Here is a 126,704-nt window from a genome sequence, read left to right on the forward strand (position 1 = left end):
CCTCTTGTCTGCTTTGTACTCTTGGTGCTCACTAACTTTGTCCTGCTCCTGATTCCTGAGTGACCTCTTGAGGAAGAGAGGGAGTATAAAGTGACAAGTAGACACCTGCCTTACTGTCACTGGTCATTCCTTAAACATGTTGGAGATTTTCCTCTGGTATATCTGTTTGCTGTGCAGTCTAGAGCCAACAGTATGCCCAGGTGGCCAAGAACGCCAATGGGATCCTGTCCTGTATCAAAAATAGTGTGGCCAGCAGGACCAGGGCAGTGATCCTTCCCCTGTACTCTGCATTGGTGAGGCCACACCTTGAGTATTGTGTTCAGTTCTGGGCCCCTCAGTTCAGGAAAGATATTGAGGTGCTGGAGCAGGTCCAGAGAAGAGCAACAAGGCTGGTGGAGGCACTGGAGCGCAAGTCCTATGGGGAGAGGCTGAGGGAGCTGGGGTTGTTTAGCCTGGAGAAGAGGAGGCTCAGAGGTGACCTCAGCACTGTCTAGAACTACCTGAAGGGAAGTTCTAGCCAGGTGGGGGTTGGTCTCTTCTCCCAGGCACTCAGCAATAGGACAAGTGGGCACGGGCTTAAGCTGTGTCAGGGGAAATTTAAGTTGGAGATCAGAAAAAAATTCTTTCCAGAGAGAGTAATCAGGCATTGGAATGGCCTGTCCAGAGAGATGGTGGATTCCCCATCCCTGGAGGTTTTTAAACTGAGATTGGATGTGGCACTCAGTGCCATGATCTGGTAAAGGGACTGGAGTTGGACCAAGAGTTGGACTTGATGATCTCAGAGGTCTTTTCCAACTCAATTGATTCATGATTCTATGATTCTATAAGGTGCTTTATTCCCCATGGATCACATTGCTCTGGGAGATTGTCTCACAGCAGCAGTTCTAGTTTGGGTGCACCTCTTTATGGGACAGAGACCATACACAGGCCAGGAGCCTGGGGCATCCAAGATGAGTCTGTGCTGAGCTCTGGGGCTGATGGTGTTTAGCTAGGTGAACTGCACCCTGAATGTGTGTGACTGTGTGAACAGGAATAGGGTTTGGGGACAGTAAAAATAAAGTTTGCTCCAAGGAAGGGAATTCCTCATAGGAATAACTAGCTGTAGTAGCACATATTTCACTGTGTCACAATTATTTTCCTGATGATCCCTAAGAATCTCTAAAGGAAGGCGTCTCATTACTGCTTTTGTCAGCAACATGCTTTGCATTTTTTTGAGATTTCATTTATGAGGATGGAAAACCTCATTTAAACATTGCCATAGGATTGCTCTGATTAACCTAAAGTCAAATAAGGCACTGCCAAGAAAATACAGCAGTGTAAGGGGAAGCAATAGTCTGATTAAGAAAACCCAGAAGAAATTAAAAGAAGCATCAACAACTGAAAGTAGGACAGTTATTTTTAAAAAAGCTGAACCGGTTTTCCCATTTGGATCAACCAATCAGTCAATTCGAATTTATCAAAACTTTGTTTGATTTAGGGCAGTAGAAGACTTTATTGTGGTTATGATCAATGCCTTGAGAGACAATCATAGTTGTGATAGTTAAGTACAGTCTGCAGGTGAAATTTTGTCCAGAATCAGAGCAATAATCAACATGCTCACCAAGACTTTTAGTCTTGTTGCGTCAAGCCTGAACCTGCTGTTACTGACCAGTGAAACTGAAAGGACATAAAATCTTTCAGGAGAAATCCATGAAAAGTGTTTGCAAGTGACTGTGTGAACCATCCTCTGGAGTTACAGAGACATCTGTAGCATGAAAGGGAAGAGGGGCAGAAATGCAAAGATTTCTAGTCTCACCTGTATTAATATAAAGTTATTAGCTATAAGTGTCCTCGGAACAATCAAAGCTTTATGAACCCAGCACTGCCTGTCAAACAATGGACAGAATATAGGCTGGAAAGATTTTTGACCTTCCTGTGAGGACCACACTTAAGCCAGGGAGAACTTAACAGCTATAAACGTCCAGAAAATCAGAGTCTTATGGTCCCAACACTGCCTGTTGTGCCTGGACAGCACACAGGTTGGAGGTTTTCTGATCTCTGCTATGAGACCACACTTAATAGCAAGAAAAGAACTTTCTCCACAACAGCTCCTGAAATAACATTTATTAATACAAGTATGTGACAGTTACTGTGGGTTTTGCATTGCTGGTGATAATGTTTAGCTGCAGGATTGTATTTAACTGATGACAGATGACCCCAAAAGAAACTAGCACAAAACACATTCTACTGAGACAAGCATACCAAACTTGAGTTTCAATACAGCAGTGTACCCCCCTCGCATGACAGGCAAGAACTAACAACAGAAAACTACTAACCAGAAACACAACAACCTAAACCACAATCTAGACCCCCCCCTCCTCAGTAACAGAGAGCAATAAAATGACTTGCACACCACCTTCTCTGTAACACAAAGCAAAAGGAAAGAATAAAGCTGTTTCCCATTAACACATATGTTGAAAAGGAACTGCACACTGTAAAGGAACACAACTAATATGAGGTAAGATATATACCTAGTAAGTTGTGAAGTGTAAGGCAAGTTATTCTTATTAGTATTAAAGTAGCAAAACACGGTTAGTAAATAAAGTGCCTATAAAGATCAAAGAAGCTGTAAAGTAGAAGTGAAAGCATATTATAAAAGTATAAGGTACTTGATAAAGTATAACATAGCAGGCTTAGTATAAGATAGAATGTATAAAGTAATAGGCTTTGTAAGAGAGTAAAGTACAAAATGTAAAATATAAAGTATAGAGAGCATAGTTTCTCACCCCTGCATTGTCCGAAGAGTTGGGAGGAGACAGGGCAGCTGCTTTCAGCTACCTCCGCAGAGATGATGGCATTTCTCCCCAGTTTTTGCTCATGCTCAATCTCTTTTTATACCCTTTTTTCCTTTTGGTAGGTCGAGTGATTTTAGTCACTGTTTTGGGGATAATAGACAGATGCCTGAGCAATGGCTCCTTGGGCCTCCGCAGGGTGTCACAGGGTGTGGCAAAGAAGGGCCATGTCATTTCCATAACACTCCATTCTTCAGTAACCCCCGTCAATATGACTTAAGCATTTTCAGGGAGACACTGGAGTGTCTTTTTCCCCTGACAATGGTTCCTGCAAGCATCCCTCCAGGGGGTTGAGGCGTTTCCCTCAACTCATATCAGGACTGTCACCCCACAACATCTCATTGAGAAAGGGCAATAGTGATCTATACTAAACAGTGCATAAAACAGACCCACTGCTGCTTGCAAGAGATTCTTTAATGGCACCAAAAGAAATGGATTACAGACAATGGCAAAGGCTGAGATACTGCAAGCGCATTGTAAAACAAATGACAAAGGAAGTGATACAAGCAAAGACAGAGATCTGGGTCTTCAATTTCTTGCTGGGGCTGCATCTTCCCTCGGCATTGTAGGATTTGCATACTAATAGGAACGGCCAGGTCGAAGGGGACGCAGGAATGAAAGCTTGTCATTGAAGTTGATCGCCCTGTAATTTGGAAGGTGTTCCTGTTCTCGTGCAAGGTATTGGATTCCACTTCCATCACTGTGTTCACACAACAGCCAGGCACCTCTCTGGACTTTGTGAGAAGACATAATATCATTATCATATCCCGCAGCCAGATTGGTTCCTTCTGTTATTACCCTGGTCTTCCCTTGGTACTGGGCATGTTCATAGAGAGTGATCTGGGGATTGTGCAGGTCTTCGGTGATCATCTGCAGAGAACTGATCTTATCATTCATCTTTCTACCAAAAAAGCTATGGTCTCCCTCCTCAAGTACCATAAACTGGCCGCCATAGTTTACGTGCTCATAAACCACCCAAGGCTGGCCAATTACTTTTGCTGAGGAGGCAATATCATTCCAATCTACACCTTTTAGATTGGGAACGTCACTGGTGAATTCTTTGGACAAACCCTGGAAGTTGGCATGCTCATAAAGGATGATTTTTCCCATCTCAGTCAACTTCTGGTATTTGGAGTTCTTGCTGTAGGATCTGGAGGACAGCCTGCATGAAAGGAAGACAGGAAAACATGCAATGTTTGTCAGAAGACTTTAGGAAACAGGCACAAAATCATGAGGAGCATGGAGAAAAGAAAATAAAAAGGAAAAGCAAAACATTTGTAATAAAGAAAAAACAACAGCAGCTTGAAGAGAGTGAAGGCATGATACAGTAATTTGAATTTGGAGGAAAAAAGTAAAATTAAATATGTTACCACAGGTGTTAGTTTTAATTAGATGTGTGTGTTGGTTTAGGTGGATGTGAAGATTAAGTTATAAAATAGTCTCATTTTCACCCCTCAGAATCGTGTAGCAATGGCCCTCTCCACCCTCTCCTTTTGTAGACTATCTTTGTCCTGCAGCCATCTTCTCATCACCTGAAAGATGGGATAAGTCTACACTGATACAGACATCAGATCTTCATGTATGTGCTGCAGCTCTCATACCACTAAAAACTCTTTAACTGCATTTCACAGCAGCTGCCTAAGAAATCATGCCTGTTTTCATGTAAAATGTGTGCCTCTCACCTTGATGTCAGCTTCAGGGATGTGGAGACCTCAGGGCAACTCCTACAGTTCGGGGCTGCTGTTTGTGAAAGGCTTCCTACTTACCTCCATTTATAGCTTGCACAGAAGTCTTGTGAAATACCCAGTCAATGGAACTGAAAGTGGCTGATATTACCCTCAGGGATCAAAATTCATTGACCATTGTACTTTATTTATTTCAGATGTTTCTACACAGACATCCAGGCATTTCATTGCTCTGGTTCAAAAGCCTGTCTAAGCATGAGTGTCTTGATAACCCTTAGATCTTTGGTTTTTGTTTGTCCTTATGCTCTAGAAGCTGGATGAACCACAGTGGTTGGCACACATTAAAGTACTTTATGACACTCATGGGCTGTAGAATTTTTCTTCCTGTTGCAGTTCACATTTTTGCTTACCTGGGAAGCACAACTGATACAAAACCTTAGTTTTTCAAAGAGTTGCAATGGGAGATATCCAAGTGACAGAGGTGGCATTTAAATCCCCTTTCCTTCTTCAAATCATGGTATTATTAAGGTTGGAAAAGGCCTCTAAAATCATGAAGTCCCACCATCAACTGAAAGCCACACTGCCTGCTAAACCATATTGCAAAGTACCACTTCTAGATGTTTTCTGAACACTTCCAAGGATGGTGACTCCACCACTTCTCTGGGCAGCCTGCTCCAATGCTTAACCACTCTTTCAGTGAAGACTTTTTTCCCTAATAGGCAACCTGAACCTTCACTGGTGCAACATGAGGCCATTTCACCTTGTCTCATTGTGAGTTACCTGGGAGAAAAGACAAACCACCACCTCTCCGCAAGCTCCTTTCATGTAGTTCTGGAGAGCATAAAGGTCCCCCCCTAAACCTCCTTTTCTCCAGGACAAAATGCAGCTCCCTCAGCCCCTTCTCCTCAGACATGTTCTCCAGCCCCTTCACCATCATCACTGCCCTTATCTGGACATGCTCCAGCACCTCAATGGCTTTCTTAAAATGAGAGGCCCAAAGCTCAACACAGGACAAGGTGTGACCCCACCAGTGCCAAGTTCAGGGGGACAATCATTGCCCTGGTCCTGCTGGTCACACCATTTCTAACAAAGGCCAGGGTGCCATTAGCCTTCTTGGCCACCTGGGCACACTGCTGGCTCATGTTCAGTGATTGAAGCTGTGGATGCACCATCCATTGAAGTGTTCTTTAAGGTCCCTTCCAATCCAAACCATTCTCTGATTCTATCACATGTGTATTCATACACATCTTTATGTGTAGTAAGAGATGTAAAGGGTACTATACTAGATGATAATCAAAATCACCAATATTTTGTCTCAAAACCAGAAAGAAGGTCACCATGTAGAAGGCAGAAACAGGGTGTAAATAGAGAGTATTAGTATGGTGTAAAAAGTAGCTTGAAAGTCCAAATCCTAAAGCTGAAGCTTGGGGAAAAAAACCCAGAGATCTTGGCAGATGCTTATATTTCAGGAAATACCAAATATTTAAAATGGTGCTGTATACTGTCAGTTTTCAAATTAAATACTTGTATCCGATTAGATTCACACATTTGCCAAGCAGCAATATTATTCTGCTAAATATGACTCCAAATATTTTCTCAATTCAATCTGAAGTAAATGTGTCATAAGGTATTGCTTTTTAATATTTTTCCTATATCAACCATTTCCATTTCTGCCTATGTAACAAGAAAGCAGAGACTGTTCTCCCCCAGTTTATTTTTCTGTCTTTTGAGATTTTTGAACCACAGATCTTGTTTGTCCTCATTTCCCCATTGTCCTTTATGTTCTTCTCTACATGGGCATAAATATTCTCCTACATCACATATTGGTTCTCCCAAATGCCAGACTTAGCTCTCAGCCAGTCCTACCGGAACTCTTCTTTGCTGAACAAAGCACCCCTTAAACAATGTTGGGAGTCAGTTCTGGAGTGTGTCCTCAGGACTCAGCCCATCCTCCCTCTGGTCACTGTCTTCCAAGGGTCAGAGAGGGCTGACTTCCCTTTCTGCTTTGGTGTACCTGACAAATTGTCAATCACCAGAAAGATCATCTAATGAGTTATTGAATTGAATTAAACATAGGATGAATTGCAGAATTAGCTGTATTTCAACGTTTTCCTTCATAAGTATTAACTGCCTGCCTTTTATCACTAATCACTAAGAACTTCCTTTACAGAGTCAGGCTGCGGGAGGGTATGCTTCCTCTCTGCTGGGTTTGAAATTAACTAACAGGCATTCTGGACAATATTACAAAGTCATTCCTACAGCATTTCCCGGAGTCAGCTGCCAACCTCTGTTGCTTTCTCAGTTCTTTAAAATAATTCTGGTTTCTGTTTTCACAAAACAGCTTTTGCTATCACTTAATATGTTCCTGAAAATCTACATTATCAGAAAATGTATTTTTAGCATAGGAGAAACAAAAACTGAGGATGGTTTGTTTGGTTGATTTTCTTTTAAATTTCTCCTAGACTTTTTGGTTGAAAGAATGTGAGGCACTACTGATGTCCAGTCAGAGGAAAATGTCTGCAGTAGTTTGACAATTTTCAGAAAAATACAGTAGGGAAAAGCTAGAGTGTCACTAGGTGGTCACTATGGGTCTGAGAGTGTCTTCAACAAGCATTGTTGAATACAGTGTGGGAAAGAGCAGTGCGTGATATTTTGACAGGGAAGCCACGGCTGGCCTTGCATTAAAACCTCAGATAGAACAGAGGCAGTGACATGTGATAGAGAGACTGTGGTAGCCTCTGCAGTTGGCCATGTCCACGACCTTTCGGAGGACATGTGCCTGCAGATGTCTGGCTTGCAGGATGTGGGGTCTGCTAGACCAGATTTAAGAGGCTGACCAGGTCTGAAACTAAAAAATTGTTCTGTTGAGCCTTGTTGTCTCTTCTCCTTCAGTTCCAGCTATACAGAAATCTCCTTCTGTCCTGCTTAGACTCATCTTGCTCTTCGTGTCTGCAAACTTGTAGCACTTCTGACTTATTAAGTCTGGGAAGTCAAGCTTGTAAGGGTATATGGAATATGACAGTATCTCTTTCTGTAAGTTTATCAAACAAACATCTTTTTGCTTCATAATGAGGCAGAGTGGTGTGATTTGCTGACTACCACACCAGTAGGACACGGATCCAAGCAGGGATCACACAGGCACAAGACTCATGCTGGAACTCAGGGTGCCCATAACTGCAAGAATATCAGAGATAAGTGTGTGATGTGTGCCTGGCTTGGCTAGTAAGCAACAAGCTGCACCTGCCAGCAAGTAGAAGACCTGTGTTCTTTTGGCGGAGAGCCAAGATATGGTATTGCTCAGGCTGAGGGCTCATGTCATATTTGAAGCACCTGTGAGTGTGCCTGTAGATCTGGAGAGTGTGGCTGTGTATATTTTCACTAGTGAGCTTCCATCTTGGTCATGTGGAGAGGAGGAAGGAGACTGGGCTGTCTACACTCGCATTTTCTGTCAGTCCTGGTCATGTCACATGTGGGGCTGTTTAAGGCAACACCTTGTCTGTGCAGTTGGCCATGTCTGTGTCCTTTCCATGGACATGTGCGTGCGTGTCTCTGGGTTACACACCCAACCTCAGCACCGGCTGAACCTGCAGCCTGGGGAGCAGCAGCCATGAAAACCAGCCCTGGAGAGAGACCCTGGCTGGGCTCCAACAGCTGAGCAGGAGGAGTTACTGGGGTTGAACCCTGGTCACCCTGTAACTGCACTTGCACACTGAACTTGAAAAGTGACCTGGCTAAACAGAAATGCTGGAACTGGTGTTTTCCCACAGAAGAACCCGCCCTGGTGTAACTTTATTGTCCTTTCCTTTTGCTTTCTATCCTTGTTCTCTCATATATTTTCACACTTCATTTCATTGTTGTTGATCAGCTGCTTGCAGGAACTACCATGAGGTGTCAAGGAAGAGCATCTTGTGTGTTGAAATCCCACAGATACGCAGATGCTAGCTCAGTTCTCTTTTTCTTGCAGTTCTCATATAATTTTATTCTACTTCTCTTTCAAAAGCAGTAAAACCACATCCTAAAAAAATCCTTAAAAAAATAAAGCCCTAAGCAACACCTGTGGAAACACAAACTGCAGGGACACATTAATTCCTGAGTGCAAGGATAAAGAAAAAGGGCCCCTTAGACTTACTGAGTCAGTGTCACTGCACATAAATCCCCATTGGGACAGACTGCCACAGCTGAGGAGAAGAGATGGATACAAGGGACATTGATCATCTTTCTATGGTAGGTTTGAGCTTGATTCAGTAAGGTCTTGACAACCCCTGCTGATGGACTACCCAAACCATCTGGGTGTTGGTAGTTCAAATTTACTGGCCTCATAGGGAAAAATCTTCTTAGCTATGGAGGAGACAAGGCTAATTCTTCTCAGAGGAGCAGAGCAAAAGGTCATCTGGAAAGACTCTTAATTGGCAAGAGGGAAACTGACTGAAAATAAGGCAAAAAAAATGTCTCCCCAAGATTGGTTCAGAACTGCCTGAAAGGCCAAAGAACTGGGGAAACTCCACCTTTGGAGCTCTACAGAAAGCAACTGAAGATGGCCCTGGGTAACCCAACTGCATTTGGAGGTAGCTCTGCTCTGAACAAGAGCTTGGACTAGGGAGGTCCCTTCCAGCCTAAATCTTTCTGTCGGTAATTCTATTGAAGATTAAAAAGCCTTTGTCACTCTCAGGCCAATTGAATCCTTTGTTCATTTGCAATGACAAAGGTTCATCCTCATTTCAACTCATATGTACAATAACCTGGGTATTAGTTGTTGGAACTTTCTGAACTCCGTTTCCCCAGCGTCAGACTTCCCTCCCAGTTCCTCCACAGGCTCTCACTTTCTATCTTATCAAATGCAGTCCCATCCATTGAAGGGTCAAGGTCTTTCTGCACCTTTACATTGTCCTCCTATTACTGAAAAATCTTCATGAATCTTTTGCTAGGTTTTTATACCTGACTATTCTGCATTTCTTTATATTCTGTGTTTGATCAAAACAAAACCAAAGCAGCTCTGGGATAGCAGATGCAAAGTTTCTGACACACTCCCATTCATATCTCTCCTTAAAACTTTGCTGTTTTGTAGGATTACACTCCTCTGCAGTGCATGCATATCTGTGCCCATGACCTGCCAAAGAGCAGTGTTAGAGAAGCATTTAGGCTGCAAGGTACCTTTAGAGTTTTGTACTTTATTCTTCATTTCATGACAGGGTGGAGATTTCGTGAAATCCATGTACTATCTCTAAAAACTCCTCCAGAGCTTCTTCTAGTAATAATTGTAGTGTTTCTCTTTATTAATGAAACAAAGAATGAATCCCCCCATCCGCCTTCTCTGTTTGAAGACTGTTACCAACTCTTCTTACTAAGCCCTTCAGGCTAAACAAGCTTAGTTTGGTCAACTGTTCCCTAAAAATATGTCAATGATTTAGTAAAAAACCAGTATTTTTGCTGTGGTCTTCTTCAGTCATATCCATCCTCTTTAGAAACCAAAAATAATGCAGAAACAAGAATTCGTAAGTACATGTGAGAATGGTTTTAGAGTCTTTTGCAAGTAAATTAAACCTTTCTAAAGTTAAATATAGCCAGTCTCTAATATCTTTCAAGAAAAATAGATCCCTTAAACTCAGTTTTGCCAGGATAATTGTAATTCACTCATTTGGCCTTGTGTAATTTCCAATTAAAAGCAGGAGGAATAAGCCCAAAACACCAATTTAAGTGCAGTTTTTACTGCCATGAAAAAAACCAGAAAGAATACTAAATGCTTATATGTTACACCCTAAAATGTGGCATTGCAATAATCTCCAGGTCCTAATGTCAGAAACTAGAAAATTGTATAAACAAGGATGTTCCCACACCTTCATGCTGCTTTCCATTGTATGTGTTTTCCATTGTAAGAAAACACACTATAATCCTGAATTCTTTCCATATCTGTGGCATTTTTCTACTGTGTTTCACAGTATTCAGGTGTTATCCACTATATGCCTAATAAGCAGCTATAAAGCAACTGTTCTTCTACCCTTTAATGCCACAACTGTAAACCATCCAGCTCTAGCTGTAAAAATGCTAATGCTTTATCAGAAACTTTGGTCTACAAAGCCCTACACATTTGGATAGGGTAGATTTCCTTCTAAGTCACCTATGGATAGCATTAAATTTTGCTGATGTTTGGAACTACAGTGTGTCACTATGCTGATATAGAGTGTTTCAGAGTGTTGCAATGAAGTTATTTTAGATGTGAAAATAGGAATAAGAAACTAACACAGCCTAACCTGAAACCAAAACAAAGTTCATCTGCAATATCAGTAGATGTTATGTCAGTTCTCTTTTTCTTGCAATTGTTGTAGGATGCTATTCTGCTTCTGCTATCTCAAAAGCTATAAAACCTCATCCTGAAAAATTCCTTAAAAAAAACACAAATTAGCAACAAAATCCACAACAACCAGACTGAGGAGAGACAAATTGCAGGGACATATTAATTGCTGACTGCAAGGACAAAGCAAAGGAGCTCCTTAGGTCAATATCAGTGTACATAAATCCCCATCAGGACAGCAGCAGACTGTCATGGCTGAAGAGAAAGGATGGACAAGGGACACTAATCACCTTTATTTACAGCAAGATTCCTGAGGAATAATATAGGTCAGGAAATATTAGGAGTTGCCTTAAGGCATGAGCTCAAATTATCCTGTTAGCCAAGAGGATTGTGGGATGATAAGATCATTCAGGTTGGAAGTGACCTCTAGATGCCGTCAGGTCTAGTCTGCTGCTTAATATGGGGACAACTAGAAGGTGAAATGTGGTTGCTCTGGGCTTTCTCCAGTCAGGTCTGAAAGACACCTGCGGATAGAGACTACCCAGCTTCTCTGGGTGGTGTGATTTCAAATTTACTGACCTCATAGTGAAAAGGTTTCTCATTTTATCAGTTGGAAGCTCTCTTATTTTGGTTCATGGCCATCACTTTTTCATCCTTCCATGATATGCACTCCAAAAAGCCTGGCTTCATCTTCTCAATAACTTGTTTGTTAAGTATTGGAAAGTTGTTACTAAGTACCACCAAAGCTGGGTCAAATAAGCCCAGTTTTCCAGCTTCTCCTCCCAGGGAAATTGGTGCAGTCCCCTGACCTTCTCCGTGGCCCTCTATTGAACTCCCCCAGTTTACCAACATCTTTTTATGCTATCAAAAATCAGTGAGCCCCTTATCTACTGACGTAGGTTCTTCTTAATACAGCCCAGGATGCTGTTGGTCATTTTTGCTGCCAGTGCAGACTTGTTTCATGTTCAGCTTGGTGCCTACAAAGACCACCAGATCTTTTTCAGCAGAGCTGCTCCCCCATCAGACCACAACATGTGTCATTGCAGGGGCTTCTGCCTTCTCAGGTGCAGGAATTTGTCTATTTCAAATTTCTTAAGGATCCTGTCAGCTCATTCCACTGGCCTTCTAGATCCCTTTGTAGGGGACCTCTGTTGCCAAAAGGCAAGCTTGTTTAACAAGTTCCCCATCACCTCCTGCAACCTGTGTCTTTCAGTCATAAATATGTAGGGCCTACAAATCTCCATCTAAGGGGCATGAGGAGAAGTGCCCTACCAAACAGCAACCAGCAAAGTGGTATCTATGGAACTAGAATAGGGCAGCACAAAAAAGGGCAATGATCCTGTATGTCAAGAGAGGGAGAAGAGTCTGCAAGGAAGAGTGTCAGCACTGTTATTTGGGCCCATGGGTGACCTTGCCTTTTTATGCTAAAGAATAAATAATTAAAATGTCTGAACTATTTTAACAGCAGGGGAGATCTGATGATTTATGGAGTAAGAAACATGAAGATCTAGGTGGCAATGCAGTAGCCTGGTGGAAGAGCACCTCTTTTTATTCTTACAAACCTGTTATTCGTCCATAGTTATTAGAAACATTAGTGAGTTTCTCAGTTTTCAGAATTATTTTTATAAGACCCTGGGAGAAAGAAATTCAGAAAGAAATTTTTTCCAGATGTCTTCTCTCAAAACCTTCTTCTAGGGTAAAGGTTCCCTCTCTTACACACTGTATGTGCAAAATCTTCAAAGATTTTTACACTAAAACAAATGAAAAAAGAAAAGATTTATTAAGACTAGCATTTGAAATATCCAGTTGTTGAAAAGTGACAGTACTGTACTGATAAGGTCCTGCGTGACTTGGGTGTACATCCAAATGGGGTTAAGAGGCCTGTCACATGATTTAGATGCAGTTTGTTGTCTCAGTCCAACCAACAGTTTACATACCAGTCCCCCTGTTCATCTGCCCACCCAAAAGCCAGTCCCTGTGTACACTGTTGTGTTCATCTGACAAGGGGCCATCATGATGTGCTGTGTCCATAGGGCACAGCACTGCGCCAAAGCAAGATAAGAGCTTGGATCCTGGAATAGTGTGTATATGTGTGAGGGTACAGTCAGTATGCAAGGAGAGGCTGATTTACAACAGAATTAACTGACTCAGGTGCAGCCTTATACTGGCACATTCCATCACTTTGGGCTCCAGAAGAGTTTTGTGTGCCATGCTGTGCTGCCATGTAGAGGCAAACCCATTGGCACCACTAAGGTCAGGTTCCCAAACTGTGTGCACTCACTGCCCACAGGGCTGCCTGGGGTCAGTCGTGACAGTGCCTCCATAGGTCTCTTATCAGGCTAAGTCTTTAACACGTCTGGCCTGTAAAGCCTGTATAGCACCATGCAGATAACCTGTCCTTAGAAAGGTGGTAAAAAAGAATTAATACTTCACAGGCAGAACCAACCGCAGAACAAGATTGGGCTGGTTTATCTCACTGACACTTGTACCAATTACAATCAAGGTCAGATCTTGTCTGCCAGAAAACCAGATGACAAGCAGGCACACCTGCTTCCCTTGTTTTGCAATATATGTTTGTAATATATGTGCAGGATGCTAATAGGTGCAGGGTGCTAATAGTGGACTACTAGAGGATAGGATGTATGAAAAGCAGTGCTCCCTTGTCGCTGAGCTGATTGTAATGCCAAGGTCCCACCTGCAGGCACAGTGAGCAGAGGCAGAACACAGCACTGGAATGGCTGGTCACCTGTTACTGTTCCCTACAATTTAAAATTGTATTTCAGTATTTAGATTATTTTCTTCTTGTTAAGATAAAAATTAGGTTATGAATTATTTGTACCACTTTTTTGGACTCATTTGTTGAGCAACTTGTATTTTCAGAAAGCCTCTTCTAAGCACAGTTCTTCGGAATAGTTTGTTTTCTGAAGCTGGTTCCTCAGACCGTATTGGTTCCCAGCTCAACAGGCGAACACATGATGCATGATTACTGCAACAGGGATACCTCCAATATATTTTTGGCATCAGGATCAGATTTGACATCAGGAGTGACCCCGTCACTTAAAAAAGACAGTGCTGTGAAGTTAGAATTATTAAACTACATTCTTCCACATCACATTTGGACAAATGCTGATTAACTAAAGGGATCTCAAGACAGAGGAGCTGGTCTTGGAATAAGCAACACTCCTAAAATCTTCCTGTCTGCCTTAACAGAACTCAGGTTTCCCAGATAGCCCACTCATGAAGGAACAGAGATTGCAGAGGACCAAGGTCATACAATACCATACTATATGATATATATAATGTAATTGCTTCATATTTCATATGTACTATGCATTATATACTATATCTCATACATATATATTTCATATATATTATCTGTTATATATATGATATTATACACACCCTTCACAGCTGGGTGCACTGCCTGTTGTGAACTGTGTTAGTGGGATCTCAGAAACATTGGTATTTGGTGTGACTATCAATGTAGAACTGATCCATTGGCTTAGGTGTGGGATAAGCATGGGCTTTGGTTGGCCTCTTCCCCACAGCTGAGAGGAAACTCAGTGGGCTGAAAGATTGACTGAAATGTGGTATTTTTACAGGATGACATGAGGCCCATAATTTTACAGGGTGAGTAAGGTTGTTTCTGCTGAAGCTGCTGAAAGAACCAAACAGGTTGTGAAGACTAATGGCTCAGGTGGCATTTCTAGCCTCTTTTGTCAGCAGTGTGCAATGCCTGTGAAGGCTCATGGGGTGGGTACAGACAACACTACAGCCTGGGACATAGTACTCAATCTAAAAACTGCAGTGTAAATTTATAGAGATGGAAATGAATGCATAAGTATCTGTATACCCAGCATAGACATGCACAGATACAAGGGTACAGAAGGCCATGAGAACATCCTGCCTCTGTTTGTGTCCAGTAACATGGCCAAGCAATATGCTAGTAACTGACTCCTTCTCCAGAGGGAGAAATACACATGGCTGTGCACTGATTTCCCCCCCAAAAAAACCTTCTCTGCCCCAGCTGGTTTTTTGGAACACGTCTGATCTCATTCTCCATAGTGTAATGCCACAGGCACCAGCACAGCAACTGTTCTCTTGTTTTACAGGCAGGTACTGCTGTCAAGGTCAAACAACAGTAAAAATACATGAAGCACATTCATACTGAGATTGAATTAACTGCTAACGAAATTATCTGCCTTATGAAGCAAATTATGTCCTTTTGTTGAAAACATGGAAGGGGACAGGCAGGCAGAGCTTGAAAAACATTCAGTCCTACTGGCATACTTATGGGAAATGCAATGGTCTCATGTGCTTAATTCCCATGGAGCAGGTTCTCCAGTTAAATTGGAGCCAGTAGATAGCCAAAACAGCTCTCTCATCATGTACCACAGCCTGAGAAGTCTTTGGTATAATACATCTCAGCAAGAAAGCAGCCTGTAATTGAGACAAAACAGGTAACCTGAAGTAAGTGGGAGATGCTCACCAGCAGGTACTGCCACTTGGCTCCACAGGTCCCCACAAGCATGCTGAAGAAAGTCTGTACTCCCACAAAATGAAGCTGTGTCCTTCTTTAAGCAAAAGGGTGAGGATACAGCGTAACTCAGGGGGGTTTAAGCACTACAGCAGTCAATTAGAAATATAGACTAATGGTTGACATGCACCTGTCTTATTTCCTTCCCAAAACAACTGCTAGCCTTTCCTCAGAACCCTCAAACTCAACTCTTCTGCAGTTCCTTTCATGTGGTGTCCTGTGGTGACATCTGAGTGACATGAGTAAGGCAGGTGAGACTGGGTTCAGTTTTTTCTGTGTTTGCACAGATCTTCAGGCAGTCAGATACTTCAAAACTGAGCTACAGTGGATTACATTGTGAATTATGATTCCTGGGTTTTGACAAATAAACTAGAACCTTTTCATAAACTCCTGCTGTCTCTGTAGATTGACATGTAACAGTGTAAAGTTTAGAGAAATTAAAAGTTTATGCAATAAGTTGTAAAAGTACATTTGATCACTTGGAAATACACTTTATTGCTTTTTTTTTATTCCAAAACACTCAGAAATGTGCCAAATGGCTTAATAATACACTATGTTTTCATTCATGACTAACCAACATTGGCAAAATGCAAGGATGACCTCTAGACAGATGTTTTCTCTGCAACTGCTTTCACAGCCTCATTCTATCCTTGTTGTGTCAAGGTTTCTTTCCTATTGGGGACCATAATAAGTCAGTTCTCCTTCCACACATGAGACCTACAAAGACATTATAGGCATGTGGGGGAATTTGCACAACTTTACATTCATTTATAGCTTTGTCATTTACCATGGCAAGATTTTGACTGAATTATATATCACAGAGATTACAAGTCTTTTGTTGCTTTTGAAGTTTATCCTATTCTATTGACTGCCTAGTAATACAAATTTTCCTCAAAGTAGACTGTTCATGTATTAAGATGCTAAAGAAGTTCCACCCAGGTCTTGATTGATTTTCAACTGTACAGTACAGATAATTTCTGGGTGAAACAGCTGGGTATATCTTCCTTCATCCTGAGCCACATGGACTTAGAAGTGAGATGAGAAATATAAAGGTCAGAGTGAACCATAAAACACCCCCTCATCCAATCATAGCAGAGCTTACCAACTTCAGAGCAATAACTTTCCTGCATTTGCTCCCGCAAACATGCAGAAACAATAAATGAACTTTTACTAATCATCTCTTGAAACCACAAATAGTCCCTAGAGGGATGTGACAAACATAAAAGGCAGAGTTTCAAAATAAATCCTCCTCTCTTTTTTTAGTCTTTTTAACTCTTTTCCCTCAATTCAGAGTTTTGCACAGCATCATTGCAGTGACATCAAAACAAACTTCAAATGAGTTTGCATTTCTCTCAGTAGCAATCTAACCAAACAGAAGCAGAAACCTTATTTGAATTGTGTGATTTTGTGGAACCTACCTCCTAGCTAAGAAAATACCATCATGTAAACCTTCATAATACACTCAGTTTGTGATAAATCTTCAATGTGTCCTAATTTCTTAATCTAAAAAATCTGATTATTCTGATAACTTTTGTATTTTGCATGTGGCAAGACCACATGCCTGTAGTTTTACACAGTACACCAAGTTACTGAAAGAAATAGATTACAGAACATTTATGCTTTGTTATGCAGGGCTATTTTACCAAAGTTGTTCTATAGAAAATGTTTTTAAAGATATTATCAACAGGAAATTCTGAAATGGCTCCAGATTTTCTTTTTTTAACTAAACTGTAATTCTCAATTTGGACATTCAGAGGATGCAGTTATTAACAAATACCTACATCTGTACTATGTCTGTCATTCTACCATTTTGTCACCATTTGCCATTCATCTTTTTTATAGCTGAGATCTCTCAAAGTTTTGATGCCCTATGAAACTTAATTTGAATACTCCTCAGGCTCTGCAAAGGATAGTCCTGCTCAAACTAATCTCTTGTTTAACAAGGCTTTGTCAGCTGAAGCATAAAGGACAGCATTGTTTGAGCAAAGAATAAGTGAACTTACCCTCTGCTGGAGGGGATTGCTGATCACATGTGGACTATGCAGAGTTGCCCTTCCATTGGTCCCTAAAAAAATGCTGGTTTTGTTAAGGATGAGGTAGGAAGTGGTGTCTTGCAGGACCAATACTTATAGTGCCCATCTTCTCTGTACTTCTGAGTTTCTGGACCATCTGGAAGAATAGGAGTCCAGTATGAGCTGCATTTAGTGGTGGTTGCCATTTCCTGATCTGAAACTATTGTAAAGCAAGAGAATCCCTGCACTGGAATATGTAAGTCTGCTACTGGAAATAGTCAGCTTACAAACCTGAGTGGGAATCACAGCTTTGGAAAACAAAGACTTGGAGGGAAGTATGAGCATGAAGCTCAGCACTTTGTAAAAATCTTGCATCTGACAGCAAGTTGCAGCCATGGTGACTTGGTTAATGGACTGGACAGTGGGACACCCAAGATGCAGATCGCAGAAGCTTTCTAAGATTGTGGATTTCTTTGGTTAAGTGAACTGGCAAGGTTGCACACAAGCCAAGGCAATTTGTGGATGTGGCTGGACTCGGTGAAAGATCAGTGGATTGCTCTTTGCAGTATTTTTATCTTGGAGAAGGACCAGCATCTGCAGTTAAAACTAGGAATGCTAAAACACAATCTACAGCTTTGTTTTTCTTTTTTGATCTTCTCAATGAGATTTTCAACTTAGAGATTCTGGAGAAACAGCAAAAAGGCAGCTGGCTACAAGGAAAAGTTAGCATGCAATAGGTCAGAGGGAAATGTAGAGTATGCCAGTTGCTGTGATTGACCTCCTTACCTTGAGGACATTAAATGTGGGAGTATTGCCAGGGATTAAGAGAGAAGGCAAGGTAGGAACTGATTGTATACCGCACTGTTGGATAAAACTTTCCCCCGTGGAAGGACATACTTGATGTCAAAGATACTGTTGCCTGCACCTCAACGGGATAAGCTGAACCTTTGATTCACACCTGTGGATTTATACCTGACTCAGGCAAACCAGGGTCTCAGCTGACTAACTCACATTACAGGTGTGCACACTTACAGTAGATTTATTGGCTAGTCTGTTATGGAAATATCACTCTGTTCCTCTCTCTCCTACTTCATAGCTTCTCAGGTAAAATGTAGAGGTGCACCTTTCCCCTTCTCCCCTCCCTCCCAACACACATACACCTCCCTCCAGTGTCTTCTGTATTTCTGACTCATTTAGGGTAAGAATCACATCTAGGACACATCACAGGTGCTATCCACAGTATCATTCCTGGTAAAGTCCTACTTTCAGAATTCCTGAAAAGTTGTCTCTCAGAGAAAGAGAATGTATTGAATGCTGAAAAAAGGATCAGAGAAAATAGTGGCTGCATCATCTTGTAACAGACTTCCCTGCATCCCCCAAAGAAAAAATTACCACAGCTCTATTCACATACAGTAGCTTTATTAATATTTGACTGCATGGAACAATTAATTGTTTGAAGTATTTGAGATCTAATGGTGTACACAATTTCTTTACCTTCTTTCTTCCTTTTCTTCTCATCAGTGACTACAAAATTTCACAGTTAGCTGTGCAGTTAGGAGAACAATTTTCTGCCAACTCAAGAAAAGCATAAGAAGATTGCAGAATTTTTCTGTTATGAGATGAAATTGCAGGTGTGGTCTAGTGTTTCATAGATGTTATCTCACATGCTTGTCTCAGCACTGAGGGTGCTGAGCCATCCTTGCTTTCTTGATGCTCTCTCACACACAGAGCTAAGTCACACATCTAAACTCTTTGGAGCATACTCTGAGGAAACAAAAAGTCATCTTGATCACCTAGCTCCAACTTTCATATGGTCTTATAGCAAAAGATTCTCTTGTTTTTGCTCTTTTCCACCCAACTTACTCCTTTATTATACTAATTCTGAATAGTAGCTCTTCAACTTACTGTTTCTGTATAGGTTTTATCCTACTCCAAGACTGACAATATTTAGCATATACAATCACAGAAAAATTAAGTTGAGTTGTGTCTGAGTTGTCTCTTTCTCAATCCATTCTATGGGAGAGCAAAAAGTTGAAAAGCAGCTGCATGAGAACTGGAGTAGAAGTGTAAAGGAAGAGTTTATTCCCACCTCCTCTGAACTGAGGCCATATCTGGAATACTCCATCACTTTCAGATGCACAGAGGAAAAATAAACGTTATCAAAGAGGCAATAGCCACACAGGCCACTGGATGGCACTGAAGGATTCCTTGTGCCAGGAGACTTTGAGGGACCTGGTTCTGTTCAGCTTGGGTGAAACAAGGGTAATTGTTTATTGAGGTGCACAGCAAAACAACAACTGGAAAGAGCCTTAATTCACTGAAAATAAGGCAAAAAAATCTCATCCCAGGGATTCTTCAGTTCTCCCATAAAGCCCAGAAAAGCCAGGGAATCTCCACCCTTAGACTTGTTCAGAAACAAACTGAAGTATCCTGACTGCATTTGGAGGTAGCTCTGCTGTGAACAAGGGCTTGGACTAGGGAGGTCCTTTCCAGCCTTAATCTTTTTCTCAGTAATTCTAATGAAGATTAAAAAGCCTTCGTCACTCTCAGGCCAATTGGATCCTTTGTTCATTTGCAATGACAAAGGTTCATCCTTGTTTCAAGCCATATGTAGAATAACTTGGAGATTACTGAGGCATTAGTTGTTGGACCTTTCTAAATTCCAGTACCCCAATGTCAGACTTCCCCCCTAATTCCTCCACAAGGCTCTCACTTGCTATCTTATCAAATATACTCCAATTCACTGAAAGGTCAAGGTCCCTCTACACCTTGAATTTATATTCCTGTTACTGAAAAAACTTCAAGAATACTTTGCAACATTATCACACCTGACATTCTGTTGAGCCTTCTTGTCTCTTCTCCTTCAGTACCAGCTATACAGGAATCTCCTTCTGTCCTGCTAAGACCCATCTTGTTCTTCGTGTCTGCAAGCTTGTAGCACTTCTGACTTGTTAAGTCTGGGAAGTCAAACTTGTAAGGGTATATGGAATAGGACAGTATCTCTTTCTGTAAGTTTATCAAAGAAACATCTTTTTGCTTCATAATGAGGCAGAGTGGTGTGATTTGCTGACTACCTCAAGAGGACGACATGGTTCCAAGCAGAGATCACACAGGCACAAGACTCATGCTGGTATTCAGGGCACCCACAACTGTAAGAATGTCTATGAGACAAGTGTGTAATGTGTGCCTGGCTTGGCTAGTAAGCAACAAGCTGCACCAGCCAGCAAGTAGGAGACCTGTGTTCTTTGGGCAGAGAGCCAAGATCCAGGTATGATATTGCTCAGGCTGAAGGCTGTCAGTCATATTTATAGCACCTGTGAATGCTCTTGTGGTTCAAGAGAATGAGGCAGTGTATGATTTCACTCCTGGACTTCAGTCCTGATCAGGTGTTGTGTTTTGTTGAGCTGGCAAAATGCTAAGTATTCAACACAGAGAGTTAGAGGTTTTTCTCTTTTAAGGGAAAAAGGAAAGAAGGGGGGGAAAACCAAACTAGAAGTAAAACTTAAAATGGCAAGGTTTTTATAGTTACACAGAACAGAGAAAACCAAAAACAAACTACAGTATAACACATATATACACATGTAAACTTCATACAAGTTGGTTACATAATTAATACAGATTCAATTACTTCAGCTAAGAAACACTTAGCAAGAGAGGAGAAAACTAACAACAAAAAAGTATTTACTTCTCGAACTACCCAGCTGTGATGTGGTGGTAAGGCTTAGCACTTCTGATGCAATGACAACATGTTTACTCAGTGTTGGCTATGAAGGGACTGCCACTTGTCTGTGGCAGGCTGTGCAGTTGGCCATGTCCGTGTCCTTTCCATGGACATGTGCGTGCATGTCTCTGGGTTACACACCCAATCTCAGCACTGGCTGAACCTGCAGCCTGGTGAGGAGCAGCTATGAAAACCAGCCCTGGAGAGAGACCCTGGCTGGGCTCCAGCAGCTGAGCAGGAGGAGTTACTGGGGTTGAACCCTGGTCACCCTTTAACTGCACTTACACACTGAACTTGAAAAGTGACCTGGCTAAACAGAAATGCTGGAATTTTCCCACAGAAGAACCCACCCTGGTATAACGTTATTGTCCTTTCCTTTTGCTTTCTGTCCTTGTTCTCTGATATATTTTCACACTTCACTTCATTGCTGCTGATCATCTGCTTGCAGGAACTACCATGAGGTGTCAAGGAAGAGCATCTTGTGTGTTGAAATCCTATAGATAAGTGGATGCTATTTTAGTTCTCTTTTTCTTGCAGTTGTTGTAGGATGTTATTTTACTTCCGCTTTCTTAAAAGCAGTAAAACCACATCCTGAAAAATTCCTTAAAAAAAAAAACTCCTAACCCCAATGTGAGGACACATAAACTGCAGGGACACATTAATTCCGGAGTGCAAAGACAAAGAAAAGGAGCACCTTAGACCTACTGAGTCAATGTCACTGCACATATTTCCCCTTTGTGACAGACTGTTATGGCTGAAGAAAGGAGATGGAGACAAGGGACATTAGTCATCTTTCTTTATAACAAGATTCCTGAGGAATAATGTGGGTCAGGAAATACAAGGATTTGCCAGTCTTGGTCTTAGGTAATGAGCTTGAATGATCCTATTAGCCAGCAGGATCGTGGGATCACAGGGTAATTCAGATTGAAAGCAACCTCTGGATGCCATTGGGTCCAAGTCTGCTGCTCAAACAGGGACAACCACAAGGTTAGATATGGTTGGTCTGGGCTTGATCCAGTAAGGTCATGAAAACCCCTGCAGATTGGAGTACTGAACGTCTATGGGTGATGTGAGTTCAAAGTTACTGGCCTCTTAAAGAAAAAGCTTCTCAGCCATGGAGGAGACAAGGCAAATTGTTCTCAGAGCTGCAGAGCAAAAGAATATCTGGAAAGAGTCTTAATTGCCAACAGGGAAACTCTGATGGAAAATAAAGAAAAAAATCTCCTCCAAGGCTTGTTCAGTTCTACCAGAAAGGCCAGAGGAGCCGGGGAATCACCACACTTAGACTTGCTCAGGAGCCAACTGAAGATAGCCCTGAGTAACCCAACTGAATTTGGAGGTAGCTCTGCTCTGAACAAGGGCTTGGTCTAGGGAGGTCCCTTCCAGCCTAAATCTTTCTGTCAGTAATTCTAATGAAGATTAAAAAGCCTTTGTCACTCTCAGGCCAATTGGATCCTTTGTTCATTTGCAATGACAAAGGTTCATCCTCATTTCAACTCATATGTATAATAACCTGGGGATTAGTTGTTGGACCTTTCTAAATTCCATTTTCCCAACGTCAGACTTCCCTCCCAATTTCTCCACAGGCTCTCACTTGCTGTCACATGAAATGGAATTCCATCCACTCAAGGGTCAAAGTCCTTCCACACCTTTACTTTATGCTCCTTTTACTGAAGGACCTTCAGGAATGCTTCGGTAGATTTTTAGACCTGACACTTCCACATTTCTTTATGTCACAACCAAAGCAGCTCTGGGATAGCAGATGCATTTTCTGACACAACCCCATCCACATCCCTCCTTAAACCCTTCCTTGGCTGTTTTGCAGGATTACACTCCTCTCCAGTGTGTGGGTAGCTGTGCCCATGACCTCCCAAACACAGGTGTACAGAGTTAGAGAAGCATTTAGGCTGCAAGGTACCTCTAGGCTTTTCTACTTCCAGCTGCTGCTCATGGCAGGATGGAGAATGGAGGGACTGTCTGGTGCTGATTATAAAGCCAAGGCAGAGAAAGCAGAGTGGAACAGGAAGGTTTGTTACTGTGCAGCTCTGAAAATATTTCCAGCAAGAGATTAGAGTCAAAGGAAGCATTGGGAAAGCAGGCATGGCTGTCTCAGTGGGTGAGAAGAAGAGAACAAAATCTGAAGGAAGACATAGGCAGCTGATAGAGTCAGCAAAACTCCCCACACATAACACAGCTTCAGCTGGGCATGGCAGACACACACAGACAGAACTGTCCTCAGCTGCATAGAGTGTTGGTGCAGAAGAGGAAGGGCAAGCAGGAGGCCAAACAACCACCTGTGCACAGAGAGATACTGTAAGACAGTCACAGGTATTGGGGACTCAAGTATTGCCTGTTACCTCATTTATCTTCCATTTTGGACTTCTCTTTTATTCCTTTGATCGTGATGTGGTTCACTAAGCCATGTGTTTCATGCCTGCAAGCATGGGAAGTGAGATACCTGACTACTAGAAACCTTTCTTGACTTTCCCCACATTTCCAGGTAAGTCTAGTGCTCATAGTAATATCTTCAAAATTTGACCTGGACCTTGCTGGTCTTGGCAGAAGGGGCTGCATTACAACTGCCATGGGAAGGAAACAAAGATGGAAAAGAACTAAGGCAGATTACAGGAGATGGCAGGAGCTATGCACAACAAGTCAATCCAATAGGTGTTTCTAGAGTTTTTTTGAATTTGCATATAACTCACTGCCTCCTGCTTTTATCCAATTATTAGGAATACAAGGAATAATTTTAGAGAACAAATGCAAGTGACAGAAAGCTCTATCACCCTCCCTCCCTATATGAGGTTATGAGATACAATCAAATGTGTGATAAATAAGTATAGTCTGAAGGTAAGAGTGGGGCCAGGATAACAGCAATAAACAAGACTTCAAGTCTGTTGGAGTCAAGCCTGAGACCACTTGTACTGACAAGTGTAACGGGAAGGATATAAAATCTTTCAGGAGAGATCTGTGAAAAAACATTTGCAAGTGACTGCATTAAGTGTTCTCTGGATGCAGAGACATCTCATCATGAAAGGACAGTAGTGACCTATAATAACCAGTATATAAAACTGACCCCCTGTTGCATGCAAGAGATTCTTTAATGGCACCAACAGAAATGGATTACAGACAATGGCAGAGGCCACAGTATTGCAAGGGCATTGTGGAACAAATCACAAAGAGAGTGACACAAGCAGAGGCAGAGATCTTGGTCTCCAGTGTCTTGCTGGGGGTGCATTTTCCCTCAGTGTTGCAGGATATTGCAGCCTAAGAGCCATGGCCAGGACGAAGGGGACGCAGGAATGAAAGTTTGTCATTGAAGTCAATTGCCTTGTAATTTGCAAGTTCTTCATGTTCTTGTGCAAGGTGTTGAAATCCACTTCCATCACTGTTCTCACACAACAGCCAGGCACCTCTCTGGACTTTATGAGAAGATACGATATCATTGTCATGTCCTGCTTCCAGATGGGTTGCTTCCTTTATTATCATGCTCCTCCCTTCATAGTCAACATGTTCATATAGAGTGATCTGAGGGTTGTGCAGATCTTCAGTGATCAGCTTCAGAGAACTGATCTTATCATTCATATCTTTACCAACAGAGCTATATTCTCCCTCCTCAAATACCAGAAATTGGCCTTTATAGTTTACGTGCTCATAAGCCACCCAAGGCTGGCCAATTACTTTCACTGAGGAGACAATATCATTCCAACCTACATCTTTTAGATTGCCAATGTCACTGGTGAATTCTTTGGACAAACCCTGGAAGAAGACATGCTCATAAATGATGATTTTTCCCATCTCAGTAGGACTTCTGACGTTTGGTTCTTTTGCTGTAGGAGCTGGAGGACAACCTGCATGAAAGGAAGACAGAAAACATGCAATGCTTGTAAGAAGACTTTAGGAAACAGGCACAAAGCCATGGAGAGCATTGGGGGAAAAAAAGAAAAAAAGAAAAAGGAGAAGGAAAACATTTGTAACAAAGAAGAAACAGAGCAGCAGCTGCAAGAGAGAGAGGACATGATAGAGAAATGTGAATTTGGAGGAAAAAAGTCAAATGAAATATGTTCCCACAGGTGTCCAGTTTTAATTAGATGTGTGTGTTGGTTTAAGTAGATTAAGTTGTTCAATAGTCTCCCTTCCACCCTTTGGAATTGTCTAGCAATGGCCCTCTCCACCCTCTTCTTTTGTGGACTTTGTCCTTCAACCATCTTCTCATCACCTGAAAGATAGGATAGGTCTACACAGATACAGACAACAGATCCTCACATATCTGCTGCAGCTCTCATCCCAACACTAAAGCCTCCTTCTCTTTAACTGCATTTTACAGCAGCTGCCCAAGAAACCATTAAAGTTTTCATGTAATAATTGTGCCTCTCACCTTGATGTCAGCTTCAGGGATGGGGAGACCTGAAGACAATTCCTGCAGTCTGGGGCTGCTGTTTGTGAAGGGTGTCTCACCTGCCTCCATTTATAGCTTGCACAGAAGTCTTGTGAAACACCTGTCAACAGAATGAAAGATTAATTATATGCTCAAGAAGACAGATGAACCACAGTAACTGGAGCACATCAAAGAACTTCCTAACACAAGGGCTGAAGAATTTTTCTGCTTGTTGCAGTTTACATTTTGGCTTACATTTGAACCATGAGTTTTGATGGGAGATATCCAGGTGTCATGGTTGGCATTTAATTTGCTTTTTTTTTTTAATTCCCTTTCCCTCCTAGAATCACAGAGTCATTAAGGTTGGAAAAGGCCTCCACATCATCAAGTCCATCCTTTGACCCAATACTACCACGCTCACTAAACCATATTGACCACTTCTACTTGTGTTTTGAATACTTCCAGGGATGGTGATTGCATCACTTCCCTGGGCAGCCTGTTCCAGTGCTTAACCCCTTTTTTACTGAGGACATTTTTCCTAATACAAATCCTGAACCTCCCCTGATTCAACCTAAGGCCATTTCACCTTGTCTCATCATGAGCTGCTTGAGAGAAGAGACAAAACCCCACCTCACCACAAGCTCCTTTCAGGTAGTTCTGGAGAGCAAAAAAAGTCACCTCTGAGCCTCCTTTTCCTCAGGCTAAACATCCCCAGTTCTCTCACTTTCTCCTCATCAGATTTGTTCTCCAGCCCCTTCACCAGCCCTGTCATCCTTCTCTGGACATACTCCAGCACTTCAGTGCCTTTCTTGTAATGCAGGGCCCAAAACTGGATACAGGATTTGAGGTGTGGCTCCATCAGTGCCAAGTTCAGGTGAACCATCACTGTCCGAGTCCTGCTGGCCACACCATTTCTGACATGAGCCAGGCTGCCACTGACATTCTTGGAACACTGCTGGCCACCTGAAACTGTGGATGCCCCATCCCTGAATGGCTTCTATAAGGTCCCTTCAAACCCAAACCGTTCTCTGATTTTATCACATATGGAATCCTATATATCTTTATGTATAGCAACAGATGTAAAGGGTACTATAGTAGATGATAATCAAAATCACCAATATTGTTGTCGCAAAGCCAGAAAGAAGGTCACTGTGTAGAACCCAGAAACAGTGTGTAAATGGAGACCTATTAGTGTGGTGTAAAAAATAGCTTAAAAGTCCAAATCCTAAAGCTGAAGTTTGCGAAAAGAAATGTGGATATTTGCAGACTTTTATTTTGTAGCAAATACAAAACAATGCAAATGGTGTTTTGTACTGTCAGTTTTGAAATTGAATACTTGAATCTAGTTAGCAATGGTGTTTCTTTCACACACCTGTCAGGCAGCAAGATTATTCTGTTAAGTATGACTCCAAACATTTTCCCAATTCAGTCTGAAGTTGATGCTTTATATAGTATTTATTCTAAATACTTTTCCTCTATCAACTGTTTCCATTTCTGTCTATGGAACAAGAAAGTAGAGATAGTCCTCCCCCAGTATTTTTTTCTGTCTTTTAAAATTTTGAACCACAGATCTTGTTTCTCTTCCTTTCCCCATCCTCCTTTATTTTCTCCTTTACATGGACACAAATTATTGGTTCCCCTAAATGCCAGACTTTGCTCTTAACCTAAAGAGCTGTTAGCAGTGCACTGAAGGATCTTTCCGAAGATCTCATGGCTATGTTCAATGGTTCTTCTCCAGAAAGCTGCCAGACAGGGTGAACAATTTACAATGAGCACCACAGAAAAACAATTTGTTGGCATGTGGAGACCTTGAAGAACTTGGGAATGGGCTTGTGGATCTAGAGAGTATGTTTCCACTAGTGGGCTTCAATCTTGATCATCCAGAGAGGAGGAAGGAGACTTGGCTGCCTACAGTTACATTTCTGTCATTCCTGGTCATTTTAACTGTGGGATTGTTGAGGGAACCTCCACCTTTGGAGTTGTTCAGAAAAAACAGTTCAAGATGGTGTATCAGGATGCTCAGCCTTGACAGGACTTACCTGCCTTGGCCTTGAATGCAGGCAGAGAATTCAATCAATACAAGCTATCTGTAGTGAGCTACTGGTGGCACCACGATGCTGCTTTTAGTGTTGAACTGTGCTAAAACAGCTTTGTTCACGAACTGCAAACACACATCCTGCTTTTTGAAGCAAGATTTGACAGATAAGCTGCTAGCTGACCTGGAGATATGTGACTCACAGTCAATCACTTCATAACTTTAAAAGCCCAGTCCAAGCTACATATGGGAGATTCTTCTACATACTTTCTTGGAGTGCGTGGACCTTCTCCCATGAAGCAGCTTACTTCCTAGGTTACTCCCCAGGGGTTAAGCGAAAGAGAGAGAGCCCACAACCATCACATGATGAGTTACATCAATCTCTACTTATTGACTTTCTTTTTGCTAGCTTTGATATAATTGCTTTAATACAATTGCTTTGATACAATGCACGCTATTCTATGCTATACTATACTCTGGTAGTAGTTTGTAGCTTTTATACTGTGTAGCAAATAAATCTAATTAAGATCTTTTGCCTGTTCATTTGTCATAATAAATAACTCATTGTATATAAATTTATCTGATTTGCCATCATTAAAACCCATATGAAAAATGGTTCAATCACACCTCAATAATTCCTTAAATTTAAATCTGAGGCTAAGAAAGGATTTAACTTCACCTTAAACTCCTTTCTGGGAGGGAGTTTAAAACACAAAACAGTCCAATCTGCACCTCGTAAATCACCAAAAGGCTTTCTCTAAAAAACTTTGCCTAAAGCCCCTCTCCCACCCGTGACAGATGGCCCTGAGTAACTCATTTGTATTTGGAGGTAACTCTGCTGTGAACAAGGGCTTGGACAAGGGAGGTCCCTTCCAGCCTAAATCTTTCTGTCAGTAATATTAAGGAAGTTTAAAAAGCCTATGTCTCTCTCTTGCTAATCCGATCTTTTGTTCAAGTGCCATGAAAAAGGTTGATCATCATTTAAATCATATATAAAGTAACATGTGGATTACTTGTTGGCCCTGTGCATGGCTAAGGAGTGGACTCTCGATCTTTCAGGGTGCTTTACAAGTCAGCATACTCTGTGATTCTCTGACCTTTATGAATGCCATGTCCCCAAAATCAGACTTCCCTCCCAATTTCTCCACAGAGTCTCACTTCCTCTCTTATGAAATATAATCCCACCCACTGAAGGGTCAAGGTCCTTCTACCTCTTTCCTTTCTCCTCCCATTACTGAAAGACCTTCAAGTGACCTCTGGATGCCATCAGATACAGTCTGCTGCTCAAACAGGGACAACCACAAGGTTAGATATGGTAGATCTGAACTTGATCCAGTAAGGTCATGAAAACCCCTGCAGATTGGAGTACTGAACTTCTATGGGTGATGTGAGTTCAAAGTTACTGGCCTCTTAAAGAAAAAGCTTCTCAGCCATGGAGGAGACAAGGCAAATTGTTCTCAGAGCTGCAGAGCAAAAGAATATCTGGAAAGAGTCTTAATTGCCAACAGGGAAACTCTGATGGAAAATAAGGCAAAAAAAAATCATATCAAGATTTGTTCAGTGCTGCCAGAAAGGCCAGAGAAGCTGAGGAATCTCCACCCTTGGACTTGTTCAGAAACCAGTTGAAGATGGCCCTGAGTAACCCAACTGCATTTGGAGGTAGCTCTGCTCTGAACAAGGGCTTGGTCTAGGGAGGTCCCTTCCAGCCTAAATCTTTCTGTCAGTAATTCTAATGAAGATTAAAAAGCCTTTGTCACTCTCAGGCCAATTGGATCCTTTGTTCATTTGCAATGACAAAGGTTCATCCTCATTTCAACTCATATGTATAATAACCTGGGGATTAGTTGTTGGACCTTTCTAAATTCCATTTTCCCAACGTCAGACTTCCCTCCCAATTTCTCCACAGGCTCTCACTTGCTGTCACATGAAATTGAATTCCATCCACTCAAGGGTTAAAGTCCTTCCACACCTTTACTTTATGCTCCTTTTACTGAAGGACCTTCAGGAATGCTTCGGTAGATTTTTAGACCTGACACTTCCACATTTCTTTATGTCACAACCAAAGCAGCTCTGGGATAGCAGATGTATTTTCTGACACAACCCCATCCACATCCCTCCTTAAACCCTTCCTTGGCTGTTTTGCAGGATTACACTCCTCTCCAGTGTGTGGGTAGCTGTGCCCATGACCTCCCAAACACAGGTGTACAGAGTTAGAGAAGCATTTAGGCTGCAAGGTACCTCTAGGCTTTTCTACTTCCAGCTGCTGCTCATGGCAGGATGGAGAATGGAGGGACTGTCTGGTGCTGATTATAAAGCCAAGGCAGAGAAAGCAGAGTGGAACAGGAAGGTTTGTTACTGTGCAGCTCTGAAAATATTTCCAGCAAGAGATTAGAGTCAAAGGAAGCATTGGGAAAGCAGGCATGGCTGTCTCAGTGGGTGAGAAGAAGAGAACAAAATCTGAAGGAAGACATAGGCAGCTGATAGAGTCAGCAAAACTCCCCACACATAACACAGCTTCAGCTGGGCATGGCAGACACACACAGACAGAACTGTCCTCAGCTGCATAGAGTGTTGGTGCAGAAGAGGAAGGGCAAGCAGGAGGCCAAACAACCACCTGTGCACAGAGAGATACTGTAAGACAGTCACAGGTATTGGGGACTCAAGTATTGCCTGTTACCTCATTTATCTTCCATTTTGGACTTCTCTTTTATTCCTTTGATCGTGATGTGGTTCACTAAGCCATGTGTTTCATGCCTGCAAGCATGGGAAGTGAGATACCTGACTACCAGAAAGCTTTCTTGACTTTTCCCACATTTCCAGGTAAGTCTAGTGCTCATAGTAATATCTTCAAAATTTGACCTGGACCTTGCTGGTCTTGGCAGAAGGGGCTGCATTACAACTGCCATGGGAAGGAAACAAAGAAGGAAAAGAACTAAGGCAGATTACAGGAGACAGCAGGAGCTATGCACAACACGCCAAACAAACACGTAGTTGGAATGTAACTGACTGCCTCCTGTTTTTATCCAGTAACTGAAAGTACAATGAGAAATTTTAGAGAACAAATGCAAGTGACAGAAATCTCTGTCTCCTCCCTCTGTCCCTCCCTCCTTCACTAAATGTTTTCTATGCTTAGACACTGCAAGTGAAAGCAGTTTTAGAGTCTTTTCCAAGTATAGTAAACCTTTCTGAAGCTACATATAGCCAGTCTCTAATATCCCTGAAGCAAAATAAATCCCTTAAATTGAGTTTTTACAATTTAATCGTAACTCAGTCGTTTAGCCTCTGGTCACTTTTATGAGTAAGCCCAAAGCACCAGTTGAAGTGCACTTATCTGCTACCATGAAAACACAAAACATTAACTGAATGATTATGTGTTACACTTCAAGAAAATTCAGGTCATAGTGTCAGATACCAGGAAATGACACCAACAAGGATGTTCTTGCACTGCTGGCTATCTCAAATCACCTCCCAGTCCTTCATATGCCTACAAATACAAATACAGAAAGATGTAACAAGCAGGAAGTAGTTTGAAATATTTAAGTGTTAACACACCTCCTTGTGAACCTCGTTAACTGAACTAGTCACTGGTTAAGTGAGTTCTCAGCTAAAAGATCTTCAGAGATCTCTTCTCTTGTGAGGGAATACCTTCTCTCAGAGCAGAAGTGCTGTGCTATTCACACATTAATTCCTTGGCTGCCTTGCACGTGGAGTTGGTCTTGCCAGGATCAATGGAACCCAGAAACGAATGGTGTCACTCAAGGGTCTGTACTGCAATCAAAACTGCTTGATGTCTCCATCAATGACACAGACACGGTGATCGAGCGTACCCACAGTCAGTTTGCAGATAACCCCAGGCTGGTTGGTGTGTTTCATATCCTGGAGGGGAGGGACCATTCCAAGAGACCTTGACAAGTCTCAGGCCTGGGACCACATGAACCACAGGAGGCAAACAGAAGGTCAGCGCAGACAAACATAAACATTGCAGGGTGGAGCTGCAATGAGACAGATGTCATAATACACAGCTCAGGGAGTGCAGCTCTCATTATACAGAGAGAGCAGGGGCTGCCACTCTGCACTTCCAGGTAAACTTGCACATGACAGAGCAGGTCATGAAAGACCTTGTCCTTCCTCACCTCTTATCAAGATACTACAGGTTCAAAAATCAGACAGGGTTTCCCAGTGGGATCTGCTAACCAGTTAATTCAAATTTATCCAAACTTTCTCCTTGATTAAGAAATTTAGGGCAGTATGCCTGACTGTATGAGATACAATCAAACGTGTGATAATTAGCTACAGTCTACAGGTAAGAGTTTGGCCAGGATCGCCACAATAATCAACAAGCTCTTCAAGAATTGTAGTGTGTTGGAGTTAAGCCTGAACATGATGTTACCGACCAGTGAAACACGAAGGAGGCAAAATCCTTCAGGAGGCATCCATGAAAATTTTTTGCAAGTGACTGCAAGAACTGCTCTCTGCATACACAGAGACATCTCACCATGAAAAGGCAATATTCATCCATAATAAACAATGCAAAAAACAGACCCAGTGTTTGCTTGCTAGATATTCTTTAATGGCATCAACGCAAAATGGATTACAGAGAATAGCAGAGGTCACGGTATGGAAAGCCATTGTAAAACAATTCACAAAGGAAGAGATGCTGATTCTATACTCAAGTTTTGTTTATGCATCTGGCAATAGAGGCAACATGCAATGCTTCCATATTCCATAACACAAGACTCTGGAATGCCAGCAGCACATACAATAGGTTACATAGCCGTGACATGACTCGTAGCATGGAATACAATAATTCTTGCAATTTTGAGGCAGAAGAAGAGTGCAAGGCAGGACTGAGAAGTAAAGATCTGAAGTGCAGCATGGCAGGGAACTCTTGCATGTTTGCTGTTCCTTTGACATGGGAAAATTATGACACAAGCACAATCAGAGGTCTTGGTTTCCAATATCTTGCTGGAGTTGTATCTTCCCTCAGCACTGCACAAATTTCAGTCTAACAGGAGCAGCAGCAATGACCAGAGCGAAGGGGACGCAGAAATGAAAGTTTGTCATTGAAGCTGATTGCCCTGTAATCTGGAAATTCTTCATTTTTCCGTGCAATATGTTTAATTCCACTTCCATCACTGTTCTCACACAACAGCCAGGCACCTCTCTGGACTTTGTGAGAAGATATGATGTCATTGTCATATCCAGCAGCCAGATTAGTTGCTTCTCTTATTATCCTGGTCTTCCCTTGATAGTGGATATGTTCATAGAGAGTGATCTGGGGATTGTGCAGATCTTCAGTGATCAGCTGCAGAGAACTGATCTTATCATTCATATCTTTACCAACAAAGCTATGTTCTCCTTCCTCAAATACCAGAAACTGGCCACCATAATTTATATGCTCATAAGCCACCCAAGGCTGGCCAATTACTTTCACTGAGGAGACAATATCATTCCAATCTACAGCTTTCAGATTGACAACGTCACTGGTGAATTCTTTGGACAAACCCTGGAAGTTGGCATGCTCATAAATGATGATTTTTCCCATCTCTGTTGGACTTGTGGAGTTTGGATTTCTTGCTGTAAGTGTTAAATGACAGCCTGCACAAAATGAAAATGGAAAACATGCAATGCTTGTAAGAAGACTTTAGGAATGAGATATAAAATGATGGTGAGCATGGGGGGCAAAAGGAAATAGGGAACATTTTTAACAGATGATAAACAGAGCAGCAGCTGGAAAAGACTGAGAGAATGACATAGGAATTTTAATTTGGAGAAAAAAATTTAAATGAAGTATGTACCCACAACTGTCCAGTTTTAATTACTTGCCTATATTGGTTTAGGTATATGAAGATAAATTTGTAAAATATTTTCACTTTCATCCCTCAGAAATACGTAGCAATGGCCCTCTGCATCCTCTCCCTTAGTAGGATGTGTTTGTCCTGCTGCCATCTTCTCATCATCTGAAAGATGGGATAGATCTCAGCAGATACAGACGTGCTGCAACTCATCCCAGTGAATGGAACTGGCAAGTGGCCAACATTATGCTCAGGGATCAAAATTCATTAACCACCATGTTTCAGTTTAGATGTTCCTACAACCAGCCAGCTCACTGCTCCTGTTCAAAAGCCCATTGAAGTGGGAGCTACTTGATAAACCTTGGAACTATGGTTCACACTTGCCCTTATCCACCAGAAGCCAGCAGAACACAGTAATTGGAACGCATCAAAGGACTTTGTGATGCATGGGCTGTAGAATTGTTATGCCTGTGCAAGTTACATTTTTCCTTACCCGGGAAGCACAACTAATACATAACCTCACTTTTCAAAGAGTTTCAATGGGAAATATCCAGGTGACAGAGGTGGCACTAAACTAGCCACTTTTTTTTTAAATTCCATTTTCCTCTTAGAATCATAGTATTACAAAGTTGAAAAATGCCTCAAAATTTGTCAAGTCCAACCTTTAACCCAACACCACCATGCCCACTAAATCGTATTGGATACTTTTACTTGTGTTTTGAACACTTCCAGGGATGGTGATACCAACACTTCCCTGGGCAGTCTGTTTCAATCCCTAACCACTCTTTCAGTGAACAAATTCTTCGTAATATGCAACCTAAACGTTTCCATGGGGCAACCTGAGGCCGTTTCACCATGTCCCATTGCTAGTTACATGGGAGAAGAGATAAATGCCCACGTCACCATGAGCTCCTTTCAGGTAGTTGTAGAGGGCAAAAAGATCCACGCTGAGCTTTCCTTCCTCCAAACCAAAAAAACCTATCTCCCTGAGCTGCTCCTCAGCAGACTTCTGCTCCAGACCCTTCACCAGCTCTATCGCCATTCTCTAGACTCACTCCAGCACGTCACTGTCTTTCTTACAGTGAAGGGCCCAAAGTTAAACACAGTATTCCAGGGGCAGCCTCACCAATGCTAAGTACAGGGGGAAAATCATTGCCCCAGTACTGCTGGCTACACTATTTCTGATTGAATCCAGGATGCCATTGACCACCTGGGCACACTGCTGGCTCATGTTCAGCCAGCTGCCCACCACTGCATGGCATTGTTGTTACAGCAGGGCAGGACTCAGCCTTTGGCCTTGTTGAACTTCTTACAATTGGCCTCAGTAGAGCCAATCTGATCCCTCTGTAGAGCCTTCCTACCCTCCAGCACATCAACTCTCATGCCCAACTTGGTGTTGCTTGCAAATCAGCTGCAAGGGAGATTCAGGGAAGGGGCAACCACAGCTCCTCTGGGCAACTTTTTCCAGTGTCTCACTACCCCTCTCATGGTGAAGAAATTCTGCTTAATATCTAATCTAAACCTACACACTTTCAGCTTAAATGCCATAGTAAAAAGTCTCTCCCCACCTTTCTTATAAGCCCCCTTTATATTTTCAAATGCCACAAAAAGGTGACCCCAAAGCATCCTCTTCTCTAGGCTGAACAACTCCATCTCTCTAAAGCATTTCTTTGTAGGAGGTTCTCCAGTCTTCTGGCCATTTTCTTGGCCATCCTCTAGACCTTCTATAAGAGGTCCACGTCTCTCTTTTTTTGGGAAAGCCTAGAGCTGGATGCAGTACTCCAGGTGGAGTCTCACTGCAGCAGATTAGAAGGGAACAATCACTTTCTTCAACCTGCTGACTACACTTTATGCAGCCCAGGATATGGATGGCTTTCTAGGTGGCAAGTGCATATTGTTGGGTCATGTCCAGTTTTCCATCCACCAGTATCCTGAATTCCTCCTGCAAAGAGTTGATCACTCCATTCATTCCCCAGCCTGCACTGATCCTGCTGATTGCCCCAACATGCAGCTGCAGGGCCTTGCACTTGGCCTTCTTGAAATTCATGGGATTCACATTGGGCCACTTCTCAAGTTCCTCAAGATCCCTCAGAGTGGTCCCTGTTACAATCCACCACACAAGAAAAAAGTAACTTTTGGGGGTTTTGCTAATAAATCCCTTGGCATGAATTAAAGTACATCCATACCAGGTGATCAGTGTTTGCAGATATATATCTATAGAGCATTTATTTTAGAACCATTTTGTTGCAAAGGAAAGCTGGTAGGTAGCCTGGTTATTATCTATTGAAATATGGCAATATAAAATCAGAGGGAAATCACCCAAGAAAATGTGTAATGGAGAAGAGAGAAGGAAAGATAGAGAAAGAATAAGCGTTCATATTCACCACACAGAGGTCTCTGACAAACTTGGTTACTGCTGTTGTTGCCTCAGTCTGTTGGAGAGTGGTGAAACATAAAGTCCCATGGGTTTATATACCCTCAGAAACCCTCCTGATACCTCCTCCGTGGGGAGTTGTGGGGGTGGGTGGTGCTGCTTTTGCACAGTCATGCAGGTAGTTCCTCTATAGATTTCTTATCTATTTCTTGTCTTTTTCCAGAGAACTCTCTTAACTACTGAGTTACAGTGCTTCAACAAAGAAGTCTGTTAACAATAAAGTATCTCAAAATACTTCCTGCTTGTTATGTCTTTGTGTATTTGTATTTGTAGGCATGTGGAGTACACGAAGGTGATTTGAGACAGCATGGCTACAGCAAAGGAAAGTCATGTCTGTCCAACCTAGTGGCCTTCTATAATGGAGTTACTACATCAGTGGATGAGAGAAGGGCTACAGATGTCATCTACCTGGACTTCTGGAAGGCCCTTGACATGGTCCCCCACAACATTCTTCTCTCTGAATTGGAGAGATATGGATTTGACAGGGTCATGGCCCAGTGGGTAGGGCTTTGGGACCATACAAATGAAAACAACAAGTTTGCTCCAAGGGGGGAAATTCCTTATAAGAATAACCTGTTGTGTCAAAATTATTTTCCTTCTGATCTGTGAAAATCTCTGAAGGTCTCTCATTACTGCTTTTGTCAGCAACACGCTTTGCATTTTATTGAGATTTCCTTTACAAGGATGGAAAATCTCATTTAAGCTTTGCCATAGTATTGCTCTACTTGATTAACCCAAAGTCAGTAAAACACTGCCAAGAAAACACAGCAACATCGGCCAGAGGAATAGTCCGACAAAAAAACAAAGAAGAAATTAAAGGAAGCATCAGCAACCGAATTGAATGTGCAGCTCCTGTGTTGCTGGGTAAAGAGAAGGTTTGTCTGAAAGCGCATATGGGAAAAAATGAAGTTGTTGCAGCCCTCCTTCCAACAATGAGTTTTTGGTGTTGGATACATTAAAAGATGCTGTAAATTCATACTGTGGGAATACCAGCACCCAGTGAAAGGAACAGGGCAGAAAGCCCCACCAAAAGTTTGAAAGCTTGCAAACAGCAAGTTTGAGAATTCTGTATTTAGAAAACAACTTCAGTTTCCCCAAGAGAATGTTAAATCATCCAGCCAGAAGAAATCTAGATTAAGGCATGTGCAGCAGAATATGCTGTCCCTCTGTTTCCCTTTGCTCCTCTCCTCTGATCATCCAATAAGTTACTGAATTGAATTAGAGATACGGAGAGTTGCAGAATTAGTTGTATTTCAGTGTTTTTCTTCATAAATATTAACTGCCTGCCTTTTATCACTAATCACTAAGAACTTCCTTTACAGAGTCAGGCTGTGGGAGGGTATGCTTCCTCTCTGCTGGGTTTGAAATTAACTAACAGGCATTCTGGTCAATATTACAAAGTCATCCCTACAGCATTTCCTGGAGTCAGCTGCCAACCTCTGTTGTTTTCTCAGTTCTTTAAAATAATTCTGGTTTATGTTTTCACAAAACAGCTTTTGCTATCACTTAATATGTTCCTGAAAATCTACATTAGCAGATGAATTTTGCCCACAGGAGAAAACAAAAGTGACGATGGTTCATTTATGTTGGTTCTTTTAAATTTCTGTTTGCCTTTTATGTTGAAAAAATGTGAGGCACAATTGATGTTCACTCAGATGAAACTGTCAGCAGTAGCCTGACAATTCTTGGAAAAATTAAGTAGGGAAAAGCCAGGGAGACATATGAGACCTGTGTCAATAGGTACTCTTTATGGGTCTGAGACTGTCTTCAATAAGCTTTGAATACTGTGTGGGAGAAAGCAGTGTGTTGTATTTTGACAGGGAAACCATGGCTGGCCTTGCATTAAAACCTCAGATAGAACAGAGGAAGTGACATGTGATAGAAAGACTGTGGCAGCCTCTGCAATTGGCCATGTCCATGTCTTTCTGTGGACATGTGCCTGCAGATGTCTGGCTTACAGGATGTGGGGTCTGCTAGACCAGATTTAAGAGGCATGCACCCTGCACAGCTCTGAACACAAAAGAATTGTTCTGTTGAGCCATTTTGTCTCTTCTCCCTCAGTCACCAGCTCTACCGGTGTATTTTCCTGTCCTGCTAAGACCCATCTCTTCCTCCTTGTGTCTGCAAGCTTGTAGCACTCCTGACTTATTAAGTCTGGGAAGTCAAGCTTGTAAGGGTATATGGAATAGGACAGTATCTCTTTCTGTAAGTTTATCAAACAAAGACCTTTTGGTTCATAATGAGGCATAGTGGTGTGATTTGCTGACACAACAGTAGGACATGGATCCAAGCAGGGATCACACAGGTACAAGACTCATGCTGGTATTCAGGGCACCCACAACTGCAAGAATGTCTGAGACAAGTGTGTGATGTGTGCATCGCTTGGCTAGCAAGTAGGAGACCTGTGTTCTTTTGGCGGAGAGCCAAGATATGATATTGCTCAGGCTGAGGGCTCATGTCATATTTGAAGCACCTGTGAGTGTGCCTGTAGATCTGGAGAGTGTGGCTGTGTATATTTTCACTAGTGAGCTTCCATCTTGGTCATGTGGAGAGGAGGAAGGAGACTGGGCTGTCTACACTCGCATTTTCTGTCAGTCCTGGTCATGTCACATGTGGGGCTGTTTAAGGCAACACCTTGTCTGTGCAGTTGGCCATGTCTGTGTCCTTTCCATGGACATGTGCGTGCGTGTCTCTGGGTTACACACCCAACCTCAGCACTGGCTGAACCTGCAGCCTGGGGAGCAGCAGCCATGAAAACCAGCCCTGGAGAGAGACCCTGGCTGGGCTCCAGCAGCTGAGCAGGAGGAGTTACTGGGGTTGAACCCTGGTCACCCTTTAACTGCACTTACACACTGAACTTGAAAAGTGACCTGGCTAAACAGAAATGCTGGAACTGGTGTTTTCCCACAGAAGAACCCACCCTGGTGTAACGTTATTGTCCTTTCCTTTTGCTTTCTGTCCTTGTTCTCTGATATATTTTCACACTTCATTTCATTGTTGTTGATCAGCTGCTTGCAGGAACTACCATGAGGTGTCAAGGAAGAGCATCTTGTGTGTTGAAATCCCACAGATACGCAGATGCTAGCTCAGTTCTCTTTTTCTTGAAGGGCTTGTAGTAGGATGTTATTCTACTTCTGCTATCTCACAAGCAGTAAAACAATGTCCTGAAAATTTTCTTAAAAATAAAAACATTAGTACCAAGAAGCCCAAACACCAGTGTGAGAAGACACAGACTGCAGGGACACATTAATTCCTGAGTGCAAGGTCAAAGCAAAGGAGCTCCTTAGACCTACTGAGTCAGTATCACTGCACATAAATCCACATCAGGACAGACTGTCATGGCTGAAGAGAAGAGATGGATACAAGGGACACTGATCATCTTTCTTTATAACAAGATTCCTGAGGAATAATGTGGGTCAGGAAAAAACAGGATTTGTCAGTCTTGGTCTAAGGTAATGGGCTGACATTACCTTGTTAGCCAGCAGGATTGTGGGATCACAGAATAATTCAGATTGGCAGTAACCTCTGGATGCCATCAGGTACTGTCTGCTGCTCAAACAGGGACAACCACAAGGTTAGATATGATAGGTCTGAGCTTGATTCAGTAAGGTCATGAAAATCCCTGCAGATGGACTACCCAAATTCTCTGGGTGTTGTGAGTTTAATTTTACCAGCCTTATAGGGAAAAATCTTCTCAGCCATGGAGGAGACAAGGCTAATTGTTCTCAAAAGTGCAGAGCAAAAGGACATCTGGGAAGAGTCTTAATTGGCAAGAGGGAAACTGACTGAAAATAAGGCAAAAAAATCTCACCCCAAGGGTTGTTCAGCACTGCCAGAAAGGTGATAGAAGCTGAGGAATCTCCACCCTTGGAGCTGTTCAGTCCAGGGCTGCTGTTTGTGAAAGGCATCTCACCTGCTTCCGTTTATAGCTTGCACAGAAGTCTTTGGAAACAACCCAGTCAACAGAATCTAAAGTGGTCAATATTATCCTCTGGGACCAAAATGCAGTAAGTGTTTCATTTTAATTTAGATATTTCTACAACCAGCCATCAGGGACCTCTGAAGGTCTTGAGTATAACATCCCATCCTCACAGCTGGGCAGCATCTGTCCCTACATGGAACTACTTGGCACCTTGCCCAGATGACTCCTGAAGATCTACAAGGCTGGGAATTACGCAGCCTCTCCAGGTGCTGAACCACCCTTGGAGGAGAGTGTTCCATCTGTTGTTACCAGACATGAGAAAGACTGCAACAAGAACTCAGAGGAGATTTAGTGGTTCTTGGAACAAGCACAACCAACACTCACAAGCCCAGCAGTGTTAGATCACAAACATAGCTTGGGTATAGGCAGACTGCATGCAACCAACCCTCTGAGAGGAAGGAAGGAAGGAGGCAGAGGCTACGAGTTGGTTTTTCATACACCAGAACTCCTAAGAAAGAAAACACATAGTTGGGCTTAAGCTACAAAGCTGGTGCTGCTTTAGGCTGACATTAAACATAAAGATCTCAAACGGCAACATTTGTCCAACAGGGCTTTTGTCTGAGGGGTGGGCTGAACCATGAACACTGTCACACAGGTTATCCATGAATGTGACACATGCACTGCAGTCAAGCAAGCCAAGCAGTTAAAGCCTCTCTAGTAGGGAGGACACTGGCTGAAATATAAATATGGGGAGGCCTGGCAGACGGCAGATTGCCCATATCACACTGCCACTAACCCGCCAAAGTAAGCACCATGTGTTTGCAATGGTGAGAGTAACCAGCATGGTGATGGCTGGAAACACACCCTGTGCCCCATGTGTGAGGAACTGGAATTTTTAATTGCCTGAAAACAATGCTGCTGTGGCCAACTGTGCAAAGAAGACTCCTGACTCAAGATTGAAGATGAAGGCTGAGGTTAGCAGGTCATGGCTTTGTGGAGGCCAGGGACAAGTCTCTGGGTGTGTGATGCTTATCTCTGCTGAGCCAGATCATGACAAAGGGAGTCCACTTTGCACACACCCACCACTACCCCGAGAAGGCCTCACTCTTAGCAGGGCAGCCTCCGAAGCATCCCCTTCCCCAGACTAAATTACTGTGCAAATCCCAGCACCTCCAGCCTCCCACCCATTCCTGCAAAACCAGCATGACTGTGCAAAACCAGCAATACACACACACACAGAGAAGGTACTTTATTTTTCACAGGCTGCCTTCCCCCCGCCACTCCCCAACAGACCAAATCACCAGCAACAGCAACTGAGTTCATCAGAGACCTCTGGGTGGTGAATATGAACTTTTATTTCACAGCATTTCACAAAATATCCCAGGTTGGAAGGGACCCACATGGATCATCAAGTCCAACTCTTATGTGAATGGCCCAGAGATCAAACTCACAAACATGGTGTTATCAGCACCATGCTCCAACCAGTTGAGCTCATCTTGGGGTCAATTCTTTCTCTTTTTTTTCTCTCTTTTCCCTTACACATTTTCTGGGTGGTATCTTCATGCTTATATATTGCCATATTACTATAGATAATAACAACCAAAACAGTTACATACCTGTTTTCCTTTGCAACCAAATTGTTCTAAAATAAACCCTGTAGATATATGTATGTGTAAACACTGATGATCTAGTATCAGTTTACTTTCATTTGGCCCAAGAGATTTATTAGCAAAAACCCAAAGTTACTTTTGCCTTGTGGAGTGGATTGTAACACCATGCCACGGCTCAGAACATTATTCTGGGCCTTGAGATGCCACTCTTATGGCAGCATGGTCCTCCTGAAAGGATTAAGTCAGACAAAGGACTCCTTTTCCGAACAACCTCATAGACCTTTGGGTCAAAGAACAGGGCACTGAGTGGGTGTATCAGATCACTCTCCTTCAACAGGCCCTGGGAAAACTGAACATGTAATGCAATGTTAAAGACTACATTGAGAGCAATGGGTGGTGGAATCCTCAAATATTTGTATACACATTTAACAAAGGCCACCTGGTTAGTCAGCACCAGGAGATCTGCCAATTAACCTGGCCCTGCCCAAACAAAACTTTTACATATTGCACAAGGGGATACAGTTCCTGTAGTGCACATAAAAAAATATGCTGGGGAAAACAGCCTAGGTTATTCCTGCCTCAGGGAAAGGCAAACTGATCCATGGGATTGCTTTTGCTCAAGAACCTGGGCACCCTGGGTGGGTCATACAGGAGGATGCCAAATTCCAATGTGTGCCACAAGGACATTTTATTTGGGGTGAGGATAGCCAATTAATTCAATTGTATGGCATCCATTACTATAGAACACTGTGTATTATCAGTTCTGTGGTGGTGATATGCTCATCACCACACTGGGTGCCTCATGGCATCTGTCTTCACCAGGCCAAACCTGGTGATGAGAACCCAGCTTCCCTCTGATTACCACATTAGTGAAGGATGAACTTTGGTGAAATCAGGTGAATGCAGGTGACAGAATGAGAACTGGCTCTAACAGGCAACAATCCAACCCCACACACCATCTTTCCTGCCTGAAAGACTGTTATGAGAGATGGAGACCAAGGTGATGGAATAGATAAATTCAACAGACTTTGATATGGATGGTCCATATACTAAGGGAACGATATCTCTGTGTATATATCTACTAAAGGTCAGGAAAAGTGATGGGGTTTTGGGAAATGTGGGACATGGTATGACTTAAATGATATGGAGTAAGGGATGGATACTGTTCTGCTTTTGTCTAGGTTAAAGCTCATCCTCTTCTTAGTACAATGCAGTGTTTTGGATTTATTATGAGAATACTGTTGATAACACACTGACGTTTTGGTTGTTGCTAAGCAGTGCTTACCCTAAATCAAGGACTTTTCAGTGTCTCACACTCTGCCAGCAAGGAGGTCCAGAAGAAGTTGGGAAGGATCATGGCCAGGACAGCTGACCCAAACTGGCCAAAGGGATGTCCCACACCACAGAACATCTTGTTCAGTGTATAAACTAAGGGGAGCTACCCAGAAGCGAGGCACCAGTCGTGGCTCAGAGATGGGTTTGTCATGAGCAATTGTCATCACTTATATTTCTTGGATTTTATCTCTCCCTCTCCCTCAGTTATTAATAGTAGTGGGCAAAGGGAGTGAGCAGGTGTGTGGTACTTTGTTGTCAGCTGGGTTTATTCCACAACACAAACAGAGATCCATTCCTGCATGAATGCTGAACAGTAGGTCATTCTCCAGGCTGCTTTGGGGCTTGCAAAACACTGAACTCCACATGCTTTAGTAACACTTTTTGCAGCTTGCATTTTCATCCTCCATTTTTCTCTGCCCTGTGAAATATCAAGTTAGTGGCCCATGAAGCCCATGGCTTTGGTAAAGGACAAAGACAGGCCCAATGGGGTTCCTTCTCATACTTGTAGCAGTGATAACCCCTAGCACTGCTTGGTGTGTGTGAGTGCCCTGGGCTACCAGCATTGAAATCTGGTAGAACACACCCCATGATGAATCTCAAGACTGCTACAATACTAGAACACCATTATGATATAGAATTACAATGGAGGTAACATTAGAATACAGATATTTTCCATTCTGAATGAAATACTGCAATTTCAGAAGGAGAACTCACCAATGAAATAAAGGTATAAAAAAATCAGGCAGGTTTCCCTCTTGCAATAAACCAATCAGTCAATTCCAGTTTATTAAATTTTTCTGTTGGTCATATGTTAATATTATATAAATAATAACAATTATAACAGGTGTACAAAATTTTTATATGTAAACCACTTATATACTATATACATAATTTAGGGCAGTAGAAGACTATATAAGAACTTGGTTGAATGGTCGCATCAAAATGGTAATGGTCAATGTTTCAGAGTCCCGACGGACATCAGTGACAGATGGTGTCCCTTCAGGGTCTGTGTTGTCCAATGTCTTCATCAATGACATGGACAGTGCTGTAGTTTTGGTTGTTAAAGAAATTCTCTCTCTTCCACTACAGAATTCAAAAGCTAATGCCCAACCCTCATGCCACTAGTTAACAAAGGAATAGCCAAGTACTTTTAATTCCAACTTGATTGCTGGAGTGAGGTCTGGAGGGAAGAGGAAAAAAACCCTCACTGTTCGACAGACTGGTGTAGCTGTTTGCACGGGAGCTGAGTTGCCCTGGTCCTGGCCATTCATAACCCTTGCTCAGTTCTGTTGCTCTGTGCTGCTCATCCGAGAGAGAGAGAGAAGAGCTGTGCCTCTGGTGTTAGGCCCTTTGCTACAGATCTTTCTTATCTGGACCAGCTTTCCATTTGCAAGGGAGGGAGCATCACCATCATCGGCTCCTGTCACTAGTCTCTCATTTCCTGACCAGTGGACAAGGGAGAGGATTCTGCATTGCCTGTCAGATGTTTCTACCCCACCTTCTTCTTTGGCCTCTGTTCTTCCACGTGAGTGATTCAAAGGACCGTCTTTGTCTTTGCCTTACAGGAGAAAACCGAGTCACTTCGCTGCCAGCTGAGGTGTGGCAGCAACCCCTGCTGTCTGTAAATATAGTTGCACTAGAAAAGGAGTAGAGACACAATTCAGTTTCATCTGAAGGGGTTTGGGGTTTGGGGTTTTTTTCTTTGTAGGTACAGGGTAGTTGTTTGTCTTCTCCTAGTCTTGGTTTTGTGTATATATATATATATATATATATATATATATATATATATATATAAAATATTGTACATAAGAACTGTTATCCTTCATTCACATACATCTTTCCTGATTAAAACTCCTAAATTTCAACGCTGTGGTGGTTTGGCATTTTTTTTGCAGCGGAGGGGAAAAGCCTTTTTCTTTCCTAGTCCGTAATAACATCTTAGTTTCTTCTAAACTAAGACAGACAGTGGGATCAAGTGTACCCTCAGCAAGTCTGAGGATGACTCAAAGCTGCGTGGAGCAATAGACATTCCTGAAGGATGAAAAGTAATCCAGAGGGACCTGGACAAGCTCAAGAAGTGGGCCTATGGAACCATAATGAGATTTAACAAGACCAAGTGCAAGGTGCTGTACCTGGGTGTCAAGGCAACCCTCTGTATTGATACATCCTGGGGAATGAATGGATCAAGAGGAGCCCTGTGAAAAAGGACCTGGGGGTGCTTGAGAATGAAAGGCTGGACATGACCCATTAATTTGCTCTTGCAGCCCAGAAAGCCAATTATGTCCCGGTCTACATCAAAAGCAGCCTGGGCAGCAGGTCAAGGGAGGCAATTCTGCCAATTCACTCTCATGACTCTCCATATGGAGTACTGTGTCCAGGTCTGGGGTCCAAGGTACCAGTGGGACATAGACCTGTTGGAGGAGGGACATGAAGATGATCAGAGGGATGAAGCACCTCTTCTGTGGAGACTGGCTGAAACAGTTGGGGTTGTTCAGCCCGGAGAAGAGAAAGCTCTGGGGAGACCTTATTGTGGCTTTCCAGTATCTTAATGGGGCTACAAAAGAGCTGCAGAGGGACTTTTCACAAGGGCATGTAGTTATAGCTCAAGAGGAATGGCTTTAAACTGAGAGTTGGTTTAGATTAGATGCTAGGAAGAAATTCTTTACCTTGAGAGTGGTGAAACACTGGAACAGATTGCCACAGGGAGTTTTGGATGTCCCAGCCCTGGAAGTGTTCAAGGCCAGGTTGGATGGGGCTTATAGCAACCTGGTCTAGTGGATAGTGTCCCAGCCTGTGGCAGGGACTTGGAACAAGATGATCCTCAATGTCCCTCCCAACCCAAACCATTCTAATTCTATGATATCATTTGTTTATTACAGGCCACCTGACCAGTGGAAGTCTGTGGATGAGGCCTCCTGCTTCAGGTCCAGGAAGCATCACACAAGCTCTCATCTGGATGGGGAATTTCAACCATGTGGACATCTGCTGGGAAAGCAATACAGCTGGCTATAGGCTAGTCCAGGAGATTCGTGGAGGACACTGCGGACAACTTCCTGGACCAAATATCGGATAAACCAACCAGGAGAAAAGCTTTACTGGACCTGGTGCTCTCCAGTGCAGATGAACTTAGGAAAGCTGAGTGGAGGCAGCTTGGGCTGCAGCAACCACGCCCTGGGTGAGGTTGTTATCTTGATTATTATGGACTGGTGAGGAGCAAAGTCCAGATCCTGAGCTTTGAAAGAGCACAATTTCCAGCTGTTTAATGAGATCCCCTGGGAAACTGTTCTCACCTTCTAGTGGGGACTGGAGCTGGCAACTCTTCAAGGCCACTTTTCATAGAGTACAACAGCTCTCCATCCTCATGGGTAGGAAATCAGATAACGCAGGCTGGAATCTGGCATGACTGAGCAAGGACCTGCTCCTCACACTAAGGCATAAGAAAGAAATGAACAGACAGTGGAAGCAGGGACAGGTGACTTGAGGAAAGCATCAGGATATTCAGACATGTAGAGACTTGGTTGGTAAAGTCAAGCCACAGATAGAATGGGACTTTGGCAAGGGATGCAAAGAATCACAAGAAGGGATTCTATGAGTACATAGGTCAGAAAAGAAAGGCCAAGGGGAGTGTACACCCCAGATAAATGAGAAGTGAGAACTGGGAGCAACAGATATGGAATTGGCTGAGGTACTTAGTGAGTTTTTCACCTCAGTCTTCACAGGCTGTCAGGCTTCCCATAGGTCTCTTTAAACAACCTCATGGATACTCAGGCTAAAGAATGTGACATGCACCACATCCCCTATCGTACACCAGCCTCTGGAGAATTTGAACAATGCAATGGTCTGTTAAGCAGTATTGAGAGCAATGGGTCGTGGGACCTTCAAAGACTGGGATAGAACTCTAGCAAAAGCCACCTGATCACCCACATATAATTTAGGGCAGTAAAAGACTATATCATCAGTGTGATCAATGCCTTGAGATAAAATCAAGTGTGATAGTTAAGTATCCTGTGGCCAGGATCACAGCAATAATAAAGAAGCTCACACAGAATTTTAGTCTGATTGAGTCAAGCCTGAACCCACTGTTACTGACCAATGAAACTGGAAGGAGACAAAATCTTTTAGGAGAGATCCATGAAAAATGTTTGCAAGTGACCATTCTCTGCATACACAGACATCTCACCATGAAAGGGCAATATTTATCCATAATAAACAATGCATAAAATGGACCCACTGTTGCTTGCAAGACATTCTTTAATTGCATCAACACAAAAAGGATAACAGACAATGGCAGAGGTCACAGTACTGCAAGGGCATTGTAACACAAATTACAAAGTAAGTGATGCTGGTTTGATATTCACATTTTGTTTATGCATCTGGCAGCAGAGGCAACATGTAATGCTTCTACATTCCATAGTACAGGACATTGCCAGTTACAAGTGCAGTAGTTACATACCCCTGGCACGTATCTTAGATGGAGTGTCTTCTATATGATCAAGTATGATAATTCCTGCATTCATGGGGTGGAGAAGAGTACAAGGCAGAACTGAGAAGTAAAGATCTGCAGGGCAGCATGGCAGGGAGCTCTTGCATGTTTGCTGTTCCTGTGGCACAGGAGGAAAAAGCAACACAAGCAGAGGCAGACATTTAGGTCTCAACTTTCTTGCTGGGGTTGCATCTTCCCTCAGCACTGCATAATTTTAACTCTAACAGTGGTGATGACCAGGGCGAAGGGGACGCAGAAATGAAAGTTTGTCATTGAATTTGATTGCCTTGTAATTTGGAAGGTGTTCATGTTCTCGTGCAATGTATTGAAATCCACTTCCATCACTGTGCTCACACAACAGCCAGACACCACTCTGGACTTTGTGAGAAGACGTGGTGTTATCATCATGCCCCCTAGACAGATTGGTGGCTTCTTTTATTATTCTGCTCTTTCCTTGATAATCAGCATGTTCATAGAGAGTGATCTGAGGATTGTGCAGATGTTCAGTGATCACCCGCAGAGAACTGATCCTATCATTCATCTTTTTACCAACAAAGTCATGATCTCCCTCCTCAAATACCACTAACTTGCCACCATAGTTTGCGTGCTGATAAGCCACCCAAGGCTGGCCAATTACTTTCACTGAGGAGATACAGTCGTTCCAATCTACATCTTTTAGATTGGCAATGTCAGTGGTGAATTCTCTGGACAAACCCTGGAAGTTGGCATGCTCATAAATGATGATTTTTCCCATGTCAGTAGGACTTCTAGAGTTCAGATCTTCTGTTGTAGAAGTTGGATGATAACCTGGAGAGAATTAAAACAAAACACAAGAAATGCTTGTGAGACTCCTTTACACACCAGACACAAAATGCTGGAGACCACAGAGGACAAAATTTAAAAAGGAGAAGTAGCAGAGGATAAATACAGCAACAGCTGGGAAAGAGTGAGGACATATCACAGAAATTGGAGGAAAAAGTTAAATGAGGTATGTCCACCAGAACCATCTATTTTTATTTAGTTGCATATACTGGTTTATGCACATGTTCAAGGGACATCTGAGCATTTAGCTTATATATTTATAATGAAATAAAATATATAACTGGTGATAAATCAGTTGATATTTGATTCTGCAATTGAGAATTATTTTTGAAATTGGCCCTCATTGTTTGAACTAGTTTTCATGATCCACATAGAATACAATACAAAAGTACTGAGATGTAATTAATTTCTAAAAGAAAGTGCATGTTGTACTTCAAATGGGTGGGGAAGCTATTTTTAAGGGTAGAAATGAACTTTGGACTCACTGAAATACCTTATTTCTCTTTTTATATGAAATTTTACTGAAGTCAAGGGATTCCTGTTCTTGACATACACTAAGAAGCAAACAAGTTCTAAGCAACAGCTCTTTGAATTAGACTAAATTTGAGGTTGTAAATGTCTTTTCCACACTGTTACAGATACACATAACTAATTCTACACACCTACCCAGATTCAGTTAAAGAATCACAGTTTTTATTAGTAATTGCTGCAGAAACAGTAATGAGCAGCCAGTTACGATAACAACTCCCTCTTTAAATCATGTAACAGTCATCAGGACAAAGATTCAGATTTCAGGGTAAATATATGTGAGGCAAAAAAAGAAATTCCTCTAGCTGATTCTGAGAAGGGATTAGAGAAGACCAGGTACAGCCAGTAAGATTAAAAGTCAGACTAATACTGTAAGATATGTGCATCATAATGAGTGATAAAATCCCCACACACCCTCACTTTTTCAAAAAAAACCTGTGTTATTAAAAACACTTGAGCATTTTTTCTACAGTTGTAACAGAATTCATAGAAGTTGAGGGAACCTGAACTTTAACTTACTGATAAAGCACTAGTACCTTCTACCTGTAGAAAAAGCAATAATAATAAGCCAGTTAACTTTGCTGATACAACATAAAGATCCCATAACCAAGATAAATTTGTAAAATATTTTCACTTTCACCCCTCAGAATTACATATCAATGGCCCTCTCCACCCTCTCCCTTCATGAGGTATGTTTGTCCTGCAGCTGTCTTCTCATCTCCCAAAAGATGGGATAAGTATCCACTGATACAGACAGCAGACCCTCAACATACGTGCCGCAGCTCTCATCCCAACACTTAAACATCTTTCTCTTCCACTGCATTTCACAGCAGCTGCCCAAGAAACCATGCCAGTTTTCATGTAATAATTGTGTCTCTCACCTTGATGTCGGCTTCAGGGATGGGGAGAGCTGAGAGCAATTCCTGCAGTCCAGGGCTGCTGTTTATGAAAGGCGTCTCACCTGCCTCCATTTATAGCTTGCACAGAAGTCTTGTGAAACACCCAATCAATGGAACTGAGGGGAGGCCAATATTACACTCACAAAACAAAAATCATTAACTATTTCATTTTAATTTTGATCTTCCTACAACCAGCCAATTCGTTGCTCTGGGTCAAAGGCCTGTTGAAGGAGAAGCATATTGATAAAACCTTAGAACTTTGGTTCTTGTTTGTTCTTATCCTCCAGAAGGCAGATGACTCACAGCAATAAAAAACTTATCAAAGTACTTTGTGACATACAGGCTGTAGATTTTTTTCTGCTGATTGCAGTTTACATTTTACTTACCTGGGAAGCACCTATAGTGATGAACATTAAGTTTCCAAAGGGCTTTGTTGGAGCTATCCTGGTATTTAAATAGGGGTTTTTGAAATCTCTTCCCTCTTTTCACCTACATAGCCTTTTGAGTAGCCACAGAGATGGAGAGCTGTTAAAGCAGGGCGAGGAGGCTCTGGCAGAGGTGCAGTAGCAATATTTTTTCTTATTTGCACAAGGCAGGTGCACTCTGTAATTATTTTCAGACAGGTTCACTGGCCAGAAAGCTGTACTACAGCAGGAAGAAGCAATAGGATCTTAGTTGACCAAGGGAAGCTTCAGGCGTCTCTGCTCTGTCATGTAGGAACTTACTGGAGAAGATGGGGAGCTGGGAAGGGAGACAGTTTATCCCTGCCAAAACAAGCAGCCTGTATACTAACTCCAGCCAAATCCTCATGCTGCGTCTCTTTCATTGGTGCTTGGCTGAGTCCATGGTGTGACAGATCACAGAACAATGCCAGCATAAAAATACATGGGTTTGGGTTTTTTCCACATGGTTCATTGTTTTGCTGGTCTGCAGAGGCTGGAAGCAGAACAATTGGGTTTTGGGACTTGGAGTGAAGGAAGCCCTCATTTTATAGCAGCAGCTATATGTGAAATCACTTCTCTGTACAGGCAAATCACACTTTTAGGGCATGGTTTTGTGTGTTCCAGTGACCTCAGCCTACAGTTCAGTGCTGCTGGAAAGGGGAAGGCCCCGTTCCACTCCTCAACCTGGTAGGAGAAGAGACGACAAATGAGCACACCAATGCAACGAGTGCTTGAAAGACAGCCTAGAACAGCTTAGAACAGGAGGGATTTATCCTGCCATTGAACAACAGTCATTCTTCTTAACTTGCTAGTCTGTTTTATTCATTAAATAACTTAGTTGTGTTCCTGAAAAAATACTTATATATATAATGACATAAACACAAACTAAACATTCCCATCTTTCTCAGCATCTGCAGACTCAGAAAAGCCCTTTGGCCAAATGTATGAGCCACGAAGGCATCACAAAGACTGAGTCAGAGTGTATCTCAACTGTGTTACAGGGTGATTTCAGCAAAGAGTGTACTCCTAACTCATCCACGTACTCTCTGCAGAGCACCAAAACTGGCAGTGGGGCTTTTCATGGCTTCAAGGAAAACTGAAAGGTGATATATGACAGGATATATTGATAGAAAAACATGGCAAGGATCTCTACAAATACTTCCAATTTCACAGAAAGAAATGAGTTTTTGGTTCTCATGACCATCTTTCCTACTATTATTTGGATTAAAAACTACATGGATTTAAATGTTGCTAATCTCATTTATATGGTACTTTATGCACAGGGAAGTAAGCCACCTTAAAAAAGCAAAATACCACAGGGTGGGGCTAGGGGTTCGACACTGGAAATATTTACGATTTGAAGTTTTCTTTGTGGGTTGGGTTTGTTTGCATTTTCACAGAATGGTTTGGGTTGGGATGGACCTTAAACATCATCTAGTTTCAACTGCCCTGCCCTGAGCAGGGTCACTCTCTTCTAGATCAAATTGCTCACAGTCCCATCCAGCCTGGCCTTGAACACTCCCAGGGATGGGGAAACCACAGTTCCAGTGCCTCACCACCCTCACAGTAAAGAATTTCTTCCTAATATTTAATCTAAACCTGTCCTCTTTCAGTTTAAAATCACTCCACTTTGTCCTATCACTATGTGTCCTTGCCAGGAGTCCATCTACAGCTCTCTTTTAGCCCCTTTAGGTTCTGGAAGGCCACAGAAAGGACACCCCATACCTTCTCTAGGCTGCACAACCCAACTCTCTCAACCAGGCGCTCCAACTCTCTGATCATCTTCATGGCACTCCTCTGGACTCACTCCAACAAGTCCATGTTCTTGTGCTGAGGACCCCAGAACTGGACACAGTACTCCAGGTGGGGATGCAGCACTCCAGGTGGGGTAAATTTATGGGAAATAATGTTTCCCAAACTTTCCCTTATCATCTTTCTGCAGAAACAGCAGGATCTCAAAATCTGGAAAAGAAAGGGTGTGACAAAAGTAAAAAGATAGAGAAGAAAACTCTAAGAGGAAAGGGTTAAACCCCTCTTCCTCTACTGCCCTCAGCAGACAAAAAGCAATAGAAGGATCAAAGTAAATGATGAACATGAAGATTCTTTGAAAATGAGCAATTATGCAAAAAATACTTCAACAAGGAAAGACCAAAGTATTTTTCTCTTTTTCTCTTTTGTTTGTTTGGGGTTTTTTTGAGACTGTTTACTAGTACACTGCAGGGTGTTAAAACAATTCCACTTGAGGCTGTGGATTTCACATATGCACCCACTTCAAGTGCTCAAAAAGGTAAAATGGTGGAAAAATCAAATTAACACCAAACTCCTTCACCCACCAGATCCTCTTGGGTTCCCACCCTGTCTACCACAGCAGATACCTTACTTTGTGTCTCAATAAGTACTCACTTTTTTTATTCCTTACTTTAAAACAATAGAATTTAAAAAATTATAAAATCACACATGAACTGCACCTCCCTAGTTTCTGATAGCTTTTTTTTTTTGGTCTGGTAGTTTTGGGCTCCAGGGAGCAGGACACTGGTTCCTTTGTTTTGGAGTTTTTGTGATTGGAGGAGGTAGTTTTTTTGGTTTTTACACTCTTTGCTGTTGGGGCTGGTAAAGTAATTCTTCATCACAAAGCTGAAGTCTGTCTCACTTTTGGCTCTCAGACTCCTGTTTCTCAAACAGCAGTCCCCAAAAATGCAACATAGTAACATGCAACTGGACCACAGGAACCCCAAACTGTGAACAGCCCCCACACAAAGTCAAGACTAAAACGCATTCACTACTAAACCCTTGAGGGAAAAAAAAAAACAAAAAAAAAGGACCTCCTTTTTTTGTTCATGTGTATCTCACACAAACTCCCGTTTGTCTTTTATGTTTGCTGCTGTGTTTACTGTACTTCCCAGTTGCTGCTGTTCAGTAAAGTGAACTGAACACTGCTTTTTCAGCAAAGGGGGACGATTACATCCTCCTGGAGGAGTGCTGCATAATCAGTCACAATACCAGGAGTGAGCTCCACAAAAATTGTGCTGTAAAGAGAGACACAGCAAATATAGACTGACAAAAGCCTTGCAAGTCCCACTTGACAGCACATAGAAGCCAGAAAAAGCGAAGATCTTTTCTAACTATTATTTCCTTTCCAAAGTCTCCTCAAATACAGGAAAAAGCAACAGATATTCTGTGAATGGTTAGTTCAAAATTTCAGAAACCCAACTGTGTTGCTTTCTGGATTTTTTAAATACATGTAAAAACGGGTTTCCGTGGAATAGTTGCTAAGCTGGGCTCCACAAACACAAAGACCCAGACTATTTAGATGCTTAGTACTGGGGAGAAGGGGCTTCGCAGCACATTCCTCTTGTGTTTTATTAAGAGGTTGTGCTTCTAAACATTTTAGTGTCCTGATCAAAGCACGAGCATGACAGACATGGAACTGTGCTCAAGTCAACACTAGGTGTCACTTCTGCTTACGAAATGCAACAGGGAAATGGAAAAGTTTCAAAACCCAACCATCCAGCATTAGATTTTTCAGGGGATCTCTGTACCTATAACTCTTCCTGAAATCATGGACAGAGTTTTAGTGTTTTACATGTCTCAAATCAGGCATCTAAAAGCATCAGAAAAAAACAGACAATACTTTGACATACTAAGCATAGCAGTGACTGACAAAAAGTTTCTCTTTTGTGAGTGCAAAGGAACACATCCCTAAGTGAACAAGGTACTACTATATGGAGAAGCTGCCTGAGCCTGCTCTGACAAAACAGCCTGTCTTGCTGGCCTGTCTCTGCTGCTGTTTTGCTGCTGCAGGTGAGGGAACTGCTGTGCTGCTTTCAGCCCTTCCTTGCCTACAAAATGATTTCTGAGCATTGGGGGCCAACTCAGAGGAGAAAGAGGCATGGTGGTTGTGGTCAGGGCCACAAGGCAGGCTAGGGCATGAAGGAAATACTGGCAAGAATACAGTAAAAGTAGAAAAGATGCAGGTAAGGAACAGGGAGACAAGTAGAACCATTTCATTTGCTATGTCTCACAGCACCTGAAGTAGGAGACCACAAAGGAAGAGACAGCAGGCTTAAAAAACAAAAGAAAATACTTTAGGTAATTAAACACAGTTCTTGTGTACATCCACAAGACGTCATAAACACCAAAAGCATCCTATGCTTTAAAAATCAGCAAGTCACAGGCAGAGAATAAATTCACCAAAGGCTCTTAAGATGCAACTTCTGGGTCAGGCAGTCTTTCAAACAGCAGATTCCTGGAGAACATGAAGATCACTTCAAGTCACTCACTTCAAGAGCATTCCTCTAGAGGACTGGTCTGAGCACCTTCCTGACCAGAAACACTTCAGAACACACAGGCAAAAGAGGTAGGAGTCTGGTACCCAAAACATGAGCTCAGGGGGTTTTAACCTCAAGAGAATTTGGAATCATAATGAGGCTCAGTAGCTCAAGATTAGGAGACTGAAGTGGTAAAGCAGAGTATACAATGACAGCACAATCACCTCCTTGACAAGCATGCTAATGAGGAGCACTGTGGCTAGAGATATAAGGTTCTCAAAGCACATTTTGATTTTCTGGCTGGGTGTTAAAGTGAACACCAAGAGGTTCTGAGACTTACTGGGGCCTTAGGCAGCAAATAAATAGAACACTGAAGGAAGAAATACAGCAGAAACACATCAAGAAGCACAGGTGGAAGAACATGTACTGAGCTATCCCATTTGACCACACATTTGACCTGGAGAGCAGCCAGGCAGAAAGGGACCTGGGGGTACTAATTGACAGGAAGCTCAACATGAGTCAGCAGTGTGCCCAGGTGGCCAAGAAGGCCAGTGGGATCCTGTCCTGTATCAAAAATAGCGTGGCCAGCAGGACCAGGGCAGTGATCCTGCCCCTGTACTCTGCATTGGTGAGGCCACACCTTGAGTATTGTGTTCAGTTCTGGGCCCCTCAGTTCAGGAAAGATATTGAGGTGATGGAGCAGGTCCAGAGAAGAGCAACAAGGCTGGTGAAGGGACTGGAGCACAAGCCCTATGGGGAGAGGCTGAGGGAGCTGGGGTTGTTTAGCCTGGAGAAGAGGAGGCTCAGAGGTGACCTCATCACTGTCTAGAACTACCTGAAGGGAAGTTCAAGCCAGGTGGGAGTTGGGCTCTTCTCCCAGGCACTCAGCAATAGGACAAGGGGGCACAGGCTCAAGATCTGCCAAGGAAAATTTAAGTTGGAGATCAGAAAAAAATTCTTTCCAGAGAGAGTAATCAGGCATTGAAATGGGCTGCCCAGAGAGGTGGTGGATTCCCCATCCCTGGAGGTTTTTAAACTGAGATTGGCCGTGGCACTCAGTGCCATGATCTGGTAAATGGACTGGAGTTGGACCAAGGGTTGGACTTGATGATCTTGGAGGTCTTTTCCAACCCAATCAATTCTATGATTTTATGATTCAAGGCCCTATGAAAGATTGGTTTCTGCCCTATAATGCCCAAGGATTAGGTAAAGGACATGCTGGGATCCCTCACAAGTTTTCAGTGGTGGTAAGTCCTGCCACTGTTCAGGGCATTGGGAGAAGTATAAGAGGAGAAAATATAGAAAGCACAAAAATTGCAGAGTATGATCATTTATAAACCACTCAAGTACCTGATCTAGCATTAGGGTCAGGCCTCTTGTAAGCAGGGGGCTGGATTAGGACTATCCAAAACATCCCTCACTGCCTGACCTTTCTGTGAATCTAAAATGCTTGGTACCTGACACCCACCCCCACTGTACCACTGGGCTTGGTAACAGAAGACATGGATGTGGCTGGAAATGCAAACCAGGATCAAGATACTTGCAGAGTCCCAGTGCAAGGCCAGGTTTGGAGGAGACCAGAGACAGGGTCGCAGAGGATACACAAAAGGTGTGAATTGGAACCAGAATGCAGATCCAATCAGTTACCTGGTGTTCCTTGCATCAACACTCCACTTCCAAAGACAGCTCTTAAAAGGTAAAGAGGCAGCTCAATCTTCACTCAGCCCTGGAAGACTAAATAGGGACTAGTGTCCAGGTAAAGATTCAGCCTCAGTAAAGGTAGCACAGATGTTGAGGCGATTTCAGGTGGGAGGGGGAAGAAAGTGTGAAAGACTTACAGGGAAAGAGAATAAATGGTTACAGCCCCCTCTAGCGGCAGGACAGGGGAGAATGTGTGATAGGGAAGGACACCAGACACCATGTCAAGAGATTAAGCCAAATGCCAAGGGAAATTGAGGCAACTAGGAAGCCAAGGAGAGAAGCATTAATGAAACCTGAGGATGAGAAAAAGGGAAGGTCAGTCAGTGATAATGTCAGTGTGAACGGAGAGGAATGTGGTGGAGCAAAGAGGCAATCAGTGGTGAGAGCGACAGCAGAGAACAAGGAGGGGAAAACACCTGGACACATCAGGCAAGGCACAGCATCAGTGCTAATGTTTTCTTTTACTGAGCAGAGAAGAACCTGACAGAAGTACTGAGATCAGTAAACACCAAAAGACACATCTCTAACTAGGAGCAGCGTGGGTGAGCAGGATGCAAAAGCCATGTTTCCTTTTAGTCTGCACAAGCAGCAAGTTGTTTTGCCTGCATTACAGAACGGTGCATGCAGGTTTTGGTGCCACAAGCCCGGATGGGAGACACTGGGGAAACTAAAGACCGAAAAACATCAGCAAGAACTGTTGCCTGCACAGTCTTTCTGCTGCCGATTGTTACAGTAGCAAGAGAAAACCAAGCCTGTGAGGTAGAGCTAGGAAGAAACAAATGCCTGGCAGAACAGCAAGGGTCACTGCTCGCTCTGTAAGCCCCCACCCCTGATAACTGCAGCAGTCAGGTTCCTTAAAAAGGTAATAAAGTACAACACAACCTCCCTCACTGCAGATGGCCAGAAAATGAAAAAAAATGTATCACTGACCTCTAAACCTAAGCAAAGAAAAAAGAGAGCTTTTGGCACAGGGAAGCTCTTTTGCTGGCTCACAGAACTGAAGCCTGGGGCTACAGCAAAATGAGGTCCTTTAAGCTTCATTTGGATGAGCTATCAATAAAACAAAACCTGGGTCAAAGGGAGAGACAGAAACTGAGATTCTATCTATCTTTGGAAAACCAGTGGGCTTATACCTTTATTATACAAAATACTTTACAATTAAAAAACATTTTCCCCAATATAATCATATACAGATATTTATAATTAACAAGATTCAGTTACACACAAGATGGGGAACTTCTGCACAAAGGAAAACAATGATAGGTGAGAAAGAGAAAATTAAGACTTGTCCCCTTTCCCCACCATTTTCTGAGAGGAGAGGTTACATTTTAGACTTTTATTTCTATCACATTCTCTCAAGCCTGAACTCTGGGATCTCCTCTTACCTTGACAAGGGACCTATGCCCCTAGCACAATACTCATCTTAAAGGTTCGTGAGGAGACACTGAGAAACTAGCAGCTGTCTGTACCATGAAGTTACCAGTGGCCAGAAGAGGGGACTACTGCCCCAGTTTTCCCTAGCAACCACACAGACATCCATGCAAGCACATATATGGGGAAGCATGCTCAAAACCCCAAATTTTTCACCCTTTCACCAAACGGCAATCCCACCCCATGAAAGCAACCTGCACTTGAGACACACCCTTGCAGGCAGTCTCTGCAGAATGGCTATCACAAGGTCTCATAGCCAAGCTGGGCATTACTGCAAATGCAGTCAGGCAAGAGGGCTGGATGTTCCTGTCTTCCCCACTTCAATGATCTGCATACAAGCAGAGTGTCAGTCAGTCATGGAGATGATAATGTGAACCACTCAGAGATACTCAAGCCACAAGAGACAGGTTGCCTAAGTTGCACACTTCACTGGGGCATCCTTGGTAAAAAAAGACCAAAACAGTTGCCAGTGATCTGCCATACCAAGGCAAAGATGTGTGTGAACCCTTGTGAACATTTTCTCTCTAAGAATAGTCACTTATTGCTGGGCTGGGCCAACCCTGCACTCACAGGGGAGCCCATCCCACAGTCACTGCTGGAGGCCAAAAGCCTGAAGCAGTGTGGGAAGATCCCGGGCATCAGCTGCCCCATACAGGTCACTCTGCCCCAGCATGGAGAGGGCCATGCGGAGTGTGCTCCAGATGTTGTCAGACATGGCTCCTTGCTGTCCCCGCGGACCTCGGCTCTTCTGCTGCATGTGCAACGCCTCTAAGAAGTGCTCCACAGCCTCACTGTCAACATGAGAACATACACATGCTTAGTGGAAAAGATCTCATACTCCCTCCCCAACTTGCTTCTAAAGTATTTCCCCACCAAAACCATTTCCTCCTCTTCACCAGATTCTGCCCTGCTGCAGAACCAGAGGTTACTCTTTTCCCCTCTAAAAGAATCTGAAGTCCAGATGCCCAACTGTTACTGCGTGACACTTTGATTTCAGGACAGAGTCTACACAGTCACTCTGCTCTCCTCTGCCAAGAGAAGCCTGCAGGCAGTGTGGCACTGCCCTGGTAACCTGTCACAGTCTCTCTCCCACAAACACACACAAACTCATGGGTCACAGCAGATGTGCCCATCCGGTGCTCACCGGTGGGCGCCCAAGTTGATGCAACTGATACCCAAGTTGTAGCGAGAGCGGATATATCCTGGCTGGAGCTCCAGTGCCCGACGATACGCAGCCACAGCTTCTTCACTCCGGTTCCCATTGGCCAGGGTGGCACCAAGCTTGTTCCATAGAAGATGGTCCTGGAGGAATGAGCAGAGAGAAGGGGCTAAGATGAACTGGATGTTTTTAAGCTCCAAGCTAACCTTTCCTTCCCTGTGTGTCTGTCCTATTCCTCCACTCCAAACATGTGCCTCTCATACATGCAGCACCTCCACCCACGCCTTCACCCATAAACCTCCAGGTACCTCCAGCACCCACAGTCTGCCCTTTCTTACATTGGGGCGCACACTGAGTGCAGCACTGAAGCAATCCACAGCCTTCTCATACTCGCCACTAAGGTTGAAAAGGACACCGAGGCCACACTGAACATCAGGATCCACAGTTGAGGGGTTGCTGCGCACAGCTGCTAAGAATAGCTCTTTAACCTCCAGAAACAGCGAGCTGAAAAAGCACAGAACAGGGTATCGGTGTACAGGAAAGAGCTGGCCTTGGGTTGAACACTCTGCTCCTGCCTGGACCAGTCTGAGCACTCCAAGAAGCCTTTCAGCTGAAGGCTGAAATTTGTAACCATAACTCACTCAGACAGCAGAGAACCTAGGACACGCTTGGAAGGCCCCAGGCTTGTCCCTGAGACACCCTCCTCTGGTTCCTTCTCCAGCAGGTGGGCATAGTCCGGTTTATGGCGCAGCCAGTCCCGCAGGGTCTCACATGCCTGCTTCTGCAGGGACTCATTGGTGAAGCTGACTGCCAAGGCCATAAGTGCTGTGAGGTTCCCAGGCTGCAGCTCCAAGCACCTGCAGGTCAAAGAAAGAGAAGTGAATACAGTATTAAATCAGTCCAGGAGACACCCAGATACAGAAAATAACACAAGACAGAGCACACCGTGAGAGCCATATGGTCCTTGTGGCCCTACACACTATGTTCAGCAGCTCTTTTGCAACACTCACTGTCTGAGGGCACTGATTGCCAAAAGCTCCTGTTCATTCTCTGCTTGGGTGGTTCCCAGATATTGCCAGGCCTGGGGAAGATAAAGATGTATAAAGTCCAACTTAATCACAAAGAAAAAGATCAGCCAGTAAACCACAGACACAGAGATTAAATCCACCATATTATCCTACACATTTTCAGAGTGACACAGAATACATCAAAGTATATACATTAGCCACAGGTATAAGCTCCTCTCAAAAGATACACAGATGCTGTGGCATATAGGTTGTCAAGACCAGTAAAATTGGCATTGCTATAGCAAAAAGAAGTGAATGGCTACCTGGAAATCTATCATAAAGCAATTGTTGCAGTTTTACACTTTTAAATCACAGTATCTACACTTTTAACTTCTAACTGTGGTCAAGCTGCAGAGGGAGGAGGAAAATGCTGATCTCTTATTTCCCAAGAACAAAACAGCATAGCAGCAGTGCTAAAAATATGGAGACCCCCGAGGCAGGCAGCTGTATACACTTGTGCAGTGATCCACTAGCAAGTGGCAATCTTGAAGAGTTGACTACCAGACCTGAAAGTACAAGCACTGTTATTTTACTGAATTTTCAATCATCATGACACCAGTATATGAAAATTACTTTTATTTCCAAGTAGCTGACACAGGAAATATTTAACTAAGGCACTACATTCAAAGCTCATGTTCACTTTACATTGATATCCACACCCTTGGCTTCAAAACAAGCTACATAGCTGGTGGGACTGTCAGCATGAAGTACCTGCTTTTTGAACATAAGTCACAAAATGCAGTATCCACTGCCTCATGGAAGGAAGTTGTTTCATTAGCAAAGACCCAGAAATGCTGCACAAGCCAGCACAAGCAGAAGGCAATCTACTGTCTTGAATTTCTGATGCCTCACCCTACAGCTAGCTGCAACTCAAGACGTGTTGACCATGTAACTGCATAGTGTTCTGCCAGCAGTAGAGCTGAGATTCAATGTAAACTTGTGACTTGGACCAAAGTAAACCTGACATTTCCTTCAGAACAATTGTTCATGTCTATTTGATCACTGTACCATTTGTGAAGTCTTGACTTCTCCTGTACTTTTTGCAGTCACAGTAGAAGAATTCGGAATGTTTGCAATACAGCCAGCCAGAACTGGACCAAGATTTCTTCCCCTAAGGTATCAACTACCTCTCCATCATGCTCAGCCTGCAGCTCACACTGCCTATGAGAAGAAAGCGACAGTTCTAGAACAGTGCCAACAACACCTTTCAACCACTTTAAAGCTAAAGCTGATCTTCAAATCTTCAAACGTACTTTCACCTACTCCCAGTACCCTAGAAAGATGGATGCATATTCCCAGAAGCCAAGAACCATTGTTCCAAGATGTCACTCATCTAAGTCTCAGAATAAACAAATTATGTATGTCCAATCATATACAATTGGCAGGGCCTGAATCAGACCCACAGAGAATTCAGTAACCCTGTATCCCTGAGGCGGGCACTCCAGAAACAGACAACATGGGCATATTTGCATTCTTCCTCCTGAGAATATCCATGTCCTCTACCTTTGGAGGAAGGCACACTGACTATTCCACTTCTCAATTCATCTGCCAGAAGATGAAGCAATTCACAGAACAAAGTATTCACTGAACTAGGAGCTGGAAATCTGTCTTCAGTGTAAAAATCATTCTTTGGCCCATAAATTCAAATGAAGACTGTGTAGACACCCAAGCCAACTCTATCAACTCTTCTGGAACATATTCTCTCAGCATCTAGATGAAACTTAGTCAGAACCCTAGTCTAACAAGCTGCTTGGCATTAACACTAAAAGCAGTTATCGGTCACAAGCATCTCCAAACTTACAATGCCAATAAAGACTTTCACAGAAGCAACTTAAGAGATGAGAACTCCTTGTCTTGGCTCCATGCACAGTATCATGTGCTACAAAGATTTGACACAGCTCTGGGCCAGAGCCTTTGTTTTTCCTGTAACTGACCTTAAGCATAAACCTTCTTGCTCACAGCCCCCCTGGGGATCCACATACATCAGTTACAAACCCAGAGTCACAAAAAACAGGAAGTGTTTTCACACACCTTGCACAGCTCCTAACACTGAATTGAGTTTTCTACACTCACCCTGACACCTCAGCACATTATCTCTGCTGTCACTCACCTCCATATGATCTGGCTTCTGTTGCACTGCAGCCTCAAAAAGCAACACAGCATTGGGGAGGTCACCTTCCTCTAAGCGCTTCCGCCCCTCTTCAAATGCATCCGGGTGATCTCTCATGGGATTATCTTCCTCAAACTGGTAACCCTACCAGGGAAGACAGACAGGGGCTAATGCTAGGAGACAGGCTTAGGGAGAAGAGCACTCTTGACAACACAGCACAGTCTAGTTTTGATGCATTAGGAACACTCAAACTGAAGACCAGACAGCATCTCATCCTCACGGCTAATTTGCAGCAGATCAGAGAACAATCGTTCTTCTTCCTGCCTGCTCTGCACAGAAAAATTCTCCCAAACCAGATCTGGAACAAGTTGCCACAGAGCTAAAACATTTGGTATGGATCTTATCAGCTTAGGAAGGGGTGGGAAGTGGGACAGTGACAGGGGACACAACACTTGCACAACACTATGCACCCACTGCATAGAATCCCTGCAATCACTGGTATTTGGTGTTGGACAAGAACCAGACCGCACTTGCACACAAGCCTAAGTGAAAATAGTATTCAACCTGTAGCTGATCTGGGACGAGGGTGTAAGTGACAGCAAAAGATCGGTGCGAGAAGGAATCCTATCAGCATTTAGGGTCTGTGGAGCAAACATGTGAGGCAGACACACTGCCAGTCTCCTCGAGGCAGCCCATCACAGCACTAGGACTGAGAGAATCTTTTCTTCATTACCTTGTCGTATGACGAGGAGCTGAGGTCTTCATAATCAGAGAGCCAGGGGTGTGCCTCTGCATCTCTCTTAGCCATCTCCTCACACTCTGCCTGGAGCTTATCCCAGAAGTCCACATCTGACTAAAGGGATAACAAGAATGTGACTAGAGTAATTCAGCCATAAACTCAGGTCTATAGACATGCCAGGTAACTCCATCTTAAATGTTTCCATCTCTCCTCATAGCATGCAAAGGAGAGAGGTAACCCTATCACAGGCACTCAGTTGGCACCCCAGCCCTCCTCCTCAGTCATCTTTACCTCCACAGCAGCCTTTGCCTGCTCAAATTCCGTATCAAGAGTTGACATGTTCCCAGATCGCGCAAATTGATCCACCCAGGCCTCGGATGCCCCCTGGGAGTTTGGAAACAGAAACACACCTTTCTTTTTAGATTTTGGGTACCTCAGGGCACATCCCAAAACAGCAGGAGGGTCTGTGATGACCCTTCCTCCCCATCAGTAGGAACTGATGGCCTCTGAAGTGGAAAAGAGTTCATCTGAATCTCCTCTTCCTTCCAGACACTATGGGAGATGAGAAAACTCCAACTCTCCAAATACATTCCCAGCTTCTGGCTAGACTCTGCTAAGAGCCCAGCAACCCCTCCCTTGTCTCCCTCAGCACTGCTGAGAGTTGAATTTGCCATTCTCCCTTGCTGCCAGACTGTGCACTGTGGCAAAAAGCTTTCTTTCTTCAGAGCACACAGGCCTGGGGCTCCTACCTGCTGCTGTATAAACTCAGCTGCCCATTGCTCTGACTGATCTTGGTCTCTGTGGGTCACCTGATTAGCTTCGATCGATACCCTCCCATCTCCGATCTGGCGGACAAACTTTAGGAACTGCAGCAGAGAAATGAAACAAGGGTGGAGCTGGGCAGATGCTGTGCCAACAAGCCCTCTGCCCGTGCCCCCCTCCTTCATTAAGAGGGCTTCTCTCTGCAAGGCGAGCACAAAAGGCCTGGAAAGGTGGGGAGGACCAGACTTCAGGAGAGTCCTGTGGTACAGATGGATAATAACTTAAAGTGGATTGTAAAGTTCAACTTCCAGGTATCAGGGAAGAGATGGAAGTATGGAACAACAGAAGGCTTTATTCCTTTACTGTCTTCATGCCTCTCAATTCCCCACATCCCTTATTCACAGTAATATAATTATTACCAATTATATAATAACTCACAGTAATAAGTCATCTCTTAGCCCCAGTCAGGAGATTTCTCACCTCAGTATTCTTGAGTTTTGGATCATCCACTTTAGACAGGAAGTCAGTAACAGTTTTCTTAAGATCATCCTCAGGCTGATATTCCTCATACCTGTGTTCAGAGGCAGTAAAAGGGAAAGAGATGGTCTGATACCAAGCAACAGTGAACTCCTTTACTAACCACAGTGTACACAATGGGCCAGACAACAGTATTGCGGGATACAACCCCTTCTCAAAGATTCTGGAGTTCTCCTATGTGAATCAGTACCACTATTCATCTGTAAAACTTCAAAATTACTACTAAGTTAACTGTACAAGTAACTGACGCAAACAGCAGCAGAATTAAACAATTACAGATTGTTCTGCAGAGCAGTCTGGATTCACTGGCAAGCTCTCATGCTATTAGACACTGCAAGTTTTAGCACTACCAGAAACAAGGTCATATGTCCAGGAACAAAGAAAGTAGGTCGTGCCCACTGAAGAGGAAAACAGTGTCTTGGAAAAGCATCAGCTCCACAGAGGATTGAGGGCTCACAGCAAGCACACAACTCAGTATGTTGTCTGGCTTACAGCAGGATAGGACCAGTTCTAGATGTTACCACTATATTCTAGGGGAAGTCTTTGGAACTGGCAGCAATAACTCAGGAATGTCTCTTATTTGCAGAAAGGTATCATAAAAGGCAAAAGCCAGGAGGAAGGAGAATCCAAATATGCAAAATCTCTTTTAGAGAAAGCTCTAAGGAGTCCAAATTGCTTGTGTGTGTTTTGCGTCTTTAACTGAACTCAACAGGTACCCACAGAGAGATGATCTATAATAGTAGACCGTTCTTTAATCTACCAGAAGAAAACACATGAAAATAATATCTAGACAGTTGAATCTAGAAATATGTCAAGGAAAGGCTGAAAGTGGTTTGTCAGATAGTGAGAATAAAGTGATGAAACTTTACAACTAGTAGAGCAAAGTACTTGAAATCTCTAAATCTAAAAGAGCATCTGTTGTGGAAAAAAGTTCCTGAGCTCCCTCCTGAAATCACGTTAAGGAGCTTTGCATTAGGCATGAGATGCAGTTAGACTAAACAATCAAACCCTCTTCTAGAAACCAGAGAACAGAAAAGATAGACTCTCTTAAAAACTTCAGTCTCCAAGCACCGTTTCCTCCTCTCTCTGAAACCAAAGGCCTGACAGCATCATTTTAGGTGAAATGACTCAAAAGCATTCAGGCCACAACAGACTTCTATCATCTATCCAAACTTCACCTGGCAGCTGACTTGAGAAGTCAGACTCACCATTTATCTGCCAAAGACTGATCTTCTGATTCCCCAAGCCACAGCTTCTCCTCTGACTGCTCCAGGTATTCTTCTGCCCACTTGGCAGGAGACACAGACAGTGGATCTGCATAGGACATCAGGAAGAACGGGGAGAAAAGTAAGACAGGCAGACCACCACACCTCTGTTTATGCTTGTTTCTTCTCATCTCAACATCAAGCCTTTGATTCAGATGGTGTATTAATACAGATGCTACTGCACGGACAATAAACTTGATTTTCTACTTTAACATCACAACTTATTATCCGTGGGATACTATGTAGGTCAAGAAATGTAGCAATACATTACAAGTCTCTGTCAAAAACACAGCCTACAAAGCACTTGGTTTTCATCAGAACTTTCTCAAAGACCTTTGTAAATGCCAATTTATATTCCCAGAAATATAAAAAATTAAGGTCAAAGAACGGGACTATGCAGCTTCCTACAGTGGCAACTCCAGGAGAGGTGAATAGCATCTATTTAAATCTTGCTCATAATTTCCAGATTAGGACATGGATGATAAAAGGATCCTAGCTCTATACACAATGCAGGATGGCTTTTCAGATAAAGCACTGGCTTGCTTGAAATAGGAATTTCAACAGAAATTTGGGCAGAAACATTCACTTTGCATGTTTCCAGAGGGTAACACCCCTCCACCTTCATGCAACTGACACAAAATACTTGGCCAAAGCACACTATTTACCTTTGCACCAAAGACAAATTTAGCTTTAAGAAAGGGAACTGAAGAACATGTAAGCCAGAAACAAATTGCATCAGTTGAATCACAATCTTTATAAAAGAAGTTTAAATAGGGTGCTTCTCCTAAGTTCTCCAAGTACCCTAAGCTAAAAGCAGAAGACCCTTACACCTAAATAAAAGCTTCCAAACCACACTGTTCACAATTCAGCTAAGCCATCATAAAGCAGCATCCCTACCTGCAACTCCTTAAAGCTCCTACAGGAAACACTGATTGCTAGGCCCAAGACAATACTCCAATTTCACATTCACTAACTCTTCACTATACAGAGGCATGTGACTGGACATCATCTTGACAGTAATTCTAAAAGGGACACTTCACCTGTCACTTCAGCAATGAACTCCTGTGACCAGTCAGCCTCATTGTAATCTGAAGAGACATCACCAGTGCTATCTGCTGCAGCCAAGAATTCCTGGGTCCAGTTTTCAGACAGAGCCAGGGCTGCCACACCTGGAGCTACATGAAAGAAAAAAAACAGAAGTGAGGACTGGAGCACTCAAAGGCATCATTTAAGTGTTCCAGGCTAGCCCTCATCACCTCTTATCTTTCCCTCTTTGCTAGAATAAAATCACAGAAATATTCCACTTGGAAGGAATCTTGGAGATTGCCAGTGTTCTCACAGCAGATGAACACTAAAGCTAAAGATTATGTTACCCAGGGCATTCATCAGGTAACTTCTGAACTTGTTCAGGGCTGGCAATTCCCCAGCCTCCCTAGGCACCTTTTTCAGTACTGAACTGCCCCATCCAAAGGAAGAAATGTTTCCATGCACCTAGTCAACTCCTCTTTCCACAAGTTGTGTCAACTGCCCCTTGTCCTTCTGTCTATCACTGTGATGATCCTGACCATGGCTGCCGAAGACAGAAATGAGACACTCCACTCTGCTGCCCCTTAGACACCTCTTCTCCAGGCTAAACATGTCCAATTTCCTCAGCCTTTCCTCTAATAACATGTATCCCTGTCTCTGAATACTCTATTGATCTCCACTGAACTTGTTCCAGTAGATCAGTGTACTGACTGGGAAGCCCAAATCTGGAAACCATACTCCAGATACAATCTGAAGAGATGGGAACCACCCTGCTAGGAGCTTAACAGGAACAGCAAGATCTTTTCCAGCTCACCACCTACTCCAGCTCCCCTCACCTCGCTGAGGGGCCTGTCGGAAGCTTGACTGTTCAATCTCTTGCATCTCAGCCAACAGATCATCCATCTTAAAGGTCTGGGGTGCACGGGACAGTAAAGGGCCATTCTGCGATTGCAGAAACTCTCCAACCAGCTGCCGAAGACAGAGATGGATTACAAACATTGCACAGAAGATGAACAGTCGGAGCCATGGAGCATGAGAGAAAAAAATGGTCTTGTCAGAAGGAAAGATTAGCATCAGGTAAGGCAAAAGATAACAAGCAGTGTTGATGAGAAAAGCTATAAGGACATGAATCAAAACTATAAGCCAATGAATCAATCTGGTTTTACCTCATCTTCGGTGGCCACTCCCAGTGGTTTGGATACCTGCAGGGAACAGTAGGCAATCGTGTCAACAGTTTTGATCCCATACCCCGCTCCACACACACACTTTGACCCAATTAGATTTTACATCTTCCTCTTTCTGGAGCTTAGGCTGTCAACATTTTTTTGCAGTAGCTGCCTGCTAAAGCCAAAGAATTAGGAACACCTTTCAGGGATCCTGTCCAACCTGCCTCCCACCACTGTCTGGCTTAAGACCGGTGACAGCAAGGCATACAGTTCACCACAGCCACCAGCATTGCCCAAGTGCACACAAACACCCCCTCAACCCTGCGCCGGCTGAGCCCGTGGCCTCTTTCCTCAGAAAAACGCCACACTGCCACTTTCTGCACGGACAGTCCCCGCAGCGTTCACTCTGCACCCTCCTCACAGCCCACCCCGTCCCGGGCAGGACCCACACGCAGCCCCGGCCCAGCCCGCGGGGCAACACTCACGGCTGCGGCTTCGGGAGCGCCGGGGGGCCAGGCCAGCGGGCCCTGCAGCCCCTCCTGCCGGAGGGCCTTGTCCTGCGTGAAGTGCCCCGCCAGCTTCATCAGGGGGTTGGAGCCCCCGCACTCCGGCTCCACCAGCTCCCTCATGGCCATGGCGCCGGGCAGGCAGGGACGGAGGGTCGGCGCCGAACCCGCCGCGCCTGCACCTGGCAGCGGGGCGGCACAGACAGAGAGTGAGCGCCGGGCGGAGCGACCGGCTGACCCCGACTGGACTGACCTCGACCCGGCCGACCCCGACCTGGCCGCCACCTGCCAGCGTCGCCTCCCCCGCGGGCCCGGCCCGGGAGAGGTCGGACACCCGCTCGCCACGACAGCAAGGCCGCGGCCCCCGCACCGAGCCCCACGCCCCCACCTGTCCCCGCTCCCTCCCTCCCGCCGCCGGGACCACCGTCCCGCCCCGTCCCGTCCCGTCCCGCCCCGGCAGCGAGCCCGGGAGGGGCCGCGGGGCTCCCCCGCCCGCGCCCACCTGGGGCCGCCGCAGCGCGCACGGCTCGCGCGGCGGGGCGGGGCCAGCCCTTAAAGGGACAGGCACCTCCGCTCCTTAAAGGGGCAGAGTCCCGGGGGCTGAGCGGCCCGAGAGTGGCCCTATCACCCACCGCCCGTGGCACCACCCGCCCCTGCCACCCCCCGCCTGCCGCCGGACCTGCTCCCGCAGCTCCCGGGCCGGTTCCCAAGGGAAGTGCCCCTCTCTGCTGGCGCAAAGCAGTGTGCCTGTTGTATGTACCATACACATCTAGCTGGATATATACATAGATATATACATATTTCCGTATATTCACGAATACAAGATGTATATGGTATGTATATCTGAGATATGTACATACATGTATATATAAAATATGTATATGGTATGTATATAGGAGATATGTGTGTGTGCATATATATATGAGATATGTATATGGTTTGTATATTTGAGATGTCACAGAATCACAGACTATTCTGAGTTGGAAGGGACCCACAAGGATCATCGAGTCCAGCTCTTAAGTCAATGGCCCACATAGGAGATTGAACCCATGACCTTTGCATTATTACAACCAAGTTTTAAACAACTGAGCTAATCTCAGGGTATATATGTATGTATATATGAGATATGTACATGGCAGTACCATATACATCTCCTTGTATTTGCAAATATGTGTAAATATATATACATTCAAATATATTTACAACGAGATGTATATGGTAGATACATGTATATATGTGTGTATATATATGTAAATAAACGTTGACTATATCAACACATGCTCATGCAGCTGACAGGCTAATGTTTATTTTATAGTTTGCTCTGGGATCATTACAATGTTGCAGCTCATGGCCACAGGTTTAAAGTGCCTGTATTTGACTGAAAAGTATGGGATGGCTTCAGATAAGCCACAGAAATGTCAGCTACATCACAGCCTTGATCCACCTACATGGGTGATTCCAAAGGCAGGTCAAACCACCCAAAAATCACAGATCGTTTGTGTATAGCCGCTAAAAGAGCAGGAGAAGCACAAAGAGGTGTTTGCACAATGTGTAGTTCCTCCCATGACATTGGGGCAATGCTGCTCCTGGGTAAAACCAAGAGACCACCCAAAGATATGGAGAACAGCAGTACAAGTATTGAGACAAGGTATGGACAGAAATTCAAAAGCCATCACAGACTGAGCAATGAAGAATGGGGCATGCCCATGACACCAGCCCATGATACCAGTCCAACCTGGCTTACTGGTTCAGGACAGGGACTTGCAAAGATCACTCTGTAAAAAAAAAAAAGTCTCCACAGCCTCTTTTCTGAGGCTGAGCAGCAAGAACAGCCCCATAGGGAATATACACAGGGTCATCACTGCTGTCTGCAGGGCCAAGAAACACTAAAGAAAAATGTATCCTCTTTTCCCCTCTTCTCCTGGTAAGACAGTTTTTCCCTGTTTCTTGATTGCCTTCAGGCTCACCAAGAGTTTTGTAAAGCAGCACTCATTGTTGAACCAGTTCCAACACTGAGCAATCCACAGCCTGTAGTGTAGGAGGCCTTTGGAAAGTGTCTTCTGTGACTCCCATTGCTTAAGAGTGAGGCATAGGTGCCCCTCCACCTGAGGATACAGAAAGAGACCTTGCAGAACAAGACTTTCTAGGTCTTAAACCCAGAGCAAAGGAGAGAAAAGGAGAAGTTGCATGGCCCCATTTATCCTTTACAGTCCCAAAAGACTGTGATGATACTGAAAGGACTGGAAGTGGCAATGGTGGCAAAGCAGCCAGGACAACCACAGCTACAGCTCTTGGTGGATGTGTCCTGCTGAAGCCACAACTATTTCTGTTCACGGACAGAAAGCAAAGCATCTGATCTAAAGCCAACAGGAAAAGAAGCAAAATCAATGGACTTTGCATGTGAAGTGCAGATAATTTGGAAGGAAGAAATGAAATATTAGGGGATCTCAATAACTCTTGGAGGGGTGAGAGAAGCAAATTGTACAGCTCCTAAAAGGCTGTTTCAGGCTCTGTATTCTTCAGACAGCCTGAGTTTGATGGTACCCAATACTATGCTGAATTTACTGGACCCAATGGAGACCAGTGACAAATTAAAGGTCTCTGCCTAGCTATTCCCCATCCTAACTTTGTGAAATTCATTTTTCCTTTCCAAGTATAGAACTTTGTACATGCTTTTATTAAATGGTGTTCTACTCTTTCTGGCTATTTCTCCCATTGGTCAAGATCATTTGAATAAGAATTTTCTCTACTAGATGCATTGCAACACCTCTCAGGTCAGTGTTGTGCTGGTTTAAAGATAAACTGGCAGGAGAAATGGACCCACCACAAGAGAGATCGTAAGTCAGAGTTACAATTTAATGAAAGATGTTACCATAAATACACTGACACAAAGAGAAATTGCTTTCAACTCACAAAATCCAGCAGTATAACCCAGTGTCCTGGGGCACAAACCCCAAGGGGTTTGTTAGCCCTTGTGGTGAGACCCGCGTGGTTCCCCCCAAGTCCAAAGCAAAAAGAAGTGAGAAACCTGTCAGTGCAGGTGATGGCTGTAGTCTGGTCAAGAGTGGCAGTTGTAGTCTAGTCAAGAGCAGTGGTCTCCTCCTGTCAAGGTCCTGCTGCTCCTCTGGATCCAGCAAACCCTTCCTGAGGTCTTACCAACCACTTATGTACCCTCGGGGAGCACCCAGTCCCTCCCCCTGGGCGGGGACTCACACAATGGGTGATTAACTCTGGGAGCCAGGGGGTATTGTTGAACCGTTGATGGCCCCTTAGCAGGTATGCCCCCTCAGTCTGGGTGTGAGGGTGCTAATGACTCCCTGGGCAGCTGCTGCTAATGGTCCATTGTCCTTGGGGAATGAATAGAGGGGGTAGAACACACAGCTTTGATCACCCCCACACAGTGATAGCTGGTCCCACCTGCTGAACTAGGACAGTTGTCCACAAATTTAATAGGCACACTTTCTAGTCCACTGAAAAAACTATTAATAGCACACTGAAAACAGATCTCTGCAGGTCACCTTCTTGATACTTTTCTCCAGATGACAGCATAACATCAAAAACTAGTCTTAGAATTTTCTAAGCAGCATCAGACTCTCCTAACAATGATTCCAGTAGATGCGGTTTCCCATGTTCCCTAACTTGTTTGTTAGACTGTCAGATGAAACAGAATAAAAATCCCTACTGAAGTCAAAATATTTAACACCTATTGTTACTTTCTTATCCAAAAGGCCTGTTAGTCTGCCATGAAAGATTAGTTTGACTTGATTTCTTTTTCTTGCAAATGGAAAATGTGAATGGTCTACTTCATGTTTATTTGTTCCAGTGTCACAGGGGAGGCAGTAAAGCTATGCTGGCTGGCTGATAATTAATCAGATCAGGGGTTGATGATTGATGATGATGATGATTGATGATGATTATTAAATAGCCAATATAGTTGGCATTTTCTAGTTTTCTAAATCTCTCCATTATCTAGATATCTCAAAGATAACTGCCAGTGAGCCTAATGTTGCTTCAGCTGGTTCTCCAGCCATCACAGAATGAAGTTCATCAGGTCTAACTGGTCTGAAAACACTGACTTTGCATAAGTATTTAGAAATCCAGAATTACTTTTCCTCCACTTGCAACTGGTGCTATTTAAGATATCCATCTAGCCACCATCACAGTGAAGACAAGTGAAAAATACTTGCAACTTTGGTGTCTTTGACCAATTTCTGATTTCACTAACCAGAAAGCCAGTGTTTGTAGTGTTCTTCCCCTCATTCCCTTATAGTGACAGGCACTACTGATGAGCTGGCAGTTCTGTTCTTTTCCACCACAGATAAGGCACTCATTACCTCTTTGAAGTATCTTTGTACTGAACTGGAGTCAGTTGCCATGTCTCCCTCCATTCCTTGTTCTCTTGACTACACACTGCACTTCTTTCCAATCCTCCTCCTACTTAGATGGCCAGTGTAGTTATTCTCCTCCGTGGGTTTACTTCCCCATGTTTGCCTGTGTTGTAGCTGCACGTGTTCAAACTGGACACTCAGTCCTGTGTCACTTGGTGTGAGTGAAGTCACAGCAGTGCAGTTGATCTGACAGCTTGTTTCATCTGACCGACAGGCTATCCTTCTAAACACATAAACTGATATGATGTGTGCTGTTTTGGCAACAGCATGATGTTGCTGTACATTCTGCTTTTCCTAAGGAAGATGATGAACTCTGACACCTTCTGAAACTGTGCATTTGCAAAAGCAACAGAGACCTGAATATTCCCCATCTTTGACGCACTGATCTTTCAGACTTCAAAATCACGGGTCTTATTTGTTCTGAGGGTTCTCTAGAGAGCATTGGTCCGTTTTCATATGGACCCAAACATCCGAGGACGCATTTGTCAGTCCCCTGAGCAACGACGGGAGTCAGGAACGATTTGACTCTGCTCCTGAACCCATCACTTCCCTGTGGTCAAAAAAAAAATTTAAAAAAAAAACCACCCCCAAAAATTAAGTTTGGCACTCTGCCTTGGCTGCTCTGCTTGCAAAACCAACACAAGTTTGTTTGGGTTTGAGGGCTTGGGGCGGGGGGGGGGGGGCGGTTGAGTTTGGTTTTTTTTTTAATGGGAGAGGCTTGAGTGACGGAGCAGAAGCAGCACAGTGTGGGGGCAAACTTCGCTCCCCGCTCCGTACCTCCGGCTCGCAGCGCCGCCGCCGCCGGGCGCCTCCCCCGGCCGGCCCGGGGCCAATGCGGGGCGCGGGGGCCGGGCAGAGGGAGCGCAGCCATGGCTCAGCAGAGCACGCTGCTCCACCTGCTCGCTGGAGGGTGAGTGGCCCCGGGACGCGCGGCCGGCGGGACACGGGGTTGCCCTGGGGCGGGACTCGGGTCGCGGCCGCGCTTTGCTGCGGGAGAGGAGCCCCCGTCTGGCCCCGCCGTTCTTACCCGCGCCGTCCGGGCGGGGATGCAGCGCTGTGGGGCAGCCGCGCAGCGCTGGGGTAAACCTCCGACTCTGAAGTTTGGGAAGAAGGGGAGCTTCCCTGTGGGACGCGGAGTTTCATCCAGCCTGAGCTTGCCGGGGATGGCGGGCAAGGGAAGCGGGAGGTGTGCGGGTGAACGAGGGGCGCCACGGCGCCTCTCCAGCGGAGCAAATGGTGGAGCGTCCGTGACTTTGGGAGGGCAGCCAGCTCTCCATCATCGCGTGGCTGGGATTTCTGTGTGTCTTTTCTGGCTTTAAATAGTGCGTCTGAGTCTGGTGAGTCAGGTGTTTGGATCCCAGCGGTGACTCCCTGAGGTCGAAGCGTGCCCTTGAGCAAGTCCCTTCTCACGTGGCGTTTCGCCCTTCCTCTCTTTAAAGTCTCAAAACAATGAGCTTCAAGTTTATGATTCCCTAAAGCAGAAGATACTGTGATCCTCTGGATTTTGCTGAGTAACTGCAGAAATCCCTTGTTTAGGCAGCCACCTAATCCCTTTCCAGATCGCACCAGCCTGCTGGAGCCCGTGTGACAGCAAAGCTTCTGATACAGCACGTGCAATAACGCACAATTATTTAGTTGCTCTTCATTACTAAAATTCCAGTTTACTGCAGCTAATGCAGTTGTTGTGCTATGCCAATCTTTGCTTATATGTATTTGGCCTCTCTGTTCCCAGTGTTATTTTGTATATATTAGTCTCTTTTATTAATTTAGCATTTGAGCTATATAGTCACTGCATCTTAGCCTTTCTTAATATATTCTTATTTCTTCGCTTTCTTCGTAAGCCTTTCCTCATTCTCATTTTCCACTTCGTTCCTGGAAAACTCTAAGCATTTGGGTAGTGACAAGAATGTCACTAATGGGAATTTTGTCTGTCTTTACGCTGTCCTCATCCATTAAGCAATAATCCTTGAATTACAAATAATTAAAACCCAGAGGATAATAAAATGAGTAAGAGATTGATGAGAAGTCCAGCTCATTGCTGCCATATACAGTTAATATTATTGCTTTACATAAAGAAACAGGATCTTTCTTCATGAAGGAACAGTTCACTTTATCTTCTAGTATGACAACTGGGGACCATCAAATGAAACTTGTGAGACCTTTGTTCAAAACTAATGCAAGAACATAGTTCATAACAGTGTGCAGTTAAACTGTGAGACTCCTGGCCACAGAATAGTAGAGGGTAAAGGCTTTTTATGTGTCCAGAAAGCATTTTAAAAAGATTAATGAAAAATACTATATTAGAAGCTATTAAAAGCAAGGCAACGTTTCTGGCTGAGGAAATCCCTGAGCTGAAAATTGCAGGATGCTGGGGGAGTGTTCTGGAGATGAGTATTTCTCCTCCTCTTCTGCAGGTGACCTTTATTTGCCCATGTCCTAGGCAGAAGCCTGGTTTAACTGCAGAGTTGTCTGACCTAGCATCTTAAATGTAGATCTTTAAGCCATCTCAATTTTTGGCTAGACTAAGTAAAAGCGAAAATGTGAATTGCCCGTAAACCTTGTCACCTCTCTGCATGTGCTTGGACACTTTTCAGATCACTGAAAAAATGTTGACAGTGTTTTTTGTATTTCTCAACTAATCTCCTTTTTCTGTCACCTCTAACTTTCCAGTTTCCCTTTTAAAATGTGAAAGCAAGATCTTGAGACAAGTACTGTTTTTCTAAGGTAGAATTACCAGCCACCTTCAATTAGCTCTTTTTGTCATTGCTTTGTTCTGAAAGTACATGATGTACTGGTTGTCAACTGCTGTTCTTCATCATATTTTGCAGGAATTGGTTTTGTTCTGCTTCTAGAGTAATAACACATGATTTTCCATTTCTCCTGAAACAGAAGAATTTTCCAGACCTATGCCTTTCATACATTGCAAGCAGCTGTATCCTCATGTAGTTTGGGGTCAGACAACATAGTTAAGATTTGTTCTGGTTTTGGTACAGCGCATTTCCCTATCTTTGTTTAGTTGGTGTTCTTTGCCATAGGGGGTTAAAGGTCCCAGTTCACCTCAAACTCTCCTACTGCTGACTAAATTACCACCATGCTAAGAAGTAAGAATTTTTTTAACTCTTACTATTGCTTTTATAATTCTTCTCTATTATCTGTATGTATCAGTGCCTTGGGGAACTTCAACTCTGGAAACTTTTATTTATGCTTGGAAGAGAGGGTTCAAACTCATATCCTGACCATTGTAGGTAGAGACTTTTTGAAGAAATGAGATATAAAAAGAACATTACATAAAATTGTCCTTTCTTATGCACTGTTAGAGAGAATTTTTAGTATATCAAGCAGTAGCTTCTTTAAATGTTGTCCTGTTGTAGTGTTTGCTCAGCTTTTAGATAAAAAGTTGAAACTGCACTACTCAGACCTTTCAGACATCTTGATCTGTCACCACTGTACTCAATCTTCTCCTGAACTGGAAACTACTCTTCTGATCAAGAAAACAAAAGGCATATAAGTGTGGAGCCTGTATCAGAAAAATTAGTGGAAGATATGGTAAAGAACAGGAGTGTTGGGCCCTTGAGTGAATATGGTCTATACGGGAATAACCAATGTGACATCTATAAAAGGAGACTGTGCCTCTTGCAACTCCAGGATTGCTGTGTCTTGGAGTCTGTGCCTGATCAGCTTGTTCATCCAGAAAATCTAAAGTTAGAACATTTACTGATCTGCTTTGTGTTGTCTTCTCAGCCAGAGCTAAGTTCTTGAGTCATGTTCCGAGACTCCGTATCTCCTGAGGGACATTGCTGCTACTTGGCTGCTCTGCAAGTCATTGCCACTGTGTAGAGCTGCCAAAGGCTTGACAAAGCAGCCATGAGTATTATGGAGTAACATAACTAGTTGCTGGCATCAATATCTGCATAACCTTCTAGCTACCAGATCTTCAGCTCTTGGACCTCATTGCAGTAGGCATCCAGGGCTCTGGTTTGGTTTTTTTACCCTCCCTAACCTGTAGGCTATAATAAATGAGGAGCAAAGGCTGTGGGAACAATGTATATATGTGCTGAGCTGTATAGACTTTTTCAAAATAATTCATCAGAACTCTCGCCATCTGCTGTCCTGTACAGTCATGTGTAATTCTGTTGATATACCTGACTCTTCCCTGATGTCTTGTAGTTCTTTGGCTGGCTTTTCTTTCTTTGGAGCAGAGCGAGGGGTTGTTTTAAGCCTCCATCTCTTATGAAACAAAACAGCTTTGGCTGTTGCGGATGTGAACTGTCGTCCATTTGTCAAAGCCTCTTGTGCAGCTGTTACATGCAAATTCATCTCCAAATGGTCTTTTGCATACTGAGCATCCTCTAGAAGAACAGAGTTATCAGTCAAAGGATCTGAAGGGGCAGAAGCTGAGAACCAAATGTATCAGTTCTGACTTGCCCCTGCGTGGTAGAAAGGGAAAAGGCAATATGTGTCATTCCAGCATTCCTGCAGTGTGACTAGACTGATTGATGGTGATGGCTCACAAGTTCCAAAAATAACTTCTGTCTGCTGAAGGTCAGGGTCCTCTTTCATTAAGCAAGTCAGGCTTGGAGTGAGCCTGGCTTTTGCAGAAAATACAGATCCTGCTTATAGGGCCTTGCGAATGTGGGCCTGTGAACTGGTTATGGGTTGAAGACACAGGTGGGCTGAGGGTTGGGAGAGTTTTGTGCTGGCCCTCTCTGAGCCAGTGTGGCTGTGGAGAGCTGTGAGGCACAGTGCCTGGTGATCTCAGCAAAAGGCATTGCTGTGAGGTTGGGCAGCAGAAATGTTTTCTCTGGGGGACTGCTGAGTCCCTGTGGACTTGGGACTGTTTGTCTCAAATACTGAGTAAGGCTTCAGAGTGAGGCTGCCAGATGATGGCCCAAGCTCAGCTGTTTGTACATAAATCAGTGTCAGATCAGGAGGTCATGTGTGTCATGGGCTGGGGTACCTAACCTCCTTTTCTAAAGGGGAAGAGCTGTGGACAAGCAGGGTCACAATTATTGCCCTGCAATGACACAGAAGTCATTCTTACATGTGCTGTTATGCCCTAGATGTGGTGGCACAGCTGGAGCCATCCTGACCTGTCCCCTGGAGGTGGTGAAGACACGTTTACAGTCATCCCAGCTGGCACTGCGGCCTCTGTGCATCTCAGAGGTACAGCTGCCAGGGATGACTGTGAGGCTGACGAATCCCACCCCACCATCTCCTGGAATGCTCAAGTTGCTGAGGTGAGTAGGACAGGGCAATGTGCATGTTAGCACCAGAGAGTTGAGGGCTGGCCATCAGCTGAGGGGGAGAGGGGCCAGAGAGAGAAATGGAAATAGCATTTGAGATCAGGCTCTGTACTATGGCAAGCAGGATAGAAGGTTTCTTAATAGCACAGATACATCTGCTTCTCACTATTGATCTGTGCTTTGAACTCTGAGTCTGCAAGGCAGCTTTGGGAACTGTGAGAAATTTCTGAGCTCATGGTTTGAGTAGACCCAGAAGGATGGTGTCAGCAAAAATAGAAAGAAATGACTGCTGACAGATGTCCCTCCCCATGGTAGAGGGGTTGCAACTAGATGATCTTTAAAGTCCCTTCTAACTCAAACTGTTTTATGATTCTATGACTGAAGGAGAGGAGTGTTTGGAGAGGAAATGAGGGTAGGACTGAAAAAGGATAACATGGGAGGTGAAGAGAGAATGCTACGAGAAATTATGAAGAACAAAGAAGGAGGAGGAACAGAAGAGCCCCCAGCTTAGTCATTCTGCTAATTTCTCTGTTCATTTTCTTCTGTAGGACCATCCTTGAGAAGGAAGGCGTGCGATCCTTATTCCGAGGTCTGGGTCCCAACCTTGCAGGAGTTGCTCCTTCCCGGTGAGTTCTGCTCTATGACAGTGGCTCATGTTGTACACGTTTTAAGGGACCTCTGTGATAACTATTGTTCCACATTCTGAAAGCAGTCTGTCTTGTGCTTATGTGCCACAGGACCCCTTCACACAGACATTTTGTGGAGCTTCTGATCATAGTATTAATATAGGACGATTGCTGTGGGCCTAGTAGAAATGATATATCTGATGTCACTTTACACAAAGCTGTGCTGAGAGTAAGAAAAGTGGGACTGAGACCCCACAGCAGTGTCTACTCTTCATACACCAGCTGTAACCTCTTCTGTATTTCTTTCCAATCAGGGCTATATATTTTGCTGCCTATTCTGGTGTTAAGGAGAGGCTTAATGCTGTCCTTGTACCTGAGTCTAAGAAGGTACACATACTAGCAGCAACCTGTGCAGGTAAGCCTTTTCTGTCTCAAATCAGAGCCAAGGGGTCTTTTAGTCTAAGTGTAAAGAGGTTTCATTCCTTCTTCATTGCTGCTCCCATCAGTCCTACTCTCTTAAATTTTCTCCCTCCACATCTGGATAAGTGAATTCCTTGGGTAACCAAAATGTTTTGTCACTCTTCATTCTTCTTAGGCTCATCTCTTCAAGTCTCCTCTTTACCCCCTCAGCTGCTATCAGGAGTTTCATTCAGCCGTGAGAGGCAGAAGGCAGTGTGTAATTTAGGCCACTCACAGAATCATTTCTCTTGTTTTATCCCAGTTCGCTAACAAAATCCTCCACTCTTGCAAAATTAGCCTGTTGTTTCCTGCCTCTTTGTAGCACCATGGCCTGTAGTAGGGTTTTGTTGGAGGCAGAGGAGCTAACAACCACCAAAGGCTGAAAGAGGGAAGGAGGGAAATCAAATAGCCTGCCCTAAATACCTCTTCTCAAGGTCATTCTCAAACTGCAAATGCCTGTGGCTTGCCAAGCAGAATTCAGAGACCTGATAGATCAGCACCTCTTCACAACCTTTCAATGTGATCCTGATGCTCTTGTCTTCCTCTTACTTCTCTTCAGGTATTACCTCGGCCACACTCACCAACCCTATCTGGTTAGTGAAAACCAGGATGCAGCTGGAAGCCAGGTAAGGGAGGCCAGCAATGCAGAGCCATTCTGTGTCACATAGGATGCTCTTGAGTAGGGAGGGTTCTGTGCCTTGCCATCAGAATATGGCAAGTCATAGACCAGGGGAAGAGTCTTACGAGTCTGTTCACAACAGCATTTTATGTTAGTGGAGCAATGTGACATTGTAACCCTCTCTCGACAGGGTGAAGGGGGAGATGGCCAGCAATGCTCTCCAATGTGCCCTGCACGTGTACCGCACTGAAGGCCTTCGTGGATTTTACCGTGGTGTCACTGCCTCCTATGCTGGAGTGTCAGAGACCGTCATACACTTTGTCATCTATGAAGCACTGAAACAGCAGTTGAGAAACCGCCATCATTCCCATTCCCCACCGCTCACACTTTCACCAAACAACCATGATTTCTTTGAACTAATGGGTGCTGCTGCTGTCTCCAAAACATGTGCTACATGCATTGCATATCCACATGGTGAGTGAGTCCACTCCCCTTGATTCTGTTTACCCTTGATGGGAGATGCCATGCCTGTAGGATCCATCTGCTTTTATATTGCTTCCCTTTTTGTCTCTCCAGAAGTCATTCGGACACGGTTGCGAGAAGAAGGGTCACGATACCGTTCCTTTATACAGACTCTGCAGCTTGTGGTCCATGAAGAAGGACCCTTGGCTTTATACCGAGGGCTCCTGGCTCACTTGGTCCGCCAGATCCCAAATGCAGCCATCATGATGGCTACTTATGAAGCCATTGTACATTTGGCATCTTCCACCTTGTAAGCATGCTGTAGCTCCTGGCTGAGGCTGCTGTGGAGGTACAGGGACCTCATGGTCCTGACATCTGATCTGTCTCAATGCCCTGAGATGTGGTGCTTTTTGTTGCAGATCAGAACTGGGTCAGGCATTCTCAGGACACAAGACTATTTTGTGCCAAGTCTTGCTCCAGTGTGCACAATGTAGCCTTTTTTCTTTCCAGAGACTTGAATTATTCCAGTGCTTTAAAATGTCTGGGCACTGGTTTGGCTTCAAGATGTCAGGGCACTGTTTTGACAGAGCCTGTGGTAAACTCCTTTGAATGAAACAAGGGTGTGGAACTTACTGGGAGGGAGGCGAAGCAGAAAGCATAAGAGTATCTCAGCATATTCACTGCTTTTGGACCCAGTAAAAAACATACATGAGCGCAGTTGGACACGAAGACAGGCTAGAGCTGAGACACCTGAGAGAACTGCAGCAAGCAGAGATCTTGTGCTGCAACTTTTCATGCCCTCAGAGGGGCTCTTCCACTCTCACCTACTGTCCTGCCTTCTTGCTCCTAAGGAAGATTTCTCAACCTTGGCTACCAGCAAATTGCAGAATTTTCCTTTGGGTCGTTAACATTTTGTAGCCATTCCCCCAAGACATCAGGCAGCAGACAGCCCCCTTTCGTCTTGCAGGGTCTGAAAAACCAGACCAAGTAGATCAAGGGAAGAAGCACAACCTCCTGAGAAACACTATAAAAATTCATGCTACTGCTGGGTTCAGAGCCATGGTTTGCCAGTGTCTGCTGTGTTCCCATCCCCTCCCTTCTCTGCAGAAAGAGGAAGACATCTTTTTCCCTCAGAAGTGCTACACAAGCTGGAATCCCTGATAGGAAAAAAGTACTTTTTCATGCTGGTAAAGAAAGCAGAGCAGGTGAGAAGATGAATGGAGCTAAGATTTGGCCTGTTTCTATTGATGATGCACTAAGTGTATGGAAAGAGCCTTATTTATTTTTTTCTGTAATCAAGAATTGAGTTTGCTGCATGTGCTACATTTGCCTAACAGGCTTGGATGCCTTCTGTTCCTCAGTGGGTTCCTAGCCCTCTCTCCTGGGGAAACCTGCATTCTGTTTACAAGAGTATTTTGACCCTCAAAAAGGCAGAGAGTAGGTAGGGTCAGGAGTGATGTGTTTTTCTTGTTTCATCACATACGCTAAAAAATGTAACCCTTCCCCAAGATAAGTAATTTCAGTAAGTACATGTTTTGGACAACCTCCAGTCTTACATTAGAGGCTACACTGCTTCTTTCCCTGCTTGTCCTGAAAAACTGAGGAAGCCCTGAATATTTTATTTGAAATCCATTTATTTTAAAATCCACTTTGTTTCCTCATCTTTCTTACCTTCATTCACTTAGTTTAGGAGTATTGACAATTTTACAAAGCGACACAAGCTGCAATGGTTTGTTGTTTGGGTTTTTTTTTGCATGAAACGAGAATAAACCTCAAATGACAACATTGAAAAAATATACAATATATATATATATAATATCTGGGGAGGGGTTGTGAGAGACCCCACTCTGAGCCCTATGGCTGGCTCTGCCTTTCAGATTTCTGTTCTTTCCAACATCTGGATCATAGTTTGAACTGTGCCATGATCATGTGTAAGTGCCCTAACACATGTCTCTAGAGAGCCAGATGTGGAGTCAGTAATGTGGGGAATGTCCACAATGGGAATGGCAGAAGATGAAGGAACATGGGAAGCAGAAATGACAAATGAGGGAGGAGCACATGTATACACAGTGGGGGAAGGAAGAAGTTGAAAGTAAGACACCTCCTCCTTCCAAGCCATATGTTTTGGGGGGATTAACAGTGTTTTAAAGCTCCTAGTAGCGGTGAGAGACATTGCTTTTGCCGATGATGTGTCGGTCATCCACGTCATTGCTGTCCGGGGAGTCGGGTGTCTCCGAGTCGCTGCTGTCCTCATCGTCCTCCATGCCCTCACCAGCTCTGCCCTCAACGCTTCCTGTTGCCCTTTCCTGGCAGCTCTGGTAGGACTGCGGAGGCAAGACATGGGGTAAGGGGAAGGATCTGACAACCCAGCTCCCTACCCAGCCCTCGCCACTATGGCTGCTCCTCACCTCCATGGGGTTTACAATGATGGTGAGGGCTGAGTCATCCCAGAACATGTCGCTGTCTTTGCCTCCATTGCTGGTGTGCCCCGATTCAGCAGCCCCAGGGACCTCTTGCCCCACTCCCCGCCGGTGCAGGGAGTGGATGCGAAGGATTCCAAGGATCACCATAAGTGCCAGGAAGCCCACACACACCGCAATTATGACAGTGGCAGCACTGGGGACCACTTTGAAGAAAGAAAGTGAGAAGATGTGGTTACAGTCAGTCACAGAAACATGCATTTTCAACCTGACATGCAGGAGCTGAAATTCCTGGGCAGAGCATGGGTTTTTGGCCTAGGCAGGAACATGCCCTGACGTTTCTGCTCCCCTGGGAACAGGCTGTTCCTGCCTTCAGCTGCTGTGTTTTCTCTTGAGGCCTGCATGGTTTTCCAGAATGCCTAGGTCCAGGCACCCTCTGATACTGGCTTGGCCCATAGACTGTGCATGTCTGTATCTGCAGAATTCACCAGAGTATGCTGCACAGCAGTTATGTGTATCCCACTCTTGGGAGGGAGAAATGTGTGCTGAGGACAGTCTCTAAGGGCTCAAGGATGATTTTCAGAGGGTGTCATTTCTGTGCAAGCTGTAGAGAAAGCAAGAAGCCAAATGATGGCTGCATTGTACATGGGGCAGATGAGAAGGCTATGATGGATTTCTAGCAAGTGCCATGGTAAAAGCCTGGCTTCTGCAAAGGAGAAAACTTTAAGTTTATTTAAGACCCTTAGCCCAACTCTCACCTGTTTGTTCTAGGCCTGTACGCTGAGCCTTAAATCTCCAGATAACTACCTCTGCAAAATCTATCCAGGGCTTCCATGAATTTGTTACAGCTCTGTACAGCAGTGACAGGTTTTCTGCTGCCATCAGGCAAAGCTGAGGGAGGGAGTGGCAAAGGCTGGCACATACATAGGCTGTCCTTGAAGTGCCAGCTGCAGGACTGGACCAGCTTGGAATCAGCTGCTTCAGGAAGCTGCAGCAAAAGCTAGCTCAAAGGTGCCTTGTTTATTCCCTTCAACATGGAACCAAAATGTCTGTAAAAAGTCCTGGAGCTTTCAGCCTGGAAGGAACTAATTTGACTGTGTTCATGCTTATGGCACAGAGCTACCAGCACAAACATCTCATCTAGCTTTCAGGCTTCTCTCTCCTCTGTTTTGGCAGCAAGAATCCTCCTCTTGTCTTTGCTGTGCCATTTATCGTATTTTTCTGCCTTGCTGACCACGGCCTAGTCCCATCTCTTTTTTTTTTTAGAGCAGTAGCAGTCTTGACTCACTCTCCTTCTACTAAAGCTTTCTGAAACTACAGAAGCCTGCACACACCTTTATAAGGTGTGTGAATGAAATCACCAAGCTCATGGTTGTTTTTTATAGGCCCTCTGATTACGTGTAGACTTCAGTCTGCTGCTACATCAAGAAAACAACATGCCACAAGAGGAGGATGATTGCACTGTGCTCTAAAATTTAACATAGACATTGGCTAAAGATGAGTGAGACAGGACAGTATAACAGGTATGGGGAGCCTGAAAGGAATCCTCTGCCATTGGCTTTGTCAGGATATCAGAAAATCAGCATCCTGACCTAAAGGAATAAACCAAAAAGATAGTGTTACATACTTGGGTTGTTATGGGTGCCTGCCAAACTGTGCCCAGACAGCTCTGGGGGTAAATGATGGCCTCGGTGCACAAACTGCTGGGAACTCAGAATATGGTTAGGATGAGCAGCTCGGTTCATGCTGTGGAGGACATTCACCTGTAGAAAGACCAGAGTGAGAGGACTCAGCCCTGTGTCCATGGTACATTCTACGCTGTGTGCATTCCTAGTCACTATGTCATATCCATGCATGCAGAAGAACCTATGTATTGGTCTTGTACCTCAACAGTAAACTCGTTGCTAGAGTAGCGCCCGTTCATCTCAGTGCAGGACAGGTGAAACTTCCTTTCATAAAGAGCAGCGCCGTGGTTGATGTGGTATGAGACCTGGCGGAGTATTTCCTCATAAACTGCAATGCTCTCCACACCTGAGACAAGAAGAGAGAATTGGTGTGGGGTGAGGAAGCTCCTGCTTCAAAGTTACCTGGCATCATAACCCTGTAGCAACTAGAAGCTTTAGAGGAATCCAAGGCAATGCTGAGTTCATTTTAGGAAGGGTTCTGAGATGAAGCTTGCTGCTAAAGACCTGATGAAATCCCTGCTTTAGCATTGCTAAAACAAGTGGAAGGGGAGGAAGGACCAAGAGCAACAGTCCTGTTAAGTTCTGGCGAGCACAGTCATGTTGTACCAGTCCACAAGTTGTGGGATGTGTTGTTCCCCACTCATGTGATGTAAAATGTTGGTGACACCTGAGAACAGCAAACCCCAAGAGTAAGTCAGGAGGAGTTATACAAGTCTGGGTGAGTACTCAGGTACCATGCCCCAGTACCACTGGTGGAGAAGAAGCCACCTCTGCAAGGAAATGGCCTGGGACTTCCAAGAACCAGGCGTTCATCAAATGGTTACCTGTCAGAGTGTCTCAAAGTACACCAACACATCTCTAACATCAGGTTAAGTGCTTGTCCCAGTGATGCCTGACCAGGCAGTGAGAGAGGCATAACTGGACAGCTGGGACCAAGGAGAGGACATACCTGTGATGGTCAGGTAGGCAGAGGTGTTAACAAGCTCCAGGCCCCGCTGCTGCAGCAGTGCCCCATCCAGAAGCAGATACTCCCTCTCTGGGTCCAAGTCATCTCCTACCAACGAGATCTCGCAGCCATCCAGGTTGTGCACAATCTCATCTGACATTCGTGTGTCCATCACTGAGATGCAAACGGAAAGAAGACATGGCCAGAAAGTCAGACAACCATCAGTGAAGGCAGGAGTTACTCAAGAGTGGTGCCTGCTTTCTTAAAAGTGCTCACATCATACATAATTACTTCTCCTTCTCTGGCTGGCACTGACCTTGAGTAAAATCACTATCAGTCTAATTGTTGCAGGAGTTCCCCTGGTTCTAATGACATTAGTTATGCACATAATAAGGTCACTTTATTTTGGCATAACATACTATTATCAGACTGGTTCATGATAACATGTCTTGGCTGTAAGGACTCTGTTGACAATGACAATCTGCAAATTAAGGACAACGCTCACACATTCCCAGGCCCTGCATGTTTTTCTCTGCCTCACAACTGCTGGTTACCATAGTTGAGATCTTACCTTCTTTAAAATGGCAATAACTCTGCATTCAGCAGGGCTGAGACCAATCTGCTCTAAGTCAAGGAACTCATCATTATCTGAGGGAAGGCAAAGCTTCTGAACAGAAAACTAGGGGGAAAAAATTCCATTACCCAAAGAGATATGGAAGAAGTGAAAGGACTTGTAGAGCATGGAGTGCAGAGAAATAATATGAGATAAATTGAAGAACAAGATATTATAGGGCGTGAGGAAACTGTCTGGGGAATTCACAGGAGTAAGTGATGCAGGAGGAGAAGGGAGGGGGCAAGAAATAAGGGAAGAAAACAGGAGAGAAGGAAGTAGGAGGAGACTGAGTAAGTGCAGGAGTAGAGAGAGTAACAGGCAAGACATCCATCCAGTGCAGGATTCAATAAAGGCAAATGTAGGTAAAATGTAAAGGGATTAGGAATGAGCAGCCTGGGAAAGAATTAGGAGAGAGTGAGGCAAAGGAACTGAGTGGATAGAAAAAGTACAGGGAGGAGCAGAAAGGGATAAGAGCCGATTAGCCTACATATTGACAGACAATGTGCCTTGCTTCTATATTTGTAAACTCTCTCTTTCGGGTGTAATTATAGGGGCTCTACTTCCTCTGCAGGACTGTAACTCTTCTAGGACTTTACAGTTTGTCTCTTATATCTTGCCCTATACTCACCAGTACCATGCCAGTTCTCATCCTTCTTGGCCTCCACCTGATGAGAAATAGAGCAGGTGATCTGGAGGTTGGGGAACAAGGGGATCCCATCAGGAGACTCAAAGTCTGATGCAGGATGAGCAAAGTGGGCACTGCCACTCAGCAGGATCTGGGGGGCATCAGGCTGTAGCACCACAACATAGCCTTCCACATCAGGAATGGAGACACATGACTCTTCACTGAAACACCTGAAGGAGAGCAGTAGAAAGCATCAGTTGGCTCAAGCTTCCACCACCACCATTATAAAAGAATGCCTCCTGCAGATTACTTCCAGTGAAGGGAATATCCTTTCTCCAGTAGTCTTCCTAAAGCTTCATTGCAGCCTGCTGTGCAAGACAGAGACATTTGGTGGGAGACACCACTGTGTTTTAGGTGACTTGGTCATATCCACACAACACAGAGAAAATTTAAACCAGTCTACAAGCCTGGAACACTGTGAGTGAAAGTTATGCATAGGCCCTAGGACCCAATATTGCAGTATTCATTTGGATATTGGATACTTTAACATTTATTTTCAGGAAGACTTTCACCCGTTGTGAGACTATCAGTTAGAATTAAAATACAAGAGGAGTGAGTATAGCTTTAGTCCAAAAAGAGGTAACCCTGTTGCTAAACTTAGCTGGAGGTGCTGCTTTGCCCACTCACTTGACAGCAGTGGTGAGCCTGAGAGGCCGAACTCCAGGGGTAGCGAAGCGCAGAGAATTCATGTATGCCACGTGCTGAATTGCATGGTTGAAGGTTTCCACATCATCACCCTCCAAGGTGAGAAGGGACTGAGAGGGGTTCACATGAACCTACAAGTGGAAGAGAAAACACTCGTGGTTCCTTGGCAAATGCCCAGAATCCAGGCTAAGTGAGACATAAAGGAGAAAGGTGGAGAGTTGTCAGAGGTGGGGGAGCAGGCAAAGTCCTGGGAAGCAAGGCTGGGGAGGAGAGTGGAGGAGACCCATGCAAGCTGGGCAGATGGGCATACCTTCATCCCTTTGCCCAGACTGTCGAAGTCACTGTAATCAAGCCCCTCACGGCAGGCATACAGGCATTCAATAACCTCCCGGCTCTCCAAGCTACCAGGACGCACAGTGAAGCCAGCCAAGTAACCATGGAAGTAGTGGTGTATCGACAGAGGATCTCCTGAGGGAAACATGGGAGGTGGAGGGTGTGAGAGACATGGCGAGGAAGAGAGCAAAACCACAAAAGCAACAGTGTGAGGAACATACAGATGAAAGGGAGGTAGAGGGAGACAGAGGGGTGCATGGCGCTTTGAAAAGCCCAAACAACAGAAGCAACAATGTGAGGGACATACAGATGTTAAGGGAAGCAGGGAGAGACAGAGGGTTGCACAGGACATGGAAAATCAAAAAGGGAAAAAGAAAAAAAAAGAAGACAGGGGATGTTGAAGCAAAGAGATTATGAGTTTTTGAATTTCAGATGGGGGAAAGTGAGAAAAACAGACCAACAGAAAGACAAGGGCAGTGAATGATGGGTAGTGCAGAGAAGGTTCTGCAAAACTGCTGAATGCCAGATGGAAACAATTTCTTGTCCCCTTCTTACTCTGCTTCCTGTGAGGGCTTGTAAAAGAAACTACACATTCCACAGATAGTTAGGGATGAGGTGACATCTCCTGATGTCTCTATTGGCTATGGTGCTCTTCAGAGACCAGCTTTAATGATCAGGCATGACAACTCTTTCTCCACATGAAAAGCATACTCTATCTCTCAAAGCAGGCTGCAATCCTTCCATCAGCCTTTTCATGCTCCACAGGTACCAAGGACCAATCTGCCAAGTAAGGGGGTTCCTCCCAAGGCAGTGGGAGGTGGCAGGACTGGACTGGGGAAGCTGTATGAGAGAGGCACCATGCAAGAAGTGACAGTCATGCATGGTAAAGAGGGGAAGAGAACCATCTTCTTTCCTTTCCCTACCTTGTACAGCATCAGTGGAGTTCTCGCTTCCTGTGATTTTCTCTTTGGTTTTCTCCTCTGCAAAAGGAGAACATCCAAACAAGCAATAAGGCATTGAAAGATGGTAGTTACAGGATCGGGCAAGTACCAACACAAATGCCTGTATTGGCCAGTCCACAAGAGCAGCTCTGTGTCAAACAGTGCACCTTTCAACCCTAGAGACAGCACATCATATATGAAAGAGGGCAGAGTCCCTTTCCTGAATGGGATGATGAAACTGTAGGACAAGTAACTGATTTAGGGGAGAAAGTACACTGTTTAGTTTTTTTTAATCCTTTCCCAATGTTATCTATTTTGGGAATTAACCATGCTCACAACAAGCCATGTTCTCAACATCCCTTTGAAACTCACATAGCTCCAAAAGGAGGTCCCAAGTTGACCAACATTTGTTGTCTGCAAAAGGCCAATCAAGAGCAAAGAGTGGTGGGAAGATCCATGACCTAGGAGAAGAAGCCTTACAGTAAAGATTTGATCTTGCTAGAAATTGCTGCCAGAGTGAAGGCAAGCAGTAGGCAAATTCCTTTAGTTCTGTCCTGTTTCAGTCTTGCAGGAGACCTGAAAGACCTGGGAAATGCAGCCTTCCATCTCACCAGAACAAGTTTTAATCTGGTAGAGGCCTAACTTTGTTTCTAAACTTATTTTTGTCTTCCAACACAATTCCTGTACAGAATGATTTGTGACTTCTTCATATAGACCTTCAAGACACTGAAATCCCCACCAATACAATAACCAGCATAAATAGTACTGCCTGCTTTTTGGTAAAGGGCTTTGGTGGAAACGCCAGTTCCTGAATGAGGCAGAGTTTCAACTCTCCTCTGCCTGTAAGTTGGTTATCTATTGAATATTCAACGGCTTGTTGTCCATAAAGCTGCCAATGACACCTTTCCCTGAGCTGCTATTACCTTGGTCCATAGGGAAGGAAGGAGCTGCACTGGCTTTGGTGCAGAGGCAAGACAGCTGCAATGTAGTTTGCATCATTTATTATTGGATGCTGTTTCTTTCACCTCTTCTGGCTCTCCCTCCCCTTTTTCCCCATGTGGGAGGAGCTTGGTTTGGAGAGTGGGCGCTCACCAGTCCAGCAGGCTCCGATCATGAGTGAGGGTTCCTGCCTTGGCGGGTGAATGAGGCCATTGTCATGGATAAGGGCAGGGTCATATGAGACACCATCCACATAGAGCGTGACAGTGGGGAACTCCAGGTTGAGGGCATAATGATGCCACTCATCATCACAGACCTACAGCCGACAGCAGAGGAAGGGATCAGCAAAGGGCAGAAGGAGAAGGGACCTGGGAAAGAGGCAAATAAATACTTCCTCACCTGCTCAAGCTTCCAGACGAATTTCACAGGCCTTGCACTTTCCAGCAATGGCCAGTAGAGGAAAGCAATCCGGCAGCCGTGCACAGACAGGGAGTAGTGTGAGTAGCCATCCTCTGCAAGACAGAAACACAAGGAGTTATGCATCACACCTCTAAGCAGTCTCACTAGCCAGAACCCAGAAGCCCACGCTAGCCTGCATGACTGGCACTCAGCACCATATGTTCACAGCAGGTTTGAGTGCTCCCAGACAAAATCTGACACCTAAAGAACCAGTGTTCTGTCCCTGCCCAGGTCCTACTCCCAAACAAAGGAGATTTCCCCCTGCAGGGACAAGCCACTCTAACAAATTAAAGGTAGAGGGCAGAACTGTCACCACCCCAGGAAAAGCATCTCACCACTCTGCACTGTACTGCAGATCACCGTCTCCTCTTCCCGCCTGCCTTTGCCAGGCATCACTGCGTGCTTCATCCACATGGACAGGGTGAAGTGGTCACTCAGCCCCCCGTGGGCATTCGGCCCATTCAACACCGGCACCTGGGCAGCCTGGCTGCCATTGAACCAGTAGATGAGGCTGCTGTCCTGGCTGTAGTGCACCGAGAGCCGAGCAGTCCAGTTTGCTGTGGGGCTGGGCACTGGCAGCAGGTCAATCTCTCCTGAGGCAGCACCTACCAAGAAGGGAAGGAATGATGAGTGTTGGCATGGGAGAATAAGGAGACTGAGAACTCTGGAACAGAGGAGCAGGGTGCTAGAAGGCTCATTGTAACATCCCAGCACACAGAGAGAGGAGGAGTCGTCTACAGGCCTTCTCCTGGAGAAGGATCATTACTTTTCCATCTGTGCTGAGGGAAATCACACAGACTCTGTATACTGGGGCAATGCATAGAAACCTCTGGCTTCCCAGCAAGGAAAGCACAGGTAACCCCTTATAAAACAACAAAGCTGTGGATGCCCTATCCCTGGAAGTGTTCAAGGCCAGGTTGTATGGGATTCTGAGCAATCTGGTCTAGTGGAAGGTGTCCCTGCCCTTGGCAGGGTGGTTGGAACTAGAGGATCTTTAAGGTCCCTTCCAGCTGATACCATTCCCCAGTTCTGCAAAATATAGGCAGGAATGCCTATTGCCCCTCAATGCAGCATGTGAGCTAGGGGTCCTCCCAGCCCACTGACCACAACAGATGTGAAGAATGCAACCCCCACTATCTCTATTGTGTGAGGCACAGAGCTACCAGTGTAAACCCCTCCAGAGGAAGGGGTAGGGTGCTGTGCCACAGCTGCTCTCAGAACAGGAAAGAACCAATTCACCACAGAGTTTGCGCAGTGACTTCTCGGAGTAATTATCCCGGTCACAGCCCTTGGCCACATGATTTGTCTGCAGCTCCACTGTGGCCTGGATGTTCCACAGAGGCTCATCACAGGTCTCCAAGTGAATGGTGGGGAAGAGTGCGAGGCTGCCTGCACCCGGGGTGTACTCAATCCGCTTGTTCCAGCCTAATGAAAAGGAGTGAAAGGAGGGGTTAGATATTGCCAAGGACCCAAGGCCAGAACACTTGGCACACACACAAGTGGCATCTATGAAGTAGTCCAGAGTTTTGGCCCTTTTCATATTAAAAAGACAGCTTTATGCAACTGGCATCCGTGCAAGGGAAAATTTCCTGGAAACACAGAATCCAAGTTCTCAGCCTCTACAGCTCATACTGGTGTGGCATCACTCCTTGGTCGGTCAACCCCTCCTTATCAGGCAGAGCAGCTGTTTAGCTGTGTTAATTTCTCCTTAATTCTATTGACTAAGGTGAACCTGCAAGCACACAACACCCCTGGAAAAGTCAAATATCCACAAGATGAGCAACCCCCAAAACAATCTACACTGAATACAGCCTATGAGCCTTATCAAATACATAGCAGTTCACAGTGATCCAAGGAATGGTATTCTAATGTTAGAATTTGCCTTTCTGTGGCTTTGCAACAGATTTAGATGGCTGCTGCATCCCCTGATGGGAGTGGGTTGGTGCCAAAACTAAACTATATGGGCATACAAATTTATATGTGTAAATACCAACATTTGCAATGAGCAGGACTGAGTAGTAGTTAAGCAAAAGCAAAGGGAGGACATAACTGTGTTTGGAGGTTTCATACCCTGCCAGCTGGGCTTGCAGGTGGGTTTCACCTGGATTTCCACTTCAGCATCATCAGCAGCCCGTTTCTTTCCACAGTCATAGGCTGTCACTGTGAATTTGTAGTCACGATCTCCACTGTACTGCAGCTTCTCTGTGTTCTCAATGTTCCCTGGTTAGCAAAACAAAGAGATCAAGGGAGAGGAAAGGCAGTCTTCTCAAAGATGTTCCTTCTAAAAATCACTCTTATTTTTGAACAATAATAAAAACAATAAAAAGGGGTTGAGTCCCCCTACCCAGTGCCACTCTGTAACAAGCTACAGCATCCCACAAAACGTCTGCTCCATCTCTACACCAGAATAGATCAGCAGTGCCAGAAAATTCACATAGCACAGCTCTGCCTGTAAATGGGACTGGCAGAGAAGGAGCAAAGCAGGAAAGAGGGAGAGATGTGCACACAGTGGGTGCGGATTCTTACCATCATTGTCAATCAGAAAGGGAATATTGGGGGTCAGGATCTCATAGTAGCAGATCTGGCTGTACTGCGGTGAGCAGTCTCCATCAATGGCCTCCACACGCAAGATGCGGTCATACAGCTTTCCCTCCGTCACTGCCACCCGATACAACTTTTCCACAAAGACGGGAGCAAACTCATTCACATCATTTACTCGAACATGCACTGTGGCCCTGATGCAGAGAGACATCAATAAGAACTGATGGGCTGATTAGGAGCCATATGCCACCTAAGTTTCAAAGTCAGTCCCCTAAAGCACACCAGTCTGATTTCCAGCTGTCAAATGCAAAGAAAAGGAAAGAGACCTTGGTTTCAATGCAGCAATGCTAGCACACAGCAGCTTGGATGTTGCTTGCCAACCTCCCAGAAAGAGCAAAAGGAATAATAATGCAATCTGAACCTCCTGCCTATATGCAGCAACATAAAACACCACTCTTAGACAGCACTGCCAGAAAGCCCACATTTCTAGTGTAGTCAATCATGTGACAGTCAGTGAACATTTCTTTTTGGGTCCTCTTAACATGTTGAGTTACAGTATCACAGATAGAGAATACTACTTCTGGCTAAATGAAGTATTTCCACAGCAGCTTTCCTGTGTGTTTCTGTGACAGATAACATTTTGTAACATGCAGCAATGTCTGCATGAACTTACTTGTGTGATTTCTTGGTATTTGCTCCATCAGGTCCCTCTCCACAGTCATAAGCCTGGATGGTGAATGTGTGCTCCTTATGTGCTTCACAATCCATTGGTTCCTTGGCCCGGATCAGCCCCTCACCTGTAGCTTTGTCCAGGATCACAGCTTCAAAAGGTACCCCTGATCCATGAATCCTGAAGCCACAGATTTCACCTGGTACACACAAAAGCAGAGAGGAAGGGCAGAAAGAAAAGGACTGAGGAGAGCACATCACATCCCTTGCTTTCCCATATTTTCTTCCTTTCTAACTTACACTCTCCATTCTTCCTCATTATCACCCTTCATTTTGTGCAATTTCTGGTTCCCTAGCAGTTCCTCCTGCTATCCCTTACAGCCAGTAATGGCACAGATTGCCATCTACTGGAGACTATTCCCACGGCAAGGAGTCCTGACCAGCATCACAAAAGATTAGAGGTTACAAGGCTCAAGCTACATTTGTTAGTGCTGCAAAGCCACAGACCTAAAACAGCAACTTATTGCTCTTTTGCATTCCTCAAGGAGGCAAAACAGGCCATATACAGGAAATAGCCAGAGCTTAAAGATCCATGATGTCTCATCCACCCACACATGCAGGAGGCACAGAGTACCGCAGGGAACTGCAGATAGGGTCACCTAAATCCTAAAATTCAACTCACAGGGACCACTTTTCCTCTCCCAAAGCTGAGGGAGGATGCATGAGGAAGCTCCAGGCATGGCCTAAGCAAGCAGTAGGAATTGTAAAGCCTCATCCGTTGTTACACGGAATTGTGCTTACTGTGAGGAAAAGTAGCACTGCCAATGAAGTGTGCCCTACCAGCTTTCTCCGGGGCTCACAGACACAGCACTGTGCATGTGATCTTTGGAAATAGCAGAACTGCGTCAAAAAGTAGCTGACTCCACCCTCAATTTCTCTCCCTGAGGAAACAGCCCACAGCATCTTAAAATCAAGCTGTGCCCAAATTGCCTCCAGACTTCACCAGGGACCTCCTCCAGAATGAGGTTTGGAAGCGTTCATTTCCTGGAGAGAGCTCGAATCCCGCTCGAATGTCACCCTGTCTCTGCCTCTTTGTAAGTCTGTCCCTGTCTCCCACCCTTTCCAGAGCTGTTACCCACCTACCTGCATAGCGCAGTGGAGCATCTTTGTCCAGAGCAAACAGTGGTGGGTTGAGCAGGACTGTGTTGTCATTCTCCATGACGATGCCCTGGTACTCGGCTTCAATCCAGGGTTTGTGCTTGTTTGCTGAGGTGGATTTGGGGCAAGGGATGGAGGACAGGAATGTATTAGCCACCAGTGTCAGATTCAGTAGGAAACAAATAGAATATCATTCAATGGCAACTAACCACCACCCCTCCCCACCTTCTTCTATAGAAATAAAGAAGTCTAAAATAGGCTGGAAGGAAGAAATTATCTTTATTTAGTTCTACTCTTGGGAGACCTCATCAGAAACAATGTGTTCCTTCTGGTCTCCTCATTACTATCTTAACAGAAACATGTGAACAGGCATCTGGGTGTCCAGGAAAGCTGGAGCAGTTTAAAAAGAAAGTGAACTCAAGAGGCAGAAGTAGCCTGATCCTGGAGACATATTCCAAATGCTAAATCCTTTAGCTCAGTGAAGCCATAATTAAAGGATCCAGGCTTCATCTTCCCTTGAAGACTAGGGAGACTAGTCTTGCATGCAGCCATTATCACTTTGGTCTTGCATCCTCTGGACTAAGGCCCAGGACCTACATACACGCCCAGGTACCTTTTCAGTCTGCCATCCTGTGCACATAATAACCTACTCTGAGAGTCCCTTGCTCCTTCCTTCCCTACTCCATGGTGAGCACCATATTCCCTTGGTCCCTCCTTGCTAATCCTGTTGGCTGGAGCCCAGCCAGGCTTGGCATGGAGGCAGCAGCCAGCAGGAGGCTCTGAAAAATGTCACAGGCCCAGAAATAGCAAATTAATCTTTATCACACAGGCTCCGGGGCAGGGAAAGGGAGAAATAAAGGGGTGGGGGGGAGGGAAGGGAGAGGAGAGAGAAAAAAATCATTACAAATTAAAAACCCCTCCCCCATGTCCACTCTCTGCCAAATGGGCCTCAGAGATTATATTACATGGCCTAGTTACAATCCCCATTTCCAGATAATCCCCCACTCACCCACCCCCTGGAGACCAAGATTTATTACAACCCAGCAACACTTGGAGCACAGCATGGCTCAGAACTGGTGGGGAGTAGGATACAGAGCCATTCCCCTCAAGGGCACTACGTCCAGTATGCGAATCCATCCTCTGCAGCACAGTGTCCTCTGAAATGCCATATTGGCATGGCCTGATGTGTTGACTCAAGAGGGGCACTATCCTATATAACCAAGCATTTCTTCATGCTGGCGCCAGAGCACGCTGCTGAAGTTCAGTGGTGGGCCAGCAGGCAGGGGACAGGTCAGAGTGGGGATGCCCCAGCACGGCAGAGCAGCCAGACCCAGCCTGGTGTAGCAGCAAGGAGCGTGGGTTGGCACTTCTCCATCACCATATTGATTGAGATTATAAAGCATTGCGTAGGAAACCCAGAGAAACATCCATCCTGCTCAGTATGCAGGTGGAATCCTCCCTGTGAGCAAGTGCCCACGTCTCCCCCTACCCCTCCATTGTCCTCTCTAGATTCCATTCTGTTACGGCTGTAGTTCATGCGCCACACCACCGAGGTGGGAATCCATAGCTACAAATGCCAAATGTGCCCTGTTGCTGGGGTAACAAGCTGGTGGTAGAGAGATAAATCCTTTGCTGCATCCACCTGCAACTTGGGAATCACCAGTCTGATTTCTCAGGAAATTAGTTGCTGGAGAATAGAAAAAAATTTGAGGAATATTTTTAGGATACAGCCTCCTACCAGCTTCAAGAAAGGTCTTTTAAATCTAAAAAAATTTGCCAAAGGTGGGTAAATGTTTCCGAGTGCAAATTCACAAAGGAGAGGGAGAATCCAGAGCATAAGGGGCCTTTCCTTGCCACTGGGCCCCATGAAACCAGAGCAGTACAAATAAATGCCCCTGCCAATGTCAGTGTACACAAACCTCTGTGGTGCACCCGCCCTGTAGCCCTACCAAAGCACGAAAAGCACCCTAAGGTGTCACATTCCCCGATGACCCTTGAGTCCCTCGAATTTTTGCAGACTCTCCCACCCTGTCAGATTATTGATGCACTGACTCTCCTCAGATGAATCTCTCATGCCCGTCTCTACGGCCACAGATCTAGAAACCTACATCTTTCTCCATCACTATACGTGCTCAAAGAACATCTGCATTCAGAACGCTACAGCTGTAGCACTGGGATGGTTTGCGCTTTTTTTTATCTATATCACATAAAATACCCTTTTATATTAGCAACCTGCATCATTAAAATGTAACTGTATAATAATTCCTATTGACAGATTGTAGATGGATGAACTCAGATTGGAATATGGAGATAGGGGATGTCTTTTGGAGACCGCAGGGGTCTGTGGAGAAACAATATATTCTCTCTCAGCACGCTAGGGAATGAAAGGCAATCTAAATCCACACAGTGATAACTAAACAAAAGCAAGACAAGTGGATGGAAAAGGGCAAAATGCGAGGGGAATGCTAGAAGGAGATGAAAGAATAGAGAAAAACGCGGTGGTAGAATGACAGATGGAGAAAGTGGAGAATGGGGATGGGATGGCATGAGGGCGCTCGAAGGGGCGAAGAAAGCCGGAGCCGCCGAGGACCGCGGAGATGCCCCAACAAAAACGTGTTGGGCGAAGGCTGCGGGCAGCACAAGCCGCGGTCGACGTGCCCCTCCAGAGCCCGGCGTGGGGGGCGGCCGGGGGGTCCCAGCGGAGCGCCCGCTGCCACCGCCCGGGACCGAACCCGCGGCGCTGCGCGGCTCACCTTTGTTGGAGGCGCTGCCGGGCAGCGCGGCGCAGAGGCAGAGCAGAGGGAAGAGGACGGCAGCGCGGGGCCGAGGGTCGCCCATCGCGGCGGTGGCGGCGGGTCCCGGCGCGACCCACGCCCTCGCTCCCGCGGCGGCGGCGCGCAGGGACCGAAGCACCTCCGCCACCCGCTCCGCGCCCCGCCCGGCCCCGCCCCGCACTGCAGCATGACGTCACGAACCGGCGGGGGTCGGCAGCCAATGCGCGGGGCCGTCGCGCCAGGTGCTGCGGGATGGGGATGCGGGGCGGGGCGCGGGAGTCGTTCCTCGCCTTTCCACTGCGGTCTGGGCACAGCACGGCGAGGGCGCCTGGCTGGGGAGCTTCACAACCGGGGCGGCTGCCAAGGGAGGCGCGGGGGTGTGAGGATTGGGAGATGCGGGTGCAAGGGGCTCAGACCGCATCCAGACCCCACCACCCATCCCGAGCCTGGGCTCGGGCTCAGCAGGGCGGAGCTGCCAGCTTGCCACCGCCCCTCCTCGACGGGGCGTCCTGGCAAGAGGGAGCGCAGACCAGGCACTGCTCCGAGGAAGGTCGCTGCCACCGGTGTCACGGTGTGAGAAAGGGCCGGTGGGGAAGTGTTCCTTGCCGCTAGTTGGAAGCCCAAAGTTTAATACGAGCAGCCCCCGAGGAGGGCGGAGGATGAGGAGATGACCTGCCGTCCTTACGTCCTGCCCAGCCGAGGCGGAGATGCTCGATCAGGAGCCGTGCTGGCCCTTTCCGCGCCCCCCCGGCGTGGGGACTCTTACTGCGGCGGGGAGCCCAGGGTTCGGGCCGCCCCGCAGAGCTCACCGCACCGCGGGAGAGGGGCCGGCCCGCATAGAGAGCCAGCTCGGTCCCAGCTGCCTGCCTGCCGTGCTCCTTGCGATCTTTCCTCCGCGCCGTCCGCCCCGTCCCTCTGCCCAGAGATGCCTCCAAACCTCACTGGGTATTACCGCTTCGTGTCCCAGGAGAATATGGACAATTACCTGCGGGCTTTAGGTGACGCCACCCTCCCCATCGCGCTCCTTACTCCCTGTTGTGCTCCCTTCTATGTCTAAAAACTCAGAATTTGGGAAGGGGAGGAAAGGATTTGGGAATCCAACTGGTCCTTCTGTCCGAGACCATCACTTTTGCGCTGTGGTGGTGGGGGGTAGAAAGTATCGTGGCTGGTGCTCCCTGGCTAAAAGCGTGGAGGAGCAGTCCTGGAGGGACCCAGATCATTCACACATCTCTCCCTCTCATCCTCCAGATATCAACGTGGTCCTGCGAAAACTGGTTTGCCTACTGAAGCCTGACAAAGAGATCATTCACACGGGAGATCACATGGTCATACGCACCATCACCACCTTGCGGGACTACGTTATGGATTTTGACGTGGGAGTCCAGTTTGAGGAAGACTTGGGACCTGTGGATGGGCGCAAGTGCCAGGTGAGAAACCCGAGCAGTGCAGTTTCACAGGGGACTGGGGGAATGCACGAGAAATTTCAGGGACTTGCTCAGCTTTTGATTCAAGAACCAGATGAGAGCCCAGCCCAGACCTGGCATGCCCCTGCAGGTCCAGGACTAAGTAGTTCTATGGGTAAATTACTCACAGCAAAGGGGGATGATCACCACAGCGGCAGAATACCAGTCCTTTGGGACCCAGAGGATATTGTCCTTTGGAGCAAAGCCCTGAAAAGACAGAATGTCGGCCCACTTGGTGGAACTCTGTTGTTGCACTTGGAAGCCAGAGGGTCATTCAACTCCTGCAGAGAGCATCGGTCCAAACAAGCCACTAAAGAGACACCAGTAAGGGACTCCATTTGAAATTGTGAGAGGAACAACCAGTGTCTTTACTGAAAACTTGTATTGCAGAGATCCAATTGTCTTGGGACCATGTCTTCCCTTCTCCTTTTTTTCAGACAACTGTCTCCTGGGAGGGTGATCAGCTGGTGTGTGAGCAGTTAGGAGAGAAGAGGAACCGAGGCTGGAGACACTGGCTGGAGGGGGACCAGCTGCACCTGGTAAGGAGAGGGATCCAGCACAACTTGCTAAATCCTAATTTCAGTGGGTGGGGGCAACACAGTGCGGGCGCCATGGGCTCTGAGCCAGCCCTGCAGCTTTTCCTTCCAGCTCCTCACAGACTTCATCCCCGGCTCCACAGGGGCAGCCACCACTTCAGACAAACATCCGCCTCCAGGGTTTAAAAGTTAAACTCCCATGTTAAACAGCTCAACAAAGGCAATGTCTTTTCCTTGCCCTGGAGCCAGACCCGCTGGGGGTTTGGGAGGGTCGGCTTTCAGCAGCGGGAGGGCTGGCGGGACTGCAGCTGAGGTAGCTGGGGAGGAAGGGAAGATCTAGCCTAAACTCCTTTTTTACCCCACTTTCCCCAGCGCATGACTGCTGAAGATGAGGTCTGCGTCCAGGTTTTCCAGAAAGTAAAGTGATCACTGCCCCGGAGGGATGCCCGGACGGAACCCTTGCACCCCAGAACTAAAAAGAAAACGAAACAAGACCCGAGCGAGCCGAGCACCCCCTGTAGCAGTGTGTTTTCTTGTGCCTCGCCCCCGGCCAGTAGCGGCGGGGCCGGGCCGGGGGTCACGGCGGGTCCCGGCCGGCGGGGAGCGGGAGGCGGGGAGCGGGATGGGCCGGGCCGGGGAGGGTGATGGGCCGCCGGCTGAACAGAGGCTCCTTTCAGAATAAGAGCGTCGGGGAGGAGCGGTGCCGGGGCTCCGCTGCTACTTCTGCCGCCCCCGCCGCAGCAGAACCCCGCGTTTGCCCCCGGCGCCCCCAGGGATGCGGGGATCGGTGCCCGAGTGGGCAAGGGTGGCTCAGACCCCTTCTTCGGCAGCCACCAGCACCTGCCATCTTCTGGGGATGCCACATTGTTCTCAGGATCCCAGGATCATGGAATCACAGAATGGTTTGGGTTGGAAGGAACTGTAAAGATCACTTAGTTCCAATCCCCCTGCCATGGGCAGGGACAAATTGAGGAAGAATTTCCCTAAGGAAGGGCTTGTCAAGCATTGAAACAGACTGTCCAGTGAGGTGGTGGAGTTACCATTCCTGGAGGCATTTAAGAGACTGGACGTGGCATTAGTGCCTTGATCTAGTTCACAAGGTGGCAATTGGTCAAAGGTTGGACTCAATGATCTTGGAAGTCTTTTTCAACCTAAATGATCCTGTGATTCTGTGACACTTTCCACTTAGACAAGGTTGCTTAAAACCCCTCCAAGCTGACTTTGAACACTTCCAGACATGGGGCAGCCATGGGTAGAAAGCAACACTTCTCCTTCAAAGATTGCCATGTGATGGTGTGAAATCTGAGGGCTGGAGCAACTAGACCCATGTTCACTGCACTCCTGAGAAGGTCCCACGAGTGAGAAAGGCTCAGGTTCTTTTCCTGGTGCAAGAAATCATAGCTCCTCCCTCTAGCCCCAACAATCCCTCTGGCATTCTTGGTAGCATCTCCCCATGACCATCATAGCTCCCCTGGTTCACAGCTATCTGCAATTGGAGACCAAGGGGCAGAAACTAAGGAGGTGAAGTCTCCTGAAAGAGCCGGAACAGTGCCAAAGAGAGATGTCTTTTATTGATGACACCTGATAGGATGGACACGAGCCCACATGCAGTTGTTTCTGAAGAATGCTTGTGGTTACCTCTCAACAAAAGGTTGAAGGGCAGGATATGCAAAAATGTATTGCTACTGACACCATAGAAAACTGAGAGATTGGAAGATTTTGAAAATACAGACCCTCTTCAAGCTGAGAAAATGCGTTTTTTTCCCTTCAGCAGCTCATTTAAAAATAGTGTTTTCTGAAGAGCTTCTTTTCAGGGAACTGCAAAGTTGAGTGCCATGAGAAAAGCATTGCTTCATAACGTGATAACCAGAGGGCTGGGGAGCTGCAGCTGTGCCTCTGGCTCTTCACAGTTGTCTCTAAGGACATACAAGGCAGGAGCACCCTGTCAATATCCACAGGGCAAGAGTGCCACAATCAAACCAGTAAGCAATCACAGCCATGCCATCCAGCATATCATTTATCTGCTCTGTGCAGACCTCCTCAACCCATCATTCCTTCTGTCACAAGGAGCCTCTACCTGACCTTTATTGTATCATGGAGTCACAAAAGGCAGAGCTTTAACTGATAGCTAAAGCTGGTTCAACTGTTGCCCTCTTTGGACTTTTCCATACCACAAAAGGCTCTCTGAGCTGCTTCTGATCCCCAACACCAAGCTCACTTCACCATATCCAGGCTGGTATCTTCCAAACTGGGTGATCAACAAGTAATCCTCTCATTTCAAGTCATGGACCACAAGCTGGAGCCTACATTCTGGTTGGATGGCAGCCAGAGTCTTTCACTGGCCTGCCAACCATCCACTTAATTGTCATGTAAGCCTGTGAGGTCATATGCTAAGTAGATTTCTTCTGACTGGTTGCCAGCCATCATATATCCATGACAGCCTCTCTTCTTCAGGAAGCATCTGGTTGTCACAGAACCATAAATAAGAATCATGCCCACTTGATGTGGTCCACATTAATAATAGTTTTAAGGAATAGTACTCCAACCTTTTCTAGAGCTTCATATAGTAATTACCAGCACTAATGGTTCACTGGTTTTTCTTTCATAATCGTGCTATAGGTGTGATGCTGAAGTCAGGTGGTGACTTTTACACAACAGTACTATATTACTGAGACATGAGCCTGTGGGAAGTGAAGATGCCAGTGCAAGGCAGGGGATGAGGTGTGATACTGGGAGGACACTGTTCATGCCCCATGCTGAGTGGTAATTCTGCAGAACTGTACCTCCTGGGGTGTTACACTTGGCTTTGTTCCTTGGTTTAGAAGACACAGAAACAAACTACCGAAATGCTGCTGCTGCTTACCATCTCATATGAGGGAAGATCCACTCTTGGAGCCCTGAACCTTCTTTTGGTCTAGGTCACCCTCTCCATATCAGCCAGAGCTGCAGGAGTGGCATGATTTGTCTGAGCCATTCAACAGCACAGACCTGATTGTGTGAATCCCAAGCCCAATGGCTAGTGGCAGAGTTTCCCCATAAGGCTCAAACCAAACTTTGAGTAGTCAGCCAAGAGGGTTGAAGGTAGAGTGGCCTGAGAAAGCAGCTCGGTGTTTACAGGTGAGCCTGGGTCCATGGTCCTGGTGTGCTGTAGGGTAGGTAGTGTAGCTGTAGGAGGACACCCAGAGGTATTTCTCTGTCCTCCTTGCTTGAGGTCTGAAAATAAAATATCCAACTCTTCTTCTCAGTGGATGACAGGGTCTAATCAGCATGCCAGAAGATAATCTTATGGCTTCTGAGGCTGCAGAGCAGATTTCTTTCCAATGACCTCCTGCAATATGCTGTGTTCAAAGCAGGAGTCTCGCTTCATGAGAGGATGTTGGCATCTTTGACCATGTTGAAGATCTACAGTTCTACTTTGCTCTGATATTGTCTGGATTTATTGTCCAGACCACTTGTAACTCAACTGAATCAAGCAGGCTGCAAACAGGTACTATTTTTGGCATTCTGTGTTCCTACCTGTATTCTGTGGCCCTACATGAATTCTGCCCTTAATCACAGAAAGGCATAGACATCCTCTTCTCGAGATAAAACCAGTACCATGGTATTTCCTGGCTCCTAACATAAAAATTGCACTGAGCATCTGAAGGGGAATGCCACCAGTGTCAGCACTGGAGCAGGAATAAGGATGTAGCTGTATTGTCCAAATCAGTTTGGTCTACTGGACATGTATTAGAGGTGTGCTGTTCCAGCTAGGAGTATCTCCAGCTAATCACCCCGGCTTCACCAGCTGAAGTACTCTCCTATTATCAGAGATGATGTTGTTGGGGAGGGAGAAGGAAATGAAGATATGGAAGATGTGCCTTGAAAGTGTCACAAGACACTCTCAGTAAGTGCTCAGCTTCCTTACAAATGATCCTCAGGCACCTCTGTCTATCCATGCTTTGTCAGGGAACACTCTTCCCACCAGTGACCTGCACATAACAGATCTCCCAAACAGGAGTTTCCAGTACTTCCTAGCTACTTTCCAGATGTGGTTTCTGAGTAAAAGTTTCCCTTCTTGTGGGACAGTAAGCCAGCAGAACCTGCTCTGGCATGGCAAAGCACAGCAATGAGTCTGCCCAAGTGTGTTCATCATGCAGAGGACATATTTGGACATAGGGCAGTACTGGGATAATGCCCCCTACTTACTCTTAAATCTGATATATGGGGCCATGTGCTGTTATTACAGAGGCACTAATTACATGTTGATGTGATCTTTTTCAGATAATAATTCAAATACATTTGATGAGCAGGTTCACTAGTACACTTCCATAAATATCCCAAAGATGCTTCCTTGATTCTTTTTAGCGCTATTTTAACCTTCATTCAACATGATTTTGTAGCTGTGAATTACTTCCTGTGATTTCAATGCAAGACAGTTGCTAACTTCTCTCAAGCGATCCATAATTCTAAGGAAAAACCACTCATGTTGTTTTATCTCTTACACCCAAAGTCTGAAAGCCAAGAAATTTTAAACTTCATAAAGTCGGGGACACACAACATATGCCTTGAGCACTCTGTTGTTAACACCCTGAAATAGATTTGTAAGTAGCTATATTTTCTCATTTCCCCATTAAATAGAGTGCCTTATCTATCTGTCTCATTTCTCCTAAAAACGCTTGCAAAAGAAACAGCAAGAAGGGTCCTTGAAAAAGGATTTTTTTTCTCATAATCCTTTTAATTCTGTAGACTTTTTCATTTTTCATAATATCTCTTTAACCCAAGTGCCTTAGCATTCCTGCTTTCCTTGAAGAAAATCCCAGTTTCCTCCCTCCACCCCCTGCCCCGAAAAATCTCAGACGTGCTCTCCCGCAGACCAGAGTTGAAAAACCTGGGGGTTTTGACAATTTGATTTCTTTTTTTAGTTTAAATTAATTTGGGAAGACTATAAAATTTCTGGTCTTCCTATACCAGAAAACAGCCCAGAAGCATTGGGAATGACTTCCTAGGAGGATATTTTCGGGGGCACAAACTCGAAGGAGGTGCTGGAATGCAGATAAAACCCTCGGAGGGGTCTGTAGCAATCCTTTTCCTGCCAAGCTGGGGCAGCCCCCGAGACACCCCCTGGCCCCTGTTCTCGGACCGGGACCCGGCAGCAGAGGGCAGCAGGCGCCGCGGACTTGGTCCCGGGCCAGGCTGATCGTAACCCGGCTTTCTATTCCCCGCTCCTGCCTCGCTCCCTCCTCCTCCTTCTCCTCCCCTCGCCCTGCCCGCCCCCCGGCTCCCCCCTCGGAGCTCAGGACGGGCAGGGGCGCGGCGGGCGAGCGCACGGAGATGTGAGTGGGGGCTCTGGGGAGGGGGACGCGCTGGCACTGCCTTGTCGAGGGGGTTAGACCCTTCTAGGGAGGAGAAGAGGTCAAGGGGGCTAAGCTGCTGCTCACTATCCCTCCGTTAAAAACCTTGCTAGCACGTAGAAGGATCCTCGTGGCTGATGTTTGCCTGAGATCTGGGCAGTGAGCTCTTTTTGAGAAGCACAGAGGGACAGAGTGGGGATCTGCAAAGTGAGAAGAAAAAAAAGAGTGAGCGCCAACTTTTGGAGCAGAGAGATCGAGGTATGACAGAGTAGAGGGCTCCCCAGGAGAAACTGGCAGGATTTCCCCTCAGCAAATCTTCAGATCCTCACCAATGATCCTAAGTTGGCAATAACCAGAAATGACCCACTGGCCCAGGGCCAAAGGGAACCAAACTTCTGGTTCTCTGAGACTCATCCCCATGACTTCTGGGAAAATGCAGACCTTGATCACCTATGCTTCTTCACACTGCTTCCTGGGTTTTGAATTTCTCTGGCTGGATGGCAATGCCTCGCTGGAATCTGGATAGTGTTGGTGTATTCACTTCAGCTGTCCTCCTTGTTCCCGAGTGATCCAACCAGCGAGTTGATTCTCCAATGAGGCCTCCTTTGTTTACATTCCATTAGACAATGGTCAAGCCACTTGTGAAGTCTTCCCTGATTTTGAATGACTTCGATTTATGTAATGTCATTGTTTATTTGTCATGTTCACAGGCATATTCCTTGTCTGCCGTGGGCCTTCCTCTTTTTTGGAGTTATCAGTTCCAGTCCAGTCTCAAGAAAGCTTTTTGGGGAGATTAGATCCCCTGGTTATCCCAAGCCATATCCCAACAGTAACATTAGCAGCTGGGATGTCCAGGTCCCAAAAGGCTATGTGGTGAAGCTGACCTTCAAATACTTTGACCTGGAGCCATCTGAGTCCTGCTTCTATGACTATGTTAAGGTACATGCATAGATACCTGGGCCAAGGGGTGGATGGAGATGGGAGTCTAATGGCCACCACATGCAATGGCTCTTTTTTCACCAGGCCTCCTCTGATGGTTCCCACAAAGGAAAGGGAAGGAGTTAAAGATAGAAATGGGTGGAGCAGGTACTGGCAACTCATGATTGGGTAATGCCATGCATGGAGCAGACTCAATCTTACAAGGCTGATTTCTCCTTAACCTTGACAGATTAAAGCAGACAAGAAGGACTTGGGCCGATATTGTGGCCAACTTGGGTCAACCACAGGCAACCACCCAGGAAGAAAGGAGTTTGTATCTAAGGGGAACAGGATGAACCTGGAATTTCACTCTGATTTCTCCAATGAAGACAACGGCACAGTGATTCCCTACAGGGGCTTCCTGGCATACTACAAAGCTGTGGGTGAGTAGAAAATACCCTCAACATACAGCAAGAAAAGCCTGTGCATGGCTCCAACCGATTTTCCTTCTTGCCAGGCAAATAAAGAGAAGCTTTAAGCAAGGATATGGATCTCTAGGTACTTCCAGTATAGAGCAGAAATGTTTAAGTTTCCTTCCCTTGTCCCTGCATTTCCTGTGTCTTCAGATCTGGATGAATGTGACCCTAACAATGCTGCTGAGAATGACGAAAGGCCTCAGTGCCAGCACTTCTGTCACAACTATGTGGGTGGCTACTTCTGTTCTTGCCGCACTGGCTACCAGCTTCAGAGTGACCACCATTCCTGCAAAGGTAAAGAGAAATTCTAAAAGATCAGAGGGTTCCAGAGAAGGAGCCCTTCACCCAGGAAGGGTGGGAGAAGGGACTTAAGGAGCAGATGATGGGGCTGCCGAAGACACGGCCCCACAATGTCACCTCTGTTTTCTTCCTCTTCACCAGTGGAATGCAGCAGTGAGTTGTTCACAGAGGCATCTGGGTACCTGAGCAGCCCTGAGTACCCCCAGTTCTATCCTGAAGACCTCCGGTGTAACTACAGCATCCGTCTGCAAAAGGGCCTGTCTATCACCCTCACATTCTTGGAACCCTTTGAGATTGATGAACACCAGCAAGTCCATTGTCCTTATGATCAGCTCAAGGTAATGGAGATTAGCAAACTCTACTTCCAACCCTGCTGCCAGACCTGGACAGGAATTGTGGGGGTGCCACTATTCAAATAAGAAATATGGGATCAGTACAGGGAGAATATCCCAGCATGAAGGACTGTGTCCCAGTCCCTCCCTCAGTACACTTAATTACCACGGTTCTGAGGTCAGAGCCCATGGGTCACAGGCCCCTGTGAATGGAGGAAAAAAACCCTATCCTTCTTCCAGTTTAATCTCCCTTTGATTTAATCTCAGGAATTGAAGGGGTTGATAATTCATATGGCCATGATAAGGGAGAAGCAGAGCTTGTGGTAGGTCAGTCCATTGTTCTGCTCTGTCAGTTTAGACATCAGCAGATGGGTCAGACAACCAGCCCTATACATTGTCATAGGCACTCTGGTAAACTTGGTCTGGCTTGAAATAGGGATATTGGGGCAGAGAGGATTATGTGTTTCTGTCCCTGTGACACCTGTTTCTCTCATCAGATCCAAGTACGAGGGAGAGAGATTGGTGAATTCTGTGGCAGGGAATCACCTGGCATCATTGAAACCAACAGCAATGAGGTGGATATACTCTTCATAACTGATGAGTCAGGGTTCAGCCATGGATGGAAGATCCACTACACCTCAGAGAGTAAGAGATTTCTCCCCCAGAGGCTACTACAGCCTGTTGACCCTGTTAATCCCAGTTTACCTGTCCCTCTCTCACAGAGATACGGTGCCCACAGCCTGTCCCACGGGACCAGTTTACCATCATCAGAGACCTGCAACCTGTGTATCAATTTCAAGACTATTTTGTTGTCAGCTGCAAGACTGGGTATAACCTGATGGAGGTGAGATGCCTTCTCCACTCCTTTCAGCCATATTCTGGCTTCTCTTTTGTTTGTGTCTTTTACCTTTAATAAGACTTTCTTCAAAGATTTCACTCATGACGACCTCTTGCAATTTCTGTTTCTTCCTTGCTTCTCTTGGCTTTCTTCCAGTGGTTTCTCTTTTCCTGGCTCTCTCCACTATGCAGTTACTGTTTCATGAAGCCCTGGTGGAAGACAAGAGACAAAGATTCCAGGAAACATTGGTAAACAAGGATACCTCTTTGGAAGGATATGAAATCAGACTTGAAGCAGAAGATGTTACCTGCCTTCCTATTGCCAGGACTGGATAGCACCCCAGATTTGGCATGGTTTTATGGTTGCTGGCTCCTGGTATCTTGGCCTCTGTGTAGCCTATGTCAAACACAGGATAGAGGGAAGGCAGCAAAGGGAGAAGACAGCAACTGGAACACACTGCAGAGGGACAAATACTGGACAGCTGTGAAAAGATGGGCAGATAGAATAGTATTTTGATGTGGAGAAGGGAATGAAAGGCTATGTACAACCAACAGTTTTTTTCCTTTCCCATACAGGGCAATCAAAAGCTGCTGTCCTTCACTGCTGTCTGCCAGGCTGATGGGACATGGCATCAATCTATGCCTCGCTGTGAAAGTGAGTAATCCAAGAATGGGGATTGTGTCCCCCACTCAGGCTTTCCACCTCCAGGAACATGGAGAGTTCAGCCTCTCTGACTCAATTTATCCATACCATAGACTCATGGATGTGCTGGCTGGAAGGACCTGTGGAGGTCCACTGAACATTTTTCTGCTTGCAATATTTAAATGTTTTTCTCCCCTTACAAAAATGCATAAAATATTACTCGAAATTTGCTATAATGTTGTAACACCTAAAAGTAAAAGATCCCAGTTTGGGATCTGTTTTGGAACAACCTCTCTCTGCCAACTCTCCTATTTGGTTCTTCATATCATGGCCACAATGTGAGTCAAGCCTAGACCTGCAGGCAGCATGACTTTGTTTGATTCATCTCTTTTTTTTCTTTCCCCTTTTTAACTTTTTTGCAGTTGTGAACTGTGGCAGCCCTAAAATCCTGACCAATGGGGCATTCAGCTATGTTAATGAACTTGCAAACAATGAGTACCAGTCAGCGATCTCATACCGATGCAATGAGCCGTATTATCACATCGTCACCGGAACAGGCGGTGGTGAGTCCTAATCCCACACAGACACTGAAACCTGTGCATGAAAAGGCCTCTCAGGTTTCCAGTTAGAATTGTCTCTTCTCCCCAGTCGTAGGGCTTTTATCCTGTGAAGACTCAACAGTATTTCCTTGATGCTGCACATATCTTCTGAGGCTTGCTGTCTCAGCCTATTCCCACCTTGCTTCATTCCTGGAGACCATTACATCCCTCTTCCATGCTCCCCTCAGCTGTAGTCATGGGGCTCATTCTTTTCTAGCAGATTTCATTATTTTCTAGTGGATTTCATTCTTTCACTGAAATTTGAGGCATGGTGTCCAGGAATCATCAATATTCAAAAAACTCAGCACATCAGTCTAAGTTGCTACAGATGCAAATAAATAAACTCACACTTCACTCCACTGTAACACTGTGTAGATATTTGGAAAACTTTTCATCTGCAGAGATATCTAACAGCTAAATAGCATCTTACAGAAAAATCTATTTTTATGCAGCAGATCAGAAAAATAAGTCATTATTCAAAACTATTCACATGCCTTCTTTTTACACCCAAGATATGACTGGGTGATGCAAGAGCTTTGATTCCAAGAACAGCATAAGGAGTTCATGATTTCCTTGCCTTGGCTGCTCATTTAACCTCCACAAAAAAAAAAAAAAAAAAAAAAAAAAAAAACAACAAAAAAAAGAAGGCAATTTTTAAACAGAATCAGGTTTTCCAATGCAGTTGGCAGCATGCACACACAGCTGTGCAGCATGCTGAAGAGAGGTGATATACTACCAGTGGGGTCAGAAGCAAACAGCTAAGGAGTTCTTTGAGTTGTTACTAATGTTGAATTTGATAATTCTTGCATCCGAGTTTAACTCCTTCATGTAGAGTCAGAGCTCAGTCTCATCAGAAAAAATTCAGGAGCAAGTAAGTATCAGCACCAGCCAAATTCTAATGGGAAGACATTGTGATCTAGTCAGTTTTGAAAGAGAACAGCAAACACTTTCTTAGAAGCATTTACTTAGTGTTAAGACAAATTGTATAAAAATTATTTTTACTCACCAGAACAAACTTTCTAAGTAAAGCAAGAGTGTTGGAGGTAGTGGAGTTTGTGTTGAGAGGTGACATGCAAGTTTAGCCAACCTGCAACAATGGCTCACAAATAGATACTGAGCATGTACAATCCCTGACTCATCTTGTTCCCTTTTCTGGGACAAACCAACTTGTCCTACTCTCTGCAAACTACAGGGACCAGAAACTTGAATCTAAAATCCATATCTTTACTTCTCATTTCCTTAGGGTAAGTTAGGTCAAACAGTGCTCCATATGCATGTGGAGTGTGTGAAGTTAAGGCTTCACTCAGGTGGCCCTTCAAGGTTTTCTTCTACAGAAGCAGTGCCTGAGCTTTACTGGTTCCCTGGAACTGAGGTGCTTAAAGACACACAGACACATTCCGTATTATACCACAGGCAGCTTTTCCCAGGAAAGGTTGCTTTGGCATGGAAGGACTGAGTGCAGCATGTGGGACACATTGGAGAGAGGAACCCCTTGAAAACTATTCTGTTCCATACTATTCTGTTCAGTTCCATTCTATTTTCCTACCCCAACCCTGCAGGCTCATTTCCTTCCCTCTCATCCTACAGACAGATTCACCTGTTCTCCTGAGGGAACCTGGCTGGATCAGGATGGCCAGGCAAGGATTCCTGCCTGCTTGCCAGGTCAGTATGAATTCTGACTTCATCTGGTGTTTACCACCTCATGCTTAGAATCAGTACAAAACCGGGACAACATGCAGGAAGGGGTGTGGTGATAATGGTATTAGTGAGGGATGACAGGAAAGTCTATCCAGGAAGCCAAACTAAGGTGAAATCAAACAGTGGTGGTGTAGGAAAGAGACAGGCAAGCCAGGACAACAGAGAGTGTCATGTTCTCCTTGTATTTCTCCGCAGTGTGTGGGAAGCCGGTCCATCCCGTTATTAAAGTCCAGCGGATCTTGGGTGGCTTGCCAGCAAAGAGAGGCAATTTTCCTTGGCAAGCTCTGACTGGCATCAATGGACGAGGGGGTGGTGCCCTTCTGGGTGATCGCTGGATCCTGACCGCTGCCCACACCATCTTCCCGAAAGGAGCAGTAAGGAATAATGTGAGCCTGGACCAGCTGGCAGAGGAGGCTGATGTTTTCCTCGGCCACACCAATGTGGAAGAGCTCCACAAGATGGGTAACCACCCTGTACGTAGGATCTTTATCCACCCAGATTACAGCCCTAAAGATGAGCACAATTTTAACGGGGACATAGCCCTGCTGGAGCTAAAGCACCCAGTAACCCTGGGCCCTACAGTACTGCCCATCTGTCTCCCAGATACCACCAATACCACGTTCTACGCAGATGGGCACATGGGCTACGTGAGCGGCTTTGGTGTGGATAAAAACATCATCTCAAATGATTTGAAGTATGTGAGCCTACCAGCAGTTGCTCGAGATAAGTGTCAGAGATGGCTGGACACTAAGAGAGACATCCCTATGCTTTTCTCTGAGAACATGTTCTGTGCTGGATTCCCCAAAGGCAAACAGGATACCTGCCAGGGGGATAGTGGGAGTGTCTTCACAGTGTTAGACAGGGAAAGTGGTCGTTGGGTGGCTACTGGTATAGTTTCTTGGGGTATTGGCTGTGCCCAAGGTTATGGCTTCTACACCAAGATCCTCAGCTATTTGGACTGGATCAAAGGGATAGTAGAGGAGGACAGGCTTTAGCTGATGCTGTCCTACTAGCTGAAGGATCACTGGTAGCATATCGATTTCCAGACACAGCAAATCATATCCAAAGCTTTTGATGATGTCCCAAAGGCTTTTCAAACAGGCAAAGCATGTCACCTTCACCATGAGCACTTCTGAAAGCCACCATACTCTTTGATGAATTCTTGATGGTACCATCAAAATTTACCAAAACTGCTGTACCATTGGCAGCTTGTGGGATGCCTTTGTGGATGTTCTAGTTCCTCCAAATCTAATTACTGGATGAAGCCTTAATAATATCAGGAAATCTCATGATGGCAAACATGCTATTGTTTGAAATGCAGACAGTATCATGAGATTATTGCAGTCTACTTTTGTACTCTCTTGTGTGGGAAGGTTGCAGGGCAAAAGACTTCCTTGAAAGATGTGGTGGTTTGTGCTGAGTACAGTGTGCATTTGCCCATTGGCATCAGTGAGATTCTATGAATATTAAAATAATTGCTGGAGAAACCAAGTGTGTTATGATTTTCTGTCTTTTTAATGAGTTTACTATTCGCCACCACTGAAAGCAATTTATGAACTCTATATAGGGATTGCTTTACTTGCCACTGAAATGTTTCCAGTTCCTCAATGGCCTGTGGCAGCTGCTGACCTATCACAAAACTACCATTAGATTACCCAGCCTGAAACCCCAGGTGGCTTCAAGGGAGCAAAAAAAGTTGTCTGTGTTGCCACATTCAAAAAGATAGGGAAGACAACAACCAATCTCATGGAGAAAAGAGGCCAGGAACCTTTACTGATGAGAATCTGAGGATGGATTTTTTATACAATATGAAATAAAGCTTTAACTGCAGGACAGCAGCTCCAAAATTATGCTGACTCAGAGAGAAGGTGACCTCTTGTGTTGTGGGTATTCTCTGGAGTTGTCTTCTTGTCCAGTTTTGCTGCTGCAAAATAACCTACTGTTTTCTTGTGAGTCACTGAGAGAAATGAAGTCTACAAGAGCTTGACAGGGGAACTCTGGGAGTAAGGTCATAGTTGCCTTCTTTCAGTTTTCTGTGAGATCCAGCTCCAAATCTCAGATGTCAGCATCTCTCATTTGCTTTAGAGAAAATATGCACTGGGAAGTGTTCTGCAAAATTGCACAAGTGCTGGAAGTTCATCCATGATTTCCATGGGTCAGAATTCTGATGATTCTTCCCTTCTGTCTGATCAAGAGGGGAGCATGAGAGGCAAGAAGAGCAGGGAAAAACAAGGTGTCTGGTTGTACAGAAGCAACGGATAAACCCTGGTTTGGGAGAGGGAACCTCTTGCTTTGCAGGAGACAGGAAACTTTAGGAAGCTGAGGCATGGACAATAGATGATTTGCCAAAAATCCCTTTAGGAATCTGAAGCCCTCCTAGGAATAGCAATCACAGGTAAATATGTATTTACTCTGTCTCCTCCTCCTGGACCATTCAGACATATTTCTGGTTTTCTTCTCTGCTGTCCTGAACTGGGTACCCTAACACATCAGGTAATCTTTTTCCACAACACTACCTGCCCTAAAGCAAGGGGAGGTAGTGCTGTGAGAGAAAAATCAAGCTTTATTTCTTATCTAACTCAATAAAGTTTGAAAACATAAAGCCTAAGGACAGGTCAATGAAAGGTTTTTGAAGATGTCTGTTCTGTTTAGCTTGATTCAGAATTCTGAAGTCCTCATTGCTAGTAATGGTTGATCAGTGAGATGCAATCATCTCAGAAGAACTTCACAAAGACTCTTAGGCAGAGAGGTGAGGTACCACAAGTTATAGCTTGGTGAAAACTGGCAGCATAGTGGGTCAGAATGTGCCTAGACACATGGTTTAGGGAGCTTCAAGGAGAACTAGGTCTGGACTGAGAAGAAGAAAGGCAATACACACACAATAGCACATTGCACAAAAGGCAGTTTGGACATTCTTTAATGCTTTAGATACTCTGAACGGTACAAGAAATACATAAATCAGGCTCTGAACCTACCCTGGGAACCAGCAGTTATTCTCTCTTGTCTTCATTGAAACCTCCCTGTCAGGTGAGGCATGGCTAGGTCTTCTCCAAGTGGGAAAAAATGGGATAGAAAAAAATGAAAGGAAGCTCTTTATTCAGAATAACATCTTGCTCCTAAGCTATTATGAGTCGAAGGCAGAGAATTTCCCTTCCCCGACATGATGACAGTGGGAGAAACAGATACATATTCCTGACTCTCCACTCTGGATAGACACAATGAGTTACATTGTGTTATATGTTGCCCATTATGCACACATAGTGAACAGGATCACAGCCAGCCCAAACATGTAGGCATCACGCTTAGAAAGAGTGACTGTGCTGAAGAAGAGCTATTTTTGCCAAGCTTCTGAACCCTCATGCTTGCTCATGGTCTCTCTAATCCAGTCCAAATAACGTACTACCTTGGTGTAAAGACCAAAGGTACCACATTTCGGTCCCCAGGAGATGAGCCCTGCGACATAGTACCGTGTGTCATTAAGAGGATCTTGGATAGCATAGGCTCCACCACTGTCCCCATAACAGCTGTCCTTGCCCCCACCAGCACAGATCATATTGTCAGTGAATAAGAAAACAACGGAATCATCAGAGCCCTCTGGTTTCACAGATCGGCACTTGTCCATGTTCACCACGGGAATCTGGGCCTTCCAAAGATCCTTAGGTAGTTTTCCTCTCTCTCTCTGGCCCCACCCAGCAATGTAGCCCAGAGTACCTTCTTGCAGCTCATATTCAGGTGATTTACCAGGAAGACAGAGGGGTGAGATGTTTGGACCCATCTTCACAGGATCCCTCAGCTTCACTAGTGCAATATCATTATCAAAATCAGTCCTGGTTTCTGTGGGTTCCTCCTTCCAATTAGGATGGATGAATGAAGCTTCTGGGATCAGATGTTCGGCATCCCACTCCAGAGATTCTCTACCGACATCTACTACCCCAGCATACATGGTGGGCTTTTCATATCCCTCCAGCACGTGAGCTGCAGTCATTACCCATCTTTCAGAGATGAGGACACCACTTGCTCTTGGGTCATTGAAATACACCTGCCAGGGAAAGTTGCCCCTTTCTGCACGAGTGCCTCCAAAAATCCTTGCTTTGTCTTTGATGGGATTACTAGGCACCCCACAGACTGGAAAGAAAAGAAAAGAAAGAAGAACCAGATGGGAGAATTAGCAGTTACAAACAGCAGGTTCTTTGGTACTGCTAAAAAGCCCATAGTCCCCTATTTCCTGTGTTCTCTAAGTAATTTTTGATTCTGAGTAGCCAGTGTTTACCATGTATGCCATAGAGTTCACAATAAGTATTTATAGAGAAATTAAAGCAAGTTCTATTGAAACTACTATCAATACGCAATTTAAACTGAAAATACTCATTCTCAAATTCTTTATTCTGGAAAGCTGTAGTCACCCCACCAGTGCTAGGTATGTCAAAGCTCACCATTTAATTTCCTTCTAGCTAGCAATTTTCCTTTGCTGAATTATGCCCTTTAGGTGAAGGGATTATCTTTGAAAAAATATTTGCTCAAGTTCTTAGAAGTATGACACTGCTCTTTAATTTTTTTAACTTTTTTTTTTGTGAACTCCAGATAGTCTCAAGTTAAGTGTTAAGGTTTGTCACTGATGTTTTGCCATTTTCCCTCTCCATCTAGTAGTATGCAAAATCTTAAGCAGTCGCAGATCTTATCTATGGGTCTTAAGGGTTCAGAGATGCTTCATGCTTTTTGAGTAAAATGTTCTGTACCATTTTGCAAAATGTGACCACTAAAGGCATAAATAAGGCTGGTCATTCTAACATGGCGAGGAAATTGATTTCTTACCACATTGCCTTGTTTACATTGAATTCTTGCTCATATAGTCAGAACTTAAGGAATTATAGCCAGCAGGTAGCTTCCAATTTGAATGAAGCAGTTTGTTAAAGAATTTCACATAATCAGAAAGATTTATGCTGGAAGGTACCTCTCAATGTCTCTAGTTTAATATCTTCCTTCCTAACTGCACTCCCTGCTGCCCTCCTAATTGCAAAACCAGATTGCTCAGGCCAAGCTGGTCATTAGCCAGCCTCTCTGGACAACAGTTCCAGTGCTCTAGGGGAGCATTTTTCCTTAAATACAATCAGAATGTCCTTTGTTGCAACTTGAGCTTGTCATTGTCTTTTATGACAGTGTCCCACTGAGAAGAGTCTGGCTTAATATTCTTTGCAAACTCGTCTTGGGTGGTAAGTTCTCTGAGCTTTACCTTTCAATTTGCCTTTCGCACTATGCTAAGCTGGCCCCTAAGAGGGTTGAATCATCTTCGTCTAGTCCTTGTCCTTTGCCAGTGAGGATTTGGGGGTTTGAATAGGCATCATGTACGACTAGGCCTAGTCATGCTGCCTCCGCTAAGAAGGTAAGCTGAACAGTGTGCAGTATACATAGGTTTTAAAATTGTCTTTATCAGCTGGAAGTTGAGCCCCAACCATGACTCTCAGCAGTCAGGAGCAGGAGCACTACCCTCCTCAGCATCTCCCAAGTACACAAAGAGAGGATGAGAAGGTCCTTGACAGGGATCTTATTTCAACTTTCAGACTAAATAATTGTAGCTGAATACTGAAGGACACATTAAAACTTAAGGGATTAGGCTATGAGTTCCAGTCAGAGTAGCAAAAGGCCTTTCCCTATAGTGCTGCAGTGTAGCTTGGGAGGGACTGAAGGCAGAAAGGTCCAGCATTGTCAGATACATTTTTGGTGTGTCAGCCTTTTAGCTACCTGCAATGCACACAGAGATCTGAAGCTCTGAACAACTTGAGAATGTGCCCACTTCAAGGTGAGGAAACTGGTGCAGAAATACACATTGGTACTTGAAGAGGTCCTGTTATACCAGATGTCTTATTGTGTTACCCATTTCTGTTTCCAGTTTCTTTCTCCTGCCTTATGGAGTCCACAGGTTTCAGAAATACCCTGTTCAGTGTGACTCAAACATGAAAGGATCAACTGTACTTTCAGGCTCAACAGTTTAAAAATACAGAGATGAAAGAAGCAGTGGTCTTCATAATACTGTGTGGTTTTGGTAGTACCTGGGACGCATTTTGGTAGCTTTGTTCCCATCTCTTCATTAACCCATTCTCCACTGGCTGAGCAGTGATACACCACTTTGAAAATACAAGGAAAAAAAAGTTCCATAAGGATACAATCAAGATGAAAAGAGGGTAAGTAGCATTACTGTATAAGATGTATTAACCTTCTCATTTCCAAAGCAAGCACAGATTGATAAACATAGCTGTTATCTCCCCACCAGGGTGTTTCTATCCCTTTTTTTGGAGAGACTTCATCTAAAACAGTCCTTTAGTTTTCCACCAGAACTCTGTGCTACGTGTGACAACAACCTCCATGGTTCTCTCACAAGGCAAATGACAGAGGACTTGCTAATGCATTTAAGGCCAACAGTCCAAGTACAGAGATTGTTAGACTGTTTTAAACACAAGAGGCAACACAAAACTACTGCCTGCAACCCCCACACCAATAAGAACTTTGTCCCAGTCTTGATCAGATGTGATGTAATCCCAGTCCCATGATGATGTCAGAACCATTTCTGAGGCGTTTGATCAAAGAAATATGATTGTGCAGCAGAGGCAGTGCTTACCATCCCCTTTGTTTTCTAGGGTATAGTAAGGTGCATCACATTGATATCGGACAGCAGCTTTGTACAGAGGCTCATGGAGTTCAGAGACGTATAAGACTTGGGCATTGTCAACAGGAGGGGGATCACCACAGTTCACAGCTGTAGAGAATAAACAAAAATGATCAAATTTATCAAAGGGGTATCTTCTCTCAACAATATAATTATTCTGTATGATGGGGAACCCCTCAGCCTCTCTGATCCCTGCACAGTCACAGATACTCACTTTCTCTGTCCCTTCAGCATGCTCACAACCCAGTCTCCTTCAGCATTCTCCTAATCCAGAGATATAGTGGATCTAGAGCCTAAAGACTCCATTCCTGTCTGCTTCCCACAACACAGAGACGGGTCACTTACGAACACAGCTCAAATGGGAGTTGCTCCATTCACCATTGTCCTGACAGCTGGAGTGAAAACTCGTGATGCTATCCCGTTGCTAGGAAAAAGAACACGTGATCCATCTAAGTCTCTGGACATCAAATAAATCTGACACAGGCAATCCAATGGAGGGTCCTCAAAATACTGCAGTGGCTGGAAGAGGTTTCCAGTTACCACTGTTGTGTTGAAAATTTTGAGTCCCTGAAGGTACTCAGGGCACCTGATGGGAAATGGCCTCAAGATGTTGCTGAGTGGGCCAGAGGGGACATATGGTTTTTTGTGTACTTACCCTCACAATTTCGTAGCCTTTCACACAGGTCACCTTCACATTGTCCTTTAAGATATACCTGTCCTTCTTTGGGTCAAGAACAGAGTTGCGGATGACAGTCGTGGGACAAGTTATAGCTTTGAAGAGATAAGTGGAAATCCATGATTAACTGATTCAAGATTTACTCTCCTTCCAGCTCCCTACTTCTTTCTCCCACTGATCTTTTTCGCTAGTAAATAGGCATCCTCTTTTTGCTCAATACCAGCAGCTGTGAACATGTTTACATGCTGTTGTACCATAAATCTGACCTGGGACAAACCCTCTCCCTAACTCAGCAGCAGACTGAACGCATTCCCAAGTGTTTACTCACGATCCCCATAGTAGCGTATTTTCCAGCCTTTGTGTTGTACAGAATGGTCTGTCTGGAAGATTATGTCAAGAATGTTGTTCCTAGTTTTGATTACAGGAGGACCTGGGAATTTGCTGCCACAATAGGGACCGAAAAGCTGTTTTCCAGAGACAAGCTGGGAAAATAAAAAGAATAGATGAGAAATACCAAATGTATTTAGAGATATTAAAATAAATACTCAATATATACATATTCAAATGTATTCCCTGGAACTACAAAAGGCAACATAGTTGAAAACAAACACTCAGAGAGTCTTCTGAACATGAGGAGATTTATGGGAAATTCAGAGCACCCCGGCTCACCCCCCACACCTACTGTTAAGCTGTCGAGGCAAGTCCCATTTGAGTCGGCTGGTTCCACGTCAAAGTCCTCGCTGCGTATGGTCAGCACCACAAAGTAGCCTGGACTCAGAGCCACTCGGTACTCACACCGTGAGTTCTCTGGGTACTGGTTGGGATAGTTGGGGCTGGCAATCTCTCCTGAGGGCTCAGTGAGGACATTTCCACTGCAGTTCACTAGAATTAAGGAAGGAACACAAGTAGGATTCAGAAAGGAAATGATGGATGTGTGCAAGTGACAAGCTTTCCCTACCTGCAATAACTATGTCACAACATGGCATCTTTCCAAGAAACTGAAGCCAGTGCCACTCTCTATGCAGTTAGCCAGGAACTTTAATCCCTTTTTACTCTCCACCTAGACTCCCTTTCCTCATGCTCAAGTCCTTATAATAGACTCCTTTCAACATGCACTGTTTGTGACCTTGCAACCTTTTGATTAAAGCCAAGCAGGCCCTTTACCATTTTTGTGTCTTTATGGAACTGCCCTGTTTTGTCAGAGGTTTAAAGATTCACAGATAGCAGTATGCTAAGATTCTGCATCACAGTCTTTGTAGAATGTCATTTAGTATTTTTTTAATTCTCTTGACACAAAAATAAAATTAAGAATGTTAAGAATATGTTAATAGAAATTCCAAAAATCACAGTCTACTGCAGTTCAGGTTTGCACTGCAATGTTTTCTCTTTTTCCAAAACACAACTGTGACAAATGGCTGAGAAGGTTGATAGAGAAGGTCTTCCAAGTACAATAGCTCACTTGGCCTAAATTAACTCTTGCTGTTTATCACAGCTCATATGGATGTCTTACCTCCACAAGTTTTGTTATCCTCATAGAGGAAATAATCTGGTGGACAGGTACAGAAGTAACCTCCAATATAATTATTACAGTAATGACTGCAAGGTTCCTCCACAAAGTCTGCGCACTCATCCAGGTCTGCAAATGTGAAAAGATGAATCAACCAAAATTAGGAGAGGGGCCTGAGGGCAAGAGAAAGATAGGAAAGTGAAGCAAACAAGAGAACAACAAGGAAAAGGTATCTCTAAGATAGTATTTATACTGGCCATATTAGAATACAGTCATGTCTGCTGGCACCTCTTTTAAATAAGGCATTCTTGTAAGGAAAACCCTTCTGTCATCCTTTCTTCCTGCTCCAGCCTGCACACTACAAAGAGTCAGAGGAGACTGTTTTAATCTTACCCACTGCAACATAGTAGGCTGCAAAACCAGTAAAACGCTCCTCATTGGAAAAGTCTGATTGGAAGCTCATAGTGAGGGTGTTGTAAGGGACATGAAATTCCTCCACTATCGAGGAGCCTGGGGCATGAGGTTTCTTCTGCCCACAAAGCACGCCTTCAATGTGGTCACCCGATGTGATCTGCAGAAGAATTCAGAGACCTCTTACATGTGTAATTACCAACACTTAAGTCTTTCAGCTTATAGGTGCTAAGGTGCAGCTGAATGGAGTCCCTAGACAACCAAATTCCTGATATTCTTAAGACACTTGAGAACTGTTCCCTCCTACTCCTACTCCTACTCCCTCCCACCTGTGAAATACCTGTCTTTAGTTTCTCAGATACAAATTAATCCAGACAGTTCTCTTTTAACATCCTTTCCCCAGGTCCACTTGTACAAAAAAATCAACACCATGATTCAGAATGACAAAACCAATCCCTGACAGTCCACAGAGCAGCCCAACAGGTTCATCAGTTTGTTGCTAAAGGACCCATGTTATTACAGAGCACATCTATCCTCCTGTCCCACGTTGATCCTCCTCAAAGGTTTCCTTCTGGTGATGCACCTGATCTTATTGCCCATTTTCACACAGAGATATGGCCAGATAAGATGGTCTTGTTTCTGTCTGTGTGGAAATGCTGCACCTTTAGTGCCTTGTAGGACAACGTGGAGCAGAACTAGTTTTGGGAAGTCTGTGGTGCATAGGTCACAGAAAATGGTGGTGCAAGGGACCACAGCACTTTATCTGACTGCGTACTATAAATACACAGATGGATTGGTTTTAACCTCCATCCTTTCCAACCAATTTCTGATTGCATTTAATCATCTATGTCCACTTAGGGACTAATTCTGAATAATTTCAGGCACAGAAAACCATTGCCCTAGGAAAATGGTCCCTTTACATCTACAGTTCCCTGGCTAAGAATATGCCTTGCAATTACGAAGTGTCAGAGATGTGTAAGAAGGCTTTTCCTATGAATATAGGAGAAACATAGGGAGGGGGACATAGAAGGGACAATCAGGGGGTGGACAACACTCACATGGTTATGAGGTGAACTCAGATCCATTCAGTGACTGCTAGTGGTGATACACTCACTCATTTGGACTTCTTGGAGCTCTAAGTACGAAGGATGTGCCTACCTCCTCTTCCAACCCTGAGTTTTGTACACAGCTTTGCTGGTTTGTGCTCTAACCTGCCTTCATGTCTTTTTCTCACTCAAGAACAGTGACAGTACCTTCACAAAGTCGTATTCACAGTTCTGCGATGGTTCAAGATCCAGATGTGTGAAATAGAGGTGAATACCATATCCTGAAGGGACCTGGATTTCCCAAGATTCCTTCACATCATTGGGATACACCTGAGGATAATTGGGTGACAAGATCTCTCCATACATGGAGGCCGCCTCAGCCCAGACAGGGAGACAAAAGAAGATAAGGTACCTGAGAAAAGAGGAAAGAAGGTAACATTGAAGGAGTCTTCTCTGTCCACATACGTGCACAATCCCCAGTGAAAAAGCTAGTCTTTGGCTGTACACAGCATGCAGCAGAGCTTCTGGCTCTGCAGTATTAATGACCAATGCTGTGCCTGTGTGGGGATTGTCTTTCTCCTGTAACTTTTCACACTGGAGTACAAACTCAGTTGTGCTCTCTGGTTCTCTCAAGCTCTGTAAGAGCTGGTAAAGCTCCAGGAGCTGAACACAAGGGTCTTAAGTCCTATTCCTTCTTTCATTATCCTGTTCTGGAAGCTACTTGGGTTTTAGATACATTCAGATTTTACAATCAGTACATCACTACAGGAAAAACATCTAATTTATAAAATGCAATTATTAATAAACCTGAGTTCCCCTTGGAGATTTAATAACTCACCACATCTGGAAAAAGCAGTTCTTCCTTTCTGCAAACTTTCATGAATTGGACTTTGGAGTTACGATCTGGGACAAAAAACAGCATGATTGATTAATGTTGCCTGTGTTTCTGCGTGTCTGCTAAGTAGGTCAAAGACCCTAAAACCGCAGCTTGTGGAGACCAGGTCAATGTTTTGCTTCAAAAGCAAGTTTATATCTCTGTCTCTTCCTGCACGTAGCAACCCCAAGCATCAAGAAGGGATGCTAAGCTCTCTCCATACTGACAAAATGGAGATCCCTATCTTGGTACTCACGCTCTTTCTTTGTGACCATCAGTGTATCCAGACATCATGCTGGTGCACAGCAAATTAAGACAGAAACACTTCCCCTCTTCAAGGTACCAAATTCATTCTTCTCAGCACCTCAAAAATCATGCTAAGACCCAGGAGCTGAGGAGCAGCTTATGCTGACTCTTACAGCTGTCAGACAGCGATGCTTGGGAATATTTTCCTTTCTCATTTCCAATGTTTGTAATATTTACCTTCTCTCCCTACTGCGTGTCTGGTTTTCTTCTCTCTTCCCTTCTCTTTTCTCTCTTTCGGTTTTTCTTCCTGTGCACACCCTTGTCCAAATGCACCCAAAGCGGTGTCTGGGGAAGAAAGCTCTATTTGCAGCATCGCAGCACCCTCTATCTGTGGGATGCCGCTTCCCAGCCTGCCCGCTCGGGTGAGATGCTGGCCTTGACAGCTCTCGGCAGGAAGTCGGATTCCCAGAAAGAGTTGCACAATCCTGTTGGCTCAGGCTGCCCGGGAGAGCGCACAGGTCTAGTCTCTGTTTTCGGGAAATCAGATGATTTTTGGGAAAAGGGAGGAGTATACACTTTTAGGCTGCCTTCCCTCTCCTCCTCTTTCCCCTCCCTTTTAAAAGTGGGAACAACATCCAAAGGATGTAGAAAAAGGAGTCCAGTGCTTCTGCATAGAAAAACCTGTTTGATGATCCTGTCCAGAGACCACCTTGCTGAAGTTCACTCTTACTGTAACCTTATGGCCACAGGGCTGCTGCCACTGCTCCTCATCTGCTTCTTCAGAGACCCTTTTTAAGAGGGAAAAAAGGGAAAAATGTTAGCTTATTCATTTTGTGTCTCTCTGAGGCTACCAGCAGGAGTAGGAATGCATGGTTTTGATGGGTTTCGTATGGGACATTCATGTGAGGGGGGGCTTAGGACTAGGAACTCATAACTATCTCTTTATTTGCCAAGTGAACTTCATGTAAGAGCTTGTTCATCATGTTCACATTCATCAGACTTAGCCCCAGAGCAAGTTAGATCTTAGTCCCTTACAGACAGGACACCTTAATTCAGTCAGTGCCCTCAAGCCAAGACCAAAGTACAAGCTAAAATCACTAAGACTCTAGAAATACTCTCCTCCTCACAAACCAGTTGCACTAGGATTGGACTATAAATGAAAATGTAAAACTCCATTACAGCCTCTAGCCTTTACAATCAGCACAGCGTGTTACAGAGCTTGTTTTAGCCAGGAAAGAAGTGCTTCAAGTTTCAACAGGCCATAGGCAAAGTGCAGTAGCAAACCCCAGCTGAAAGAGTTTTTTTATATTGTCAAGGGAGAGAAACAACTACAGATGAATCATAACTGATTTCATTGTAGTCAGGATATAAAGGCTTTGCTTTAAGAACACACATAGTCTGTTTGCAACGTCAAGTTGAGAATGGAGAGAGAAAGAAAACACAGTGTCATCTCACTTCTGATGTCTCTGGGGAGCCCAGTTTGATGTTTCTAACAGGAATTTTGAGAACCAGGAAAACAGTGATGAAAGATACACAACAAATCATGGGGAGATGTTTTGTCCTCTGAGCTGGACAAAGTAAAAATCCTGCCAGTGACTCTTAAAGCTGCAATCATATTTTAAAATGGGCATGACAGAAATAAAATTACTGTGGACTGATATATTATGCATGTAATTTCATCACAAGGGAATTGTATATTTTCATATAAACCTGACTCAGCTTGTCTGTAGCAGTGGTAGATTGATATGTGTGTGAATAATAATTCTTTAGAAGACATATACCTATTAATTAAGAAAAAATTGCTGAAAAAAAAGTAGCTGCATTTTATCTGGTCACATATGTGCATAATGCTATTTATGCAGAAGACTGGTAATATTTATGTATATATTTACACTGAATACATATGTAGCATTTGATTGCATTTTCTTAGACCTGTATTGTTTTTACAACTCCTAAGATGAAACAGCTGGGTAATATATTTCATAGTTCACTGAAACTATGTCAGGTAACAATTTAAAAGAGGCAAATCATGCCATTATTAAATTAGAACATTAAGTTTGCCAATGCAATATAATTCTGCTGAGAGGCACACACATTCTCTTAAATTCCTAAATTACATGACCACATACTACTTTTCCACAATTGCATAAGACAAACCTTTTCTTAAGATGACTCAGAGTTGCGTAGCTGTAACCTTTCTTCCAGGTGTTATGAAGCATAATGGTGTTCCAGGTTTCATAAAATTACCACCTTAAACAGGCTTGACTGGCTTGTCTTCCCCCAGGAAACTTGGGAGGGGAGAAGGGGAAAGCTTCTCCCAAGCTCAGGAAAAGAGGCACATTTTCTCATCTGGAAACAGTGAGTCAATGCATAAAGCAAATGGAGTAAATATCAAAGGAGAAAGCATCAACTAAGTGAATCTATCAGAAGAGAATCAAGGATATGTAAATAACAAGTAAATGATCGATCTACCAAGACCCTGGCAGTAGTTTGCCTGTTCCCCATTCTGCCAGTAAGAGGATTCAGTGAGCTTTTTTCACACTGCACTTCCCACATTCCTCTTGTGACCCAGGCCAGTTTTGTTGTCAGTTGTTAGAACTGGAACCCTCTGTAAGCCCCAGGAAAACCTGCCAGTGCAGGTGTGTTCTAGCTCAGAACCTCTCAGTATAACCCATAGATTTCCATCTCTGCATACTGTACCAGGGGGATTTTCACCAGAGTCTGTTCATCTCTTTTACTCCCTCCATCACCAAGTCTGAATGCAAAACCTGGGAGCTGGGAGCACTGTGCTCTGTGCACTGTACCGCACTGAGATGCCTCTTGCCTTCCTTCTCCTACACCGATAGCTGTAGCTTCAACCAGCTGTGACTTAAGCACAGACAACGCCTGCACAGGCATTGCACCACATTTCCTGCAAACAGAAACCCTATAGTCATGCTTACTTTTCCCTGTTCTGACTCACAGCTGAGTTATCCTGCCATAGGATAACTGGTGCAGTTCTGTTGTGACCTTCCAAGGAATGTCCATCCTCACAGCATGCATGGCATCCCAGAGGTGAAACAGTGGCTGAAGAGAAGTTTCATCTGTGAGAGTAAAATATTCCTAAATACTTGGAATTACTTTCACTTAATCATGGAATGGTTTGGGTTGGAAGAGAGCTTAATGATCACCTAGTTTCACATTCCCACCCGGCCTTGAACACTTCCAGGGCTGGGACATCCACAGCTTCTCTGGGCAACCTGTGCCAGTACCTCATCACCTTCACTGTAAAGATTTTTTTCCTAATATCCAGTCTAAACTCACCGTTCTTCAGATTAAGGCCATTCCCCCTTGCCCTAGCACTACTTGTCCTTGTAAAATGTCCCTCTCCACCTCTTTTAGGTACTCCAGCCCCATTCAGGTACTGGAAAGTGCTATAAGGTCTCCCTGGAGCCTTCTCTTCTCCAGGCTGGACAATCCCAGATCTCTCAGCCTTTAAACCACAATGCTGTAAAACACCGCTGCTGTGAGAGGAAAGGCGACATGCCTGCGGCAGCAGAACCCACCGGTTCCCCCCGGACTGAAGCCATCGACTGAGATCAGCTCGACCGTCCCGGCGGCACCGAGAGGCGGCAGCAGAGACCGGCCGGCTCCCGGAGAGACCCGCCCCGGGGCTGCCCCGCCCGGCCCCGCGATGGATGTCGGGGGGAGGACTCCTCTGACCCCCCCGAACGACACCACTTGTGCCCGGCACGGCGTGGCCGAGCCCACCCGCCAGAAGCAGCGGACACGAACCGGAGCTGCCCCGTTCCGTGGAGGGGGAGTTCGGCAACAGAGCAAGCGGTGCTTGAGAAACAGGCTCTGATAGCGCATAGGACAAAAGGAGACAGCCTCAAGATGCCAAGGTTGAGATTGGATATTAGGAAAAAATTCTTCTCAGAAAGGGTGCTCAAACATTGTAACAGTCTGCCCACGAAAGTGGTGGAATCACCATCTCTGGAAGTGTTCCGAAAATGTGTAGATGGCACACTTAGATGTGGCACATGGTTTAGCAGTGGACCTGGCAATGTGGGGTCGATGGTTGGGCTCAAACACCTGAGATGCTTTTTCCAACATTAATGATTCTAAGATTTATTTGTGCAATAATCTCCACACTGAAAAGGTGACATGACTTCAAGCATACTGTTTTCTCCCCACCTCCAAAACCACAGATTCACAGTTTTCCTGTCTCTCTGGTTTGGCATTCACCCATTCCTGGCTTTTCCCACTGCTGCCTACAGGACCTCCTATTCATCCTTCTAATGAAAACTTATTTTCATGTCTTCCCCTGCCTGTTATTCCAAGCAGTCACCCTTCTCCATCTGTACTCAATCTCTTGATAGTGGTTATTTCTCTCCCCATCCTCCCTGTGCTTTTCCCTTGACATGGTGATTGCCAGCTGCAGGCTTCTGTCCTATTTAATTTTATTCTGACTCTTGCTCTTCTAGTATCTTCCTCCTCCCCATCAGTGTTCAACCCTAAACCCAGTCACCACAGTCACCTTGGCCCAAGAACCCTGCTGCTCTCCCATGGCCATTTCAATCAGGACAGGCACCTGTGCTTGCCTAGGGGAAGAGGCACTGGCAAGGCAGAGCATAAGATTCCTATTTCAGCTCCTCAGCATACAAGAAATGGTCCTGGAAGGAAAGTACTGCAAGAGCTCTTGAGGAACTATCTCTGATCTTGTATAGTTGTGCTATGTGGGAAGGCTGCATGAACCACTGGAACACAGTCAATGGAAGTGAATTTACAGAAGCTTCAGCAGCTACACATTGCCAAACCAAGCTCATGTGAACCTCAAGTTTCACATTAATACCTATGTAATGTTACAAATTCATGGTGTATCTTCAGGACAGTAAATAAAGATTTTTGGCTATACCCCCTCCTCTCAAGCATAACATTGCTCTGATTATTAAAATAATAATACTACTGAAAAATACTGCTACGCTCATCATGATCTGAGCCTCAAAACCAGCTACTATGCTCTGACCTGAAGTGGCTACCTAGCATTTAATCTAAACAGGTCAAATATAGCATCATTTTGAGCAACTGAAAACAGAATCTCGCAATGGAAATAGTTAGGCAATCTCAGGAGCAGACACTGCTTCTGAAAAGCATCTCTGACAACAGTAAATTACAGGGGGTTGTTTCCTCAGCTATTCCAGAACACAAAGATCCTAGGTCAGAATTTTGTCCAGCCCAGCATACAGCCTCTAACTCTTCCTTTTTTTGCAGTCTTGAGTCTACAGGAGAACACTGCTTGAGAGAGACTGTGGCTCAAACTCAATTTTGCTGCTACAAATGTGTCCTCCAAAACCAGACAGAGCACCTTGCCTTTTGAAAAGCAGGAGTCTGTCTGCCAGGAGACACGGCCTTTTGGGCAGGATGTATACCAGCGCATGCATAAAGCTAAGCCCACAGCTATAAGCCCTTGTGCCAAGGCCAACAGAGAACCAGTGGCTGCAGCAACAGTGGCATGCTTGGTGCCAGGTTACAGCAGTCTGACCTTCAAAGCAAGCCCATTGCTCACAGAATCTAAGTAATCCTCCAGGAATGATCTAAGTTTTTACAGAAAGTGGACAAGAAGAGAACAGGAAGGATGACAGGAAGAGAAGATGGGTGTGAAAGTTTATGGGAGAAAGCAAGTACATGGAGATATTTCCCTAGCATATCCTCCCATTTTTGGCTATCTACAATGTAGTGACTTACTGAGCCAGAAGTTATATTTGTATGTTACTCATTACATGTCCTCAGTGGATCTTTTTAAGGGAATGTTCTCATCCCTCTTCAACTCATTCATGGACTTTTACTATAAAGGTAAAAATTATAGTCACCTGTCAGACAACAGCACAGTTGAGCAAGATAGAGATTTTAAGAGGTTACGCCTTCAGAAATGTTAAATCTGTGGGATAATTTAATTATACCAAACATGGGAGGAAGCTTGATTATGGAGTGGATTCCCACACTGGTGATGCTAAGAGGTCTTTCTGTAATCTGGCTCTCCATTTTCATTACACTTCTACAAATGT

At 44.7% G+C, this 126,704-nt stretch overlaps 6 protein-coding genes and 1 long non-coding RNA gene across 9 annotated transcripts; 3 read left to right on the forward strand and 4 right to left on the reverse strand.

The window, feature by feature from the left end:
- Positions 1-3,974: 3,974 nt before the first annotated feature.
- Positions 3,975-4,583, reverse strand: LOC139679842 (uncharacterized). Its single transcript, XR_011699254.1, has 3 exons — positions 4,514-4,583; positions 4,283-4,363; positions 3,975-3,993 (listed from the first exon to the last, which is right to left on the reverse strand). It is a non-coding gene; the product is annotated as an uncharacterized lncRNA (long non-coding RNA).
- Positions 4,584-56,833: 52,250 nt separating this feature from the next.
- PEX5 (peroxisomal biogenesis factor 5) lies at positions 56,834-68,035 on the reverse strand. Of its 3 annotated transcripts, XM_071558562.1 has the most exons (16): positions 67,999-68,035; positions 67,476-67,678; positions 66,991-67,026; positions 66,661-66,793; positions 65,839-65,973; positions 64,742-64,847; positions 63,477-63,567; positions 62,984-63,100; positions 62,526-62,618; positions 62,229-62,348; positions 61,496-61,639; positions 59,329-59,399; positions 58,960-59,175; positions 58,657-58,822; positions 58,304-58,461; positions 56,834-57,950 (listed from the first exon to the last, which is right to left on the reverse strand). In XM_071558562.1, the coding sequence occupies exons 2-16, from the start codon at positions 67,623-67,625 to the stop codon at positions 57,749-57,751; spliced, it is 1,938 nt and encodes a 645-aa protein (XP_071414663.1). In that variant the 5' UTR covers positions 67,626-67,678; positions 67,999-68,035; the 3' UTR covers positions 56,834-57,748. The 3 variants fall into 3 exon arrangements, with proteins under 3 accessions (XP_071414663.1, XP_071414683.1, XP_071414673.1); XM_071558582.1 differs by lacking the exons at positions 65,839-65,973; positions 67,999-68,035 and having other exon boundaries at positions 67,476-67,898; XM_071558572.1 differs by lacking the exons at positions 62,984-63,100; positions 67,999-68,035 and having other exon boundaries at positions 67,476-67,898.
- Positions 68,036-72,639: 4,604 nt separating this feature from the next.
- On the forward strand, positions 72,640-79,802 carry LOC139673257 (solute carrier family 25 member 36-like). Its single transcript, XM_071558611.1, has 7 exons — positions 72,640-72,794; positions 76,945-77,121; positions 77,676-77,753; positions 78,068-78,168; positions 78,772-78,838; positions 79,022-79,305; positions 79,408-79,802. Exons 1-7 carry the CDS (start codon positions 72,754-72,756, stop codon positions 79,605-79,607), a joined length of 948 nt encoding a protein of 315 aa, XP_071414712.1. The 5' UTR covers positions 72,640-72,753; the 3' UTR covers positions 79,608-79,802.
- Positions 79,803-81,030: 1,228 nt separating this feature from the next.
- On the reverse strand, positions 81,031-96,290 carry CLSTN3 (calsyntenin 3). Its single transcript, XM_071558596.1, is given in 19 exon segments — positions 81,031-81,617; positions 81,702-81,919; positions 83,341-83,476; positions 83,599-83,744; positions 84,348-84,518; positions 85,586-85,812; positions 86,270-86,418; positions 86,598-86,755; positions 87,544-87,600; positions 88,654-88,816; positions 88,900-89,012; positions 89,295-89,564; positions 90,199-90,384; positions 91,030-91,179; positions 91,486-91,694; positions 92,174-92,369; positions 93,313-93,435; positions 96,081-96,252; positions 96,255-96,290. Coding segments are annotated over 19 exon segments (3,051 nt in total). The 3' UTR covers positions 81,031-81,446.
- Positions 96,291-96,621: 331 nt separating this feature from the next.
- Positions 96,622-98,611, forward strand: RBP5 (retinol binding protein 5). The gene is made up of 4 exons (XM_071558627.1): positions 96,622-97,099; positions 97,350-97,528; positions 98,002-98,103; positions 98,473-98,611. The coding sequence occupies exons 1-4, from the start codon at positions 96,769-96,771 to the stop codon at positions 98,524-98,526; spliced, it is 666 nt and encodes a 221-aa protein (XP_071414728.1). The 5' UTR covers positions 96,622-96,768; the 3' UTR covers positions 98,527-98,611.
- A 4,738-nt stretch (positions 98,612-103,349) lies between these two features.
- Positions 103,350-110,745, forward strand: C1R (complement C1r). The gene is made up of 11 exons (XM_071558637.1): positions 103,350-103,415; positions 104,144-104,372; positions 104,602-104,794; positions 104,978-105,121; positions 105,269-105,465; positions 105,957-106,104; positions 106,182-106,303; positions 106,873-106,951; positions 107,362-107,502; positions 109,126-109,200; positions 109,432-110,745. Coding segments are annotated over exons 1-11 (2,130 nt in total). The 5' UTR covers positions 103,350-103,413; the 3' UTR covers positions 110,232-110,745.
- A 1,391-nt stretch (positions 110,746-112,136) lies between these two features.
- C1S (complement C1s) lies at positions 112,137-121,042 on the reverse strand. Its single transcript, XM_071558652.1, has 12 exons — positions 120,895-121,042; positions 120,376-120,440; positions 119,745-119,949; positions 118,474-118,651; positions 118,084-118,209; positions 117,256-117,455; positions 116,902-117,055; positions 116,553-116,668; positions 116,243-116,321; positions 115,850-115,987; positions 115,284-115,358; positions 112,137-113,361 (listed from the first exon to the last, which is right to left on the reverse strand). Exons 2-12 carry the CDS (start codon positions 120,378-120,380, stop codon positions 112,568-112,570), a joined length of 2,070 nt encoding a protein of 689 aa, XP_071414753.1. The 5' UTR covers positions 120,381-120,440; positions 120,895-121,042; the 3' UTR covers positions 112,137-112,567.
- Positions 121,043-126,704: the final 5,662 nt, after the last annotated feature.

Source organism: Pithys albifrons, chromosome 1 (assembly GCF_047495875.1).
Source record: "Pithys albifrons albifrons isolate INPA30051 chromosome 1, PitAlb_v1, whole genome shotgun sequence".
Taxonomy (NCBI): Eukaryota; Metazoa; Chordata; class Aves; order Passeriformes; family Thamnophilidae; genus Pithys; species Pithys albifrons.

Bases quoted from the DNA above. Each gene is read 5' to 3' on its own strand.
- C1R (XM_071558637.1), top strand. The intron at 107,503-109,125 runs GTGAGTCCTAAT...CTCATCCTACAG, and splicing joins CGTCACCGGAACAGGCGGTG to ACAGATTCACCTGTTCTCCT. The intron at 109,201-109,431 runs GTCAGTATGAAT...ATTTCTCCGCAG, and splicing joins GATTCCTGCCTGCTTGCCAG to TGTGTGGGAAGCCGGTCCAT.
- C1S (XM_071558652.1), bottom strand. The intron at 116,669-116,901 runs GTGAGTAAACAC...ATCTCTTCAAAG, and splicing joins AATACGCTACTATGGGGATC to CTATAACTTGTCCCACGACT. The intron at 115,988-116,242 runs GTAAGTGACCCG...TATTCTCTACAG, and splicing joins CTCCCATTTGAGCTGTGTTC to CTGTGAACTGTGGTGATCCC.
- LOC139673257 (XM_071558611.1), top strand. From the start codon at position 72,754: ATGGCTCAGCAGAGCACGCTGCTCCACCTGCTCGCTGGAGG. The intron at 78,839-79,021 runs GTAAGGGAGGCC...CTCTCTCGACAG, and splicing joins AGGATGCAGCTGGAAGCCAG to GGTGAAGGGGGAGATGGCCA. The intron at 79,306-79,407 runs GTGAGTGAGTCC...TTGTCTCTCCAG, and splicing joins ATGCATTGCATATCCACATG to AAGTCATTCGGACACGGTTG.
- RBP5 (XM_071558627.1), top strand. From the start codon at position 96,769: ATGACCTGCCGTCCTTACGTCCTGCCCAGCCGAGGCGGAGATGCTCGA. The intron at 97,100-97,349 runs GTGACGCCACCC...CTCATCCTCCAG, and splicing joins CAATTACCTGCGGGCTTTAG to ATATCAACGTGGTCCTGCGA. The intron at 97,529-98,001 runs GTGAGAAACCCG...CCTTTTTTTCAG, and splicing joins TGGATGGGCGCAAGTGCCAG to ACAACTGTCTCCTGGGAGGG.
- PEX5 (XM_071558562.1), bottom strand. From the start codon at position 67,625: ATGGCCATGAGGGAGCTGGTGGAGCCGGAGTGCGGGGGCTCCAACCCC. The intron at 66,794-66,990 runs GTAAAACCAGAT...TGTCTTCGGCAG, and splicing joins GAGTGGCCACCGAAGATGAG to CTGGTTGGAGAGTTTCTGCA. The intron at 58,462-58,656 runs GTAAGAAAGGGC...TCATTCCTCCAG, and splicing joins CACTCAGTGTGCGCCCCAAT to GACCATCTTCTATGGAACAA.